This window comes from Canis lupus, chromosome 38 (genome assembly GCF_048164855.1).
Source record: "Canis lupus baileyi chromosome 38, mCanLup2.hap1, whole genome shotgun sequence".
Lineage (NCBI taxonomy): Eukaryota > Metazoa > Chordata > Mammalia > Carnivora > Canidae > Canis > Canis lupus.
In genome coordinates this window covers 13,089,701-13,233,879 of record NC_132875.1, presented here as the reverse complement: position 1 = coordinate 13,233,879, position 144,179 = coordinate 13,089,701, and the positions used below count along the sequence as shown (strand labels likewise).

The 144,179-nt window shown below is 35.9% G+C and overlaps 3 long non-coding RNA genes across 3 annotated transcripts; 1 reads left to right on the top strand and 2 right to left on the bottom strand.

Moving 5' to 3' along the window:
* Positions 1-26,949: 26,949 nt before the first annotated feature.
* Positions 26,950-28,371, bottom strand: LOC140626661 (uncharacterized). Its single transcript, XR_012025714.1, has 2 exons — positions 27,980-28,371; positions 26,950-27,114 (listed from the first exon to the last, which is right to left on the bottom strand). It is a non-coding gene; the product is annotated as an uncharacterized lncRNA (long non-coding RNA).
* Positions 28,372-31,486: 3,115 nt separating this feature from the next.
* On the bottom strand, positions 31,487-143,048 carry LOC140626662 (uncharacterized). Its single transcript, XR_012025715.1, has 7 exons — positions 142,897-143,048; positions 60,467-60,661; positions 53,232-53,452; positions 41,986-42,118; positions 41,522-41,675; positions 35,298-35,395; positions 31,487-31,555 (listed from the first exon to the last, which is right to left on the bottom strand). It is a non-coding gene; the product is annotated as an uncharacterized lncRNA (long non-coding RNA).
* Positions 45,650-50,179, top strand: LOC140626808 (uncharacterized). The gene is made up of 3 exons (XR_012025810.1): positions 45,650-45,731; positions 46,168-46,381; positions 50,038-50,179. It is a non-coding gene; the product is annotated as an uncharacterized lncRNA (long non-coding RNA).
* Positions 143,049-144,179: the final 1,131 nt, after the last annotated feature.

The following is a 144,179-nucleotide window of genomic DNA, read 5'->3' as shown; positions in this document are numbered from 1 at the left end:
AAAAAATACTAATCTGGACCAATAATAATAAAACATGAACAAGCAAAAATGCATAGGTATATCATATTCAAACTGGTGAAAACTAAAGAGAAAGAGAAAATCTTGAAGACAGCTAGAAAAAAAAAGATTTGTTACATAGAGATATCAATTAAAAGACAGATTGTCAGATTTAATTAAAAGCACACACACACCCTCACACACAAGAACTAATTATATGATATTGCTAAGAAATCCATTTAAATACAAATGCATAGTTAAAATAAAATGAGTAATAAAGCATACCATACAAGACTACTCAAAAGTAAGCTGTAGTAGTTGTTACTTCATTGAACAAAATAAACTTCAAAATGAGGTATATGACCAAAGACAAAGGGGAATTTAGATAATGACAAATGGGTCAATTAAAAAAATCATAACAATTCTAAATGTGTATTCACCGAACAACAGAGCTCAAAATATCGGAACCAAAAATTTAAGAGACTGAAGAGAAATAGACAAATTCATGTTCAAAGTTGGAGAGTTTCCCACTCCACTGTCAGTAATTGCTAGCACAAGTAGACAGATAATCAATAAGGACATATAAGACCTGAACAACACCATCAGACATTATGATCTAATTGACATTTAAAGAATCCTTCCCCCAACAATAACAGTCCATGTGGAACAATCAATAAGATGTACCATATTTTGTGCATTTCAAAAACATGTTTTGATCATAACATTATTTATGGCCATAAAATGTTATATTCATATATTTTATGTCCCATGTTATGGCTATAACAAAATTAAACCAGAAATCAGTAACAGAAAGATATGTGGAAAACGTTCAAATCAAAGTCAGTCAAAAAGAAACTCTCAATGGAAATTAAGAATACTCTGTGGTTAAGAGTCTGATGGTTTGCCTCTTTGAAGCGAAGGTATCATCATTGGAGGGATGGAGTTAAGGCAACACTGAAAGAAGATATTACATTAATAAATGTTCCTATTAAAAATAAAGATGTCAAATCAGAAGCCTAAGCTTTTCCTTTAGAAACCTAGGAAAATAAGCAGATTAGAAACCCAACGAGCAGAAAGAAAGAAATAATAAAAATAACAGCAGACGTTGATGAAATTCAAAACAGAAATCAATGAACTCTAAAGCTGGTCTTTGAAAAGAGCAATATAAATTAATATACCTCTCTCTAGACTGGTCAATGAAAGAGAAAGAAAAAGAGGGAGAATAACATGAATTACTTACACCATGAGTGGAGGAGACAATAACTAACAGACACATGGGCATTAGAAAATTAATAAAAGAACATTACATACAGTACTATGCCCATGATTTAAAAATTTAGAGGAAAGAGACAAATTTCCCCAAAATATGCAAACTACCCAGTTATACACAAGAAAATAACCTGAATAGTCCAACATATTTTAAAGAAATTGAATTTATAGCTAAATACCTTCCAACAAAGAAAACTCCAAGCCCAGACTATTTCTGGCACTCCTGGTCTAAGCTTTGAGAATGATCAGAATACCCTCTCCCTTTCAGTTAAAAGCTATGGAAATTGCCCTGTTATCTGAATCATACCATAGAGAGGTTAATTGTTGGAACTTGAAGGCTTCAGAGAAAACGTGTACGGGCTTAGGAAGCATCAGATAAATTCACTGGGTGTGACTATAGCTAAGAAATAGGAAAAATTTTCCTATTTTCCTTAGGATAGGAAAAATACAATTGTAGATATACCTGAACTTACTGAAGATCCTTAATTCACCTCACTTGTTGAAAAGAAAATTCTCCAAAACTGGAACGAATGCCATGAGGTAAAGCAATCAAGTAAAGAAAAATATTCCTTAGGAAGCACTGATGTTTTGTGTAGGGATATAACAGGACCAGGGGTGGGAGAAAGGAATTTTGATTATATGATCTTAACATGCTACTAACATCCTTCAGGGTTGCAGGGCTTGAAGAAGTGATAATTCATAGAAAAATCCACAAATTCCTTTCTGTTTGTGAACAATATTTGATAGAATTTGAATGGGAATTTTGCAATATGGATAAGTTTTCAGAAATGTGAATGTCAAATTTTTGACCACATGTAAGCAGGAAGGATGAGAGTGGTCTCTGCACGTAGCATAAAAATGGAAGGATGTGTGTGAGAATTTTTAAAACCCAGTTATCTGAAGAACATTTTGGAAAATTAGAGGTAGCTAGAGTAAATCACTATGGAAGCAAAATATCTATACCTAGAGAAAAGTAAACTTTCCCCAGGACTAGGGATTATATAAGAGGTTAGATCAATCGGAAATTTGGTGATAGGTGGACAATGATCTTTAGTTTCCAGTGGGATTTAGTCTTTTTTTTCATTCATTCAATCATAAATTGAAAAAAATCATAAGTCTTTGTGCATCTTTTCCCATATATATATGAAAAAGTCATAATAACAAATATTTTATTAAATATAATAGCCAAATTACTGAGAAACAAGAGAAATATGAGGAAGAGAGGAAAAGGATTTATAAAAATTCATATTATATTCCACCAAAGATACAAAAAAAACTTTATTTGCAGGCACAGTTTGCTGCTGCTTCCTCAGATAGCACTTCTTTCAGTTGTTTTCACTTTTAGCTAGGTGACATAAAAATCATTATCTCTAAAAAATATATGAAACATGTATATTCCAAAATATCTCCTCCCAAAAGTCTGTTTGGCCCCATGAAACATATGCTGTATTTTGCCTCATAATTTACCATTTTGTATAGCCTGGGATGACAAATAATATAATGCCCTATGTTTAAGTAAAAATCATCAATTGAACTTAGCTTATGATTAATATGTACTAATATCCTACATAATATCTCATATTGCAAGTGCCTAGGTGGCTGACGGTTAAGTGGCTGCCTTCCACTCAGATCATGATCCCGGAGTCCTGGGATCAAGCCCAGCGGTTGGCTCGCTGCTCTGCGGGGAGCAAACTTCTCCCTCTCCCTCTGCTGCTCCCCCTGTTTGTGTTCTCTCTCTCTCTCTCTCAAATAAATAAATAAAATATTTTTTTAAAAGATTTTATTTATTTATTCATGAGAGACACACACAGAGAGAGAGAGAGAGAGAGAGAGAGAGGCAGAGACACAGACAGAGGGAGAAGCAGGTTCCATGCAGGGAGCCCGATGTTGGACTCCATCCTGGGACTCCAGGATCATGACCTGAGCGGAAGGTAGACGCTTAACCGCTAAGCCACCTAGGCGACCCATTAATAAATGAAATCTTTTAAAAAATAATATTTTATATTGCTATCTTAGCTTAACATTCTGAATTAGTGCTTAATTTGATTGAAATTTCTTGCATTTTTAAATTTTATACACAATTGATTTTTAAAAAATTTTACTAATTATGCTTTATACGAAATGCAAGTAACATTCTTGGAGTTGGCACTGTATTTATAGAGCAATTTTGTGCAGTATTACAAATTTAAAATAAATTAAAAAGCTCTTCATTGATAAACACTGTATTGAAATTAAGCAGAAGTAAAACCAAACTAAAGCATCTGACAAAATTAGACTGCCTAATTTGAGGATCATCATCAAACCTCTGATAATAAGCAAATTGCCTATTAAGAGTGTAAACATATCTGCTGGTCATTCTGACATATAATGACTATGCTTCACCAGGCTCTTTAGACCTATTTCTACCAACCACTCTCTTCAGTTTATTGCTTGTTACTCTGAACAAATAGTCTGCATGGCACTTTCTAAGTGACTCAGCCCTTCCTCATTTGTCACTGCATTTCTCAATATATGACATTGCTTGACAATTCTGCTTGGGTCAAGTAATTTTTCTCTTAAAGGAAAAATATCACTATAGAATTGTATTAAACAGAAGAAAGAAAGGCAAGTTTAAAAGCCAAAAAATGAGAAATTTCAGGAGACTATCATTATCATACAGGTAGAGAATTGGTGTTTAAATTCTTTGATATTCCATCCACAGCTATATTTAAAGATTTGTCTGATAGGAGGCAATTTTTAAATTGTTTCTGAATGTTTTATTCGGTGCCATGTATGACACAATGAGTTTTTATATTCAGCATTCTACTACTCTACCATTAGTAAAATTTATTAATAGTCTTCAACATTTTAAGTTGTAATGAATTTGTTTTCTTAGCTCCTTTCATTTGTATCGAGATTTTTCCATTCTTAATCCGGTGTTGTGTTCTGAAACTAAGCTGCATTATTTTACTGATTTTGAGAGATGAGAAAAGAAGATTAAATGCGAGTGAGAAAGTTAATTGCTAATTATAGTTATCTGGAAGTTAGATCATATAGTGTTTTATTTTGCTGTGAAATAAGTGAATAAGGTATAGCTATAAAAGCTACATTTGTTATATCAAAATAATGTGTGTATACACAAAACACACATAGATAGCTTGTTGGGAAAGTCTTTTATTTATACTATATATGGATGTAGATTTTAATGTAGATAGGTTGATAAATAGCTAGCTACACAGATTTAGATGATACAGAGATGGAGAGATAGATGCAGTAGTGGGAATATCAAGGAGATGGCTATTTTGCCTTATCAATCATCTATTCTCTTTTATTTTAACAGAAGTTCATTCTAATTTAACAGAATATTAATTCACTTCTCCAGCTTTATGTTCTACCAAACACAGAGATAAAAATGCTCATCTATGGGTGAAAAAAAAGCTCTGATTTTAGTTTACAGTCATTGGTATTGAAACTTATATATTTTTTACCACCTTCAATCACATTAATGGATATCTCTGGATCAATATATCCTAAAATTTTTTGTGACACTGCTATTTCATTTATTGAAATTCAGAATGTTTAAGCATTTGTTTTTCTTATTCTTGTTTCTAAGGTGCTAAAAAACTAAAAGTGGAAAATGATGTTGGGAACACTGGACAGCCACCTGCAGAAGAATGAAACTGGTCCACTTTCTTACTCCACACTAAAATAAACTCAAAATGGATGAAAGACCTAAGTGTGAGAAGGAATCCATCAAAATCCTGGAGGAGAACACAGGCAGCAACTTCTTTGAACCTTGGCCACAGCAACTTCTCACGAAACATGTCTTCAAAGGCAAGGGAAACAAAAGCAAAAATGAACTATTGGGATTTCACCAAGATAAAATCTTTTTCACAGCAAAGGAAACAGTTAACAAAACTAAATGGCAGTCTATAGAATGGAAGAAGATATTTGCAAATGTCTTACCAGATAAAGGGCTAGTATCCAAAATCTAGAAAGCACTTATCAAACTCAACACCTAGAAAACAAAAAGTCTAGTCAAGAAATGGGTAGAAGATATGAACAGACATTTCTCCAGAGAAGACATACAAATGGCCAAAAGACACATGAAAAAATGCTCAATGTCACTCAGCATCAGAGAAATTCAAATCAAAGCCACCATGAGATACAACCTCACACCACTCAGAATGGCTAAAATTAACAAATCCAGAACAACAGATATTGGTGAGGATGTGGAGAAAGGGGAATCTTCTTGCACTGTTGGTGGAAATGCAAACAGTGTATTCTCTGCACTCTTCTGGAGTGTAGCCACTATGAAAGACAGTATGGAGGTTTCCCAGAAAGTTAAAAAATAGAGCTACCCTACAACTCAGCATAGCACTATTTAGTATTTATCCAAATGACAAAAACATAGTGATTTAAAGGGGCACATGGACTCCAATGTTTATAGCAGCAGTGTCCACAGTAGCCAAAATATGGAAAAAGCCCAGATGTTCATCAACAGATGAATGGATAAAGAAATATGTGAATATATATATATATATATATATATATATATATATATAATCATTTTGTGTTTCAGTCTTCCCTCTTTGTGTTACCTTCAGGTGAAAGAATGACTGGTTTTTGTCACATTGACACTGCTGTGGGTTTGGTAATTCAGTAGAGAAAAACCCACCAATCCCAGAAATAGGATACTATGAACTCATTAATATTTATAAAATGTTACTTATAATACTCTAAAATATGTAAATCACAATACCAAATACAGCAAAATATATTAATAGTCAAAAAATTATGAATTCAAATAATATGCTTTATCCTATGTTATCTCAATGGCAACAAAATTCTGTTCCTTTCCAATTATTTGGCTAAGTCTAGACATTATTATAGGTTATATCAACATTATTATAGGTTATATCAATGAGGGTGGCAGTTTTAAGTTTATTGTCAGTTGATAACTGATGAAAATACAACTCAACATTTTTTCTGGTTTATTATCCTTTATTTTATCTTCATACATTTTCTCATATTATTGCAATGGGATGATTTCTGAGATCAACCACTTGTACTAAGTCTTGGCAAATTATCTCTTTTAAAGTTCTCTTTATCTTTATCATGGAGCCATAAAATTTGCACTTTTTCTGTCTGCTTACCCAATAATTTTCCTTAATAGTTCTTGAGATTAATAATTCAATGCATTGAGAAGCTTCAATTTCTAAAAAGGTTAACAAATTTTGAAATAACTACTTTATTAACAAACAAAATAAAACTACATTCTCTATGTTCATTATAAGGTAGATGATAATAGGAATCCAGCTGTCTCTTTTTGACTGATTTATTTCACTTAGCATAGTATCTTCTAGGACTTTTCGTATTGTCACAAATGGCAAAATCTCATCCTCTTTTAGAGTGATGTAATGTCCATTAAAAAAAAAATATATATATATATATATATCACATCTTTATCAATTTTTGTATTGATGGATACTTGGGTTGCTCCCATGTCATGGCTATTATAAATAATACTGCAATAAACATAAGGATGTGTATATTGTTTCCAATTACTGTTTTCAAACCACTGTTGTACACCTGAAACTAAAGTAGCATTGTGTGTCAATTATACTCAAATTAAAAATAGTTACTCAACATTTCCATACAGTACCTAGTACTTATCACAAGTGTACTCATTAATCCCCATCATCTATTTTACCCATTCTCCCACCTACTCCCCCCGAGGTGTATGGAAGTGTTGAATCACAATATTATACACCTGAAACTAATATTACATTGTATGGAGTTGGAATTTAAATAAAAACTTAGTAAGAAAATAGAGCACTTAAAAAAAGAAATCCAGCTATAAATTTTAATATTACAGATTTTTTTAAATGTCTAAAGTACTATTGTTTATATAAGTTAAATCTATTTGAATCAAGAATAGCATTAAATATTATATTTGAATTAGTCCATGGAACATCCCAAATTAAACTTTAATGGAGATCTATTGCAACTTTAAGCTTATTCTGTGCCAAAATGGATCTAACATTATCAGTTTTTCCTTTTACTTCTATGTCTTCCTTCCTGAGAAACCCTTCCCAGAAATCTTGTATCTTTCTTTATAAAACTATAGATTCCAAAAGAATCTAACAATCATCATTTACAAACTATAGAAGAAGGTAGTGAGGAAAATGGATTATGGGATCTGAGAAATGCAAATAGAAAAATCGAGGAAGATATATATTTTGAAATTCAAGGAAATCTAAATATTAAGCTTTGACTCAACCTCAAAGTTTAAATTACATAAAATAGCTATTGGTCCTGACTTTGAGCAAAAACAACTAATCATTTTCAAAATAATTTTACCTAAGTATACAAATGAAGCACATATCACTCATAAGAACTTTTGTTATGATGCAAGGTAGCTAGAATTCATTGCCACCTACTAAAAAACAAATGTCCCTATAATTTCTGAGGAAAATACCCGACCTCAGCTGGCACTAAGAACAAATGACAGCATAGTTTGTCATCACAAGAAGTTGCTGTATTCTGTTTGTTATTCCTTACTCTCTATTATTGAATGGAACTGGATGATCTTTATTTCATTTACTTTAATCAGAAGGCTCTTCTAAAATGCTTCTGGTTAATATTTGGTTTGAATGAAGCACTTTATTAAAAATGCTAGATGTTTCCACTTAACATAGCCTGAATAGCTAAAAGGGAAATAATGACACAAGCATAAAATGGCATAATAAATCAAAGGACACCCTTTTCCTTCTAAACATTTCCAAGGTTAGTTTTCATCTTAATAGAACTGCTGATCTGTCAACTGATCAACTGTAGATACGCCTGTGACTTGTTTCAATAGAAAGAGAGATGCCAAAAATAATGAGAAATAACCCTTTGAATCTCATCTAAAAGCGATTTTGTTTTGCTGCACATGCTTTCTGTGCATGGAAAATTCTTTTCCCTTCTTCAAAGTAAAATTTCAGCTGATTCAAAATAGAAGGCCTAGGTGGTTCATATTTCTATAGGGCATGAGACAACAGATCATTGTAGTAGGTATCATTTTCAGGACTTACTTTAAATTGTAATGGCAGTAATAACACTTGATTAGAAGTATCCAGAGCTACCAGGGGCAATAAGGTGGTTACTACCATTGAAAAGGCTAGGAAACTATATAATCTGAAGCAAGAACAATCTTCATATTGCGTCAATGACAATTAGAGACCTCAAGATCATTTCTGCAAAATGAGAGAGAGACAGAGAGAGAGATCTTTTCTTCCACCTCCTATATATACTCCAGACTACAAGTTACATTTTCACAGATAACAAGAATTTTGAAAACCCTTCAGACACTTACAGTGACAGTTACATGACAGTTCTCACTTAATTCCAGGAAAAGATAAAGAGTCTCTAAGGAAGATAAGAAACCTGGGCTGTGCCATATCATAGTGTCCAGAATAAAGCCTTTAATCAAGAAGGTGGCACAACAGAAAAGTATTTCAATCAGTTTTGAAATTAGTCCATCACAAAGTAGGCAGAGAAAATATCTATCTTGCTCACCCTTTAGGTGAAGGTCCTTCCTTACTGACCTCAAGTAAAAGCGTCTGGTTAAGCTAAGTGGTTCCCTCCTGGCAGGTGGGGCTCTTTCTCCAGACTTGCTGAATATACTCCTCAATGAGAATAACTGCTGAAATGATACACGTCTCTAGGTGGAAACTAAGTTTTATTCATGATAGAACTGCAGTGTTTATCGCATTGTAAGCATTCAATAAATCCTTCTTGAACCCCTGTGGAGGTGTACATTTCACTTAATCAGCCATCAAATTTCAACTTCCTCTCAGGGAGAGTCTAAAGCCAAAGTTTTGCTCCCCCTCTAATCAAGGATTATACATAGAGAAGCTAAAAGCCCCAGTGTTACAAAGGGTAATTGGTATAGCTTTAACTCATCCACAAATCCTTAAGATTGGAGCACATACACTTGCATGGGATGAAAAGTGCTTTCAATAAAGACACATAATTTAGAAGTCTTATCCAGTATTTCATTTGGACATATATCCCAACACTGTTCTAGTGTGATAAGGAATATTTTGAGCTTTAACTTGGGTAGAACACAAGGATATCTTTTTAGTCATTAGTCTAATTGCTTTAATCTGAGCTTTAGAAAAATGTATTTTCTTAAGAGAAAATAATGCATTTAATAGACAAGTCAAGTATCAAGGGAACACATGCATAAATTTGTGAATGTGCACACACACACACACTGAAAAACCTTCAAAATACTTACTACAATATTCCCATTAATTTAAGAAAAATAGCTATAACATCCTTTTCTGTAACTCAAAGAGCACATACTAAAATGAATGAAATGGGACAGATCAAATAGGTCTTTACTTCACATTTACTTTTTTTTTTTCACTTTTCATTTACTTCTATTATCGATGTTACCCTTATTCTTTCAGGACATCTAGCTTTCATCCTAATCCTCAATGGCGTGGTTGTATCTGCATTGCTAGCATTCAGTTTCTCAGATTTCATCACTTCATTTTACAAAACACAAATACAAAAAGTTTTCCTTCCTTCATAAATAAGTATGAGAAACAGAAGTGAAATGCTAGAGAAATATTCACCTTCTACAAATAAAGAAGCACAGCCAATCCCTGTATTCTAGAAAATAAGTTCAAAGTTAAATGGTGTAATAGTAAAAAATGTGCTCAGAGACAGAAGAGCAAGAATAAAATCATCATACACAAGATTACATCATAGTTTTAAAATGATGCATTTGTACCTCATTATTTAAAACAGTAGCTCTGTGAAATACTATATTGATATAATTTTATTCTTTTTTTATGCTTACTTATTTTTCTCTTGTACTGAGACAAAATAACTTTTTTTTTCAAAACAACTTTTAATATTTCTTGAAGCCCAACTAATCATTTTTGGAACAAGTAGGTTCATAGTCATTAATAAATTAGTACACTTATTATAAAAATAAAATAAAATTCATGCAAAAAATTTTAAAATTTTAAGCTGAAAAAAATCATCCACAGTTCACTTACTTGAATGCAATGCTAAATTAAGATTTGTAAATTAGTTCTGTTTAATATAACCCTATCTGTGCTATAATACTAGTTGTATTTTTTTATCTTTACAATTTAGCCAGATAAAATAATAGAATTGTTACAAACTACATTATTGTTTTAAACTATATATTTAGTTCATTGTTTAAAACAGTACATATATAGATTTCTACATAGTTTGTAGTTTGAAACAATATTTTATTTATAATATATAATATATATTACATTACAAGTTATACTATATTGTTATATTTAAATGATATTAATTTAAGATCTTTTAAATATTTGTCATGGTTAATTTTATATATCAGCTTGACTGGGCTAAGGGATGCCAAGATAGCTGCTGAAACATTATTTCTGGGTGTGTCTGTGAGGGTGTTTCCAGAAGAACACCCTATGAGGGTGTTTCCATTTGAATTAATAGACTGACTAGGGATCCCTGGGTGGCGCAGCGGTTTGGCGCCTGCCTTTGGCCCAGGGCGCGATCCTGGAGACCCGGGATCGAATCCCACGTCGGGCTCCCGGTGCGTGGAGCCTGCTTCTCCCTCTGCCTGTGTCTCTGCCTCTCTCTCTCTCTCTCTGTGACTATCATGAATAAATAAAATCTTTAAAAAAAAAAAAAAAATAAAAATAAATAAAATAAAATAAAATTTAAAAAAAAAAAAAAAAAAAAATAGACTGACTAAAGAAGATTGCCCTCATCAATGCATGTAGACATCATCCAATCTGTTGAGGTTCTGAATAGAACAAAAAGGCAATGGGAGAGTGAATTTGGTCTTTGCTTGAATTGGGACATACATCTTCCTCTGTCTCAGAACTTGGCAGTCCTGGTTGTCAGGCCTTTGGATTTGGATTGAATTACACTACTGGTTTTCCTAGTTTTCCAGCTTGCAGACAGCACATGGAGGTCTTCTCAGCCTCCATAATTGCATGAACCTGTCCTCTAATAATCTCTCTTTTTTTTTAATTTTTTTTAAATTTTTATTTATTTATGATAGTCACAGAGAGAGAAAGAGAGAGAGGCAGAGACATAGGCAGAGGGAGAAGCAGGCTCCATGCACCGGAAGCCCGATGTGGGATTCGATCCCGGGTCTCCAGGATTGGGCCCTGGGCCAAAGGCAGGCGTTAAACCACTGCGCCACCCAGGGATCCCGAATAATCTCTCTTGATCAATCTCAGATAGGTAGAGAGATGATAGATAGATAGATAGATAGATAGATAGATAGATAGATAGATGATAGATAGATGATAGATAGATAGATAGATAGACAGATAGATATCCAGTTGGTTCTGTTCTGTGGAGAACCTGTTTGGTGATCAGCTATTAGAATTTTAGTATTTTTCTTATTGGCTTATGTGAGTTCATTAAATATTAAAGCTATGAAATCTTGCCAATATTTCCTGAATATATTTCCTTGCCCTTTACTTTTCACCCACAATATGCTTGAATTTTATTGCTGTGTGGTTCCTGTTTTGATATATAGAAATTCTTAAATTATATCTTCCATTTCAAAGAATAGACTGTATAATCTATGCAGCTGAGATTCTGAAGATGTTATCACTAAAGTATTTCTTCCAAATCATTCTGAAAGGTTACCATTCAGTGTCAAACAAGAAAAATGTACAATGTTTGAAAATTAATATTGCCAAAAAGGGATAGAAAATCTATGTTACTACATAACAAACAAAGTGGAGTTATCTTCATAACATAGCTTGGCCTGGAGTAATAGTTATCATTTTGAGTGTTTTGGTATGAAAATGACAGTTACGAGGGGGATGCCTCTTCCCCTCTGTCCTATCTCATTGAAGTTTGAGTTGATTTCATTTCATTCCATATTGATTTGGCACAGTCCCTTTCCCTTCGTTCTACAAGCACCTTACAATATCTAGGGCTTTTTGTCCCTGGAGAGTCAACAGTATATCCTGAATCACTCACAAAGGTATGTCAAGGGGTGAGTAAAATCTTGGGTAAATCAAGCATCACTTCTCCAGGAAATGTTTGGGCAGTTTGCCTAACCAGATGGCAGGAGGAGAACCTCTCAGCCCTGATGTATAGGTTGCTAGCTGTCACTGACAAAGGACCTCTGAGACTCCACTGTCTCTAACTTATTCTCCTGTCCCTGTGATGCTTCCCTTTTCTTTCCCTAACCCTAGCCATCTTCTATCCATTTTATAGAGTAAGCCTTAAATCTACACACCAATTGATACTTCAAAATATCCTGTCATAATGCAAATAAGAAATATCACCAAAACAAACAAACAAAACTGGAGACCTGAAACAATGCTTTGTAGGGCATGAAATTGAGACAATGGAATGTCTAACCAAAAATACTCTCTTCTAGTATGACTGCTGTGGTATGCATGAAGGCACTTAAAAAACTAGAATTTCTGCAGGGATTTTAACTCCTACCTGTCCTTTTTCTATTTGCTAGCTGCAGGTTATTTTCCTCTAAATAAATGTGTGTCTGACAATTTTTGAGGCATAGGCTTTAGTAAGAAGTATTGGGTAAGCTATGCCTATTATATCTTAAAAAATTATCTCCCTTTTTATAGATGGAGAAGCTTTTGCCCAGAAAAGCAATATTCCACAACATAAATCATCCAAAAGAAGGCTACTCTGACTTGGGTGTTTATAAATATTTCTTTCTATTAAATCTACATTCTTCTACTAACCTCAGATGTGTACTTTCCCTCAGACAAACACACAGACATCTGAATGTTATAAAATGCAATGGACTTCTCATGGAGGAGTGGAGAGGGGAAATAAGAATGTTTTTGAATTTCCAAATTGGATTATATACTTCTCCCTATAAAATATATAGATGATGAGAAGGGGAGAATTATAAAGCCACATTGGATTTGGTTATTGAGGAGCTGACTAGGCCCACTCATTAGCTTGCAGGCACCCTCATTTATACCTTCCCCATTATATTATAAAACATAGAGCTCAGCAACTTATATCAAAATACATATCTTGTGCATTTAAGAGATGCAAAACTCTTCATGTTACAAGTATATCACAGGCCTAGATGGTAACTGAGGAGACAAAGTAAGGAATGATGCAAAAGATAGATACAAATTATAAGTCATACTTCAAACATTTACTTTCAAAAAAAAAAAACATTTGCTTTCAATACACGTGACTTTGAGGTTTGAGGCAATTACATTAAAAGTTTGGGTGTAGTACTAGACATATCGATAGGTAAATACATCTGCTATCAATTACCATTGTACAGTTTGGTAGAAATCATAGCATAAACAACAAAAAAGGAATGAGACTACTGAAAAATCAAAATAACAAAAAATTATGTGAACTCTAATAAGACATTTCCCTGTGAAGAATCTTTCTTGAAATTAACATCTTTCAATATTGCAAGTATTTAAGGAATAAGGAAATTAAAATTCTACTTCTGAAAATGCAGCACAACTTGCTGAAAATAATTATTCAGTGACAGAAATAAATGCATCTAAGAGCATGTGAGTATAATTATGTACCACAGGTAGTAAATGTCATGTTATGTTTCAATGATTTTATGGATAACAAACTCATCTGTATGCTATTTCTAATAGCAATTTTATGACTAAAACTAATAAATATATGAAACTGTTCTGATTTTTAATAATACATGGTTTCTTATGGTGGTAGTTTATTTTAGCTGATGTAAAATGATAAATCTGAAGGCTAAGGTTAAAGCAGGCCTTGAAAAATAACTTAAAAAATATTAAATGCATTCCTTGTCCTAGATCTTCCTAAAGTCATTATAGCATTTTTTGAAAGTATACTGTCGGGGCTTCTTCTTTTCCACTTCAAAGTTAAAGCCATTAAACTTACTGTTCCATGTAATAAATTAATAAACAAGAATAGATTAACCAAATGATATGGAGCATTACCTTCTTCCACTTCCTCTCGTTCTCATCTAGTTCATCGTTGTTTCTCCCTTGGGAAGTGGTGAAAAGTTCTATTTAAATTCAGATTGAATAAAGTACTTGGTAAGATATTTCAGACTCTCAGAAGTGTGGTATGTGGTAGAGAGAGGGAAATGGACTTTTTTTTTTTTTTTTCCTGGAGGTTTTAAATACATTGCCCCATGCATGGCTCTGTTGAGTTAGCTGCTAAGAGAACACTGGCAGTGGGTAAGTTCCCACCAGAGCTGAGGAAGCAACCCAGAAGTGATCTCCCTAAACACCAACTATCGTATACAGCTTGGTGATCCCTAGTTTTGACCTTTTTTATGAGCCTTTGCCTTTATCTTGTAAAAATCCTTCAGACTTTGCTAGATGCGAAGGGGGAAAAAACCTATAGCAGCAACCACCAAGCAGTTTTTCTTTATGGCTGAAGCTCTTCCTGGGGCTTTGTTTTCATTTGTGGCTTTCACCAAAAAAGCCTTCACTATAGCTAGGAGAGCTCTCTATATTGTCTATGGCTGCAGTAAGATGTAACTAATTAAACTGGAGCATTTTTGAGAGTAAAAAGAAGATCTAATTAATTTTATCAGGACAGCTATACACAACAGCAACGAATGAATAACATAGACATAGTATTGAAAAGAAGGTGCCAGATATAGTAAAGAATATAAATTATGACTCAGGAAAAACTCATCTATGATGTCAGAAGTTAGGCTAGTATTTTCCTTGAAGAATGGACTCATTCCTCACTGGAATCACTACTGGACTCATTCGTCACTGGAAAAGGGTACAAGAGAGTTCCTGTAATTAGCTAGTGCCTTTTTTCTTTACTATACACTGGTTACACAGCCCGGTTGACTTGGTAAAAATTTCTTGAGCTGTACAATTATGATAATGCACAATTTTCAGTGTTTAAGTAAGATTTATATTTTAATAAAATCCAGGAAAAATAACAATAAATCACAATAATTAACACATATATGCATACATAAGCATGTGAAAATATTCACCATAGCATTATTTAAAACTGATAAAAATTAGAATAAATCTAACTGTCCAACCACAACTTGGTTAAGTCAATTATGATTTAACCGTACAGTAGACTTGTGAAACTAAAAAACAGTAAGCTTGTTAAAGAATATTTATTATGTGGAAAGATACAAATAATATAATCTTAACCAAAGGAGATTTAAAAGAGTATATGCCAAATGAGTATTTTGTAGAGACACAAACCCATACAAGGTCTCAGACTAATCTATACAACAGATAGTACTTTCTGCTGAGTGTGACTTCAGAAGTGCTTCCACTTTGCTATCGGATTTGTTTGCTTATGAGTATTTCCTGGTGATTTAAATGTATTTATTTATTTATTTATTCGCAGAAAAAATATATGTATTTGCAGAAATATTTAAAAAATAATTTTAAGATTTGTCCATTTAAGTACTTTTGGAAAAGTTTAAAATTGGCACCATGATTTGAAACCCAGAGGAGTTACCCTGGCCAATGTCAGTCTGGAAGATAGTTTGGAGAAGAGGCAGACAGCTGTATCAGTATCCACCGCTATCGAAGAGCTCTATGAATATGCTGCTTCTAGTCGGGTCTCTCAGTATAAGATCTCAACCTCAAAGAGATCTAAGGCTTCACAGTATCAAAAACGTCATGCTGACACTGTCACCACTGTTCATTTATAAGCATTATCAGCCCCTGGGGCTGATAGATGACTTCCCTCTCCTGCTGATAAAGAGAAGCTGACATTGCTTTATTATCTCCTCAAGGTTAAAAATCAATGGTTTACCTATGAAAACATCTGTTTGTAAGCTTGTCTTTGCTTCTCTCAGGGGCCGCATTTACATGCTGGGCTTCAAGCATGCCAGAAATGAGGAGCTTAAGTTTCATTTGGCACATTTTCTTTTTAAACATGCCAGAACGGCTCTCTATGAGAGAAAGGGAAAAAAAAATGAACAGCAATGTAAGCCTACACTCATCCATTTGTAATGAGAACAAGTTAGATTTCACCTGTTAAAAATTAATGAATAGCCTCTCTGAGCAGGTGACTAGAGACATGAGCATTGATTTTAGATCAAGTGATGGATGTAGAGTAAATACCAGCCAAGGGAATTCAAATAAGAATAACTTTGTTGTTGTTACTGGTGATGCTACAGAAGCCTAAGGAAAAAATGGATTAGATTATCTCATAGAGAGACTGGAGAGATTTTCATATTTAATTTGACTCGTCTTCACCAGAAACAAAACCCAGAAAAACTCAGAGAGCAGTCTATTGGACAGCTTAGGACTTTTTATTCAAAAATCTTTAACACAAGAGAATAAAAAAGGGGTTTAGCTTAAATAACAAGCAAAAACGACCCATTAAAACAAAACAAAACAAACAAACAAACAAAAAAACCATGCCACCAGGGTCATACAATCTGCAAGAACCGCTTCGTGGACGTATGTGAGAACAATTTTCTAGAATTTCTCAATATTCTATAGAAAGTATCTCAAATTCAACAGAGTCAAAAACTGAGCTCTTCTAATGGTGCCCCCAATTCCACTCCTTCCTGGAGCTTTGATCTCTGCTCAACACAACTCCACCTCCCACTGTGCTCAGGCCCCAAACCCTGTTATTATCCTTGACTTCTTCCTTCCACATCCTCCATCCACTTTATCAGAAAGTCCTGTTTGATATACCTACAAAATATGACCAGAAATGAACTTCTTCTCACCACCTCTCCTGCTACTACTCTGGTCCAAGCCATCTTGTCTCTCATATGGATTATTGTCCAGTCTTCCAAATGATCTTCTCTGTCATGCTCCCTATAATACAGTTTTAACCTAGCATCCAGAGCCATTCTGTTAAAAAGTAAGTGAAGTTATGTTAGACTCATATTTCTCCAGAAGCTCCCCATCTCACTCAGAAAAATTCTCATGATGACCTTCAAGACCATATCAAAATGTAACCTTTTATTCATTCCTTTGCAATATCTCTAAGCAAAAACTAGCTTCTATTAGCAGCTTTTGGAGGCTTTGGAGGTTTTGTTTGTTTGGTTTTGGTTTTGTTCTATATTTGAGGCAAAATCTCATGGATTCTAACTTTGATTTAAATGCTGTTCTGTTCTTTATGGCTTTATACATGATCTAAAGTGGTTTTACATATCATTTATGCATCTACATATAAAGTGGTAGCCTTGGGCATCCTGCTGGCTCAGTCAGCAGAGCATGAGACTCTTAAAGTGGTAACTTCAATTCTACTTTGTCAGGTCTTTTCTTTGTTTTAGAGTTTATATATGTAACAGCCAGTAGACTAAATCTAATGAATTAGCCATGTTTATAAAGATAATTTTCCCATAAATGATACTGTACCACATTGAATTGTATATCCATAAAGTGTTTAATAGATAAAGCTTAGAGGAATGGGCACACTTGCTTTAAAAATTGGTGATCTTGAAGTTAAAAATGTCATGACTAAATAAGAGAGCAATCTCCACGAGATGAATATACAAAGTTATATCACTGATGCTGTTGAAATGATGGCAATCCTGAATGTCTGAGGATTGTTTCCATTTGGGGAAAAGTTGTGTATACATTCTTTTAGATGATCAAATAACTTTGGATATACTGATTGATGAAATCAAATCAAAGGCTTGGAAGGAATATTTCCAAGCAAGATCTTGGTCTCAAGAAAGAGAGTAGTAGAGCCGGAGCCCAAAAATAGCAACTTAAGTTTCTCAGCACTTATATCTTTGTAAACAGACAACAAAAGGGTCTGATTTACAGTTAATATGATTTATTTCCCACCCAGCTTGTCTATGAAAACAATGGTGTGTTCTCAGATTCACTTGTATTTGATCAGAATTAAAGAATATTTATAGAAACTTCCAAAGCATGTATGGTTTACCTGCAGCCTCTGCCTGGAAATAAAATTCTACCTTAATAATCCAGATTATGATGTTTAGCACTTCAGCCTCTGTCGGGGGTCTGCTTGGTTATAAACCTTTCTCTAACACTTACAGACTCTAACCTCAAAAAATAACTTAGAAAAGTTATTTCTTCAATGAAAATGTGATAATAATAGTTTCAATCTAACAGGGATATTGTGAGGTCCTAGTATATATAAAATATATATGAGTCCCATAGCATTATCTATTATCTTTTTACTGATAGTTGCTTCTCCCACTCCATTCTACAAAATTAATAAATGAGACGAGCATTCGGAAAACTTATTTTCTGTTAGTTTTCCCTAAATGCAAGATATTTGGGTTTGAGTATCTGTGAACTTTGTAATGATTCAGGAAAGCTAAAGATAAGTTAATTCAGCATTAGATTGCTTTTGTTGTTGTTGTTGTTGTTAATCAGTGTCTTTTCCATACTAATCTGGTTTGAGAGCAGCATAAGGTATAGATCTTTATTTGGGTTTTCCCCCACACCTGACCCTATTTCAAGGACTTAGGTTCAGGTAGTTTATTTGGAGATGATCCCAGGGAACCTCAGGAGAGGAAGAGAAAAGTGAGAAAAGAAAGCTTAAAAAGCCAAAAATAGAGTCCATTATCAAGCATACTACCATGGACTAGTGCAGCTCAGTCCCCAGTGAATCTGAGAGTCAGTGTAGAACACAAACTTCAGTTACCCTATCTAAGGAGTAAGAGAGCAGGAGCATTTATCCACCAATATACAACAGTCACTGGTTAAGTGCTGATTCTGGGTGGTAGAAATTCCTTGGCACTCACAGCCTAGTTCAGGAAAGCTCAGACTCCCAGGGCCAGAGAGCATCTTCAGACAGAGTCACAGATTCTAGCAGTTGGAAAAGGCATCAGAGTGCATGGAAATGGGAATTGTCAAGGGACTGTGTGTGGACAGAGCACTGACAGCATCTGCCACAGAGTGTATAGAGAAAGAAGCAAGATCAGAACCAGAAGAGCACTTGTACATTTCTGTATAATATGAAATCTAGGTAGGGTGTGTAAGTGTCCTATTGTAAAAAAGGGAAATAATTTTAAAATTTAATCCTGGAATAGTTTTCAAGAAAAGGGGATTTGAGGGTAGTTTAGATTTTAAAATCCCCCTAAGAAATATCTAAAGAATTCATTACAATGGTGGACTAGAATGGAAACAAACAGGAAGAGCAAAAGAATAATATGAGTTACCAAAGACATTTAGTGCTATCCCAATTCCTCACATAATGATGAATTTTATTGCACCATAATTCTTATTTATTAAAATTTTTTGTGTTTCAACAGCTCCAATGAGATGCAACCCTTTGTTTTTATGTTGGTCCAGGGAGCATTAGAGGACACCATACTCATATAACATATTAAGCACGCCATCACTTGCACATCAAACTCTAATAAATTCCTGCATCTTGTGATTTAAAAGGAATGCAAGGTCCTGAAAGGTTAGAACACATTGCAGTCTTAAATTTTCAAGTGTGAAACCTTGTTTTCTGTACAAATTGTATAGAGTTTTAACTAGGTTTGCTTGAGAACACATTAGTCATACTAATTTCTTGTAGATTTTTGTTTTTAACTGACTCTGACAAGAAGAACATGTGGATTTATCAGTAAAAATATTCAACCATTATAGTGGGTGGCATGAAGTATTAAAGGAAAATAATAGGATATTCACAGTAACCTATAAGCAGATCAGTTATGAATCCCAGCCTTGGAAACTGGTAGGACAATTTCTTTTCTGGTACAAAGAGCTAAGTTATGTGAAAACAACTAATATACTACATAAGAACATATTTTTTTTTCATGAATATTAAAGCACAGAGGAGCTGAAAAGATATTGGAATACTATCCAGGCAAGTTCTGAGAAATAACACCTAAATCCAGAAGGGTAAGTGATATATCAGAGTGTTGACATTGCTTTTGTCCTTAGGGTGTCCATCTGTCAATCTGGTAGAGTGATCTGTGGCCTCATTGGGCCATTGTAGGTAAGAAGCCATACAGGTGATACTGTCTCACAGTAAATGGAAACTCCCCCAAATCTACACCATCTAAAGGAATGTTAACCAGAACTGGTATCCCCACACCTCCCACAATTCTGGTGCATGGCAGGGTAGAGACATCTGATGAGCTCTGAAAACAACATGAAGAACCAAAGGAAATGAAACAAACACAAAATTCCCTTGATAAACTGCCAAGCACAGTGCACTACAGAAGAACATGCAGCTGAGATATGCAAGGCTCAGTGAGCCAGGGAAGCACAAGCTCTGAACTTGGTTTAAAGGGTTTCTATCTTGTATTTGCTCCCAGATTTCTGGTAAGGGCACTTTCAGATCTTCCCTGAGATATACTTTCATCTTATGCTTTGAAGAATCCCCACAAACATTTTCCCCAAGGCAAATATTAGCACACTTAAAGACAGCCATGCACCCAAGGCACCATGAGCAAGAATGAATACAAAAATATGCATTAGACACAGACTCACACAAACGTTAGGTATTGGGATCATCAAATATTAGATAACAACCATCTTATTCTGTTTAAATAAATAAAAAGTTTGAAATTGTCTATAGATAACAGAAAATTCTAAATTAAATGACAGCTGATCTGAAAAAGAAACAGAAACAACTTCTATAGATAAACCAACCAATGTTTAAACAAAAAAACATATTGGACAGAGATGGCAACAAACAGAAAAAAAAAATTACAGAGAAGTAGTGAATTTAGCAACTAGCTTAGAAGAAATGAACCAAAATATATTTTAAGGGAAAAAAGAACTATATAAAACAGAGGGTAAGAAGCATTGACTGCATGATGAGAAGTGCCAGCATATGTTTAACTGAAGCTCAGAAAGAAAAAAGAAAAAGAAATGAGTCAGAAGCAATATTTCAAGAGATAATTGGTAAGAATTTTAGAATTTATGAAATATATCAACTTACAGATTCATAGAATCAGGCAGAAAAGTTACTGAGTAGCTTTATGATCTTATGCAAGTTACTTAAGCTCTTGGACTTTCAGTTTCCTCACTTATAGAAGGATAAATCCCTAACAGATTAGTTTTCTCATATAGATTGAGGGAAAAAATGTACAAAAACATCTTTTACACTGTCACATGGTGGGGACTCGAAAAATGGTAGATATAGGGCAGCCCAGATGGCTCAGCGGTTTAGTGCCGCCCTCAGACTTACTATGATCCTGGAGACCCAGGATCAAGTCTCCCGATGGGCTCCCTGCATGGAGCCTGCTTCTCCTTCTCCCTCTGCCTGTGTCTCTGCCTCTCTCTCTGTGTCTCATGAATAAATAAATAAAATCTTTAAAAAGAAAAGGTAGATATAACTGATATATTTACAAAATCATCCTATCTTAGGACAAAGAACCAAGGATAGGTTCTATAGGAATTTCATGTCCACAGGATATCAAATATCCTACACAGGAATAGTTATAAGATGTTCTTAAAAGAATATGCATTGCTTCTGCATTAAAAATATAAGAAATATGAAAAAAATAAGGCATAAAAAAATAAAATAAAAATAAGAAATATGTAAATATGGATATAATCTCATCAACACAATTTCTAATACATAATACAATTTCTAATACATCTCATCATAAAACTCAGCATTGTATCTGGCACTGATACATTATTATATCTCAATTTCATGTCAAGTCAAATCAATACATATTAGCTAAATACGAGTTCAGACAAGTGCAAGATGGGATTCCTCTTCTCACAGAACTCTTTCAGGGCAAAAACTGTCCTATAATTTTTGGGTCTTCTATGGTACCTAGTATCAGGCAATAAAATACTCAAGTAGTAAATATTGATGACTTTCTTGATCAGAGACTTAAAGGAAATTTAACATTTTAGTTTGGGGAGATGAAAAATAAGTCATTTCTCCAGAAAGAGGACCATATTTTCAGTAACATAGAAGTGAAGATAAGTACTGAACATGTGAGATCTGATAGGTGTGAAAGACATTATTTCTTTCTAAATATGCTTTGCAGACAGCACCCATTTATTTTATGACCCCAAGGGGAGAGAGGGGGAAACTTCAAAACTTGTTTGTCAAGACTCTTAAGTGTCACCTGAATTAGTTACCCAGTAAGAAGACAAAGAATAAGGAATATCTGTGCTCTTAATTACAAGCTTAATTTTTTACTTTATTAGATCCTATTTTTAGAAATAGAACATTATAGCCTATTTCTGACATTTAATACAAGTATATTCATCAGACTGACTGTAGATGACATCAAGTTTTGATTGTAACCTAACATTTATATAAAGATTTTTACTTGAAGTGTTCTGTGTAATTATGCCACCCACACAAGGATGAATAGAAATGCCCTTGGATACAAATGGCAGGTTATTTATAAAAAGAAGAAAACAAAGGAGTCCAAAAATACTCTCAGATTTAGGAAACATATCTGTTTTGCAATTTGATTTACATTCCCAAATTGCCACTGTTTGTGCCTTTCATACAAGTTATTTTTAAATTCCTCTGAGATCAACTAGGTATCTTAATATGTAGAGTTTACTTAGAAAAAGAATCCCATAATTAACTAGTTCAAACCCCCTAGTGAGGTAATTAAAGTTATCTTTATCAACTGTGTTTGATGTTTATCTAGTCACCTTCTTGTGTCATTGATAACTCTCAGAGACAAACTGTGCAATAAAAGTTAAGTCATCCCTTGGACAAAGGGGTGAGAGCCATAAAAGCTTATCATTTCCTGTGACAAAAACCAGAATAAGCATGCATTATACATAAATCTTGAGAAACTTGTTGCATAAATGTTATTAAATTCCTTTAGTCTATCTTATAAAGTTTCTTTTAACAAAATCAGAATTCTTACACTGGTTAATGATTTGAGCATTTCTGCTGACTTCGTCTCCATCGGTTGTGAATTCGTTCTTGGGGCTTAGTCCATTCAATCCTGGGAGCACATTCTTAATTAGTTTAAGATAGGAATATAATTTACATACAATAATTGTAAGAAATATTTTTATTTATTTTTAAGTCAGCACTACACCCAACATGGGGCTTGAACTCACAACCCTGAGATCAAATGTCACATGCTCTAACGACTAAGGTAGCCAAGGTTTCCCAATGGTAAGAAATATTTTTACTAGTGATATCCACCTGTATATTAGAAATAGGTAGGCAAAAGCAAGCGGGGTTCCTCATTACCTACCCTGTTTCAACATTAGGCTATCTTCAATTTTCTTTCTTGTTAAATTTCTTATTGTTTTCAGAAAAAGTGTTTTACTATAATTTTTTTTTTTTTTTTATGATAGTCACAGAGAGAGAGAGAGAGGCAGAGACACAGGCAGAGGGAGAAGCAGGCACCATGCACCGGGAGCCCAATGTGGGATTCGATCCCGGGTCTCCAGGATCGCGCCCTGGGCCAAAGGCAGGCGCCAAACCGCTGCGCCACCCAGGGATCCCTATAATTTTTTTTTTTAAAGATGAATACTGGCTGGCTCAGTCAGTGGAGCGTGTGACTCTTAACCTCAAGGTTGTGAGTTCGAGCCTCTCATTTGGTATAGAATTTACTTAAACAAAATCTTTTATATACACAGACATATATATATGTGAATACTTAGAGTTTGGCACATTATAGTTACAAAGTATTTTCAGACATGTTAGCAAACATGGTTCACAAAACAACCTATGAATTTGATAGAGTAGGTATTAGGATTACTCTTTTTTTCCTTTTTTAACAAGTGAGAAATCAAATAGGTTAAGTAATTTTCCCAGAGTCTCACAAGTGGTAGGTAGTAGAGTTAATCCAAACATAAGTATACTGAGTGGGAGAAGCATACCTACTCTGCTTACTTCTGCACTCTGGTGCCTCCCGAAGTGCTTTTCACATGGTAGGTGCTCAAAACCAGATCCAGAGGCATAACTTACATTTCCTGTAAGTTACATAATGTCTTTGTTCCACATCTTAGGAAATATCTAAGGTCTATGTGAACAAAACTGTCTCACAGGCCTATCACTCAGCCTTGAGAAACTGCTCTGGGAATATCTTTAAGGAACTAATCCCTCCTAAAATTGAAAGACTTTTTATTGGAGTGCTTTCTTTAACCAATGGCAACCTTATATAACTTCTTACAAATATAAGTTAGTATTGGTATATAAAAAGCCTATTTCTTCAAAGTTTATGCCTGATACAAAAACTTCACTGAAACACATATATTTGGCCAAGATAGAGTAATGGAAAGTGGATTTAGAGAAGAACTTGGAGGAGGGGGACTGGCACAGAAGCCTCTTATTCTTGTAAATTGGAAGCCCTATATCCCTTTATTTTTTTTTTTTTTTTTTTTTTTTTTAAAGATTTTATTTATTTATTCATGACAGTCACAGAGAGAGAGAGAGAGGCAGAGACACAGGCAGAGGGAGAAGCAGGCTCCATGCACCGGGAGCCCGATGTGGGATTCGATCCCGGGTCTCCAGGATCGAGCCCTGGGCCAAAGGCAGGCGCCAAACCGCTGCGCCACCCAGGGATCCCTATAATTTTTTTTTTTAAAGATGAATACTGGCTGGCTCAGTCAGTGGAGCGTGTGACTCTTAACCTCAAGGTTGTGAGTTCGAGCCTCTCATTTGGTATAGAATTTACTTAAACAAAATCTTTTATATACACAGACATATATATATGTGAATACTTAGAGTTTGGCACATTATAGTTACAAAGTATTTTCAGACATGTTAGCAAACATGGTTCACAAAACAACCTATGAATTTGATAGAGTAGGTATTAGGATTACTCTTTTTTTCCTTTTTTAACAAGTGAGAAATCAAATAGGTTAAGTAATTTTCCCAGAGTCTCACAAGTGGTAGGTAGTAGAGTTAATCCAAACATAAGTATACTGAGTGGGAGAAGCATACCTACTCTGCTTACTTCTGCACTCTGGTGCCTCCCGAAGTGCTTTTCACATGGTAGGTGCTCAAAACCAGATCCAGAGGCATAACTTACATTTCCTGTAAGTTACGTAATGTCTTTGTTCCACATCTTAGGAAATATCTAAGGTCTATGTGAACAAAACTGTCTCACAGGCCTATCACTCAGCCTTGAGAAACTGCTCTGGGAATATCTTTAAGGAACTAATCCCTCCTAAAATTGAAAGACTTTTTATTGGAGTGCTTTCTTTAACCAATGGCAACCTTATATAACTTCTTACAAATATAAGTTAGTATTGGTATATAAAAAGCCTATTTCTTCAAAGTTTATGCCTGATACAAAAACTTCACTGAAACACATATATTTGGCCAAGATAGAGTAATGGAAAGTGGATTTAGAGAAGAACTTGGAGGAGGGGGACTGGCACAGAAGCCTCTTATTCTTGTAAATTGGAAGCCCTATATCCCTTTAGATGCTAGTTGGAGAGTGGCTCTGAAGCCAAAGAAGCATCTGAGTCAGTGATCAAGAAACAGAATGTGGAAAAGGGCTTCCTTCAATGAATGAACACCAAGGATCAATGTCTGGACCAGAGAAACAATCTCACTGTAAGTACCCATGGATAGTTGTTAGGCTAGAAGTCCCCTGGCTTGTGTTCCGTACAACTGGCTGATCCTTTCAGATCTTAACCACTAAATTCCCTCCCGTGGTATGTAACTGGAATCATAAACATAACGGTGCAAAGACTGATCCTTTCCCAAGAATGAAAACACAGGAACCGATCCTTTCCCAAAGATGAAATCACCCATGACTCTCATAAGCTCTGGCTTTTTCAAGTCATGTAACTGGGTCAAGGCAAAAACTATGCTACCTATTGGGAAAATCTGGGGTGTGGACTTGGAGAGTTAAGAGCAGCAAGTACCCTTGTTGCAATTATAAGAGGGCCAAGGTTAAATCTTCAAGTCAGTTATAATCCCAGTACCAAATAATGCCAGGCACGTAGCCCATACTTAAACACATAATTTGTTGTTGATAGATATTTCACAAATTCCATGCAAAATCTCAGCAAATAAAAGCAGGTCAGGATTGTCAAAGAAAGGCAAACCAATGTCAATGAAAGGCGATGGGATGAGGCATTGAACAATTGCCATTAAGAGAAAATTCCCCAAAGATGAGGAAAGGACATGAAGGTAATTTTCCATACCAATGTCTACCTCACCAATAATCAGACCTGCTTATGTGTACATTTATGATCTACAATAACTTATAGGTGATGACAGGTATGAACAAGAAGAAATAGTAGCCTCCAGTATGATAGGTATTTTAACATATGATGAGATGGACAACATAAAAATTTGACTCCAGGTAAAATCTTAAGTGAAGAAATAAAATTTTCAACTATTATATTTGATATTTGGATTTGCTCTCAGCTACATTAAAATAAAATTTAAAAACCATCATGAGTTTGTCCCAAATTATAAGAATTATTATGAGACATATGAGAAGTATAAAGACACTGTTTTTTTTTTAGGAAGGTGAATCAAATGATCAACACTAAATAATTCGAAAAGAGTGATAAGATGTATGGTATATACAAATATTAAGGAAAACAGAGAAGATAAAGGTGAAGGAAGAAATTTAGGTCGAAATCTATATCTTCATTTAACTTTATCTCCATTTCCCCAATAAACAGAACACAATTTAACACCCTGTATCCATGGTTATATTTAATAGATGCTAATATTTTGCATATTTGCTGCAGAACATTTTTTAAATAAATAAAGCTGATGTATGTCATTCCCATGCAAGTTTTGTACTTCATCTACATGTTTATATAACGTCATGGATCTTGGGAAAAATATAACCCTTGTAGTTAAACATACGATAAACCAGTAACGTTTATTTAAAGTTTTGAAGTTATGAAGAACAAAGACACGCATATCATAAAATACTGCATACTGAGCAGGGATTTCCTCCTGGATGTTTGCAGCTCCAAGAACAAGGAGAATCTTTTCAAAATGTTGCCTGGAAGCCTGGAACATAACCTACAAATAAAGATGCTTCAATTATATAAATGATCATACTTTGAATACTACTGAAAGAAAAAACGAATTCTGATATTTTTTAGCAAAATGGCATGTGTTATTAAAATAATGCTTGAAGCCATTAAACTCAACAGAACAAACTGCACAGTTAATACCTACCTCGCCAGAAATCTTTAACAGGATTACAAAGAGTCCCTAATGTCTTTTGAAGATTCATTTATGACTGAGATAATAAGAAGTCATTAGTTTTGCATCAAGGTTGAAAGGTAGACACACAGAAGAGTGGACCCTGACTGAGAGCCAACTCCCAGGTGAAACATTAAATATGACAAGAATGTTAACAGCTGATAATAAAAAAAAAAAGATCTTGTCATGCCTCAGTTCAATAAAATGTTTATGGCACAGTTATTGGGTCTGCTCAAATATTGCAAGAAAAGAAATAGAGTTATGGTTTCAAGCAGATATTGACATTGAATCCTCCTTATCAAAAATTGAAAAGAAAATTTACAAAGAATGTCAAGCTGACAACCCAAACTATTTCACTAGATGAACATAATAATTAGTACTGTGCAGAAAATGTCCCGATTGTAGTTAGATAAAATTAAGAGCAATTTTATATCAAAGCAGAGGATTTACTAGGGTCCTTCCTCATGCAGATGAGCCTTTTAAAATTAATCATTGCATTCAAAACAAAGTACCTAACAAAAACTGGCTATCACAGAAGCTTGTGATCTTCTTGATGTTCCTTATGATAAAATGTGATTATTTCTAACATGACTTCTAACATATTTCACTTCATTTCTTTGGTTTAAACTTAATTTTTGATTGTTTGTTTGCTCTAATTGATGTAAAGGAGAAGACTTACATCGTAATTCAAGCAATTGAGACCTGAGGAGCATTCCCATCCCCATTATTAACTTCTTTCCTTGTCCATGCCACTGTTCACTCTGATGGACTTTAGTTTTCTGATATTTACGTATTTCAAGGTTACTTTATGACATAATAAGAACAGCGTCTAGAGCTCTCAGTTTATAATTCAGTGTTCTACACGGGCACTGTGAAATTTCCCTGTATGAGAGTCCAACTTCTGTATTTCCAAAGGTAATTTCTTTAGTCTGCCTCTTACCTAAACTGGAAAAGCATTTGTTGAGACTTTTCTAATGGAGTCGAAAAATAGAGAATTAACAGTTTCCTGGATATAAGTCAATGTACCCTAACCATAAACTCATTCATTTTTCTTGAATTCCTAAAGTAATTTACAGGCTCCCCTTACTTTACTGTGAATTCTATGCCTCATTAGCATACAAAATAATTCAAGTCTTTTTTTTTTTTTTTTTTTTTTTTTAATTCAAGTCTTGAATGTTCAAAAAGCAATGTCTTATATGCTTAATGCTGATTGGGTCTGTAGTAGCAAAGTGGGAATCTCAGCCCTGATCCTGAAATATAGATAATATGAATGAAAAAATGTTTAAATATCTTTTTCGTCTTAATTAAAGGATTTTTGCCTGTTTTATGAAATCAGATGTTGGGATTATAATCACTGTTAAATGACTTACACCAGAAGGTAGTACTTTGTCGTGCTTGAAAGTGTGGAGTCAAACTAAATGGCTTCAATTCCTGAAGTTCTAAGTAGTGGTTGATGTTGGGAAGTTATCTTAAACCCTTGGGTTTCTGTTTTATCCACTTTAAAATAATAACGTTTGGATTCAATTAATTAAACCATGTAAGGACCTTAAAATCACTCCAAGTAGATAACAAGTATTCAATAAATGTTAGCTATCATTATTATTGTGCCAACTTACCAAACACTTTCTTGTTTCTTAAGATTTCTTCATTTATCTTAGAGACAGAGTATGTTTGTGTGAGAGTGAGTAGGGGGAGGGGCAGAGGGAAGAATCTCAAGCAGACTCCCTGCTGAGTGTGAAGCCTGATGTCCATCCCACCACCCATGAGATCATGACCTGAGCAGAAACCGAGAGTCAGACACTTAACTGACTGAGTCACCCAGGCACCCCCCATACACTTTATTATAATAAAATCCCATAGTAGCCAAAAAGGTATGACTGTGGCAATGTATTGTCTTTTATAATATTGTAAAAAAAAAACTTCCTTCAAAAAATTGGAAGATATTTCACATTCAAATTCATCATCATTACAATTTGCTAGACTTTCTATATAAAATGCAGGTCCTCATGTGAGGTAAATGTTAAAAATTTGGGGCAACTGTTGTGTTTGTATAATCCATTTCTCAAAAACTGACAAGCTGATTACTCTTTGCCCTAATATATAACATCCAAACTACCAGGAGAAAAAAAATGGTCACAATACACTAGAAAGAAAAAAGTATTCAAAGTGTAACAACAAAAAAATAATAGCCTCTCAAGCATTTATCAAAGTAAAACAGCAATAAATTCTAATCAATGGTATGTCAGTTCCCATTAAGAAAAACTATACCTGTTACGCCTTCTCCATTCTAACATCAAGTTTTCACCTGTAAGAAGTGAAATGTAAAACCTTAAAATCCGAATTTAACAAGCAGATGGTAGCTGTCTGGAAATGCAATTTTTTTAAAAAAGTGAAACAAAATTGTAAATGGTTCTAAGAAGAACAAGCTTGTAGCATTAATACAAGGACACATGTATGCAGAAGCTGCACCCTTTGTGGAGTGAGACTTTCATGACTGGATGATTTTTTTGTAGTACAAGGATTTATTTCTGTTGGTACAATTTTCTCAAACACCACTAGTTCCCTGTTTTAACCTTCTTACCTTGACTTAGGTTTGGTGAGGCCAGAAGCAGATCAAGAGAAAAAGCAGAGTTTTACAGTTTTTCTATATCCACAGCTCCCTGGGGGAGAACACTGCAGCCGCACAGGGTCACTCAAGTAAAGCACTAAAATCTAAAATGAGTCAGAGGAAGAAAACCTATGTGGGTAAGCACCTTTATTGTTTTCAAGGGAAGCAATGAGCAAGGCAGACTAAACAGGTTTAGGATTGATTAGTTATGTTTGAAAATAGTGTGCCTGTGAAGTTCATGTCCACTGTGACTGTTAAAGCTATGGTTTTGAGCTATGGAAAGTCTCCAGGTGTTTTTGGGTGAGCCAGCATCTTCCTGGGAACAGCTAGTGACCATTCAGTAGATGTCAAAGCATCAATTTACAGAAATTACGAGTATGATTAATACAACACAAGAGGGCTTGTTCGGTTATATAAATGTTATTTGTTCTTGGTTTTCAGAGAAGTCTTGAATAACTAATACAGAAGAATATTTATAAGAGGCATATTCAACTTATCCATACTTCCCTCTCAGCCATTTTTCTATTTCATCCCTATTTTCCTGACCGCTACCTCAGAACATGTGATTTATTTTTTCATCCTCCCCCGCATGGATGCCAATGTGATTAATTCATTAGATCAAAATAAAAGTAGTTTCATTTGTTATCTTTCCTGCGTAAAGGAGTGCATTTTACAAGAGGATGCAGAGCAGGGGTTCTCCAACTTGGCTACATGGTAGCATCATCTGTAGAGAGTGGGAAAACTTACTTGGTAATAAGAGGGTGCCACTTCCAGAAAGTCTGGTTTAATTGCTCGCAAGGTAGCCTGAATGCCGGCTTGTGGGTTTTTTTAGCACTCCAGAACTGATTCAAATGTGCAATAAAAGTTGTGAACCACTAGTCTAGAGCAATGATTTCCATGTTTTTTCTTGTATTGTTATGATGTCCCATTTTGATCAATATATAAATATCACTCCCCCAGGTCTTTATGAAATATCTTTTTCGTGGATCAAAGCGCTAAGGAAAGGACAGTGTTTTTCAGAACCAGTACATTACCAGTGATAGAACTGCTGAAAGCCATTTTCTCTCCTAGTGTCCTTTGGATCAGGCCACAGAGGCCACCACTAAGGATGATTCCATTTATTTTTGTTTTGGTAAAAAGGTCAATGGTGCACTAGAGCTCCTAGAGAGGAGAGAGGTCTTCATGAAACACAGTCTTCACCCGAATCTCCTTCTGCTACCAGAACGGTCTGCCTCTGCAGTTTAGCCCAAGGGAGGAAGAAGTGCTGAAAATTGTTCCTCTCTCACTAACTAGCTTTTACACGTGGCCTCAGTGGCTTCTTTACCGAATACTGTTATGCATCCTAGAAGATTAAAATAAATATATAGATAGCTCCCTATCTTCAAAAGTTTATAATGGACTGAGTAAAAATGATACATACTAGTTAATAAAACTGTGAAGTAAGAACATTGGCTATTAAATGGGTTCTATGAGTAATTGAGAAAATAAGTGTCTTAAAACAGTATATTTAGATGTTGGTTGACAAAATGCAGAGATGTTCTATCAAGGCAGAGAGAAATAGACTAGATAAAAACTTGACTCTGTACCAGTCACAAGCCAACTCTGGGTAGTGGATCCCATTTGGAAGGTTGCCTGTTTTGGGATGACCTGCCAAAGAAAGATATCCACAAGTTAAGGTGACTGAAAAGAAAAAAAAAATGAAAAGAAGGCAATTTGTAGACACAAGAAATTTATCTAAAATTGTGTCCACAAATGGAATTTTATTGGAACACTGACAGGCTCATTTGGTTCTCACCAAGGCCACTTCCCCATTACAACAGGAGAGCTAAGTGGTGGTGATGAAGACCACGTGGCCTGGAAAGACTAAAAGACTCACTGTGCTTTCCAGAAAAAGTCTTCCCATTTTAATTTTACAAATTAAAAAGAGGGGGAGGAGGAAGGAAAAGGTTGGACAGAGTGGTAGGATGGGTTTGTGAAGTCGTGAGAACAAAGCACAGACATTGGGAAAGAGGGAACCAATGTGGGAAAGAAGCTGATCTGTTTTAAGGAGCACGGAAGCTAAAGTGAGATACATTTATTTAACAGGTCTTTGTCGGGGCACCTGGGTGGCTCAGTCAGTTAAGTGGCCAACTCTTGATTTTGACTCAGGTCATGATCTTAGGTTCTGGGATTGTGCCCACATCTAGCTCTGCATTTAGCAGGGAGTCTTGCTTGGGATTCTCTCTCTCCCTCACCCTCTGCCTCTGTCCCTGCCCCAACTTAGGCATGCAATCTCTTGCTCTAGGTCTCAAAAGTAAATAAATAAATCTTTAAAAAATTGTTTTTCAAATGTTTAAACCAATATGCTAAGTTCTGAAAGGATAGGAATTTTTAATTATGCCCTCCTAGAACTAATGTAATCTTGAAGGCAAGATATAATGCACACAACCAATTAAATAGTTATTAATTGTATTCACCTACACTGAATACCTGTTTATAAATTGGAGGCTAGCTATAAATCTGACACCTTCCTTGACATATGTTTTTCTTGACTTTACTTTTTATCTTAGGTACATTTACTGTGACATTGTTCATTTCCTTTACACTTTGACAAACTAACCTCGCCTCTCTGGTTTGGTTTGCATACCACTCCTTTTTAGATGTGTTAGAGCTATTCTCATGTCATGAGTAATGTCTATGAAAAGGATTACATGAAGGTATTCTGTAACCCTTTTAGTATTAAAATATTTTATGACTTTCATTCTTGATTAATGTAAAATACTAGAACTTGAATCCTTCATCATACCTCTGCTATGTGAGATTTATGTAAATGTTAGGCCCTTGTCATTCTGATGCATTCTGGAGAATAATTTAAGTGGTATCCTTGATGTTAAAGTATCAAAAGTATCCAGATAAATCTGGGAAGCTTTTATAAAAGCAAATTGATGGATAGTGAAAAAGTAGAAGAGCTCACAAGATGCAGATGAGAACATTGAAAGAGAGTGGAAGCTTTTTCATTCTGTCTTTCTTGATAAACGTCCCCTTTGCATATTTATGGAAGAGGGGGGCTGAACTAGGAGAAAACCAGAAACAATGTGGAAAAGGACCTAAGCCACATAGGCTTTTGGAAATCCTTCTATTGTTAAAGTGAGATGGAGGCATTTCACGTTTCCTTTCCTACAAGCAGTTGACATTTCATGAAAAAGGAAACCTCCCTAGCAATCTACAAGTTAAATTTGACTTTGTCTTCATCAAGTCAAACCCATAGGGTGGTCATCCCTCTGAGAACGTTGGAGAGGGAAGTGGTAATTGAAAATGATGAAATCATAGATTTGGTGCAAAATAGTAATCATCTTTATTTATGGGGCAGAACAGTTGAGAAATTTTTCACATGGGAATAGAAACCTGATCACCTCTGCTTATTACAGGTTCTCCTTGAGAAAGTTCCCTAATTTATCTAACACTCAGTTCCTTCACTATAAATCATAGTGATATGAATTCATAGATATGTTGTGAGAAAGATAGAATGACAGGTACATGGAGAGAATGATGGGTAGATACATAGTAACATATAAGGGGAAAAAAATCAATAAATATAGTACCAGGACCTACATTCTGCAAGAGTGCCAGTGATCAGAGATGATTGGACAGTTAAGCCTGGGATGAAAGGAGAATGGTGGCAAATTAACATGGTTTTTTGAGCCCTTCTAAAGAAATCAACTCTACCCACCGAGGCCGTGTATTGCACTGCTCTGCTGCTATGGTTTCACACCAGGCCTCATGATGTGAGGGTGTTCTCAGTAAATCAGAGTTTAAATCATTTTCTGCTCTTCCTGCATTTGATAACCTCATTTCCTCTAATATACAACAGCTGCTTCAAAACCTGCTGTTATTTTGTTCATGCTGAAATCACGACAGTCAACTTATGCTGCACATCTCTTTGGTGACAGTAAACTGGTTGCATTCTAGGACTTCGTTGATGTGCTTCTCATCTCTGATCTCTCAATTCTTAGGAAGAGCCCATAGGTGGCATTGATATCAGAACCCGAGACATGATCTCCATAGCAGGTCTACTACCACAGCAGAGGGAGCTTTAGGGCTTACAGGGCTTTTAATTTGGTTTAAAGCTGCATTTCAGAGTGACACAATACTCTCTTAGTCCACTAAAGGACATATCGGACACACTTTGATTTATTTCCTACTCCTTTTCTGACTATGGCTAATAAGGAACGACTCTAATTGAGCATAGCTCTTTGATCTCTTGTAGCATATTGCTTTGAAAGAGTTTATTACAGCTGTTAAAAGGGAGCTATAAAGATACAGATCCTAATAAAACATCTTATTTGGTTAAACATTAGGGCAGGAGTTTTTCAATAGCTGTTAATACTTGTTTTCCATATAAAGTTATTCTTGGATCTCAGATTTCATAGGACACAGCCAATTTACTAAAAGAGAAATTATGAGTAGAGAGGCTGTTTGACACCATCATTGTAATTGGGATAGGCAATGAATGAGATGCCCCAGCTGCAAATGTTGATAATGAATGTTTACACATAGCGCCCCAAAACATGGCCAATTTCAATTTTATTCAAACAAATAGTTGATAGAACTAGGTAAAATAGAAAATTGTTGCAACTGGTGAATAAAATACATATTCAAGATGTTCCAAATGAATACAAGCATGCAGTAAGTATGTGGCAGGTATATGTGCTGATAGCCAGGTATTGATTATTGAATTGGATTTTAAGGAAAAGGGTACAGCCCTCAGGAAAGGAATAGAAAAATTAATGTATGTAAGGAACTGTGGTACTAGATGGCTTGAATAGAAATCCAGGAAAAAAAATATATATTTATTTATATTTATATTTATATTTATATTTATATTTATATACATAAATATATTTATATTTATATACATAAATATATATTTATATAAGTATAAATATATATTTATATAAGTATAAATATATTTATTTATATTTATATACATAAATATATATATTTATATAAGTATAAATATATATATTTTTTAGTCTGAAGCATATGTGGTTGAGAAACATGTTAAGAAAATAATCCAATCAAAAACTTGGGGAAGGGACAAATGTGAAAGAAATAGGGCCCACAGAAACAGTTATACCACCTCCCTGGGAGATATCCTGTACTTTCATGAGGAGGACTTTCAAGTATGGAAAACAGAATGAGGGCAGCCCCTGTGGCACAGTGGTTTAGCGCCGCCTGCAGCCTGGGGTGTGATCCTGGAGACCCAGGATGGAGTCCCAAGTTGGACTCCCTGAATGGAGCCTGCTTCTCCCTCTGCCTATGTCTCTGCCTCTCTGTCTCTCTCTGTGTGTCTCTATGAATAAATTAATAAAATCTTATAAAAAAAAAAAAACAGAATGACACCTCTCACCTTCTCAACATGTTGAACGTTGCTAATAGGTCACGTGTTCCTGAAAAGCAGTAGTTGATGGTTGTTTGTAAATCAGATATAGGTAGATCAAGCCATTTCTGAAATGAAAATACACAACTAATAATCACAAGACACCTCATCAGTCCAGACTGTGAATGCCTTGGTCAGGTCTCACTATTTTTATAACTATCCCAGAAATGAGCATATTTCTTTCTGTCCTGTGATCCAAGATTTTCCTGCATTATTCAACCAAACTTCAAAACCTAGTCACTGCTAAATTTCTTTTTGGATACTTTGTCAATTTGTTCCAATGGGATTATTTAAACTAAAACAGTGTTTAGACTATTTCTTTAGTCATTCCTTATTTTCTGAGTCCTGACACTGTGATGGGTACTGGGGGAGGAATGCTGAACACAGCAGGCACTGCTCTTATATTTATGAATCTTCCATTTCAGTGGGTCTTAGAGCCAAAGTGACCTAGGAACAAATGCTTTATGTACTGTTTCCTAGTTCTGGGACACTGAAGAAGCCACTTAATCTCTACCAGCTGCTTTTCTTAAAGCCTAATATATCCTCTCTTTGGATTCCAATAACAATTTCATTACCTTGAAACCTATATCATTTTCAGTCAAATAAATATGAGATGTATTTCAACGAAGATACCCTTTTCCCTTAAATCATGAATAAATCTTCTACATAACAGAGTAGAGAGCATTCAGTTCTCTATGCAAGAAAACACAGATGTATCATCAAATTAAAATTAATATATATTTAATACATCAATACACATATGCTAGAGCTTGACAGATTTTTCAAGATTCGTATAATACCAACTACAGTCCTTTTATGTCAATCCAAGAACCACTTCATATTTGCACATCTCTATATATACTTTGAAAAAAATATATGAATGTAACACTCCTGCTTCTCATTTGCCTGGGTAACTACCATATTTGGAAGCATCCCCCAGGGAAATCCAAGGAAGAGGAAGGTTGTTATCTTTGAAAGTAAGATCTTAATTCTAGATCACAATTCTTCCCTTCAGGACCAAAGTGCAGACAAAGTACAAGTTACCTGCCACTTGATACAATGACATGGCTCGTAAGTTGGTTTTTCAGAACTTTGTATAACAATATACATTTACATATTACACAGAGAAACTAAAGACAGGACCTATTCTTCGGGGACCCACCTCACCATCCCTGCCTTCCTATTTAATTGTTGTACTACAGTTTCACTTCAGAGACAGGATATTATCTAATGACAGTTCCTTCTATATTTTTCCTTTCTTAGTATCTTCTGTTAACAATTCCTTTTGCAAATGTTATTGAGGTTACTATGTTTAATGCACCTGTTCTCCTGTGCCTGAAATATGTGGTAGAAGAAGGGAAAATTTATGAAAATGATGTTTGAACATCCTGCATCATCTGAATGTCTTTTTAAAAATATTGCTACTGGGAATGTAATTCCACTGACCCTTGGGTGAGTGTCAAGGGAATGTCATCTATCCAAGTGGACCTACAATCCAGTGACTGTATAGCCATATGCCTAAGCACCAATTGTCTTAATAGACAATGCATCTCTGCAAAGTTTTCGTTACTATTTACACAGATAAGTTATAATCGCTATGTGACAGTTAAGGTGTTATGCCCTAGACAGATTTTCCCCAGATGTACTGCATGAAATTGACATTTTCAAGTTTCTTCAGCAGGATATAAAGATTTTATATAAATGGAAATTTTCCATTTCCTAAGTGACATTCTAAATGCTATAACTGGCTTATACAGGTACCAGACAAGAATTTTATTCATTCTAACTCAAGAAATATGCAAGGAACTAATTGTCATAAAATCTCTATTTTTACTGATTGTGTCTATTCACTAAAATAATCTTCCCCTGACCAAATATGAAAATATCTGAATTTATAAATATTCTCCTACATCTTTCTTTATTAGCCACCATTCCTAACTATCAGAACAATACAACAAACAAATTAAATGAATCAGATGAGGCCCTCTCGCTTCTCTCTTATATTGTGCATAATTAAAGACACAGCAGACAAAAAGATTCTAGTAATGATTTGTAAGAAACTGATATGCTCCCATTTGTAGTATTTAGTAATCATTCCTAATTATCTCACAAATCTTACTGGAAGGAAATTTAACTCACAGAATTTATAATATTATATATTATCCTTTCCCTTTATATTATTATATATTATCCTTTCCATTTTATGGTATATTAACACACCATTGAGTGTTTCACTCTGAGTAGATTCCCCTTCTTGGGGAAGCACTCATACACAAGGCCTGCTGCTGCCAGTGTCCCTGCCCCTCCGGCCATAGCGATATAAGAACAGATGCCTGGCCCAATGTATGATAATTATGCTCTTTTTCTCGGATATTAGAATCTTGGAAAAAGAAAGAGAGAGAAAAAGACTGAGGGTAATAAGATCTCAGCTCATTAAAGTTAGCATAATAGAAGTTGTGTCTCCACATCTCTGTTTCTGATACGAACAGAATTACCTACCACCTGTACCACCTACAACTTGATCATTCAATTCTCCCCAACATTTTATGCCGTAACCCCCACCAGACAGTCAATATTTTTTTTTACTCTAGTTGTTTAAGATAGTAAGAATACATTCTCATCGCTAGTTACCAAAAAGGAAGTTTAGTCACATTTTTCAAGGATAAAAATATTCCTTTTTAAGCCACCACTTGGTTTTCTTTAGAGGAATAATATTGCTAAAATGTATCTATAAAAAGAGATAAACCTCTGAGAATGCCCAAGTACTATTTTGTAAGATCCTCTAGCATCATCTGAATGTTTGTTTTAATAATACCCTCATAGTATAAATAGAAGTGGAATTTTTCAAGTGTTTAAAATCAAAACATATTTTCCTGTGCACTCATTAAGCTCTTTTTGTCACTAATGTAACAACATGTTTTTTGACAATTTCAAATCAAGGACCTATGCCATTATTATTTTACACAATTTGCTGCTGTAATTATTTTCATGGAGCATGACTGAGCTAGAATTGTCCTCTTTTATCATGATTTCTGGAAATAATCAAAATATTTCTTACTATAATAGCAGCAATATATTTACTTAACATGTAATAATATTATTTAAATTATTGATATGCAAAGTAAGCAAAACCCCTTTCTCCAGATCACTGAGCTTAAACTTTTTATGTTGCTGACTCTTTCTCTTTCTCTTCCTCTCTTTCTCTCCCAGCTCTACTCTTTAAAATCGGCACTATTTCTCAAGAGGAAGAAAGCAGTTCATCATTGGCAAACAATCTCTCTCTCTCTCTCTCTCTCTCTCTCTCTCTCTCTCTCTCTCATTATCACACATCTCCAATTCTGCCTCTGACAGAGATTCTCTCTCAGAGGCCTTTGAAGGCTTATCTGATGCATCAAATCTACAAATGACTCTTATTATATCATCTCTTACAATGCCTGGTTGTGGGATTTTAGTTCATTGAATTTTTAAAATAATTTTGAATTATTTAAGTGCTAAACGATCCTTGTAAATCCCTAAAAAGTAGAGAGATAAAATAAATAAATGGATAAAGTCTAAATAAATCTTAGAGAATACAATGAACATCATACGTGCCTCCCCCACCAGAAATAAAAACTAGTAATATTTTGGCGTAATTTCTATTCATGGTAACTCAGGATTGTTCTTCATGAAGTCTGACTGTGGTCCAGATTTCCACCACATTTCACCTCCACTTTCTTCAGCAACAGACTTCCCATCCTTTAGCTAATAACCACATTACTGCCCACCTAAGGACTTCATTTTGCATGCTCCTTGTAGCTCCCTAGGGCCATGTAGGTCAATTATAGCCATGGAGATGGGAGCAGATGTGCTTCTTCTTGGTCACCGTCCTGAAAAGGAAAGAGTACATTCTCCCTTATCCTTTTCATCTTCCTTCTGTCTAGAAGTCAATGCAAACTGGTTCATTGATCCTCCAAATGGGAACTTCATGTAAAAGAAGGAAATGTTGCTCTAAGGGTTCTAAATTACCGTCTTCCACACTATCTATTTGAAAAAGGAAAAGTCTATCTTAAGTTGTTATATGTAAAGTCTTACATTGTGAAACTTTAGACTATATTCAATCCAAACCAGACATTTGTACTGGAAGTCGTCTGCTGCTCTCACACACCCTAGAATAGATGATACTGGCTTAACAGTGGGGTGAGGACACAGACTGTTGCGCATTAGGAGTTGGTTGTGTTAAGCTGGAAAGCAGACCGTATGCCAACAAAACAAATAATGACAGCCCAAGCCTAGCTCTTTATATGGATAAAAGGAAATTTTATTAAGCTGCTGGGAGATGGTAAACCCGGGCACAGGATCAATAAATGAGAGACTTTAGGTTTAAGAACTGTATCTAAGGAGAATTAGGGAAATATTGCCCAAAGGATATAGACTTCCAGTTATAAGATGAATAAGTTCTGGGGATCTAATGTGCAGTTTGCTGATGATAATTAGCAATATAGTATTGGATACTTGAAAGCTTCTAAGACAGTAGATTATAAATGGTCTCACCACAAGCAAGAAATGAGAATTATATGAAGTGAGGGAATGGTACATAACACTGTGGAATCATTTTACAACACATAAGGGTCAAATCAACACAAATATAGTTTACTCAGTGTTACATGTCAATTATATCGCAATAAAGCTGCAAGGTGCAAAAACGAAAAAAAGAAAAAGAAAAAGAAAAAGGACAGCCTGGAAAAGGATCCTGTTCTGCAAGTCTATTACTCAGAAAAACCTACTTTTATTTATTTTTATTTTTTAAATTATTTTTTTTGGGGGGGGGGGTTGGTAGGCAAAGGCAGAGGAAGAATCTCAGGCAAGCTCCATGCCTAGCATGGAGCCCAGTGGGGCTTGATCACATGACTGTGAGATCATGACCAGTGCTGAAATCAAGAGTCAGACATTTGGAGCACATGAGTGGCTCATTAGTTAAGTATCCAACTCTTAGTTTCAGGCTCAGGGCATGATCTCAGGGTCATGAAATCAAGCCTCGTATTGGACTCTGTGCCCAGTGTGGACTCTGCTTGAGATTCTCTCTCACTTGCTCCTTCTGCCCCTTCCCCTGCTCAGGCTCTCTCACTTTCTCTCTCTCAAATAAATAAATCTCTTTTAAAAAAAGATGTTTAGCTGATTAAGCCACCTAGGTGCCCCTCAAATAAGTACAATTTTAAAACAGAATAAAAATACAATTTAATAACATCACAAGTCTAACAACACTCAACTGTAAATTACCTAATGACAATTATAGCATTAACACTGTACTTAGTGTAATTAAAAATTGACACTAAAAAAAAAGAACCTATATCTAGACACAATTTGCATTGATGACTCCTTTCACATGGAACTGACTGGAAAGCAAATCAAATACACTTACTACATTATGAGGGCTTTTTATTGCCAGGGAAAGCACAACCTTATTTAAAATGCCTATAATTGTTTGATTCCTAAAGCAACTCCTGTGCCCCCAAATTGTACAAACTGTGTAGCCCTCAAGGAGAGCACATTTTCCAATGCACACTTCAAATGTATTCATAAAAGAAAATGGACAAAGGGTCCAGAGAAGCAAATGGACAATGGAGTTCCTCTGGAGACCAGAACAAGAAGCAACCAAGCACATTTTACATGCCAATACTTGCTCAGCAGGATTTGATTATTGCTATGGGCAAGTGACTGCTCTGTGTTCTCTTTATTCGCTTTTCTGAATGAGATTTTTAATTGAAGTTATCTTGGTCTTTCTCCATTATTGCTTAATGTGTATAGAGAAGGAGCAGCTAATTTATCTATTGGTTTATAGGTCACCAAAACACCAGGAACCACATACTGACTTATTGGAAAGAACCAACAGAGGAGGTTGACATTTTAAAAGTAGTGACTGGATATGGCTTTCCTTGTTATTCGTGGAGGTGATTGTGTGGGTTCTATGAGTGTGGTAAGAGGAATGCAGAATAATATTAGGGGAGTCACGGAGCTGGAATAAGGTATAGACTCCTGGCTGTTTGCTGATATGTATCCATTCTTTCTTCAATAATGGAACTTCCAGGTTTAGCTGGGTAAATAACCACACAGATGGTTCCCACTGCTAGACTCCCTTGCAGCTTTGTGTGGACATGTGACAACATTCTAACCAAGAAGGTATGAGCTGAAGTAATGATGCCACTTCCTGGTAGTACCTCTGAAAACAATTCTGTGCTTATCCATCTGTCCTCTTTTTCCATTGTGAACTGAGAGAGGGTGTGGAGAGTAGTGACTGCTTGAGAATCTGAGTTAGAAGTCACTCTGAGGATGGCAAGGCACCTGATCAGCTGCAGGGCAGTAGCCTCTGACCTGTGACATGAAAAAGAAATAGCATTTAAGCTACTTCTCTTGCTTGCAACATTTTAACTTATAATCAAATGCCCTGAGGAAAAAAATACCCTGGTCTTTTCTAGGTTTTTATCAGCATCCATTTCCCAAACCAACACACAGAAACAAAGTCTTGTACAGGGGGAAAAAGGGTTCTTCCTCATTAAAAGGGGGGGGGGGGAGGATTGGAATATTTAGAGATTTTTGGTTTTGTTCTTGTCACATATACAATGAAATTAGTTTTTTTTCTTACTTATAGGACCCCAAGTTTTTGAAAAAATACATTTAGTACCTTTATTCTGCATGAAACATTAGTACATAATAGTGGCAGTCACTGAATGGAAGTTGATTTTGTAGAAACATCACTGAGGTAATGAGAAGGTGTCTTGCACAGATCACTGGTTGTAGATCATGGGGTCTTTGGGCTAAGAGACAGAAGGCATGGGAGAGGCAGGAAATATCTTAACTGTCTTGATATAGGCAGTCAAGCTTGCTGTTTTTTGAGGTGAAGCATAGAAATGAATACTCTTTTTTTCTTTTTCTATCAACCTTAAAATTAATAAAATTTCTTCCAAAACTGGTTTCCCTGAAGTCATCGTGTTCTATGTTTCAAGTTTTCATTGCTCTTCTTCTCTGGTTTGTTCCATGATATTTTAATGAAAATTTGAGAATTATATACTAATTTGTTTACTGTCTATTTCTTCTACTACAGTATAAGATCCACTGAGGAGAAAATTTTTATCTATCTTGTTTTTAGCACCATCTCCAAATCATAGACCAAAACCTGGCCCAGAGTAAGTCTTCAATAAATATCTTCCTCCTGATTAAATGAATAAATGAGCCAGTCAATCACTCCAATAATTTATGGACCATCATTTAGCTAGATGCCATTTTAAATTCCGTGTTACTTTTTTCTCTTGAATTTTCATCCACATATACTGTCAGCATAGTTAGATAAGTAATATGAATTAGTTAGAAAATTGGGATGTGAAAAGAGAGTAATTTTAGAATCGCAAAAAAATAAAGGCAGAATATTATCTGAAACATTTAAAAAAACACACTGACCAAATTTAGTGTACTGTTATTCATCACCATGTTTTCCTTTATTGATTTCCTCCAAATATTTTTGAGAGAATATTAGATAAGAATATTCTCAACCTTGCAAAAGAGAAAAAACTCATAATTTTATAGATCTCATGTTTGGTACATTAGTTTTTTCTTCTCCTCTGCTATCATAAAAATTATTGAACATAAACTCAAAAACTGCCTTATATTGATCCACCGTGAATGCAGGCACAGTAGTCCAATGTTAAGCACTTTGAAACCAAACTTGGTTTCCATTTGTCCTGTAAGTCATTTCCATGGCCAAAAATATGAATGAACAAATAGCCCTTCCAGAGATGCTCTCTAGATTAACAGATGTTGGCTTTGTCATGTCAGATGGATAGGGAAAAGATCTAATGGATCTTCAAAGATATTTTTTTGCTTCCACTGTTTTTCAGAAACAATATTTAAAATGTTAGGGAGAATGACATCCGAAAGCTCAGATTGTAACCTCTGTAACCAGGGAAAGGGAGTAAGTGGAGATATTGTTCCTTAATGATGATCTCATTAATTTAAATCTTCATACTTTTCCATCTACGCATAAGGCATTGTGATAATGCACCCTTCTAATCCACACTAAGTTTGAAACAGGTCAATCTGTCTACGTTAATCATTACCTTTTGTTTTTAATTTCTCAAACTTTTTAGCATGTCTTCATCAATTCTCTCTATTCCAATATTAAGACACTTACTAAAATATGCAAGTTCAAATACAACTAATACATATTCATGACTTTTAAAGATGTAAAGTATTAGGCCTTGGATTGGACTGAAGAATTTAGAATTTGGGATTTATGATTGTCCAGAATTGGGGTCGAGACTGTCTCATTTAACTTAATGATAGCCAATACGTTCTAGTTTTATATTGACCAAAGTGACCTTTAAAGCATTACATTGATGTAAGTAGAAAAATACGCTCTTTGGCTACAGTATTGTCTGAATAACCTTTTGTTTATTTCTATGGAAAGCTCTCGGTGGTGTCTACAGGTTTTCACTCAGCACTGACCCCAGGACAAATCATTGTGTTAGACACAGTGTCTCAGACCCCTTGCAACCTCTCTCTTTGCCCTGTTCTTATTCTCCCTTTAGCCTTCAGCCCTCAGGATATGCAGTTTGTCTGTCAAAATCTGCTCACAAGAAAATAATCAGAAGCACATTCACACCAAAGAATATTTGATAAATAGTTCAAATGTGAGCTATTTTAAGTCACTCTGAATTTAAATGCACAAAAGCCAAAACCATCAAGTTCATACTGAAATCCCTAAATAGAATTTCAGTTTTCAGCAAATGTTATCCTTGCCCTTCCAGGCATCTCGCCCCTGCCTGCTCCTCCTCTCATTGGCAGGAGAGTCAAGTATTTGTGTTTGGAAAGTGTAAGGGTGTGGTTTGTCTATAAATGCATGTGTGTGTACCCGTGTGTGTGTGTGTGTGTGTGTGTGTCTGTGTGTTTAGAGGTATGACACGTGAGGGACTTGTGTGCGGTGTGTCTATGTGTGTCTGCTTTTGCAAGGTGTGGGGTATGAGGGGGTGTGTACGTGTTTGTGTGTAATGTTAATGTGAACACAAAGGGCTTCCTGAACATTTATAATCACACCATGTAGAACCACTACCTTTGTATTTTAAAGCACCTTTAGTTTTCATATACATTTGAAAAATTATAAAGAAAATATTTGAGTATTATTCTACATTAGAAAAGATATTGAAAGGTGATGATGAGTAAATGCTTGTAATTCTTAAGGGGTACAGTGTTTAAATCACCCTTCAGCTTCTTTTCTTATCTCTTATACTGCTGGTCCCGTCGTTCTATGTCATCAGGTCTCTATATCTTGTGTGTAACAGAACAAAAGCGAAAATAGCTTTATCACCTAATATTTTCATTGTAATTTAAATGTATTTCTTTCCATGACAAATTCTTGGAATTCATAGCTCGTTCCACACATTTCAAGAAAAAAAGAAATTTGCCCCTACGTCTCTACTGCCATGTTCAAATCATCCACTTGATGCGCTGGGCAGTGGAGCCATACTTGCATGGTCCACTTGACCTACTGGGTAGTGGAGCCATCTACAGGACACTGTCCTTTCAATCTAGGCCTCTTCACGAAGTGCCCTAGTGAACATGTCACCAAGTGATTTCTATTTGGTGTGTGTCTTCAGGAAGCTTTATCAGCACAAGCAGCCTTGGAAATGCTGATACACCTGTCAGAGTGGAGGGGAATGTCACAGAAAATGTAAGGAGTTAAGTGAGGGACTGGCAGCTCTGTTGGCTCAGCATTCACCTCAGAAAATAAGAGACTCAATCTGCAGACATGTTTATGATTTTCTTATTAGGTGTCACAGGCGACACAATCTCTTCCAGAATATAGGAACAATACAGAGAAGTGGGCATTAAAATTTTAACCAGAAACAGCTGAGATAGAAAATAAAGCGAGCTGGCAAAGCAGAAGCCACAGAGTAGAAGGAGTTTCAGATTAAAAGTAACCTGGATTTTAATCTGGGGTCTTCCATTTACAAGATGAATGACCTTAAGCAAACTAACTTCTGTTAGGCTCAGTTTCCTTATCTGGAAAATGGGCATAAATATCTATTTTACACAGCTGTTGTAAAGGACACATGAGGTAATATTGGTAAGAAACAAACCCAGATGCTTACACCTCCAGGCTTTTAATAAATAATTAAAAATTAGTTATCATTGGACCACAATCACAAGTCTGCTGCAAACACTCTGCTTATTTGTTTCCACAGTGCTGGTTCTCACCTCTTCTCTTGTCATTGTGGTCATTAGCCTTTTTTGTTTGTGTTATCAGGTTTTTGTCTGTTTCTTAAATTCTGTGATTTGTTCATGTTTGTATTTCCAGGTGTGACTGTATTCGTATCCTGAATATGATCAAAAAAATAACAGATAAACCTTACTGGATATTATTTGCCAGGCCCTCTTGTAAGTACTTGAACTTTCTAAATTCTTATGAGAATCCTATTAGGTAGTTCCTACTGTTATCCTCATTTTGATGATGAGACATTACCTAAGAGCCAAATAAATTTCAAAGGCTGGATTCCAAACATGGACATCTGGGTCCAGATCCTGCCTTTTGAACCAGCATGCAATTACACTGGAGATGCAAGGAAATCCAAGTATGAAACAAGGTGGAGGCTGCCACCCAGTGAGAAAGCTTTGAATTGCAGTGAATTAACCAGAAGTCAGGGGAGATGCAAGCAAATTACACTAAGAAGCTAGGAAAGAAGGCTCCAGAGAGCATAGCTCCCAGGGTTGAACAGCATCTGATGTCGCTAAGAGACTGAACTGTAGGTGGGAGTTGCAGATTTTCAAGGAATATTTGATTTATCTCATTTGTTTACTTGGAATTTATACCTAGGCCACTGATCAAAAATACTTCGAAAATAAAGACTTCCGCCATGAACAAAAATACATTTAAAAGAGCTGACATATCGATGATCCAGGTCTCCATGAACCGCCACACGGCAATGCCTCATTTATTTCTGTGGCTGCAGGAAGCACATTAAGTACCAGGAGATTTCGTTTTCTGATCGAAAGATTCATTAACGCTATTTGGCATTGAGCTCTGGAAGGTACTTAATATGTATCGATTAATAATTAATGAAGAGAAGTGTGAGTGGGTCAATGGGAATGAGGCTATAGGACAGTGGTGCAAAAGTGATTAGACACTAAAATCCGGAGCTCCTGCTGTGATCAGGGAAGTGTTTAACTGTTCTGTAGTGAGGGAGCTGTTTTCTGCTCAGGTATAATCGAGAAGCTATTCTTTCAGCCTCAAAGCCAGAGGCTCATAAAACTCTTCTCAGCACCATGGTCCTGCTGGAATATTTGTGAATGTGAGCAAGATAGAGAACCTGTAACATTGAAGAGCAAAGAAGCCCTTTCCAGGTAGTTTGTAACTCATGGCAGGCATTAAAGATAATGCATGCTCTGGAGACATACAAGGAAATGGAGAAAATAAGATTTAGCTGTTAATAGTAACATGGACCTCGTTACATGTTAACATCTGTGGCTTCTTTTTTTTTTTTGTTTTTTTTTGTTTTTTTTACATCTGTTGCTTCTTAGCGAGCTTTGCCCAGGTCAATTAGTCCTTACGTTTTCATTAGCATTCTCAGGAATATAGTGAGTGCTTTCTGTGTCTGATACATTAGGTGTTTCCCCCCAAAAGTTCTCATTTTATCATGACAAAAATCCTGCATACAATTATCCTAGATATAAGAACCAATGCTCAGAGAGTTTAAGTAGCTTGACTAAGTCACTCAGGCCAAAGTATGAACATTAGTGTTTGATAGTACCAAAGACACCGATTGAATAGGCATTTATTGTATAGGTGCTCTGTAAATGCAGAAGGTCAAATATAAGGGCAAAAGGTAAAGAGACGATAAAGGCAAAGAGAAAGAGGGAGAGGGAGGCTAAGTTAATAAATCACAGATTGTTTGCTGATCAGCTGAGCCCAGGAATAGAATACAGGGAGCCTAGAGAAATGTGTATCTAACCTGTCCAGAAATCTCCTTCACTGAAATATCTAAGACTTCCAGTAAGACTTTAGAAAAAACTAGACTGCCATCCAAAGATAAATTCCCCAAGGACAGACTGACCTACTAATATTTTGAAGAAAAAAAGATGGGGATCTAAGCAATGATGGTACAAACTCAACTTCTGAATTAACGAATCACCTAACTACAGTTAGGAAAAGAAACAACAGCCCATAATACTTCTATGAAATAAATTCAGGGATACACATATATTTAATCTAACCTGGGAAGTTTACTTCTGTGAATCTGTCCAAAGACATGCTCTTTAAAAATAAGACATTTTTCCTACATTAAAATGTTTAGCATAATTTATTTATAATAGTCCATGAAGATTACACTAAAAAAGGAAAGTGTTTATAATTAACATTGGCAGATAATATATGGAGCATCCGGTTAAATTTGAATTCCAGATAAGCAACAATTTTTTTAAGTAAAACTATTTCCCTTGCACTATTTTAAACATAGTTATGCAAAAAAAAAAATTACTGTTCATCTGAAATTCAAATTTAATAGAGCACCCTGTACTTTTATTTGCTAAACTGGGTAGCCTTAATTATGATATAATGTTGAGTTGAAAGAAAGCAGGATACAAAAATTTATATACAAATGGATTTGAGCTAGATTTAAAAAAAATTTCAGCATTTGGTGTTCTTATATCATTTGCCTTTTTAGAATACGTTTCTATACTTTCAGTTATTTCTTTGTTTTACTATTTAAACAATGAAAACTTAAAAAAAAATAGGCCCATCAGTATTTTTAAAGGTTAGGATATAGTTGCAGAGTAGCAGATAAGTCTCCATAGGATGATTAACTCATTGAATATGATCTTTAATAATTTTTAGTAGCGTGTTAAATATACAATGAGTGAATATATGTGTGTATGTAAGATATGTACATACATATATGCATGTGTGTATATATGTGTGTATATGTAGGCAGAGAGAGAAAAAAGAGATTATGCCATAATAATTCTAGCCATAATCATGTTTTGTCAGTCTTATCCCTAGATTCTTCAGTTAGAGTCATGCCAAGTGGCAAGCACTTCTTAACTCCAATCATTAAAAAAAAAAAAAAAAAGAAGGAAACTCCTAGTATGATTTTAGGCCATGTTCTCCACATGCAACAGGAGGGAATATAACAATCTAACAAACAAAAAATAACAGCAACAAAAACTGCCTTTCAGCTGATCTCTGGGAAACAAGCATGCTAATTTGTAGTCTCTCCACATGCACGCCCGCCTCATTATAATCCACTCTCCACACTGCAGTGGCCAAAATGTAAACCTCTGCTTAAAATCCTTCCAACAATTCCATCACTCTCTGCCTATAGACCTCTTCTTAACACAGCCTATAATTAGGGTGACTCAGAGTCCCAGTGGCCACCTGTTGTTCTGGTGTAATCATTGAGAGTACCTCCTTTTTAATCTCAAAAGCCATCCAGTGTGGACAATAAACTACACAGTTACCCCTCCCTGTTCTGGCTTTCCTCTTGCTCCACCCCCATTACTCTGCCCCCATCTGACACACTGGTGTCCCATTCTCCTTCCTAATTCAGAGCCTCTTCCAGGCTCTCCCTGCTGCTGTAAAACACTCTCCTTTCCCCGTCCCTCCTCCCCCAGACTAATGCCTCCGTAAAGCTATTCAGCACTCATATTGTAGTTCAAACATCACTTTCTTTCCATCATCTATTCTTTTACTCCTAGAGGAGGTGTAGTCCTCCTAGTATTTATTCCCATAGCACCATATGTCTCTGCATTCATTAACAGAGGTGCTATGACATTTATTTGCAAGATTATTTGATTAATGATCACATTTTCTATCTTACTGTACATTCCCTGTGTATGGGGACAGGTTGGTTTCTCATCATTTATTTATTTTGTTTTGTTGTGCAAGTCCCCATAATTGTGCCTATGTTATTGGGGCTTGATGATTATTTATTGAACTCATGATTGAAGGTGCTACACGACCCTTTTATGACACAGCACATACAATCTCACCTATTTCACTATGCCTACTTCAAAGTGAGGTTGTACTGTGTTCATCAAAAGGTTTGTCATGTTGGTTTGACTCTTTTTTGCGAGGTTATCAGCCAATGGTACTCATTTCCTACATCCGTTAATTCAAAACCATGTGTGAAAATAGATTAAAATCACCAGTTTTCTTTGTTTAGGACCTATAATACATTTACAAGGCAATTAGCAAACTTATTCTGCCTTTTATGAACACGTCTTATTTCCCCCAATTCATGTTGAATTGTTGTGAATATATCTCACACACCGTCTCTTCATTAAATCACCATTGTATCTTTGTTCTAGAGGTAAACGTTTATTTAATTTTTTAATAATCATCCCAATTATTATGTTTATATCTCTCCAGATGCTTTTTCAACTAGTTTTGTTTTAAATGGTGTCTGTTAGTCTTTGGTTTAGCTCTCTTTATACTCCATTTTTATGAAAGGATTCTGGAACATTTAAACTTTCCTGTACTCACGAACATCTTCTCAGATACCTTATATCTGCTTAAATTTGGGGGGGCACTTCCAGTGTCCAACTCCCCATATAGCCTGTTACATATCCCATCTTACATAGAGCATTACAAACTAACCAGTGAAAATCTTAAAAATGATGATAATAGTGTACATATATTAAGTACTTACCATATGATAGTCTTCTAAGTGCCTTTCATGTATTAACTCAGGTCTATATCAAGAGGACCATAAAAATGCAAAATGTAACAACATTCTAAAGCAATTAGGTTGGAACAATGAAAAGTCATTATGAAAACACAGATCCTGTGCTTTGGGGGAAGAATGCCAAGTCCTTGGTTCAGAGAGACAGAAGTAAGGCAAGTGAGTGATTTTAATATTTTGCACTTTGGTTTCATGTGAGGTTTCAGGATGGTTAATGTTTGGCCTCAAACATTTATATTCTTTAATAGACACTTGGGACACTTTCCTGATGCCACTGTCTTTGGAACAAAGCTCCTATAACTAAAATCTCTCCCAAGTAGATTAAAAAGTATTGTACAAAAGATATTCCCCCTCCATCTCATGTGGGTCTAAGATTGGATCAAAGTCTTTCTTCACTAGAAAGTAAGAATCTCCTCAATGACCTGAAAGTGCTCACTTTGTTTTTGTTTTTTGTTTTGTTTTGTTTTGTTTTTTAAGATTTGTTTATTTGTTTCAGAGGGAGAAAGAGACAGCTGGAGGTGAGGGGCAGAGGGCTGGGAGAGAAAGAATCCTCAAGCAGACTCCCGACGCTCTAAGCACAGAGCTCATAGCTCAATTCCATGACCCTGAGATTAGGACCTGAGCCAAAATCAAGAGTCAGATGCTTCACTGACTGAACCACCCAGGTGCCCCCAAAGTGCTCATTTTAAATGTGAGAATTCTTCACCTCAGTGAGAGGATGATAAAATTTATATATTCCTGAAAAGGAATCCTGACCATGATATAAACAGAATAAATTTGATTGAAAGTCTATCCATGTATAAACAGTATTATGAAATACTGAATAATCTTATTTGTGACAAATTTTTAAAAGCTATAATATTTATATACTCAAATACCTTGTCTTACTGTATAATCTTCTTAGCTTTGCTTAAACACCCAAATCTTACTAACTCAACCATTTTTCCCTTCTTGATGAAAGCCTCAGGAACTATTCACTTTGAGGTTTTGGTCAGATAAGTTTTACTCAAAAACATAACTGCTCTTTATTGGTTTGGTGCTGTTAGAGAGATGTAAAAAGTGAAATCACCATTACGTATTGATCTCACAGTTAATTAACTACTATCCTGAAGTTAGTATCTCCCTAATTAATGATGTGCGTGCTAATAAAGAAAGATGTTCTCTGTAACAGATGTGTATTTGATTCTTCTACATTTTTACTTACTCTCAGGGAAGAACCTGTTAAGTGTTAAATTCCTTTCTCTTGGTTTCAAAATCCCCCTAATTCCATTACTCATTTCACTGCTAAAAGTGAACAACTTTGTTCTTCACTTACATCTCTATAGATTTAGTTGGCTGTGTATCATAATATGTAGAGATTCACAGTTCTTTTGGTCTTTCTGTATGTAACACATCCTTCTAAGGGGACTCTGGGTTTTTTCCCCATTTTTCTGAAACTTAATGATAACTCATAAAAACATAATTTACTTTTCTCTATTATCTCAAGATCTTAAGTTATCAATGTTTCAAACATTTATCCATTTTACCCACTTTAATGAGAAAATAATCACTAATTTTTAATGCGTTATTTCTGAAAAAGCCCCAAACTATTTGTATTTGTGCGACTTACAAACTAAACATATAAGTTGAATAGCACACTAATTTTCAGTAGTGACTCAGGATGGACTGTGTTATTTATTGCCTTTGCAGCCAAAGAAAGAGGTCAAGGTTCTTTAAAGATACTTGTTCCTGTCTCGCTGTAGCCAAGTTTTTGAGTTTGGCAGGTTATGAAACACTTAATTCAATCTCAAGACATGAAATCTTGTTACACCTAGGTTTCTTTAATAATAAAGTTCATTGATTGTTGCGGATAAGAGGTATATTCACAGTTAGTGTTGATGGTCTTATAGCTACTTCATACCTATCTATCAAATTACAATAGTACCTGAATGGGTTCTGACCAGCACAACGAAAATTAAAGAGTATACCACCTGTTAGTTTTTACAGCATTATATTTCAGAACTACAGCCGCCGGAGGAGTTATGATCTAAATTTTTATTTGTCATTTGGTGGTTCGGTAAAAGCACTTGGCCAAATGTGGCTATGAAACTGCTTTTGTCTTAGCCCAGATCAACTCTCTCTTTCCCATTTTCCAGGTTTAACTACTTTCACTCTATGGGTCTCAAAATGTTTCATGATCTGGGTAGTTCAGAAATTCTCTTGTATCAAGTAATTTAATCATTGTTATGTAGTATCAGAATTCCCCTATTCTCAAACTTCAGCTTTTCTATTTTTTTAATATTTATTTATTTATTTGAGAGAGAGAGAGAGAGAGAAGCAGAGCAGAGGGAGAAAGAGAGAGAGAGAAAGGGAATCTCCAGCAGAAACCCCATGGAGCCCGACTCAGAGCTCAATCCCACCACCCTGAGATCATGACCTGAGTGTAAATCAAGATCACATGAGCCACCTAGGTGCCTCAAACTTCAGCTTTTAAAAGAGATTATATTTATATAGAGACATTGTATGATATTTTAAAGAGAATTATATTCAAATAGACATATTATGTCAATCAGTTGCATTGATAAGTACCTGTTTGCCCCATTGCTGTAGTAAATGCAGATGACAGCCACTTATGTTCTTACCTTTACTCTCCATTTGTATTTCCCTGTATCTATCCCTTTTAAAGGGCATATGTCACTGTCTAGGTTCTCAGATGATGGTCTCAGTTATCATATAGTCTATACACCTGATTTATTATTAGGCATTTTGTATTTATATATTTTTAATTATTATAAAACCCTAACAATGCAATTATTTGCTCTTTATAGATTAGGAAATTCAGGCTCTACGCATTTAACTTGTTCAAGTTTTGATAGATTAGAGACCCAGCAAAGGCAAAATAAAATTTGATATATCAGGGATGCCACGGGGCTAGTTTCTGGAGCACCGATATAGAAAAGTAGTAAGTACATAGAATCCAGTGTCAAATTGCCTGCATTCAAGTCCTGGCTCGCCTTCTTTTGCTAGATTTGTGAACTGTTGTAATTATTGAACTTCTCTGAACTTCAGTGCTTGCATCATTGTAAAAAGCAGAGTGCTCCTTCTTAACTCATAAGATTATTCTGAGGATTTGATGAGATAATGCATATAAAGACCATAGTATTTGACATGTGATAAATTCTCAAAACTTTTAGTTAGCTCTTAATATATCTTATTTTCTTACCAAATTGATGGAAAAGAGTTATTTTCCTCAGCAAGTTTTGACAGTCTAACTTCCAGACTGAAGCTGAGTTCGAAAGCTTCTTCCATTTCACAGAAACGTGAGCAGCATCACTGAAAATTCCTTCTTTCTATATTAGTGCAGTACTTTATCAAAAGACAGATGCCATCAATATACGGATGACATAAAAACAAGAAAAAGTAAACACAAAAATCCATTCATAGCTGAAATTAAGACAAAGTATTTAAATATTAGCTATATAAAAAACGTATTTTTTTTCCTAATTTGTTTTTAAACCACTAATTACTGTGTATTTGTCACACGATAAGCATTTGGTTAAGCTTTCTTTGACATAACATTGTCTTCTCAGGATAAAACTAGAAAATAGATATTTTTATCATCATGTAACACAAAAGGCTACTTTCTTTGCACTATACTATGTTTCTCATGTGATTCAGTCTGCATGACTCTGTAAATGTCACTTACACTTTGGCTTTCCATATTAGTTGTTATCTGTGAGTTTTGGAATGAAAAAAAAATTAGACTCCACAACCATCTACGTATTAAATTAACCGATTCATACATCATCAGTGTCTAATTAATTAATTAATTAATGCAGCTAAGGCCAATACCAAAATGATATCAAAAATTATAATTCCACCTTAATTTATCAATCTTGTGTGCCAGAAATTTTATATTCTTACTATTAAAGACTTAAAAATCCTGTCCTCCCAAAAGTTTTCCATTTCCCCTTTCTTAGCCAATAGTATGAGCATGAGAATCTTTTGAAGGTACATTGATTTTATGTTATGCAATAACACATTTTCATTCTCCATTAATCCACCTCCCTCTCTACCCACCAACTTCCCTTCTCCCAGAGTTATCCTTTCTGATCACAGTATAATATGTATATTTTGGAATTTCCTTAGAATAACAGAACCATAAAATTTTAGGGGAGAAAAGGACTTCGGAGATCTCATAATTTAAAATTGTAATTATAAAGATGTTAAAGCTCAAACACTGAACTCATGTATGGTCTGGTGAAAGTCACAGAAGTGAGACATAACAAAATCTATATTTCACTTTCTTAATGAATTCAATATCCCTTTAGGAACTATTCCTATAAGATAGTGCTAGACCTATAAGAAATTTTACTCCAGAGAGGAATTTGCAATATGGATGGGGGGAAGAAAAGATACACACAGATAAACACATTTAGTTAGTCAAGACAGGTTCTCCATTAAAGAATGTTACCATAGTGATACATTCATACATATATGCATATATAGAACATTATGACCAAGAGTAGAAATGATATACCAAAAAAAAAATGATGTGGCATAAAATATAAATCTTGTGTCTAGGAGCATCTTGCAATACAAAAGTCAAAGAGTTGGATAAACACTAAAATTGGAGAGAAAACAGAAAATTATTCTGAATAAGGAATAGATCAGTGTTCTTGGAGCATCTTCTGTGAAAAAATCTGCTCATGCTCTTTGGCAAAAGCAGAAGAGATTCAATTCCCCCCAAAAAGTTAAGGGCACAGAACAGTTACCCTCCCCCCCACACACACATTAATCCAAGAAAGAGGCCCTTGCAGCTGCATGATGCAGGGTCCTTGTTCTCCTTTAAGGACTGCCTTAGGATTTAGGAGTTAAAAACGAGGGTTATGACTTTCTGGCAATGTAACGAATAATTTGCAGCCACACAATTATTGGAACAAATTGACAAGAAACATTAAATGTCTCTATTACCAGTAAAAGTGTAAAAATATGAGAAAAATGTCATCCTGGAGCAGATCAATCATTTAAGCATTCCAGTAAGTGGTTTCTCAAAATGTTACACTGAAGATCTCTAACTTCCTTTGACAGCCTGACGTGCATCCACCATCAATTAATTTATCTCAACTGTTCTTGAATCTCTGTCTTTCAACAACACCACCTTTCTGGGAAAAGACTTTATATGTTTATAATCCCTTTCAAGTGTGAAAGGTGACCCTTACTCTGATAATTAGAGATCAAATAAAGAAATCTGAAGTTACGGTATACACATCCTTCAAAAATGTTTTAGACTTCAATTATCTCAACTCTCAGCTTTTATCTTTGGAGGTTAGAGTCCTCTTTTTTGTGTGTGCACATCATTATACAGAAAGTGGTCAATCCCATTTCATCTGCAACTCTATTGAAATGTCCAATATCTTTTAAAAATGTGATCATTTACTGGAAAACTACTAAAATCTATGAAAATTCCTTTTGAGACAAAAGCACTTTAAAAACCCCAGGTAATATCATGTCCAGAAAGACCCAGAATACTTACTTTTCATGTTTTCTGCTGTGCTCTGCTTTTTAAATACTGGATAGACAGCTAACAAAAAATTAGGGTAGAGTAAGTCATGTTAAAGTCGGGTCATTTGTTCCTGTGAATGGTCTCTTCCCAAAGAATCATGCTGTCTACACATGATGCTGACCTTTCTGCTGCTCCGATAGTGGTGACAATTTCTCCTAGTATTTTGTGAACACGTAAATGAAATTTTGTTTTTTAAAAAATAAGAGATGGGATGCCTGAGTGGCTCAGCGGTTAACCATCTGCCTTTGGATCCTGGAGTCCTGGGATCAAATCCCACATGAGATTCCCTGCCTGGAGCCTGCTTCTCCCTCTGCCTATGTCTCTGCCTCTCTTTCTCTGTGTCTCTCATGAATAAATAAATAAAATCTTAAAAAAATATGAGGCAACATTTATGGTGAATACGATTCTGAAAGGACTAATGTGTACTATAATATTAATTTCTGTTTAGTGTAAAATTACTGCCAACTATACTAATTTTATGTCTTTTTTCCCCAGTTAAAATGTAGCATGGACACCATCTAAATTTTTTCAGGAGATAGTTATGAAATCATCAGACAGATTTGAAGGCCCAACACACTGGAGATATTTCTTAAATTTATTCAAAAGAGTAAATCAACAGTTTTAGGCAGTCACAAAAGCTATTCATTTCATACATCATAAATAAAATTTTACTTAACAATTAAGTGCTTTAAACACTAACCCAAGACATTAAATTGATCTGGAAAGATCCCTATTCTCAAAGTAGAGGTCAATATTATGGATGTGGAGAAAATTTTGCCACTACCTACTAACTGACCCAGCAGAAAGAAAATAAAAAGTAAAAAAAAATCTTCATAGTTATACTTAGAAAAGTCACCATATATCCTTAACTCTTCATTTGCTATGGCATCACAATTAACCTAAAGACTACCTAGAAATCTATCTATAAAAAGATAGTTTTTTGCTTTTTAATAAAATATAAACATATGATCAAAGAAATTGTAATCAAATAATCTTTTTGTATTGTTTTTCTGATTCCCATGATATTTGACATATACCTTACCATAAAAATATAATTTAAAATGTCAAGAACTTTTCAAGCATGTTTATTAAGTAGTTTCAGCATGATTTTAGTTCATTGTTTTCCAAAAGAAAAAAGGTAAGAATTATCACTTTTTATCATTCATTAATGCATTCAACATACGTATTAGGTACCAATTCCATGCCAACAGTCCTGAAAAAGGCAGTTCATTCACAATCATGTTAGTTACAATTTTGTTTATAATATTAAATATTTAGAAAAACCTAATTTCAAACAATATTAAGTTGCTTTAAATAAACCCCATTCAATTAAATCTGGGCAACCATTACCATTTAAAATTTACACAGATAAATAATTGTTTAAAATAAATGGTTAATTTTTAATTGAGAGGGTTGAAACAGATTCGAGTTGGAATCTGGTTTTATTTTATTTTGTAGTTCCATAGCCATGTATATAAAGAAAGCAAAATGGGTACTATGGCTAGATAACAAACCAACATATTATCATGTATTAGAATAAAAAATCTTAAAAAAATGTTTAAACAAAATGTTCAATTTGGTTATCTCAATAATATACTTAGTGAAATGCTCTATTGTTTTCATTGGTTTTCTACATTTTCTGATTTTCAACATATTTTTATTTGATATTTAGGGTATGTCCAGCAGTAAGTAAGAGCTGATGATATGAGATACCTTTCAGAAGCTCCAAGGGCTAAAGTCTTGGGAATACTTAAATGTACTACAGGATGTTTTATCAGGATTTGATAAAGTGGGCAGAAGCAGAGGGTGCATGGAGGCAGAGCCTGAAACCATGTCTTTAGGGGAAAGGTTTTTCTTACTACATAGATAGCATTTATTTAGTCAGTGATGAATGTCTATCATGTATATATTCAGAAAACATTATAATGAAGACTAGTGTGTCTGGAATGACTCAAGATAGAGAATGAGTGTTTACATTCTATTGGAAAAGTCTAGGAGGTGGATCCAAGTATTAATATAGATTGAATATAATTGATTGAATATTATATCTATATATTAATATAGATTGAATAATAATCTATATTCAACAAATGGCTTATAACAAATGTTTAATTCAATAGGAAAACTAAATTCCATTTTGAAATAAAAGATAGAGATTTCTTAATGATTACCCCAGTGATTTGAATTCCATTCTCAGCTCTGCACCGGGACTTCATCGTGTCACGTTAGATGAATCACTTAATCTTTCCAAACTGTCATCTATCAAAATATCTTGACAGTGATTATATGTTAGGTCCCTGAGGAAATTTATGAGGATGAACTTAAATTCCATTCTCTGCCAAGATGAACAGGAAAGACCAGGAAAATGTCTACAATTATCATTTTATGTGAAAAGATAAACAAAGAATGGAAATTATTTTTTTTCCAGGAACATTTGTGTTCAAAAGTAAAATTCAATTTTTCAGCATTTTCCAAGTTCATATAAGATGTCATGTTTCTACATGAAAACTGTGAGATGTTTTTCAGGTATATGATAAGGCAAATCTTTGGGAGTCTTCTTAGGTCAAATCAAAGGAGGACTTAGATTTTTTTTTCCCTTTAATGCTAACTTAGCATCTTCAAAGGACTAAGACATTTTAAAAAATGGGGCAAAAATATTGTGAGTACATTTTCCTCCAAGTGCCACAACTAAATATTTTAAAATTCAATTAAACTAATATTGTAACAAGTTTTAAAGTACAGTTAATTAAAAAGAAAACAAAACATAATTTCAGTAGTGTAAGCGTATGCAGGTGAATTATAATTACAATATGAAATATGTTCAAAATATTAAATTGAAAATTTAAGAATATTAGTCTCACAAATAAATTTTCCATTTGGAAAAAAATCCCGTCACAGGTCTTTGAATAGACTCCTGGATTTTTTGGACACAGAAGTGTCCAAGTATACATGTGTATTTGTATTTGTCTTATTTATTTGTATTTATATTAAAATCCTGAGGTCTCTAGAGCTTAACTGTCTTGTTTAAGACCATAGTGCTGCTAGTTTCATGGTATATGCCTGTAAGAGATCCTTTAAAGACAGATGTCACATTCGACACCTGATTTAAATGAACGAAAGCTGGTGACTTGAGAAACCCATCTGAGAGTCTGATTCCTTTTACTTAAAAGTCTCTCTGGTGACCTATTCATTGTCATCTTTGGAAAAAAGGGAAATGGATTAAAGTAATATCTTTCACACTCTCTAAATATGGTATATGCAGATTCTTAAGCATGTGCAATTTTTAAAACAGGGTCTATAAATCTATATACTTAAATGTAGCCCTGATTCAGATGAGGGTGGGGGGAACCTTCACCACAATGTTTAAATTCTGAACTCCCAAGACAAGATTCATCCCCAAAGGTCAGTGTCCCTGAGAGTAAATACAGGGAGAAGATTAAAAATGGTAGAGAAATTCAAAGAGAGAGATAAGAAGGTAATTGATGTATGCCAACCATTACGCCATGGCCATCAATACAGGAAGTATTGCTTAACATTATACCTCGAAGATCCATTATTCTAGGTTAAAATATGTCTTTCAAATTTAAGAATATTTGGACATAGAAAAAAATAAAGGAAAACTTCCCATTGAGACGTTTGATCTGACTGGCCCATAATTACCTCTCCAGCTTTGTCTCTTATCCCTCTCATATTCACACTGGATGGTCTATATACATAGAACTACTACTGCTCTACACACACCTTGATTTTTCTTGTTAATGCCATTGCTTATCTCTAGGATTCCCTCCCTTTCCTGCCTCCTTCCTCTTTCTCTTACATATTTTTGTGTCAACTGGTACTTGAAAACATAAATACAAATTGATACTTGTACAACTGCAACATCAGGTCACCCAGAAGTTCCCTCTCATTTTTCTACTGCTCCCTATACTACTGTCACCTGTGTTGGATACCTTTTGTTTAAAAGCCCCTGAAGTCTATGCTTATTTTTGCCATTATATTGCAATATATAGCCTTTGTCATTATGTATTAGTCTCCTCTATTAGCCTTGACCTCCTTGAGTACAGGCAGTGCCTTTTTCATCTTCTCTACACTGGTGCCAAGCTTAGTACCTGATACATAGTAGGTAAGGAATACCTAGCTACTAAATGAACACCCAGAAGTGTCAATAAATTAGCCCCTAAAGTACTGGATTGAGTAATAGAGGCAGAGGCTGCTTTTGGGGAAAGGAATTAAACAAACCCCACCAGAATGACATGCTTTGAGGAGAACATGTTCCCTTAAAGGCTCTTTCCTTGTAATGTTAACATTACAATTTTATTCTATGGAGTCAGGCATTTAAAATGTGCCAGTTAAAATGCAGATGGGTTGCCCACGAGGCATAATAGATCAACTCATTAACATCCACTCTCAAATAACAAAGAACTTGAGTGTAAAGAAATGAAACTCAAAATAGCTAAGTTTAGATAATACAGTTTACCCAAGCATAAACTATTGCCCCAGGGGGTTGGGGGAAAGAGAGGAGGAGTGGTGGGCACCACAATGAAAGCTAAATATGAAAAAGTTGAACAAGGAAGCCATGACAATGTCATTTATTTTCAGATAGTATCTTATCATGGCTGTAGAGAAAGAAGTTTTGAAATCATGAACAGAGAGTGAGGAATACTATCCTAGAAAAGATGAAGAAAGTTTAGGGAGAAAAAAGATTTTAATAATAAAGTAAAAAAAAAGATAAAATCTTCATAACTCTAAAGCTCAGTGTAGCAAATAGAAGCTTTTGATTTTCCTTTTGTCCTTTCTTGTCACCCTTTCATATTTGTTACCCTGCTGCAGGATAAGTGCTCACGGACACACTATGGGCCACTGTCACCGAGCTGTCTGTGTCTTCTGCTTACCTGGTGGAGGCCTCTCATTCATGTCCTGATTTTAGGCTTGCTATGAAAGAATGTTCAAAGTGTCAGCCTTGGGTTTCTGGGCTTCCTGCCAGCTACTCGCTTGTCCTTTTGTCTCTACGACAGCCACGAAGATACATCTGCTACCCCGACCTTGTTATTCTATTTTCCTTCATTTTCTTCTATCTTGAGGCATGTCTTCAAATAAAAAAAAAAAAAAATGTTTCTAATCACTGGCTATACTGTTTCTTCTACAGCTACAAATTGCATTCTAACTTCTTTATAACTTCCTTTTACCCTAGTAACAATTTTCATAGTTGCTGTAGAGAAATAGCAAGACAGACAACCTACATTTCTATGGACAAATTTTACAAAATGTGGCCCTGCGAATATCAAAGCTCTTTCTTTTCCTGCTTTTCACATCCCCTTCCAACAGTCACTCCTTTGTGGATTCATTGCTTTCATTCTGGAGAGCCAACATAAAATTTTAATTCGAAAAGTAAAAATTGATTTTTGGCAACCTCTAAGGTGGCTCCAGAGACAAACCTAATGAATTAAAATCTGGGCTTCTCCACCTATCAGCTAGCAAAATTCATTAGCTTGGGAAACTAACATTGTTTAATTTCTCCAAGCCTTTGCTTCCTGGACCTATCAAATGGAAATTAAATGAGTGGCCATCCTACACTTGCTGGGATGATTCTTTGGCAAACATAAAGGAATTTGCACAGTGTATGCCGCAAGATAAACCCACAACATATGTAAACTGTGGCAACTGGATTAGCAATTCTATCAGCACCCCTATTCTAGTCTCAGCTCAGTGATGACTTAATAGTGTGAAATTTGGCAGGTCTTCTAAACTTCTACATTGGCATTGCCCCCAAAGAGCATTAGTAGTTATCCATTCCTTTACAAAGGGCTTCTAAAGGTTACCACATGGAATGCTGCAGGATGTCCTGATTTTTGAGAGGTTTACAACTGTTGAACTATCAATTCTAAGTCTCTGCTTCCTTTCTTTTGCGTGTCTCTTAATTTTCCACGTATAAAATGAGAATAATTTAATAATCCTGAAACTTTTTTATACACTTTTTGTGTGCTAATAGATCAAATATACAGACAAGAGATTTCATTCTGCTCGAAGAGATTGTGTTCAATGTAAACAACTGATTTTAAATACTGATAAGCATAGGCAGCATAACCTCATAAGGAACATAGGTTCCAATTGTATGTGAAATGCCTGAATTCAAATCCCAGCTTCAACATTTTCCAGCTGTATGACCTTAGAAATATTCCTTAACCTCTCTCTGCCTCTGTTTTGTCACCTGTCATTAAAAAAAAGTATCTATAGATGTATTATAAAGATTAAATAAGAGGATATTTTCAAAGATCTTAGAAGAATGGGTGCAGATAATAAATATTATAAAAGTAGTTGAATAAATGATAACATGACTTCAAGTCAGCATTTGAGAAATGTTATGGCAAAAATAATAGGGTGGGACACCCGGGTGGCTCAGCGGTTGAGCACCTGCCCCTGGCTCAGGGCGTGATCCACGATCTCAGAATTGAGTCCCACATCAGGCTCTTTGCATGGAGCCTGCTTCTCCCTCTGCCTAGTCTCTGCCTTTCTCTCTCTGTGTCTTTCATGAATAAATAAATTTAAAAAAATAGGGAACGATGATGAGAACAGATGTGAATATGCATTATCAAAGAAAACACATGATAGCCCCCAGAATTGAAAAGAAATTTTATATCAAGTATATTATTAATATTTGAATGATATAAAGAGAAGCATAATTAAAAAGTTATCAGAACATTATATTTTATTTAGTGAAAATTTTAAAACTCAGTGACATGAGTTTTGAGCCAAACCACTTGCCACTTTCTACTTGCCAGCTTCTACCTGTGTGACCTTGACCAAGTTACTAAAACTGTTCTTCTGTTTCCTTGGTTGCAAAAAAAAAAAAAAAAAAAAAAGAGTAACACCTGTCTCAAAGGAATGTTCAGAGGATTAGGTACATTAATTCATGCAAAGTACTTAGGAGAAGACCTGGTGCATGGTAAATATTTAGTAAATGTTATTAAAGGGTATATTTTCATGCTCCGTTACAAAATTGTATAAAAATCACTGTACCCACAGCTCTAAGTTCAGTTAATTAGCATCTGTCAACTCATAACGTGATGTAATTAGTATAAACTCACTATCTTGCCATTACCTTTTCTCTTGCCAGGGAAAACCTGACTGATCCCAAAATGTAAGCTAAAATGTACAAGTGAGGATAGTAAGCTGAAAAAGTTTTACTGTAAAAACTAAAATGTATGCCTTAAAAAAAAACATATTAGAACTTCCTTGATCTGCCCTTTAGCAAGAGAGAGAGAGAAAGCTTCTGTATTTTCTCATTAAATTAGCTCTAGTTGGAATTGAAGAAATTGTGTGATCATCTTGAAATATTGAGGAAATAACAAGATATAGTGTGCTTTCTGACAGAATTTTGATGTGTCCTTATTCCATAAATATTTTTCAGCATAGGAAGTGTTTCGAAAGGGTTCTTACTAAACAAACCCTGGTACATTTTATATCTTCTCAACTTACAAAGAAAAAGGAAAAAAGCACCTCTCTTTTAAACCACCTTTGAAAATTCACTCTCATTTTTTTCTTGCCATGCTTTTCCCAATTAATATTTCAGCACTTAAAAAAGCTATAAATATAGATTTTATATAATATTTTGTAATTTAATTATAATTGAACCTCAGTGATGCCCTATTTATGTCACATACTAAGTAAATGGTCATCAAGTAAGGGGGGTGTGTAGCTTGGCAAAAACCCTACCCAGTGAAGGTAAAATCTGAGCTGAGTCTTAACAAATAAAGGGGAAGAATTTTGAGACAATGTGTCAGGAAATAAAATGAGCTGTTAATAATAGCTTAAGGAGCAAAGACATCAATACTGCTGAATTGCAAGGAAAAGAACAGGGTTGATATAATGTAGGAAATAAACTGGATCCAGGTCACAGGTGCTCAATAGGTCTTCTTAAAAAACTTGCTCTTTTCCTCTGTAGGAGACAGGAAGCCATTGAGACAATTGAACCAAAGTAAGAGTGAAGGTCAGATACATATGTTAGAGAGATCACTTTTGTACAAGAATGGAGGATAGATAGGGGGTGGGGACAAAACCATATGAACAAATAACACTTGCTACTAGCAATGAATCATGCAAAATATGAGCATCTTCACTAAAGGACTGGAAAGAAAGGATTGATTTTTAAGAAGGTTTATAGAGGCAGGATTTGGTGATTATTTGGATGTGTAGGATAAAGAGAAGGGGGATGTGGAAAATAGTTGATAGAATTTGGACTTAGGAGACCATATGAATCTTTGTGCCAGGCTCAGAGATAGGAGACAAAGGGAGAAAAGGATCTTATGAAAGAAAGGTGAGTTCAGATGATGAGCATATTATGTCTGAGGAGCCTGTTTAAGAATCAAGTGGAAATATCTAAGAAGTGGTTGGGTATCTGAGTTTGGAAGTCAGGAGGGTTGCTTGTGCAGACAAGCATTATTGGATGTAGATGATATGCGAAGCAGGCAAGGATTAAGAATATTAATAGAAAATTAGAAATCCAGAAAACTAGAATCCAGAAAAATAGAATCCAACAAAGGGGGTTAGGAAACAGTGGGTAAGGAGGAAGGAAGAGAGCCAAAGGAAGTAAATGTGTTGTCACAGAAGCCAAGAAAAGAATTTCAAGAATGGAAATAGTCAATGACAATACGGCAAAGTGCTGACAAAGTGTTTATCAGATTTGAGTGTGTGATGTGTATGCGTACATGAGCTAGAAAAATTACCACGGAATGGTGGTAGCTCAGTAATTCAGTAATTTCAGGAATAAATTGTAGGTGAGAAAATTGATGGAATATGTGAGCGGGCACTAATAGTTGAAATTGGATAACAGAGGAAAAAATAGGTCAATAACTAGAGAACTAGAGGGATATTTGGGAAGCATGGGACCGCTAAGCATGTTATTAAGCTTAAGATAACCCAGCAAACAGGAAGAGTTTTTAAAAAGAGTTTTTTATCGGAAAAAGTTGAAATAATGTTGTCAAAGCAAAAAAAATCGCACCACGCAAAGTTAAACAGGCAAGGATAACTTTTTCTAAGGCTGCTGGGAAAGAGGAGAGAAAGCAGGATGGAGTCTGAGTTACACTCTGATTAAAAAAAAAAAAAAAAGGGACAGGAAACCTTTGAAGATCTGGGTTGGGGGCAACATAGGCCATTGATACCACATGCCTCACTCAAAGGGAAAGTAACCATTCTTTATGGCAGGAGACAGTTTTACAACTTGGGCAAATCTCTTTCAAAGAGATTTCAAAGAAGAAGACTTCTACTCTCCCACAGATACTGGAGATTAGGCCTGTCTTCCATGACAATTACATCCCAAAGGGATGGCTCTCAGGTTCTGGAGAAAGACATTCATGGTTGTAAACAGGCAAGAAGCTTTAAAAGGATTTGCATCTTTAAGGGACAGAGAAAGATTTACCATTTTAAGTTTTCTAAATGCTCTAAGAAAACAGGAGTCTAAAGCCAAGAAGGAGACTTTCTAAGGTTTAGTCAAGATGCAGGTAACAGTGAGGCCATGTTGGGCAATCATCAGACCAAGTCCTTGTTGAACATGAAAAAGAATGCGATCAAAATTAAGGATGGAGCTGTTGAAATTAAAAGCAGAAAGTGCACCTGTCAGCTGAACCTGGAGTGTGAAACAGGGTGGGGCTCATGATTGGGAAATTGGGGACACAAAGTTAGGAAGACTTACTGGGGTTATGGAGGAGGGACGTAACGGAACCATTGCCCCTCAAAATACAGAAAAACATTTCTAGAAAAAGAAACACGCTAGGTTTCAGAAGAAGGCATTACCCATGCCCCCAACATCTTTTATAAATGGTCCCACTGGGTTTCCGAGTTGTCATTTTTCTTTCTTCTTCTTTTTAAAAGATGACTCTGCTACATAATTATACTTTTTCTCTTTTTTAAACTAATGAGGTTTTCCAGTTCATCTGATTTTTAAAGTCTTCGGTGTCAAACCTACTATAAAAATTTCTTGGCAGATTGTTTCCTCTGTGTATAGAATATGAAAAAGAGGCATTGAATTTTCTTACCAACTTTTCTGAACTTTGGTTATTACAGCGATGCTGGGTCTGTTCATTTCTCTGCTCCTTTTCACAGTGCATTAACTTTAAAATAACATCTAAGTCCCTGTCTAGCTGTTTTCACATTTTATTTTCTTCTATTGCCAGCCAATGAATTGTTCAACTTTCCAGTCTCTCTTTTGGGATTCTACTTTCATTGACAATAAGAGTTATTAAGATCTGTGTAGTTGATTTTTATCTTCACTTAGATCTGTTTCTATCTCTTGGGTAACTTTTTCTGTGCACAACTCCAATTACTTTATTTCTGTTCTGTCCTTTCTTCGTACCAAAATTTGATTTTGTTCATTCGTATTCCCATAAAATGGATGTCTGGACCCCTTTTTATTTTCTTGTCATGGGTACTCACTGATGTTTTTTAAGGTTTTTATGACCTGAGATTAAAATCTATTTGCATCTTCCATTTCTGGAGAAATTTTTGTTTTCCTTTGTTTTTGCACCTTGGAAATGTTCCTAACAGCTATTCTTTGGGTAATGCTTTAATTCGCATATAAAACTGTGTTCCATAAAACTGTTTACAATTTCATAGTCTTATTTATATAAATATTACAATGAAATTTTTAAAACTTTCTTCTTTTAATTATAGGTTATTGTCATATGAAGAAGAGATTAGGTTAGATAATTCACAAAGTCTTCTACATCTTAAAAAATTCTGTATGCTATAAAAATGTTTCTAAACTTTATCCTGATATTTAGATTAAGTCTCTTTCTCTGAGTTTGGCCTATAAAGGAAAATAGGCAATTTCAAACCAGCTATGATTTGAAGGCTCCCCAAGATTCAAACGTGTCCCCCCACTGACCTACCTGATACTTTCTCTCCCCATAACTGGCATGAAATTCTAATTATAGCTGTGATTCTTTGGATAATAAAATGTAACTTTATCTCTCTGAGACTCTAGGGGCTACAAAAGTAAGGTTCTTAGGTCAGGAGTGAAAGGGCCCATGTAGTCAATGTCTTGGAAGTAGCCACCAGAATGTGTGGGAAGGGTAGGGAGAAGATACCACAGGGAAAAGCTACCAAAAAGGAACAACCTGGGCAACTTTTAAAGTAAGTCTGGAGTTAGCCCCACTCTTAAATTAAAGATGAGTATTTATTATAATGTTAAGTTTAATATTCTTTTGGTTGTTAATTTAGCAACCTAATACTATGAGGTTTGAGAACAGCTTGTCTCCTGGAGGTTAAATCGTTTCCCACTGAGAACAAAAGACGAGTATATTTAGCTCTTCTATTTAAATAACATGAACTAATTAGTGGAAGGTTCTTTTAAATCTGCTTTACTTTTTTTTTTTTTTTTTTAGAACCACTACTTTTGCTTTAATAACAGGGATACTACTTCAGTGTAAGAAGGAACAGAGCATTGCATTTCCCTTTGCAAATAAATGAGAGTACTAAGAAATAAACAAACAAACCCCACCAAAACCAATACCAAAAACCAAAATCCAAAAATAAATTTAAAAAACCTCAGCCTCTTTGGTGGCCAACAGCAGTGAAATTTGTACCCCTACCCCCTGCAAAAAGAAAGAAAAAAGAAAGAAAGAAAGAAAGAAAGAAAGAAAGAAAGAAAGAAAGAAAGAAAGAAAAAAGAATTTTTGCAAATTTAAAGCCACAAATAATTCTACTGTGAAGGTAAACATTTCTGCCTAAGACATGTGGATGATTCCACACAATAAGGCACGTTCTGGAAAGGCCAAAATAAACAGTCATTGAACTGTGTAAATGGCTATCTCTGAATGAAGCTTTTTTAAAAAATAATATACTTATTTTTAATATTTTGAGGAAGGTAGGTTATTGCAGTAGGTAAAGCAACCTTTTTGCTTTTTAAGATTTTATTCATTTATTCATGAGAGACACAGAGCGAGAGAGAGAGAGGCAGAGACACAGGCAGAGGGAAAAGCAAGCTCCATGCAGGGAGCCTGACGTGGGACTCGATCCCGGGTCTCCAGGATCACACCCCGGGGTGAAGGCAGCGCTAAACTGCTGAGCCACCCAGGCTGCCGGTATAACAACCTTTTTTTTTTTTTTTTTTTTTTTTTTATTTATTTATGATAGTCACAGAGAGAGAGAGAGAGAGAGAGAGAGAGGCAGAGACACAGGCAGAGGGAGAAGCAGGCTCCATGCACCGGGAGCCCGACGTGGGATTCGATCCCGCGTCTCCAGGATCGCGCCCTGGGCCAAAGGCAGGCGCCAAACCGCTGCGCCACCCAGGGATCCCTATAACAACCTTTTGAATTGACAATTGAGTTAGTCAAATAAGTAATCAAATATTCACATTATTAAAATCAATATGAAGCTATTAAGACACCAGCCATGAAATACTTGTTATCCAGATCTGAATTTTAACAATAAAAAATACTCATTGTGCCCCAACCTTAAGGTGTATAATTGAAAATAAATAATGATAATATCGCATACTTGTATATTTTGATTCCTAAGAAACTTACAATATTTCTCAGTGCATTCATGTGCTGTACACTATAAATTTTGTTTGACATAAAAACTGACTCAGGGTCGGGTGCCTGGGTGGCTTAGTTGGTTAAGTGACCAACTCTTGGCTTGGCTCAAGTTATGACCTCACCGGTCCTGGAATCCAGCCCCATGATGGGCTCTGAGCCCCGTGTGGAGTCTGCTTGATTCTCTCCTTCTGCCCCTCCCCACCATATGCACGCATGCAAACACACAAGCTCTCTCATTCTCTCTCAAATAAATAAAAATGTAAAAAAAAAAAAAACTTAGGGCAAAATTGTCCATTTATGATCAAAATTAATGAAATCAATTTTCCTTTTTATATTAAAAAATACATACATTCTAATATTTTCTTTCCCTACCCCAATGAGCCATCTTGCTCTCACCCATAGGTCTAGCTACTATTCTAAGTATGTGAGAAAATAAAAATCATTATTTTAAACGTATATTATTATGCGAAGTAATAACCTCTGGTGACAATTTGGGTACATATGCAGGAGTCACATAAGATTTGCAAGCATTTCACAGGACACCTGCTGTCAAAATGCAAATACTAACATACGCAATGCTCTTCTTAGGAAGGGTGGCGCTGTTGGCTTGAATGTTACCCACAAGTTGTGACATGCCTTTAGAGTCCTCTTGCCCTTTTCCAGGGAAATGCACAGGCTTACCATGGTGCTCACCTTACCTAGAGGTGACATTCTAAAGTCGGTGCGTAAGATGAAAATTATACCTGGATAAAATTCCCCTTGAAAAGAGTTTATAAAGTGGTTAAATTAGAGAACGGTACACCAAGTCGGTCACTTTATTCTCTCAGGTTTGGGTGAAATTATTTAAAGTAGTTTGCATGTTTTGGGGAGAGATGCTGTTAAAAAAAAAAAAGTGTACTTTGAGCTTCAGTAACACAGTAGGTGCAGGGGGATGGAAATGACCTCCCTGTGAACGACCTAGAGCAGCAGCATGACGACTCCCACATCACCTTTGCTCTGGGGTGGACACTGATCAAATAATCCATGCTTCTAAAAAGCATGTCCTCGTGCTCCCTCTCTTTCCTTCCCCTGACCTCCAGATACGAACCCTTGGGTTTTTGTAATTTAAATTTTTATGTGACATTCACTGTGCTGGACCTCAGTGTGCCCTTAGCAGCTATGAGTCCTAAGATAAGACATTTCAAAAATTAGCTTTAGCTGTGGAACCTCTTCCTCTCATGGATGACACTCTTGGCTCAGAAAAGTGTCGTTTGTCTCGTTGCCTGCTCAGCTGCCGTGGTGTGCTGCACCCCAGGACGATGCTGAACCCTTTGAGGCTGTGCAGCAGTGTGATTTCATTCTGTCTTCTTGCACCTCTTTCCCTTCCACCTGTCAAGCAGCAGCCACTGACAAATCCCGCTGTCATCCTGGAGAATTCATTGTTGGCAGGAACTAAATAGCTTGCCAGCAGTGGGCCAAACACACTCTTTAGACTGCATATCTAGGCATTCACAGGGAGAACTAATCTGCTTTGTCTCTTGGTTCCTTTTCAAAGGGGTCTATCTTAAGCCTTCAAGGGCCATGGAAATACATACTTAAAATAATGCATCCCCACTCATCATCCCGACCCTGAACACATAGAGGATGGATGAATTTAAGTGGTATCATGCCCAAACAGATCAAAATGTGAGGTTTTTAAATTGCCGGGGTGAATAAAGCGTAGAATGAAGACATAGTCATCTTATACTTCAATTTCACTTTTCTACTTTTCTAAATGGCACTATTCCTTAGACATCCCAGTATTAGGGCAGGTACTATTATAGTCAGCAGCAACTGGACTTGACCCATATAGATTGCCACTTGTAGACAAGTTAATATTATTCTTAACCTGGACCCCAAAAACAATTGGTAATTTCAGAAAATGAAATTTTCTATCGTATGTGGGCTGCTTGATATTGCTCTTTCTGGGACTCCAGGCTGGCATCTGTTCCCCTCATCATGAGATGTTCATGAACATTCTGTCTTCCTCAAGGTGGGAAAACATATCTCATAACTGAAGGGGCCAACATTTATGTTGGCTTAAAGAAAACGTATGATGATGGGGATTACAATCAAGATGCAATTTGAAATTGTGATAACGAAATGATCTCTAAATCATTCATCTATATCCCCGGTTACACTCTATCTCTAAAATAATGCCAATCTTACAAAGATAATATTCTGCATAGAATAACCTGACATATCACCATTTAAGAATTAAAAAATAAATCAAAAGTTTAGCGCTTTAAGGTTGGAAGAAGCGCACACACAGTAATGTCTTATTTTTATTTAATTATCTGTCATACACGTTAGTCTTCTCTACTCTGACAAAATAAGCTCTGTTTTTCTTTCATTTAATTAGGCTTTGGGTAAACTAAAACTTCATGTTGTGTTATTTATTAGGTGACGCCATACAATTCAGCATTTAGGTATAACATAGGGAAACATATATGGACAAAGGTAAAAAATAATGAGAGAATTTCACCTAGGTTTCTATGACAAAAACCCCAGAGGTTTTTACTCTTCAGAGGAGGCTATTAGAAAAGCAACTGATCTGATGAGCCTCCTTTAGTTTCAAAAGGAAAAAGAGAGAAAAGAGATATGATTAGTTCAGGCAATGGTGTTCATAGTAATCATAAACACAAGCCAATGAAGAGGCTGAGACTTCTTCAAAATTTCAAAGGCAGAGGTCCTGATGCAGCCAGTCTCAGGAAGACAGGACCTGGAGGGAGAGTATGGATTCCAGGTTGCTGCAATAATCTTAGCAAAGAGTAAAGTTACAGATTTTCATTCTGTGACAGATTTCACCCCATTAAATTAATAGTTTACAAAATACTGACATCAATATAGCTGGTGAATAAATTTCAGAAAATATGTAATGTAATTTCTTCACTATTTTTTTTCAATATAACCAAGAGGCAAAAATGGGAGAATAGTTGCCTGCAGAGACACCACATGCATCATTATCTGTTTCACCATTGATGTGTGTTATCTCATTTCCACATTTTCTTGCCCTCATCAACTAAGATTCTAAAAATGGTGGCTTGAATAAAAAAAGACTGATTTGAAATTTCACCTTTTTAGATAAATTTATAATAACTAGAAAACAGGGCAGCCCAGGTGGCTCAGCAGTTTAGCGCTGCCTTCAGCCCAGGGTGTGATCCTGGAGACCCGGAATTGAGTCCCATGTCGGGATCCTTGCATGGAGCCTGCTTCTCCCTCTGCCTGTGTCTCTGCCTTTCTCTCTCTCTCTCTCTTTCTCTCTCTCTGTGTCTCTCATGAATAAATAAATAAAATCTTAAAAAAAAAAAGAACCTAGAAAACAATTGTGGGATTTTGCTTCAATAAATGCTTTTTAGGAGGAATGCCCTGGTCAGCTTTTAAACACTAAGTTAATGTATTATTTTCTTCACATAGAAACAAAAGATTGCATGCTAAAGGATAAAATGAAATATGGAAAATCAAATACCTATAACATCTGAATAACAAATTGTCAGATATGAGTTTGGTGATAAAGGGTCAGATGTCAGTCTATTTAATAGATATTTTTTACAAACAGGAAACAGTCTCAACCAACAATGCAAAGGAAAGCTAAATATTTTTGCTTTATTACTTACCGTAAAAGCTTTTTCCCAAATAGTGGATCAGAGACCCTTGAGTCAGACAAGGGAATAAGATTGTTATAGTGAAAATTAAATTTGAGAAATGGAGACAACTTTGAGTTGCTTCAACTAGTAGTTCATTTTGCACGTGAACATAGTTTAAGTGGTAAAATAAATATTATCAGCCCTCTTTCTTCAGTGAAAAAGACTTTCATGAGCATTTCTCTGAGATTAATGATCAGAGACTACTAAGGTAGCCATGTAAAGACACAAACAACTTGCCCTTTACGAAATTGACCATACTTACCCTCCAGAACCTCCAAAGAACCTTGAAAATGCTATCAGTCCCATATGTGGCTCCAATTAGCACCTAAGGACTTGAATACATTCTCTACTACTGAGGGCACTTTAATTTGTGAAGCAAGATGCTGTACTATTTGCAACTTAGTGGTCTCTAGTGCTGAAACTTTGAAAGACTTGTCAGAGGAATTGAAGATATAAATGATCATCTTTAATTCAATGCAAGTATGAAAATGAAAGATAAAACAACATTTAAGTACTTTATTCATAACATACATATTCTGTATATAAATGTATTAGACAATGATTATGAAAAACTAAAGAATACAATACTTGTATTTTAGCAAAACAATCATATTGCTAAGGGAGCAAAATAATTTTTTCTCTTTACAATTTTTGAAAAAATAAATGCTCTACTTCACAATAGCATATACATCATTTTCTTAGAGTCGTGACACGCATACATTCTTCTTGGATAATATATGGGAGACATAGTTGAGTGGGAACAAAAAGAGTCCATTTATGTTTTGAAAATGATTGATGAAACTGATAATTCAAAGAAAAAAATGAGTAACCAATGTTTCTGCTTCTCACCTTTTCATATTCCTGAATTGAAGGATTTAGTTCGTGAACATTTATCATTTGAGCACATCACTCTTCTACTTAAGTGCAATTTTCTCTTCCACGGGGCTAATGTGAATTAGTAGACCAACTGCTGGGATAAACTGGCTAAAGTCAGCCAGCAAAATCTTCTAAATTGGAGAGGCAGTGTGGAATTTGCTGATGCTGCCATAATTAAAGTTAAATCAGAATAACGTATATTCTAACAATGTGCACTAGAAGAGATGATGCATCTTTTCATAGAATAGAGAAGCTGTGTGTGGCTTTAGTTTATTACTTAAATCCACAGTATGTATTTTCAGAAATTCCACCTCACTTTTCTACCACTGTCAACATATTTAACCTGTGCATTTATATTCTCAATCATTAACGGGGGACTTTTGACAAACAGCTAATCACCACTATGTATGTGCCACAGTATCTTCCCTCCTTGGTATAAATGATGTGAAATTTTATATTTTTATTTTATTTTCTAATTACTTCACTGTAATATTATAATAATTCACACCGAGAGACTGACTATACTAATGGACAGATAATATAGGGCAATAGAACCCTGATCCAAAAGCTCTACAGCAACCAGTCCAAAAAGCCAAACAACAATCTTGGCTGCAATCAGCCTAGAATGGTTGGGCCTTTGTCAAGGACTTCCAGCTTCCTTAATTTTTGACCTTGCTTCTGTCTTAGGACCAAAGACAGAATGCAAAATATGTTCCTCAAATCAATCACATTAGATACCCTACTTCTAGTTAACCCGCCCCCAGCTTTGCCATACCAACAGCCTCCAATCAGAGCACACTTCTGTACTATAAAGCTTTCCCACTCCACTGCTTGCCTTTGAATTCTTGCCAAATGCTAGTGATGGTGGCTGACTCTGAGTAAATAGCCTCTCTCTGTTCTCATTTTGGCAGTCTTCATTTCAACTGCACCATAAAATGTTGCTGGCCAGAAAACATTATTTATACTACAAAATATCTGACACACTAAGACATTTGCTTCCTTGGAAATATTATTTTAAAGGGGTAGAAAGGCAAGATTTTAAGGACTCAGATTTTAAGGATCTAATGAGATTTTTACTAAGCATTCCTCTTAATAATTCAACTGGTATTTACTACCAATTAATTGTCACGCATTGAGTTGTATGCTGGATATTCCAACAAAGATAAATAAATTGGTCCCTGTTCTAGAGATTAGTTGTGAGTCGTGGGAAAATAAAAGTAAGTGCACAAATAATCTAATATAGCCTTATATGTACATATATGCCATATGCAAGAAGAAAATGTGAGGAGAAAACCTAACTCTCTACTAGTAGGGAATGTAAGGGTTGAGAACAATGATTAAGCTATAGAATAATCTTCAGAAGTATGATCAGCATAGTTCAGAAATTGCCACAAAACATCAACTACAAAAGAATTTTTTGTAGAGATTCTACAAATTCTCTACAATTTAGAGATTAAATTATGGAATTAGAGATTCTCTTTATGGAATGAAGATGTTAATTTTTTAAGAGTCTGTATTAGTCAGGTTCTCCAGAGAAAGAAACAATAAAGTGTGCGTGTGTGTGTGTGTGTGTGCGCACGCGTGCGTGCACAGGGGGTGGAGGAGAGAAAGAAAGAGAGATGAGAGACGGAGATTTATTATAAGAAAGTGGTTCATGGAATTATGGAGGCTGCAAGTCCCAAGATCAGTGGTGGTTATCAAGGCTAAAGACCCATGAAAGCTGATGGTATAATTCCAGTGAGAATGTTGGTAAGATCAAGGCCCAGGAGGAGTCAATGTTTTAGTTCAAGTCTGAAAGCAGAAAAAAAATCAATATTGCAGATCAAAGGGAATCAGGCAAGAAGAATACCTTCTTATTGGAAAGGGTCAGCATTTCAGCAATCTCCTTCACCATTCTATTTAAATGTTAAGCTCATGCCAAAATCACCCTCCATCTAAAATAATGTTTGACCAAATATCTGAGCATCTAATGGCCCAGTCAAATTGACAAAAAATATTAACCATTAGCAGTCTATCTCTTGTCAACTTGGCATACATATGACCACTTTGTCCATAAGCCCATGGAAAGTTAACAGGGTGGCTGGGGAAGGAAGCAGACTGACATCCACAGAACAGGCCGTCCTATCTTCTTGCTTATTAAAGCCCTTCTCTGCTGAGATCAGCTTTGGATAAGCAATCACACTGGACACAAGTATTTTCATATTTTTTTGCACATTGAGAGAGGTCTATCCACATACTTCCTCTCCAAATTTCCTTATCACCAACTTTTCAATTATATTCCTACCAAATCCTTAACCATCAAGCCAGACCACTAGCCATTGCCATGAATGGGTATATAATTGTACATCTGGCCATTAATTCTTCCAAGAAAAGTGAACAACCAGATACAGTGTTCAAAGTTCTGCCCACCAGGATTATTTCCCTTTACCACTATCCTTCAGGGGAACTCCAGAAAGGGGATGGAGTTCTGTGGCTTTCTACTTTTATGTAGTCCTTACAAATCATGCAGAACACTCATAAATCAGGGCTCTAGTCTTCTCTGCCTCTGTCAGTTGGTCAGAAGGAGCTCCCCATGAAACCATAGGTGCAGGCTGGGGAAGAAAATACAGTGAAAAAGAGTGGAGATCATGGACATTTGTACCCATTTCATCTTGAGTAGCTGCTCAGGTCACACAGTAACTCCAGCATCTCCACTCAACTTACCTGTGTGGCCTGTGCAGAGGACAGATGGATCTTGGAGAATATGGACTATTGTAAGCTTAGTCATGGCCCAAGGAGTAGGTGTTGTCTCTACCAAGGCCCCATAGCAGGCCAAGAGCTGTTTCTCAAGAGGAGAGTAGTTTTCGGCAGAGGATAGTAGGTTTTTACTCTGAAATCATAAGGGTTTGCAATGTGATTCACCAATAGGATCTTGCCAAAGGCTCCAAAAATCATCCCTACCTGCCACTGACACTTCAAGCACCAATAAACCTTTTGGAACATATTGCAGAGAAGCTCCATTGCAACCTGGACCTGTTGCAGAGCCTTTTCTTGTGCTGAGCCTCCCTTAAAATTAACAACTTTTTGGGTTGCTCAGTAAATGGGCTAGAGTAACACACCCAAAGGAGGAATATGTTGCCTCCAGAATCCAAAAAGGCTCACTGAGCACTGTGCCTCTATTTTCTCATAAGAGGGGCCACAGGCCACAACTTATTCTTCACCTTTGAAGGGGAATCTGAATATGCCCCACATTGCTGAAACTCTAGCAAGGCGGAAGACCCCTGAACTTTAGTCATATTTATTTCACACCCTCTGACATGCAAATGCTTTATCAATAAGTTTAGAGTAGTTGCTACTTCTTATTTTCTAAGTCTAGTAAGCATAATGTCATCAGTGTAACGGACCAGTATAATACCCTGTGGAAGGAAGAGACTATCAAGACTTCTGTGACCTAGATGGCTCTGTGGTTGAGTATCTGCCTTCAGCTCAGGGCAAGATCCTTGGGTCCTGAGATCAAGTCCCACATCGGGCTCCCTGCATGGAGCCTGCTTATCCCTCTCCCTGTGTCTCTGCCTCTCTCTGTGTGTCTCTTATGAATAAATAAATAAAATCTTAAAAAAAAAAAAAAAGATCTCTGTGTCCCTAAACTATGACTTAGAGAGTTGATATACACCTAGCATGGGATAGTGAAGGTATCTTTCTGACCCAGTCAGCTGAAAACAACCTGTTTCTAGTGGCCTTTATTAACAGAGCTGAAGACAAAAAAAAAAAAAAACGGTGCCAGATCAATAGCTGCATACCGGTACCAGAGGATGTGTTACTTTGCTCCAACAATGAAGCCACATCTGGTGTAGCCTCTGCAATCAGATTCTCCACCTGACTAAGCTTACAATAATCCATACTCTCCAAGATCCATCTGTCCTCTGCACTGGCCAAACAGGTAAGTCGAGTGGAGATGCTGGAGTTGCCACGCCTGCATCTTCGAAATCCTTAATGGCAGCACTGATCTCTGCAGTCCCTCTGGGGATCCAGTATTTTGCTTACTCCTTTCCCAGATGGAGGCAGTTCTGGTGGTCTCCATTTGGCCTTTCCCACCATAATAGACCTCACTCCACTGGCTAGGGAACCAAGGTAGATGTTCTGCCAAATGCTGAGTTAGTGTATTCCAACCGCACATTCTAAAACAGAAAAATGTTTACCGAGTGGGTTGAGGGGCACCCTGGACCCACTGTGCAATGAGACTGATCTGAAACTGTTGAGCGGCACCCGGGTGGCTCAGTGGTTGAGCATCTGCCTTTGGCTCAGGTCATGATCCCAGAGTCCTGGGATCAGGTCCTGCATTGGGCTCCCCTCCTGCCTCCCTGCAGGGAGCCTGCTTCTCCCTCTGCCTGTGTCTCTGCCTCTCTCTCTCTCTCTCTCTCTGTCTCTCTCTCTCATGGATAAATAAAATCTTTTTTTTAAAACAGTAAAACTCTATCGATCGTTTGACCTCCATAAGCTCCTACTCTGACTGGAGGGCTTGGATCTCCTTGAATCAGTGTCCAGTTTGCCCTAAAGTTCTCATGATTTCCTTTTCCCCAATGCACCCTGGTAAGAGGCCAGAGGGGAAGACTGGGAGAAAGATTCACAGTATGCATTTTTGGCAGTGTGCCTCTTCAAGGGGACCCGACCTTCCCTTCATTCAAGGGATTTGGGGTTTGTAAACTAGCTCAAATTTGGAAATTAATTGAAGGACCATGACTCTCTTTTTTATGACTTATGTTGAACTTTTCCTCATTTGACCAGAATTGTTCTGCTTATACAGATTAAATAACAATTTGGTAGGCTTCCTATCTATTTCACTTCTAGGAACACCGTGATGAACTAGACAATGCCATAAGTCTGCACAAGTCAGACTATTCTGATCGCTGCTTTGACTCTGCTGAGGGTGACAGTATCCATGCTCACCTTGCCTTTGGTGGCTGAAGGCTGCTGCTTGGCCCCTCCTATCCAGGACCCAATTATTCTAGTGGCATGTAGGTTTCCCAATTCAGTGATCATAGTTCCCTCTGTGAGGTCTGTTACAGAGAAGAAAAACCACAAAACTCTTAAGGCTGTTGGGGCCCTCCTCACAAATTATTCCTCACAGTGGTGGTAGAAGCCATCCATGTCTTCTGGACCCTCCCAGTGTGCGTGAGTAGGTCTTATATGACAAATCCATTCTACCATTGCAGTCGCACTAAGCCTTTGAATTCCTTTCTCTCCATTAAACCAACACAGGTTGGGCATGTCTCACTCACTTACTGAGGACTTTATTTTGGTCTGTGTTTCAGTTAATCAACCAAAGAACTGCCATAGTCCTTTTTAACTCTCTGAGCTGCTCCATTAAACACAGAATCCTTACTTACTGAGCTCATATCAGTAGATTTGGCATGATCCAACTGTATGTTTCTTCCACCATTATCCTATACCTTTAATATTCATTCCCACACAGGTTTCCTGGATTTCTGTCTGTATAAATTAGAAAATTCAAGTAGTTCTTTTGGAGTGTGGCACACCTCCAATGGGTCACATTTTGTACCTCACTTTTAGGGCCTGTTGGGACTTGAATCTAGTTATAGGCATCAAAGCAAAGAGGGGTAATGGGATGGGTCCCAAGAAGAATCAATATTGTCTTTCATGGCAACTGCCTCGAGGAGGCCAATACAATTGGCTTTTTGCTTTTTGTTTTTGTTTTGTTTTGTTTTGTTTTTCAGACAATGTAGGACTTATTCTTTCAGATGGGAGTGGAGAGATTGCTTCCACTGGGAATGGAGAGGCCACTCCCATTGGCAAAGGAGACTTGTCAGAATTTAAGGGCTCAATATTCTCAGCTTCACCAGGATCTTCCCACATGTTTCCCTTCCAACACTCAGGACCCTATCCCATCACATTGAGTGCCCTTATTCAGCAACAGACACCCTACAAAGCTAGGTGTACAAATTGTGTTGTAATTTAGTCACTCATAGGATGGGATGTTTTCATTTGATTTTTAGCAATCTCAGCTTTAGGCTATAAGAAATAAGGGTCTCCTTTAAGGCATTCATAGAAGTTTTTAGGTCATTTATGCAGTGCTTGAGTTGGAAATTCAAATCCCTTAATTCACTTTTTCCCCAACTTTGTCCAGCAACAGAAGGAGGAACCAGACATTCTCATCATATTTGTTAGCTTGAGGAAAATGTTCATAAGTATCATATACAGAGGCATCCAGGTCCTTGCCTTTTTTTAAGATTTTATTTATTTATTCATGAGGGACACACAGAGAAAGAGAGAGAGAGAGAGAGAGAGAGGCAGAGACACAGGCAGAGGGAGAAGCAGGCTCCATGCAGGGAGCCCAACATGGGACTTGATCCTGGGTCTCCAGGATCACACCCTGGGCTGAGGGCAGAGCTAAACCACTGAGCCATCCGGGCTACCCAGATCCTTGCTTTTTATAAGTGGTTGATTAGGAGTATCCAGTGGAAATATTTTGTGTGTTCCTATGGCCAAATCACATCATGGAATATCAATGCTCTCTTTACTACTGGAAACTGAGTCATTAGCATCTTTAGATCTAATTATATTAGAAAGCCGGATCCAAAAACACCAGACCCATTCATAAACATTCACCTTAAAATTTTGTTCCTTTAAAATTGAAGCAGTCATCAAAAACCTCCCAAGACACAAGAGTCCAGGGCCAGATGGTTTCCCAGGGGAATTTTATCAAACGTTTAAAGAAGAAACCATACCTATTCTCCTAAAGCTGTTTGGAAAGATAGAAAGAGATGGAGTACTTCCAAATTCGTTCTATGAGGCCAGCATCACCTTAATTCCAAAACCAGACAAAGACCCCACCAAAAAGGAGAATTACAGGCCAATATCCCTGATGAACATGGATGCAAAAATTCTCAACAAGATACTGGCCAATAGAATCCAACAGTACATTAAGAAAATTATTCACCATGACCAAGTAGGATTTATCCCTGGGACACAAGGCTGGTTCAACACCCGTAAAACAATCAATGTGATTCATCATATCAGCAAGAGAAAAACCAAGAACCATATGATCCTCTCATTAGATGCAGAGAAAGCATTTGACAAAATACAGCATCCATTCCTGATCAAAACTCTTCAGAGTGTAGGGATAGAGGGAACATTCCTCGACATCTTAAAAGCCATCTATGAAAAGCCCACAGCAAATATCATTCTCAATGGGGAAGCACTGGGAGCCTTTCCCCTAAGATCAGGAACAAGACAGGGATGTCCACTCTTACCACTGCTGTTCAACATAGTACTGGAAGTCCTAGCCTCAGCAATCAGACAACAAAAAGACATTAAAGGCATTCAAATTGGCAAAGAAGAAGTCAAACTCTCCCTCTTCACCGATGACATGATACTCTACATAGAAAACCCAAAAGTCTCCACCCCAAGATTGCTAGAACTCATACAGCAATTCGGTAGCGTGGCAGGATACAAAATCAATGCCCAGAAGTCAGTGGCATTTCTATACACTAACAATGAGACTGAAGAAAGAGAAATTAAGGAGTCAATCCCATTTACAATTGCACCCAAAAGCATAAGATACCTAGGAATAAACCTAACCAAAGAGGTAAAGGATCTATACCCTCAAAACTATAGAACACTTCTGAAAGAAATTGAGGAAGACACAAAGAGATGGAAAAATATTCCATGCTCATGGATTGGCAGAATTAATATTGTGAAAATGTCAATGTTACCCAGGGCAATATACACGTTTAATGCAATCCCTATCAAAATACCATGGACTTTCTTCAGAGAGTTAGAACAAATTATTTTAAGATTTGTGTGGAATCAGCAAAGACCCCGAATAGCCAGGGGAATTTTAAAAAAGAAAACCATATCTGGGGGCATCACAATGCCAGATTTCAGGTTGTACTACAAAGCTGTGGTCATCAAGACAGTGTGGTACTGGCACAAAAACAGACATATAGATCAATGGAACAGAATAGAGAATCCAGAAGTGGACCCTGAACTTTATGGTCAACTAATATTCGATAAAGGAGGAAAGACTATCCATTGGAAGAAAGACAGTCTCTTCAATAAATGGTGCTGGGAAAATTGGACATCCACATGCAGAAGAATGAAACTAGACCACTCTCTTGCACCAGACACAAAGATAAACTCAAAATGGATGAAAGATCTAAATGTGAGACAAGATTCCATCAAAATCCTAGAGGAGAACACAGGCAACACCCTTTTTGAACTCGGCCATAGTAACTTCTTGCAAGATACATCCACGAAGGCAAAAGAAACAAAAGCAAAAATGAACTATTGGGACTTCATCAAGATAAGAAGCTTTTGCACAGCAAAGGATACAGTCAACAAAACTCAAAGACAACCTACAGAATGGGAGAAGATATTTGCAAATGACATATCAGATAAAGGGCTAGTTTCCAAGATCTATAAAGAACTTATTAAACTCAACAGCAAAGAAACAAACAATCCAATCATGAAATGGGCAAAAGACATGAACAGAAATCTCACAGAGGAAGACATAGACATGGCCAACACGCACATGAGAAAATGCTCTGCATCACTTGCCATCAGGGAAATACAAATCAAAACCACAATGAGATACCACCTCACACCAGTGAGAATGGGGCAAATTAACAAGGCAGGAAACAACAAATGTTGGAGAGGATGCGGAGAAAAGGGAACCCTCTTACACTGTTGGTGGAAATGTGAACTGGTGCAGCCACTCTGGAAAACTGTGTGGAGGTTCCTCAAAGAGTTAAAAATAGACCTGCCCTACGACCCAGCAATTGCACTGTTGGGGATTTACCCCAAAGATACAAATGCAATGAAACGCCGGGACACCTGCACCCCGATGTTTATAGCAGCAATGGCCACGATAGCCAAACTGTGGAAGGAGCCTCGGTGTCCATCGAAAGATGATGGATAAAGAAGATGTGGTTTATGTATACAATGGAATATTCCTCAGCCATTAGAAATGACAAATACCCACCATTTGCTTCCACGTGGATGGAACTGGAGGGTATTATGCTGAGTGAAGTAAGTCAGTCGGAGAAGGACAAACATTATATGTTCTCATTCATTTGGGGAATATAAATAATAGTGAAAGGGAATATAAGGGAAGGGAGAAGAAATGTGTGGGAAATATCAGAAAGGGAGACAGAACGTAAAGACTGCTAGCTCTGGGAAACGAACTAGGGGTGGTAGAAGGGGAGGAGGGCGGGGGGTGGGAGTGAATGGGTGACGGGCACCGGGGGTTATTCTGTATGTTAGTAAATTGTACACCAATAAAAAATAAATTAAAAAAAATTTGTTCCTTTAAAACCACTCTCAGTACCAAAATCTGTATTAGTCAGTGTTCTCAGACAAACAGTAGATACTTTCAGTCCAAGTCTGAAGGTCTGAAACCAAGAAAATTTATAGTGCAGTTCCATTCCAAAGGCTGGTAGGCTCAATACTCAGAGCTGAGTGTCAGAGCTCAACACTCAGTCAAAATTTCAGTTTGGCAATATATCTGAAGGTAGGATAAAAACCTATGTCACAGCTCGAAAGCAGTCAGGCCAGAAGACTCTTCTTAATCAGGTGAGAGTCATTTTTTATATCTATTCATGTCTTCAACTGATTGAATAAGTTTCACCCACATTAGGGAGGGCAATCTGCTTTAGTCTATTGATTTAACTGTTAAATCCAAAAACACTCTTGTAGAAACATCTAGAATAATAGTAATTAAAATAATAATCTAGACCAAAAATCTGCATAGTCTATTTCCTAGTCAAGTTGGCACAAAAAATTAATCCTCAGAGTTATTTCAAGAGGATTATTCCAAACAACTATGGATGCAGTATTTTTTTAACCATAAATGAAATAAGGAAAATGTGGAAAAATAAGAATTCTTTGAGTTGATTTCATTTGTTTGTGGTAAGCCTACAACACTGTTAATGAACTCTAATGAGTTACTACTATGCCACTAGGATATATTATTATTGGAGAAAACTTTCCAGAAAACCAAATAATATTTTTTTGAAAGTAGAACACATTTTTGGTGGGAGAAAAACCTGTATACTTTTCTAAATGTAAACAGAATTGGTAGTACTCATAAAATAGCTAAATAGTTTTCCATGTGGAGATAAAATACACATTAGCATTAATGAGAATCTTGGGCTTTTAAATACTAATTCTTTTGTGGAAATTTCTTAGAACGTATTTAACCAAATGGTTTTCAAGTTCTTCAAAGGTGTTTCTGGAAGGTGCCTTAATAAATTTTGAATGGCCTGGGTTAAATATAGCCAAAAAATAATTCTCTTTAAGCAAGTCTCTAAGAACCTTTAGTATTTACATTAGCCTTGTGAATATTTAAGAGGGACACATATCCCAACATATTGGACCACATTCTTTGTCTTGGAGCATTTCACAGATTAGTGTTCTGCAAAACCAAGCACTTGGGGAAATACTTCTCTTATTATAAGTTTGAAATGTTTCTAATGTTCTTTTCAATTTAAAAGAATAAAAATATCTCTTTATATTATGAAACTGTTACAATAATATCTTATATAAGCATAGCACTAATTGGTTTCCCAGTACTTTACCCACAATTATAGCATTTTAGCTTTACAAGATTTTTTGTAAGGCAGGTATAATGATCTTCATCACATGAACAAGAATTTAGGTCAGAGATAATTTAAGACACTTGCTCAAGGTCACATAGATAGCTAGTAATAGAACTTGGGTTAGAATTCCTCTTTTTAAGATACCCAAGCAAGAGCTTTTCCACCTTAATTATAATATTTCTATAGCATTTATTCATTAGTATCTATTCATACTTTACTTATATATGAATAGATTAGTCATTTCTGAAATCTAGTTATGAAAATTCCTTTTAGCCATCTAGGCTTTCAATCCTAGTTCTACAGGCTGTGTGATCCTGGTCAAGTTTCTTGAGCACTTTGGGCCTCAGTTTCCTTATTAGTAAATGGGGATTAGAAATAATTCCATAATACCTTTTCCCAAACCCTTGAGTCCACATGTACTTCTCAGTTTAAACTGTATGATAGTGAGGTAATTACTCATATTCCATAGATTATATAACAACCATAGCGGTATTCATAATAAATGACAATATTTTTTTAGCTAAACATATAAACATTCACACCGAATAGGTTTAGTTAAAGACTATTAACCACAAATCAATTCAGCTGAGAAGTATACCACCAAATACATTTTGTCATAAAGTAAATGAAAATAGCTTTCAGTTTTCAGAGGTTGTACAAATCAGTAGGGATTTCTATAACAAAGTACCATAGATTGTCTTATTTCTCACAGTTCTGATGGCTGGAAGTCCAAGATCAGGGTACCACCATGGTAGAGTTCTTGTGAGAGTACTCCACTGGGTTGCAGAGGGCTGACTTGTGTGCTCACTGATGGAGAACAGAGAAGAGAAGCAAACACTCTCTGATCCTTATAAGGTCACCAATTCTTATAATGGTCCCCATCCATGAGGACTCTACCATCATGACCTCATCTAATCCTAGTTACCTCCCAAAGCTCCCCCTTCCTAATATTATCATTTTGACCCTGGGGTGAAGGGTGGGGAGTGGGAGCATTTCAACATACAAATTTTGAGAGGACACCAACACTCAGTCCATAGCAAACGTTCTTGGATATACAGAACTGTGATAACAGATAAGATGATTTTTTTTTGTACCTCAATAGCTCAGGATTTTTGCAAAAATACAAAGAGATATACATGTTAGAATGCCTAGAACAGTATTAGGCACACAGTGAAAGCACAAATATTGAAATCACAGTGAATTGCCAGATACTGATATTATTACTATTAAAATTATATTCTTCATATTCTTCAGAATTATGTCCATTTAAAAAAAACACCCATATAACATCTATACATCAAGAAATTTAGGAAGAAGCAAAAATATAAGACATATGTTCTGAACTATCTGGGACTTCCAGAAATATCTGTGTATGTGTGTGTGTGTGTGTGTGCTAATGAAACTGGAATCAATGAAGAAGAAAAGGTAAATAGAAATCATAATAAATGAGAGTCTCAAGTGGATAATAATCTTTAAAATGATGACAAAATAATGACGACCTCAAAAGAAACTCAAATAATATCTTTGATCTTTCTCCATTGTACACAACTAGAGAACACAACACCCTTGCTCATTTGTGCATCCAAGAGCAGGTTCTGGAACTAAGAAAAGCCAGATACTTACTTATTGCATAAGCAGGCTGATGAGGAATGTATTCCCACTATCTGTACAAAGCTCATGGGTGCTCATATTTACAAATATTAGTCTTTGTTGCTCTTACAGAATTGAGTCCCAGGATTATGCACCCCTCTTAGGCAGCATAATGGAAATTTATTCCTGAAATAAGTGAGCTTTAAAAGCCTTTATTACTAAATTGTTCATTCCCAGATGATGTCCTGAAAATCTGAAATAGGAAGTGTAATTTACTGTCCCCACATGCGACCTAACCCAAGTGATAAGGATCTTCTTTTTCAACTAGGTATAAATATAAGTTGATCATGTGAATTAAGAAAAAGTAACAATTTGATAATATGTTTTAAAAGATATAATTTCAAAATGTTCATGAAAAGAAAACCATATTTATCTCTTAGGAATAAAAGTTTTTACTGCCAAAATCAGAGAGAACATCTAACAAATGATGATCACCCTATTAATTGAAAATACTTTGCTACATAGCAATAATACATACATGTGTGTGCATGTGTGTGTAGGTACAAAACAGTTTTTTCTCTAAAATTAGTAGGTATTCATCCTATCAACTACACTATTATTTTTTTCTAAGCAATATGAAATAGTTCTGAGAACATTAAAAGGAATAATTTTGTTATATTTATTTCAGTTTGTTTTCTGTTTGTTGATTATCTTTTCATTTGGGGTAGATTTGTATGATGCAAGAATGCTTTCTTCTTTGGTAGTCAAATGCATGTTTCATATGCTTTCATGCTTTCATGATATTTTACTGCTTTTATTTTTTTTTACTAATGATTTATTTATGAGACCCAGAGAGAAAGAGAGAGAGAGAAAGAGAAGCAGAGACAGAGGCAGAGGGAGAAGCAGGTCCACGCAGGGAACCTGATGTGGGACTCAATCCCGGGACTCCAGGATCACGCCCTAGGCTGAAGGCAGGCACTAAACCGCTGAGCCATCCAGGAGTCCCTATTCTACTGCTTTTAAATTCAAAAAATTCTTGTCAATTATGGATTTGATAAATATTTCATTTTTCTTAGAGTAGCTTATATCCCTTAAGTGTCATTAAGAGGTGTACAGTGTGTTGCCTTTACAATTATATCCTAAATCTTACTTCATCCAGACATTCTCCTTCCCCAGGCATTACCAAGAATTCCAGGACCTACACAGTGCTGTGCTGTGGGTCCTTAGGCTCACATTCCTGCTTTATCTGATGGAGCAACAGTGGAACTCAGACCTAATAAGACCCCAAGCATCTAAATTCTCTTTCAGTGGTATCTGCTTTCTATCTTCCCACATGAGTCACTGTCTATACCAAAAATATTTGATATTTTATCCAGAGTTTCAGAGGGCTTTCTTCTATCACCACACAGCACTTAAGAGTCTCTACTAATCAAGTGTTAGGTCAGTAGAAGGCACTAAATTCCCAGAGCCCTGGTGATTATGAATGAGGTAGAGGTTAATGGAGAGCCTTAAGCCTCCATGATCTGACACTTATTCCACTTTACCTTGGCAGTCTCTTCCTTTACTCTGGCTGTGTTCTCTTTAGGAGTCTTTCACTTCTCCCACATTCTGTCTTTTCCTTTGCTCCCTAAAGTTGGTAAGACATGTCTCAGCATATTTAGTGTAAATGTGAACATAGAATTCAAATTCTTTCGTTGATGTCTTGGGGCTCCTGCAAAATGACAAATGTGGCCACCTATACTATTATATAAAGTTTGTTCTTAAAAGGTGGATATTTATTAAGATGTATCTCTGTTCAGAGTACATAGAGTACATCTAATGATGGTGGGGCAGGGGGAGGGATGCTAGGAGTGAGGGTATTATGCTGAGTGAAGTCAGTCAGTCGGAGAAGGACAAACATTATATGTTCTCATTCATTTGGGGAATATAAATAATAGCGAAAGGGAATATAAGGGAAGGGAGAAGAAATGTGTGGGAAATATCAGAAAGGGAGACAGAACGTCAAGACTGCTAACTCTGGGAAACGAACTAGGGGTGGTAGAAGGGGAGGAGGGCGGGGGGTGGGAGTGAATCGGTGACGGGCACTGGGGGTTATTCTGTATGTTAGTAAATTGAACACCAATAAAAAATAAATTAAAAAAAAAAGAATGTATTCTTAACTTTATAAACAGGATGGTCATATCCGCTTATCCCAGACATGCTGCTAACATACAGATTTTAGTTGAGTGGGCGGGTACAAAAAGGAAAATTTGTTGCATGGTTCTATGTTATTTAAACATAGCAATCAGGGAGAAGAAGTCCCTGGTTTAGACTCCTCATTTAGACTCCTTTGGTTTCACAAAAACCACATCCCAGGAAATGTGAAGGAATGATGTGTGAAGCTCGAGAGCTCTAGAAATCATTCTTGATGTTGCATTTTCCAGGACTAGGTCAGGCACTTACACTGCCATTCATTTTAACAGAGTTTTATTATAGCTGCATTTTCAGTTGTACTCAAGACACTGTTTTCTACTTCACTGGAAATATATGAAGTCTTAGATTTCAGATTTAGGCTCATCAGAGAGGCTAACTTTGTTTACTAATGATTTATTTTAATAGTAGAAAGATCTCACCTGCATTCCTCTTTCCTCAAGCTATCAATTTACACCAACCAACTTTACTTATCACAATGTCCAAGTTTTTACAGCAATGTCCTGCCATAGGAAAGATCTGGTTTCCAATCAACAGAATGGTAGATTGTTCTCATGGTGTCACAGGGTCCTCCAAAATTGTCTACACTTCCTTTGTACACTTAGCTCAAGCAAAAGCGAAGATGCTATATTGTGGCATCTATCCAAGGGAGGACACCTGACTCAAGCTGGGTTATTCATAGCACCCTGCTGCCCTCCTGGCAAGTCTGAAGGGTTCAGCAATGAGTCTTAGACCCAAGTAGAGCTAGAGAAAACCTTCCCTGGATTTTTGTGTCTGGAGCAAGACAGAGAGAGTTATGTGAGCTTATGACCAGTGATTAAGGATATTAAGAGGAAGAGCAGCTACAACATCTATATTCCACATACCTAAAAGAAGCAGAGGAAGGAGAGAAGAGGAAAGTCAATTTACAACTTGATGCAGAACAAAAAAAAAAAACCCTGAGAGGACTAACATTGTTTCTTTGAGTCATGAGCTCCAAGTGTTTTAGAATCTCATCTATTCTGAAAAACTTTTTACATTCTGTTACTCATCAAATTGTCAAGTTGTCCTTCCAACACATTATTTCTGGTTTTTGTTTTAATTTAAAGTACTTTCAGTTTGTTTATGGCATTTGCAAATAAATATTTTTGGTTTTTGTTTCAATTTAAAGTACTTTGAGTTTGTTTATGGCATTTGCAAATGAAAGAGTGAGTTTTGTCTAATATAGAAGGTCAAGGGCTTTGAAGGTAAAGCTACTATATTAGGACTATTCATAAAATTAAAAAATAGAAATGAAATGTTCGGCAATAGAAGCATAGTTAGGGAGGTCATTACAAAACTATAAAACTGAAATATGTTGCAGGCATTAAAACTGTGTTTGCAAAGATTGTGAAATAACTATTATTTACATGAGAAACCGTTAAGTGAAAAAGCAGATATGTGATTGTTTAATAAATATTAATCAGATTTATTTGTAAATACGTAGATGGATGTTTAGAAGGAAAACTATGCAAATGTCAAGAGCGGTTGTTTGTGAGTGATGTGGGCTCATACTCTTCTTACTAAATAAGTGTATACTTCTATATTTAGAAAAATTTGAAAATAATAGCATTGAAATTACAGTAATTCATATGCAATATAAGGTAATCTTCACTTCAATCCCTAAGGATATTATTAGAAATTTTAAGTTAACAGAGTCAAATTATTGAAGTATTTATTTTAGAGAGAAAAAGCCAGAGAATGAATGTAAGAGAATGTTATTATTCTAAGTAGTGTTTATTCTCTGTGTACATCTACATAAACATACCATAGTGATGTCTCTCCCAATAAATTATATTCTTAAGTGACTTGTCCTTTAAACGAATATTAAGAAACTATGATCATTACTTGAATTGTGTTGTTTTCCATTAATTAAGAAATAAAGCCCACAATGGATAAGATAATTCTTATGCTGAAAAGGTATGTGATTCCAATTATATGCACAAGCATTGTGTAATGAATTGGACCCTTTATCTTTCAATTGCTTTCTGAAAAAAAAAAAAGAGAGAAAGAGAGAGAGAGAGAGAGAGAAAGAAAATTATCTTGATTGTTAAATGCTTAGTTCATATATTTTTGCTGATTTTTCCAATAAAGACCTGCTCCCTAGAAAACCAATAGCAAAAGCTAATAGTCAATTTCTGAAAGTAGAAAGATTAAAAAATAAATTGAATAAGCAAAAGATTAAAAAATCAGCATCATGACTGCTAAAATGAGGACAATTTTACTAGTTAAAAACCTTCATTTTTGGTACGGGCTAATGTTGCCATGCAGATCAAAAATTCATGTACCTTCCTTTTTCCTAACAATGCAGAATATTTAAGTAATAATGTTAATCAGATTGAAAGGGAAATTAACACTTTAAAAATAATTTTAAACTTTTCAATAATAGACTATTTTCCGTCTTCACATCCTTATGATCACCTTTGATTGTTCATGATCTATGCTCATCAACTTGAAGATCCTTTTACCACTTTTTATTTCTTTTACCATCTATTTCACTTCATTTAATCTTTTATCTTATCCTCAGCAAACTGTTTTCTAATTCCCTTTTCTAATTTTTAACAGCAGTACAAAAATTCTTTAAGTTGTTTTGCGCTGATTGCTTTATTCTTTGCATGACTTTTCCTCCCTAACATCAGACTATCAAACTATAGCCTCTTTTCACTTGTCAAGTTATTTCCATTTTCTTTAAAATTAAGATCAAATGAAGCCAAGCATCCTTATTCACCTTTATGATCTCCCAATTTAATTCAACTGCTTTTTTTTGTTTGCTTGGGTTTAAATCAGAAACTTTAAAAGATGCAATAATCCATAGATACAATCTACTCCTTCAGGGAGCATATACAATCAAATTTCTTGTATGTAAGTGGAGATTTTTCTGCATTCAATGCATCCACATCACTAAACATTCCATTATTCACTCCTTGTTAATTGATTTATTCTGCTGAATTCCTTCATTTTTAAGTTCACACTTACACTTGAAGGATAAATTTCCTTTACTTCTGATCTTATGATTTTTTTTTTTCTGAACTTATGATCTTACCTCAAATTCACAAGCCATTCAGTTCAAAGCTCATGTAAATGACCAACTGGAGAAATACCTCATAGTAAATCTACTTTTTGAAAAACATTAAAAAGAAAAAGAAAAAGGAGAAGAGGGAAAAAAAAGAGATGAAGAAGGAGAAGAAAAGAAAAAAGACAGGAAAATAAGCTTGCTACAAATCCAGAAGTTTTTCTTTTCTTGCTTGTCTTCTCTCTTTTTTTTTTTTTTTTTTTTTTTTTTTTTTTTTTTTTTTTTTTTTTTTTTAGAGAGAGCTTATGCATTGTACAGGGAGAGGCAGCAGAGACAGAGGGAGAGAGAAAATCTTAAGCAGACTCCAAGCCCAGCAGGGAGCCTGACATAAGGCTTGATCTCTCAATTCAGATCATGACCTGAGCTGAGATCAAGAGTCATATGTGTAACAGACTGAGCCACCCAAGCACCCCTATAATCTTCTTTATGTACAAAAATAAACTATTCATTTGGGGCATAGGAGTCTGTTGCAAGCTTTTTGTACACTCAAGCTTTACACTTGCCCTTCTGCTCTTATTTGCAATTCCTCCCAGAACAAAAAGACAAACTTTTTACAGATATCCAGTAACCACTTCATAGGAAATTTTAAGGCTTTCTCTAATTTATCTATCTATGAACAGTAAACCAACAGCTCTTCAAAATTATTTTTAATGGATAATTGTATATTGAAAAGCGTCATTCTATAAAAATACTTTTATGGTGCACCAACAAATTCTTCACTCCTTTTGGCCTTTTTTTTCACTTGAATGTACAAACCCATTTAGCAAATATTATTAAGAGATTTTTATCCATGGATCACTATGCTATGCCTTTGGGATGCCATCAAACTGCCCACATGAAGTTCCACACATAAATACAACAGAAAATTTTGGAGCACTATGATGCACTATAGCACAATGATAGCGCCTATGATGATAGATGCTAAAACATGACATATTTTCACAGGAATATCACCGTCAAATACCCTTTACATTCTATGATTCAATGACTATAAAATAGAGTACATTTTTTGAAATTATAAATCAGATCATTTCAGTCTCTGTCCACACCCTTCATTCACCAACCTTTCTTCCTATTTCATGCCCTCCAGGGGCCTTCCATTAACTCTTAAGATAAAGCTCTTTATAATCTACAAGGTCCTACATAATATTGCTCAGTTTATAACTTTAGAAGTATTCAAACCTCTCTCTTTCTTGCTTACTAACACATAAGTCTCCATTTTGTTCCTTAAACAAGGCCATTCCTGCCTCATAACCTTTAGATTTGTTTTGTTGTTGTTGCTGTTCTTTTTTTTAATATAAAGTTGGCTCTTCCTGATATTTTAGGTTTAACTATTGTATCTTCAGAGAAGCTGATTCTTGATCACTAAGTAGTCCCCCATACACACAATACCAGATACTATCACATAACCTTTTATTTCCTTAAAACTGGTACTATGGCACATAATTATTTAAGGGTTTATTGTGTGTTCCCCACTCACTCCTAAGGAAATCTGCCTATTTTTCTTTTTTTTTTCCTGCCTATTTTTCTATGAGGATAAGGGTCATTTCTATAGCAGGTACTCAAACAATATTTATGATTAACAAATGACTACGTAAATGAACAAAATTTGAAAGAGGAGGTGAATTGAGTGTGTTGTGTGTGTTCCAGATTGGATGAGAAATCTAAAGTCATAGAAGGTTAATCACAGAAGGTAGTATGTGTTGAGTCTAGAAAGGCCAACAGGAATTAGTTCAAGACAGTACTGAGAAAGATCTTCTAGAGTTTTATGTTAAAAGCAAAGAATTCACATGAGAAATTTTCAGCAACTAGAGAGAATCCATAGTTCAATTTGTCAAGAGTGTAAGCTTCAGATTGTATAGTGGTGAGTCTTTAGTTTTCTAAGGTAACTTAAGCAAGATAATGAAAGCCCTTGTTTGCTAGAGTAATTACTTTTAAATTGTATTTTATTTACAAGGTATGTCAAAGTAAAGGACTTTGGCTTTGAATGAGAAAGTTAATTTTATATAGATCACTCTGATGGCAGATCAACGATGGTTTCCTAGGTTTCTAGCTTAAGCAATCAGATAGGCAATAAACACCGTTCATTGAGACAGGAAATAAAAAGAGGATGTTCTAATGTGAGTGAAAAGATAAGAGTTCCATTTCAGATACATGTTTCAAATTCATCTAGGAGTGTAAGGATAAGTTTCCAAAAGACAAGGTCTTAAGGTCTAAGTGGAAAAAATAGAAGTCAGATGATATGGCAGTGTTAGAGCTATTCACAAATATTCCAGCTCTTTTCCCGTTGTAAGGCAAGGCCGTGACAATAAAATATGATAAGCATTGATATATGCTACATCTGCAAAGAAGTTTTAAGAGACAATATGTAACTCACCACTTCCTTCCATGACTATATGGAGTACTGCCCCCAGCTCCTCTGTTTAGCTAAACTTTATTGGGATAAGACGTAGGGAAATGGGGAGCTAGCTTATTACTACAAAAGCCTAGTCTCTCCTTATTACTAAAGAAATGATAAGTTATCCACTTAAGGTTCGTTATTAAAGCCATGAGAGCAGATACAATTTCTAAAGAGTATATAATAAGAGAAGTATTTTAAGAACTTGACTTTATGCAACAGCATCACTTGAAGAACAGATCAATCAATAAATGTCTTCAAATGTCACTAAATAGGAGCACTGTCTCTTTTCAGTAAAAGAGAGCAGTGGCATATAAAAGCAAAAGGAGAAGGGACTTCCAAGGGAGAAATAGAAAATGGAGCTAAACATGAACTATTCAAACAAATTAAGAACTGAAAAGTGACGCTTGAGTTAGGAGCTAGAATCAATGATAACCTTAATGAGAGACATTTTATTGGGATTGCCCAAAGGTACAGTTCAGTCAGTTTAGGACTAACCAGGAGGCCACAACTACCTTTAAGAAGCTTTGCTGTAAAGGGTAAGATGTTGTATTTTCCATAAAATGAACAATAATTAAAGTAATAAAAAATAGTTTGAATTGACCATAAGAATTTCTTTTAATTTCACCCTGTAAGTACAGCAATAGATAGAAATGTTGTATGTAAAGTGATCATATATTCAGGGCATTAAACAAATTGGGAGAAAAACATATATAATTAAAATGAGGACCAGGATAAGAGACTTTAGGACAAAGAAAAATTTTACATAAATGATTCTGCTATAATTTTATATAATTCCATCACAAGTACAGCAAATATATTAGGAAAAAAAGACTTGCTGATTGAGTGGGACTAAATTACCTATATATAACATGTATGCGCATGCATCTACATACATATTATAACTATTTTGATATTGAGAAGAATAACAATGATTTGCTGAAATATATTTCATTCCATGAATCAAATTTCTCTACATTTTTAGAATGCATTAGTATCTTAATTTATGATGAAGAAAATGTGTGCTCAAAGTTATTCAGTATTTCTTTTAAATCTAGCTTTGTCCTACAACTTGAATTTGTCCAAAGGTAGGTCCATGTGCATATTTTTCATAAATAAAGTGAATTATTATCCAATTAAATAGAGTAGTACAGTTTCCCCTAGACAACTAAATTTTAAAGTATTGAATATCTTGAATGAATATACAAATATAGGATTTGTTATCCCAAATCTACTATTTTTTTAGAGTAGAATTCCTAATAACATCTATCTATTGTAGGAATGAATATGTTCAAGAAAAAAAAAAGCAAAGATTAAATAGCTCTGCCTCAATAATTGTTTGAGATGATAAATTTATAGATATAATTGGATGGATAATTTTCTGAGCCTCAAGAATTATTTTGTTGTCTTGATGTGCATTAGATACCATCCTGAATATCAATGGTGTTTAGAAGCTGTTTAAGTTGCTGTTAAGCTTAAAATGTAAATTTATGCAGCAATTAGAGAATTATTTGTGTAGAAATGCAGCAAATTTGAGATAATATAAAACTGCTACAAGCTTTTAGACAGGGTGAGAACCTTACAGACTCATTATAAGCTGTCAGATGAAGTGTTGTGTTGTTATGGACACTCTCTATTAATGCTGATGGGATGAGAAGCTATTTATTATCCTTGCTGAGTATATCAAGATCATCCTTTCTTAATCAGATTCCCTTCTGGTTATAATTAAAATTTGGTCTCTCTAAACTGTAAGCCACAATGTACTATCATATAAATTAGTTCATAAATTTAAGCTATAAAAGAAGGTATTTAATTGTTTTTTGTCATATAACACCGTTGCCTAAATAACATTACATGCCCCAAAATATCAGCTCTGTACTATTTGGATATGCCAACAAAGTGATCGGGAACGCACACATTAATATAAAATCTGAATAATTATGTGCTATAAGATGTTAGAAATTTTTCTCTAGCATTAACTCTGTAATTATACAAGTAAATCTCCAACACAGGAAAAACCTTACTCCCAAAAATATATTCTTTAAAGCAATGCTTCTTAAAGTCTGGTCTGCAGGTCAGTGGAAGACTGCAAACTAACACAGTCTATGACAAGATCAATACATTATTTGTGAGTACGTGTTTAGGAACTTTAATTGAAATATGGCATTGCCACGCATCCAAGAATGTCGTTTCTTTCCTGTGCATTCATTTTTTTTTTAAGTGTTGGTCCCTTGGTGGGGTTGAGGCAGGGACAGATAATTTGAGAACTGCAAGGATGCTGCTTACCTTTGTATATTTAGGCAAATGTTAGACAAATGGTCTAATGGCAAATATAATATATATATGTATATATATATACATATATATATATACACACACACACTTAAGATATTCAGGGCATTATGTGTAATAAATACCAGGTAATTTTTAAGCAGTGGAAAATCCTAGGTGTATATACACTAATTTTTCTTTAAAGATTTTATTTATTTATTCATGAAAGACACAGAGAGAGAGAGAGGCAGAGACACAGGCAGAGGGAGGAGCAGGCTCCATGCAGGGAGCCCGATGTGGGACTCGATCTGGGTCCCCAGGATCACACCCTGGGCTGAAGGCAGACGCTCAACCATTGAGCCATCCGGGCTGCCCCTATACACTAATTTTTTAATGACTTTGAAGACTTTAATCACATAATTTCATTAATGAAATTCTAAGTTAGTGGAGCTATATAATCTCTTTTTTTCTTCTGTCTCTATTCTTTTTTTTCTTTTTCTATGTTTTCTCTTTGCTTTTTTCTTTTCTTTTCGTTTTTCTGAGCAATCTAAAAGTAACTATCGAGTGGGCTCTGGCCATTTGGCTTCTGATGAATGTCTATAGCTCACATTTATTAGTAAATTATTTAACATTGAAATAAGCTCATTTTATGTAATGAGCCTAATAACATACTTATCATTTCAGCTTTGATTCGACACTGGCTGCAATTTGTTCATAGTTCTAAACTCATCTCTTTAAGCAGTTGGTAGAGCCTGGGATTGCTTCACATAAAACAGCTTCACTGACATTTATAGATGAACTGGCCAAGGCTTAACTAGGGAGAAACATTCCTTGTATATGAGATTCTTCTCAAACATCCTCTATAGCACAGAAGGTGATAAGGTTGTTGCTTTGCTCAGAAAATGTCCATATTAGAGCAAAACAAATCTAACACACTCACATGTGGCCACTGGTCCCCTTACCATCATTCAGAAATCTGGCCTCTTACCAAAGCTTTGGTGCTATTGTTGAATGGTCCTATTAATTTTAACTTTAGGCAGATTTACATCATCAGTAATCAGTTTTTCCTTTCTTCAGAAAAATTGATCACTGATTGTCATGGAAAATATATCTCGAAGAGTTTGGTAATCCCAAAATTTTTGAGAACCACTGAAACATACGTCTTTCTCACCACAGATGTGGAAAAAATCTGTCACGTGCATAATCTTAACTTGAAGATTCGTGAAGCAAGATGCTTTTTCCCATTCCACCATGAAAATATTATGAAATAAAGAAAAAAGAGTTGTACCACAATAAAATTTATTTCCATCAAGCTGTATATACATGCGGAAGAGATTTTTCTCCTTAATTTTTAATATAATGGGATTGGAAGAGCCAAAAGTAATCAAAATGCCTGCTACATTTCCACAAAGACAAATCTTGGTTGTTTTCAACCCTGCCTTCTGCTTCTCCTTAAATATATATCACTTCCAAGGTGCTTTCTTCCAGTATAGACCTGATTCCTCTGGGTTGAACACTGGCCCTGACCTATAATATTTCACCTCTATAGTTTTTGTACTAAATTCTCAAAAGAAATTGCTCCTGCAATAGCAAGGCTATCAGATGCAGACTCTTCTGTTAAGTTCATATTATATAAAAAAAAAAGAAGAAAAAAAGGACTATTTCAAATTCTTGGGCTTAGCATTGTAATGGTAAAGGTCAGTTCTGTTGGCATAATGGTGTCTTCACTGCTTCTTACTTCATGGAAATATTTTTTTTTAATTTATTTTTTATTGGTGTTCAATTTACTAACATACAGAATAACACCCAGTGCCCGTCACCCATTCACTCCCACCCCCCGCCCTCCTCCCCTTCTACCACCCCTAGTTACTTCATGGAAATATTTATGCAGGTATCTTGCCCTCAAAATCACACTTCCTTGCAGTGACATATGTCTTGGACATACCTTCACACCAGGGAAGCCACCATTCAGTTGTATCTCTTGCTTGGTAAGCTATTTCTTTCATCAGCTGAAGGAGCTATTGAAATGGCTTTGTTCATTGCTTTTTCTTTGTGCTTCAAATGGAAGATGAAATTGTTCTTATAATATATTTTGGCCACAGGTAGTTTTGACATTCTCCTACTTAATTTTTGCACTAGGGATCCCTGGGTGGCACAGCAGTTTAGCACCTGCCTTTGGCCCAGGGCGCGATCCTGGAGACCCGGGATCGAATCCCACGTGGGGCTCCCGGTGCATGGAGCCTGCTTCTCCCTCTGCCTGTGTCTCTGCCTCTCTCTCTCTCTCTCTCTCTGTGACTATCATAAATAAATAAAAATTTTAAAAAAAAAAAGATTAAAAAAATATTTAAAAAAAAATTTTTTTTGCACCACTACTGGGTTATACTAGCTTAATTTTGGTTTAGTTTTTAGATGTTATCATCCAAACACCCACGTTCCATGACTGGAAAGCTTGAGTCTACCTTAAATTACCCCTAGATTCTTGTCAGACACAAATGAAATATGTTCTTTTCTACATGCCAGTTTGACATAAAATTAAAGTTTGAAAAGTCCTCTACTTCCATTGTTTCGTGTCATTCCTGAGGTTTTAAGAATGTAGCTTGACCTTCATAGTCTTGTTTCTCAGAGTGAATGCTCCTGCTGGTTCAAGTATCTGCACAGGCTACAGAGAAACACAAAAATTGGCTTTCAAAGTCACAACACCAGTGCTCAGACATTGTTTCCCAAAGCACAGCATTAACACAAGTTCCCTCCTCCTTAAAGGTGGATTTCTCTTGGTAGATAGATGATGGATAGATCAGAAATAGATACATAGATAGAACATATATGTATAATATATATTATTGCTTTTATATTATATATGCTACATATTATAAAATATATATGATATGACATGTGTGATTTTTTCTTATATACTATATATAATATTTCATTTATATAATATGTATATTTCTCTCTCTCTCGTCTCCCTTTTTCTCTTCAGACTTAACTGTTTTCTCTTCCAGAAAAGGCCCTACCGCTGTGAACTCTGATGCTCATGTTCTGAGCTCTGATTTTAGCCAACACAATCCTTCTCCTAGGTAAAAGATAATTTTCTATTTCAGTAAATTCCTTACTTGACTCTGCCAGCCAACCTCAGTGGGCTCATCCCGGTCCACTCTGACAGCTCTATATAACTTTAGATCTCAGGAAGCAGGACTTAAGGAAAGATTTTTACCTCTAAGATTTTGCTGGTATCCCTTCTGTGACCAGCTCTGCAAAGAAGAGCACTCAGAAATGTGGGGCAAAGGAAAAGGATAGTAAGAGGTGGTCTGGGGAGTGGGGACCAGGGGACCAGATTAAGAAAGGTTAAATAATATATTTGGAAGATAATGATAATATATGCTTGCCTGGAACATTTGTGTAGGGATATATGTAGAGAGAATTTCAAAGGATAATATAGATACCAGAGTGCGATGATTCTGAAACATCATAGAATAAACTGAACCTACTATTACCATAGCGTTTGGTCAGAGGAGAGACCTCCAGGTTAGAGAGCTGATCTGTCCATTGCTTCAATCATTGTATGTCCACATGAAGGAGTATCTCTAATGAGGATACTGTGGAGATGGCTGTGCCCTTATGAAAAATGTTTGGCTATTATTTTACAGGATATAGGGTGAAAGCAATGTGTGTGTGTTTATGTGTTTGTGTGTGCACATACATAATTTGATGTAGTTACCAGAAAAAAAATATTCTTGTGGGGTTGTTTTTAAATTTTTAATCAAATTTATAAAAATAGAAAACCACCTATATAGTCCCTGGTCATGCCTTCCTTTCTAATCAATACCCATTCCACTCATAGCCTCCCTGATCAACTCCATGTAGGCAGAGACAAGAGACACTGAGATCAGATATGCCTCCCCCAATATATGACATCGCTCTAAACTAATCAGTTGAGAAAAACATTGAGATCAAAAGATCCTTAGGGTTTAACATTTGTAAGATCTCAGAATAAATTGGGAGAAGGAAGAATGAGTCTGGGTGGTGGTAATTGTTAAGCAAATGATTTGCACTCACCTACCTGCCCAAAGGATTTACAGCTTTGGGACAATTATAACTTTTCAACAAAGCATTGAGTAAAATTTTATCAGGGTCCAGAGAGTGTTAGGAATTAAGACATACCTATATAGATCTATTCCAAAAACAATCATTGGTAGAGGGAATGTGATTACAAATATATGTATCTCTGAGGTCAGGTCAGCTTTATTTAGATACATGACTATGTGGATGAGGGATAGATATCTGAATGTCAGAATTTTAGAAAAAGATATTAGTAATAAAACATCGGGGCATGCTCCTGAGCCAATATGTTTATTCCTATTTTATAAATAAGAAAGCCAGGGTTGGGTGGGTGGATTAAATTGGCAAAAGTTTCACAGGGTCCTTTATGAAGAGTCAGAATTCAAAATAGTTTTGTCAGACTGAAAAATCTCAAATAGTTTCATTGCCACTGAAAAATATGCTTTTATTTATTTATTTTTAAATATTTTATTTATTTATTTATTCATGAGAGACACAGACTGAGGCAGAAATATAGGCAGAGGGAGAAGCAGGTCCTCCAGGGAGCCTGATGCAGGACTCAATCCCAGGACCCCAGGATCACAACCTGAGCCAAAGACAGACGCTCAACCACTGAGCCACCAGAGTGTCCCTATCTCTTTTAAGATTTTATTTATTTATTTTAGAGAGAGAGAGAAAGAGCATGAGTGGGGGGAGGAGCAGAAGGAGAAGGACAAGCCAACTGCACACTCTGAACACAGAGCTCAATGCAGGGCTTAATCCCGTGAAACTGAAATCATGACCTGAGCCAAAACCAAGATGTGGACACGTAACTTACTGAGCCACCAGGCCGCCCCAGGATAATTTTAAAGATAACAACAGGGTATCTGACTAAAAAAGATTATATCCTAATCCTGCATGTTACCTTATGAAGAATGGAACTTTGAACCTGAAATTTGGAGGAAAATAAGAAGACCTGACATTTGTTATTTTTTTCCCACTGGAGAGACAGAGTAATAAAACTGATGGAATTAGAGTCTCAGAAACTACAGGTGATTTTAAAACAACTAGAGATGAATACACTAAAAATCTAGTATCCAGATTCCAGGCAATAAGAGAAAATCTCTGGAAAATGGTTTGAAATTATTTCAATACTTATCCAGTAGAGACTATCCCTCCTGATCTTTCCTAGGAACACATTTTATATAGAGCTTTTTAAATAGTCATGGTTCTTGGCCTAGAGAAACACATGGCAATGTATAGCAGAGGGCAATGTTTCTATAAAACTGCTCATTGGATGATAATTTATTCTCAGAACTTGTGTTGTGTAGCTCTTCTCAGAGTACACAACCTGAAAGCATCTCTTCATTCACACGTAGGGTCTTAATCTTAACATAACTTGTTTTGTTAGAAGGAATACTGTCTTAGGACATTTGGGCTGCTATAGCAAAATCTTATAGATTGGATAGCTTATAAGCAACAAAAGTTTATTTCTCACAGTTCTGGAGGCTGCAAAGCTCAAGAGCAAAGCACTGGTGACTTGGTGCCTGGTGACAGCCCGCTTCCTCATACACTTATTTTTCCACTGAAACTTCACATGGTTGAAGAGACAGGGGAGCATTCTTCGGGCCCCCTTTTTAACAGCACTAATCCCATTCATGAGAACTTGGCTTTCATGACCTAATTACCTGCCAAAGGGCCCACTTTCTACCACCACCACTATGAGGGTTAGGATTTCGACATATGAATTGGGGTGGATATAAATACACAAGCATTCAGATCATAGCTGATGTTTTCTCTCATTAAGGTAAGAAATGATTAGGATGCAGTTCTGTTTCCAGCATCCTCATGAAGACAATCATGAGCCAACAGGGCCTGGGGAGGAGATAAATTAAGTCCAGCAATGAAGTTCTTGCAGGGTTCCAAGTGGTGGAGAAGAGGTCTGAACACAATTTCCTCCAGGAGCCATCAATGGAAATTGCAAGGCACTGTATCGGTTTATAGGAATAGAGACATAATTAGAGTGGACCTATTCATTTCTGTAGTTGTATAGAGAGCTCACATGGGTGAAACAATTGAATGATTATAATCTGGTCTGATATGAATGGCATAAGAGAGTATAGGAGGAATACATAACACGATTTAAAAGGAAATATCTATGTGAAGTCTTTCTGGGAAGAAATGTTTGGATGGAGTTTTAAAGAAATCGGGATGATGAAAAGGGAATGAGTATTCCAGGCAGTGTTAGAACACGAGCATGAATATAGGGAGTATCTGGGAGACATGGCAGGTAGCTTGGCATTTTGACATTTATTTTTTGGAACACAGATTAAATTTGGAGGATTGGAGTTGGGAGATATTGGCTGGGTCCAAATTCCAAAGAATCCTCAGCGCCAAGTTAAGGAATTTGAAATCATCTTTTTATAACTGGAGAACATGATCAAATTTGCATTCTTGAAGACAATTTTAGTAACACTGCTGAGAATGATTTGTAGCGAGATTATGATCTAAGGCAGAGGAAGCAAGTATGAATTTATGCAGCTTTTTAAGTGAGAGATGATGAAGATCTGAATGAAATCAGCAAAGAGAGGAAATAAAGAGGAGGGAGTGATTAATTGCATATTGGATGTAAGGGAGGAGTCAAAGATATATTCTGTTTCCTGCCCTGGGACCTTGAATAGATAGTAATGCCAGTTACCAATAATTAAAATACAGGAGGAAGACTGAGATAAAGTGGGGAGAGGAGAAATGATGAGTCTGGTTTGGTATATGCTGAATTTGAAGAATAATCTCATGTTTACCTGGGAAGACTCAGTAAGCAGTTCAAAGTATATAGCTGGAGTTTCAAAGAGAGGTACCATTTGGTGGAAGTTGAGAATTTTCAAAGGGTTTGGTTAGTCAGGTAACATTGTGATTTAAAAAGGAATACAGTTTCAGCCAAACCATACAGAATAACCTTAAGAGTCAGGTAGATGAAGGGTCTGGAGAGTGTAAGATCACACAAAATCCGCACAAAGTGGAAGGAAACAAATTGAGGGAGATTATTCTAAGACACTGTCAAAGACAGAAGACACACAAGTAAGGAAACTGGTTTCATCCAGGCTATTCCAATAGGAAGAGTACTCCAGATCTGAAGGGCAGGACAGTTTTGCACTGATGTTTATGTTTAAGGTTATGCATAATTTTAAAGGAGATTAGGAAGTGGTAGATTTATAATTAAAAAGTGCAATACCTACAATATCAAGGTAAAAAGAAATTTTAAGAAAAAGCAGGTATTTATTAGTTAGATCAATTTAATGAAGACTGAGAAAAATCTTTTCTCCAGTTAGAGAATCAGTAGTGAGGCTGGAATGAGCAATTTGAGAAGAGTGAGTACACAAATTAGATTGCATATGATGTGTAATACTAGTGATATGTCAAAAGTCAGCCTCTTGTTTTCTTATAAATGTATGCAATAAATTGTTGGTAGGGAATACAGTAATCAAAAATGTACCAGAACCAAGAGAAGATGTTGCGGTGTTTTGTAGACAGAAGGGAAATAGTAGGCGGAAAATAATAGATTCAAAAATACTACCATTACAAAACTTGAATTTTGCAATTATGCAACCAAAATTTTAATATGGATTAGATAAAGATATAGATATGTATATACATATACACACAGACATATATATCTATATGAAATTATCTACAGACATGTTAGGATGTCAAAGGTATTGAGACAATGGAAAGACTTAGGGAAACAATCAGATTTGCAGGCTACATACCTAAAACAATAATAACCTCTTTTAAAGAGATTAATTGATGAATTTTCCTTATGAATCACAAGCTAGGTCAGGATTTTAGTAAATGGAACCAACGTGGGAGGGTCATCTAAGTGATGAAACTGTGAAAGTAGCCACGGTATTTAACAGCTTAGGCAAAATGGTACAATGTCCACGTGATGCCTCAATCACACAGATCTTGCTCCAATCCAAAGTAATAACATTTGACTCTCCCTTCTTTGCTGCTTGTGGGAAACAAAGTGCTCAGAAAAGAAGTAGCAGCCATGTAAACAGACAGCAAAAGATTCCCTGGGGTTATAGCTGATTAGTGGGGAAACTTCTGGCAAACACATTGAAATTGTGAATGTCCCCAAAAGACTCAGTTTTCAGAGTGAAGTTGGAGATATTGCACACCTGTGGACAGATTCTTCTATGAGTAGCCATGATAGAAAAGAGTGAGATCTCAGCCCAGACAGGGATATTTACATTAGCACCATATCATACAATTTAGACAGAAATACACACACCACAGAGCTCTTAATTTTCAATTCCCTTCTCACTTAATGATCCTGGAATTCTTAGCCAAAAATGGTTATTATAATCCCCACCTGATTTCCTCTGGATTCTTTTAATCTTACATTGTCCAAATTCTATTATCCATCATGTTCTGTGAGTCTTACTTCGCTTTGTTTGCTTATTTGCTTTGCTTTGTTTTGCCACAGGCGTGTCTGGGCCAGGCTATCCCCTGATTGCATCAGGGTCTTATTAATATTGATAGAAAAGCTACGAATCTTGAAGAAAATATGTTAAGCAAATTATTTTTTTTCATCTTTGATGGAAAATATGCTTATGTCCACTTATTCATTGCTCTTAGGAATACAAATGGATCTTAAGGCTCTCAGAAAGGAATTTGGTGATAAAAGCATAAAACCTTTAAGAAAGTCATCCTTTTTAACAATGGACCCTGAATCCTTCAAATTATGCAAGGAAAAAAAGATATGTGTTTAAAGATATTTACTAAGGAGGCACAAATTTAAAAGCAAGCCTAATTAGTCACCAGAGGGAAAGGAAGTCCAGGTACTTGACTGAATGTAAAGACATTCAAATAATGTGTACTGTGAATTGAGTAGCACAATAAACTGTTAGTGTTTGGTGGAAAAAGGAGGAAACACTATTATACACACACATGACCTCAAATATATTAAAAACAATAAGGTGACAAAAAAGAAATACAAGCAGATGTAAACTATAAATGTCTTCTTTGTAAGATTATGACTATTCTGCTATTTCTCCTACATTTATGATTTTACCACACTTTCCACAATATACATGTGTTATTACATAGAGTATTAAAAACAATGGTAATAAAAAGAGCCTCCTTCATTGAGCCCAGATGAGAGCACATGGAAAAAATTGAGAATTGCTGTTATTGACAAGCCATTGCTGGTGTCCCATAATTAGAATCACACTCTTGAGCTTCCGGGCTTCCAAAAATTATTGATAAAATGCAAACATATTATGTTTTGTCCATTATTACATGAAGCCATTACTTCCTATGAAGCTATCAAAGCTGCTATTAATGCCTAATTTGACTAATCTACATACAGGAAAGCCCAGGAGAAGTAGAGTCTAAAAAAAAAAGTTCTATAATGGATACGGGAAGAAAGAAATTTCTGAGGCATGGGACTTGATTTAGGAAATCGACTTAGGAAATAACATGTATCACATAAAGTCTTAGAACTATGGGTTGTTTGATGCACTATTACTTTGTACCACCACAGATTTTAAAATGCTGCCAATTAAACACAATATTTCTTGTAACTTGAAATTTGTAATTTTTACTCATTTAAAACTATAGTAGCCCTTTTTAGACATCAACTTTATTACACATCACTCTTGTGCACGTATAAAAAGGAAAATGGAAAGCAAAACGAACTGGTTAAAATGTCTCTAACCTGACTTTCTGAGTTCAACTCTTTTGAATAACTTTGCAACTCAGAGCCATTTATGTCTGTGTTTTTCACACAGTATCATTAAATGAATTGGCAATGGAATTTTCTTCCAAAGCTTTCCAAGTTTTGATGCTGTCACTTTTTTAACCAGACCAGAAGGCATCAATGTGAAACATAATTCTTCTTGAAGTGTGGTTCTAAAAAGGGTTGTGGACTGAAAATTCAGAGATTCGTCATCTAATCAGAAACCAAGTTCACGCATATGATAACCACTAAACCATGGCTGTTGACTAGCTAGCAATGATTAGAAGCCCCTACACGTAATAACATACATCCTAATTTCACAGAACTTAAAGTTGGAATCTATGAATAACGTAACAAGGAATATTGCCATAGGCTACTAAAGAATATATGGACACTGACAGGCAGGAATATCGGCAGGGGCCAGTTTTGTGGGGGAGGCAGGTTTGTAAAGGAAGACTGAGATGTCCACTAATGGTTATAAATACTTAACGTTCTCCAGTAGGCATGGCTGGTATTACTATTTCCATTTGACAGTAGAGTTTGGTGTTTCAAATATAGTAATAATGGGCAGAACTGGAATCTAAGTCTCCTGACTTCTGGCATAATCTATGTTACTCTGTCATCATATACATAATCACTAAAAGGAACACGAAACTAATTCACATATACATGTATGTTAATTAGATATACACACCCAATAAAAGGGGTAGCTTATTGGATATACATACACAATAACAATTAAAAGGATAATACAGAACAACCATATCTAACACAACGGGTATACAATTAATTACACTTGATATTACAGTTTAAGTACTTTATAAAAATATGTAAACCAGATGCTAACCATATCTCTTTTGGTTATCCTAAAGACACAGGTGCTCAAAATGCAAATCCAATGCACATATTTTACACACCTGAAAGATGCATGTATTTATCAGGTGTAACTTTTCTTCCTTCTCTCATTATTTCTCTTTTTAATTTGATTCTTCTAAGTTTATTTCTTTCCTAATATTTTTATTTCTTGCTCTCCTCTGTTACTGGGTTTGTGGAGGGCTCTTTCTGCAGTCATTATGGCATTCTAGTAATTAAGCTCAAGGCTGAAAACTTTGCTGATTCTTAAATTAGATGCTAAATTTGCTTTTGAGTTTTCTCTAGATATTGTGTCTTCCATGATCTTGATATAATGATTTCCTGTTTGCATTTTAAGCATTTGCCTGAATTTGGATTTTAACACATAAACATTTATCTCTATCTATACAATCATTACTTTGTTATCATTATCACTTATTAGCCTTTGAAATTTCTCTTAAATATCATAAAATTAATGAAAACACCTTACAAATATATTTCAACAACCATTCATCCTGCAGGTGTAAGTCTCTTAGCATTCACCTTTTAATTTCAAGAAGTACAATATTATAAGGAAGCAGAAAGAGTATTAAACTGCTTTGTCACCAACAAGATTAACATAATAAGAATGGACTAAAACTTTAAAAATCGAATGGTGATGTTCTTTTCTTTGTTAGCTCCATTGATCTACCCATTATGCTGCTCTTCTTCCAAGAAGTTGGGAGAAAAAGAACGTTTGTGTAGCTGTTGGGAAGATTAATAAAGCATAACTTGTTATTCGTAATCAGGGCCCTTGTTGGCTTCCAGATCTGTTTCAATAGCTTGTACAATTCAGCAACCATGAGTGATGCTAGCAGAATATTTAATAAAGAAGGTCATATTCAGAATGCGCTATATTTTCCTTCTTCCTGACAACATAAATCGGATTATCCTGAGCAATTAAATATTTGCACAAAAGGAAGACAAGAATTCCTTTGACAGGAAAGTTAGAGATTATGATAGTTTAAGCCTGCAATGGTGACATGTGTTATTTTTCTCTTGGCTGTAATTTGCTCAGGTGCTTTTATCAGGCAAGGGCATCTAAAACACATTGTAAATTGAAGGATTAGCAAAATGTGCAAACAATAAGATTGTGAACCTCCATGAAGATGGGAAATAAAAAAATGCATACCCCTAGCATATAGAAAAAAATAAATGCAATAAGAAGACACAAATGATATATATTTTTATTTCTTGATATTTCAGACTGTATCATTTCAACATTTTGTCTAATAAGACTTGAAACATGCAACTACTGAATAAAAGATGAGTGAAGAATCTGGTTTTAGAGACAGAAATACTTATTAAAAATAACCAACCTGATTCAATCTTTCTGAAAATTTTATCATTTTTATCCTCAAGAATATGCAAAATCTGTAGATTTTAATGAAAAAAGAACTCTGTAAACCCCTACTAGAACACTGCCTTCATAGCTCAGATACAAAAGTAAAATGTGGTTTGCTAAGAAATGCAGTAGTCAGGGTAATTAGATTTTTTTTAACTCCAGGATACATTTCATCTTGAAATCTTCTCTCTGAATTAGTATTTGAGCTTCTGCTGAATATAAATTATCCTGCTAGTCCTTTTTACAGTATATCAATTTATTTTCATCACAGCCGACTCTATCTGAACCCAGACCTGGTGATGATTTCAAAGATGTTTTCCAGAACGGCTTTGTTAAAAACTGGCATCTCTTCTTTAGAATGCTTCGACTTCCTTAGTGATGAAAATTAACAATACAAAAAACAAACTGGGTGTTTCCTGGGTTTACTTATCTAATCAGTCAATAATATAAATATGATTTATGAACACAGGCTGTACATTCTCTTTTTTGTACACATCTTAATTTCATTATCTAATCAATTTTGCCTAGCTCTCTTACCCTTCTTAGAATAACTTGTTAAGACATCAAAAGAGGCAAGCATAAAGAATTTAACATTAAATACTAATTAAAGATGGGGGCCTGGCTGAGTCAGTTGGTATGGCATGCAACTCTTGACCTCAGGGTGTAGAGTTCAAGCCCTATGTTAGGTATAGGACTTACTTAATAGTAATAATAAACTAATTAAAGAAGCACAGCTCAGTGTAAGCTCCCATTATTAACCTATATTTTGTATTTGGTACACCTATTTGCCCTGTGGTAATTATTGTTTGATATAATTTTTAAATCTGTTTTAAAGAATGTAGGTTATGTTACTACAAGATTTAAAAATTAATCATTCAGAATGATGCACTAATTTACTACAAGACATTGCTAAACAATTCGTTTTGTGTCCCCTCACTTCTGAAGACCATCCTAACTCTTTACAAGGTTCCACACCAGTAAAACGTCTGGGGACATTTGCCTACTAAGCTAAGCACTAAATTATCTAGAGTCTCCCACATGATGCAGTTGCTCATGGATAGGGACTATTTTCCTGGTGATCCATGATACTGCTTTATTTCTGCTCATCCATGTTCTGCCCAAGTTCCAGCAGAAACGCTGAAGAAAATATAGAAAGTTAGAGACCTACCCAGCCCTAAGGGGGCATTTGGGGATGGGCTTCAAGAATTTGGATAGCTTAATCCAACAAACTGACTGGTACAATTTTGACTCCACCATTAACAAGCTGTGTGACCTTAGGCAAGCTATATATCCTCTTTAAGCTTTAGTTTCCTTGCCTGCCAGATAGAGGAAATAGTAATAGCCACCTCATATGTCATTGTTCTGAGGACCAAATGAGATAATGCATCTTATACAGAGGAAGCACTCAATAAATGTCAGGGTTTGATGTTAATGTTATTTTCCCCCAACGAGTCTTAGAATGTTGAAATAATATTGTCTTTTACTTTATTACATATCCTTTATACACATGTTGCATTTATTGCAATATACTCTGATATAGTCAACTTTTTGAGTCAATAGGCTAGGTAATGTTCCTTTGTTGCTCATAAAGGAGGTACATCCTTGCATCAATAATAAGAAAAAAAATAAGGGAGTTTAGAGAGGAATACAGAACAATGTGGTTCTTCATTGTGTTGGAGAAGAAATCTCTACCTGCTTCTGGATCTCTCCACTTTGGATCTGGTCTTTGAAGACTCCTTAGTCTGCTTCTAAGGAACAGTGGCTTAACAAATCCTCTGCCATATGGAGGAAGTAAGGGAACCAGGAAGAAGACTGGAAATGAATACATTAATTTTAAACCACATTATTTACCTTCCTATTGCTCTCTGTGCTATTTTTTCCATTATTACCTAGCCTTAGTTAAAACAACATAAAACAACATATAAGTATTCTAAAACAGAGCTAGACCATACTATGAATAACCAAGTAAACAGTGAGAGATCTCAAAAATGGAGAAGAAACGTAGAAGTTATGAGTGAAGCAAAATCCAGCCACACCTCCTAAATGAAGTCATTTTGTCCATTGCCAAACTTAAAGAGTTTGGGATTTGATTTTATAGAAGTTTCCAATACATTTGGGGTAAACTATGTAAAACCTAAGTGAAGCCCGCAGGCTCCACTCTGATCAAACTGGTGGTCAGAAGGAAACCTAGAGCTTTAGGTTCTAAGGAACCCCTGCTATGTGGACAGATTCTAGTTCATCAGTCCTATCAAGGCTCTGAGGAGTGTCTTTTAACTTCCTGATGAGGGAAGTTTCTTATCAGAGGCCCTAGAGACACAAGTAATACCTGACAAGCAAAAGGAGACTCCAACTGCAGTAGAAATATCCTAACACATTTTCGAACATTTTATTATATCTAATTCACATATTAAAGGATTTTTACCAACATGTTGAAAGAAAATTTGTATAAAGCATGGAAAACACAAAAATATAGAATCTAAGATTTTAACTCCATGTTATATTTTAATGGAGTCAGCTTTAACAATTGAACTTTGGCTCTCCTAATTTGTAAACAATGCATCTCTTACTTTATTTACCAGAAAAGGTGTTATATGAGAACTGAGGTGAACATTTTTTAGACACTTTCAGTTAAAGATGCCATCTATTTTAATTTTGCCTTCATTTCTTAAAACACTTTTAAATGAACACAAAAATTAAAAACATAAAACAGAACAAAACTGCATCTTCAGTGAAGCAGAAAAAGCAGAACCTCAGACAAGAACTTCAATACATATATCTTGGAAACTTGTATTCTAAGAGATGATTACACACGTTAAGTGCCAAAACATGATAAAAATGTATGTAAACTTATTATAGTCTTAAAAGTCCTAACCACTAATCCTTGACTAGGGAGGGAAAAAAAAAATGGGAAGAGGAGGATGATCAGTGGGAGAAAGAAAATGTTCTTGAAAAAAAAATTAAATTCAATACAACAGAAAGAGAAAGAAAAGCTGAAAGAAAAAAATCATGCTGACATGAAACTTCTGGGTAAAGCAGACCAGCAGGCTGAAGGTCAAAGAATGGAGGGCAATTGTGAGTTTACAAAACACAATTTTCAGACCCTGTTATTAGCCATGGAGACCTCATGAACATCCAAACAAAGGTAAGGCCTACCCCAGGGGGAAAAAATGTGTATAAAAGATCTTCTGGCCCCACTCAGATTTGTTGCCAAATATAACCTTTGAAATGAACTGCTGGCCTGTGCTCTGTACCCCTGTCATACACACACACAGACATACAACAGACACACAAACACACACACACATACTTCTTGAGCAAATAGCCAATCCCATTCAAATATAAGAAATAATCTGAAAGGAAAAAGCATAAGAAATGCTTTAAGTGAAAGAAATAAACCTCAGCAAAATAAATTTAACAATGAATATCATGAGAGAAATTCCTCAAGGACCCTATAAAAATGATCAAGTATAGTCACAAAAAATAAAGACTACATTTGTATGAAGAGAGAGCTCAAAATAGAGGTACAATGGCTGTAAAGCGAAAGGAGGGAATTAAAAATGGGCAGGAATAGCTCAGTATGAAGTTGGGGAAAATAGTAAAAAAAATATTAGAGAGATGAAAGTCATTAGAGTATTATGTATAAAATAAATATTACAAAAATACAGGAAGTGATAGCTAGACTTGAGAAATCACACAAAAATGAGATGCAAAAGGGCAAAGATATAAAAATGATTATAGAGAAGATCTTAGTAAGTTAGAAAAATGAAGAGCAAACATCAGTAAAATCCAGGATCCTGAGAAGAAAAACAGAACACAAAATGAAATTTAAAGAGAAATGTTCAAAGACATACTAAACTCGGGATCTTGCTGCTGTTAATTCTCCATGGAAATGTGCAACCCAAAGGTTTTTTAACTAAAGACATATTTTTTAATGATCAAGTAATAAAAAAGTACAAGACACTTAGGAGATCAAGATAAGACATGGCAAACATTCAAATCTCCTGCACTAAACTATAACCTTTATAGAAATATATTTAAAAATTGCCACAAAGACATACCCTGATAACTCACAATAATTAAATAAATATCTTAGCTCCAAGCATGGTCCATGTATGAGCAAAAACTGCTAGGCAGGCTAACAGGTGTTTGCATGCTCATATTCTTAGCTGTGTTATTCTCAACCGCCAAAAGTTAGAAGCAATCAAAGTATCCACTGGCAAATTAATAGATTTTAAAAAATACATAAATGCAATGGATTGTTATTCAGACTCAAAAAAGAAAATTTTGACACATGCCACGACACAGATGAACCTTGAAAACGTTATGCTAAGTCAACCAGTCATAAAAGGGCAAATATATTATTCTACTTAGGTGAGATACCTAAAATGGCCAAATTCATAGAGACAGAAAATAGAATGGGAGTTGCCAGCAGCTGGGGCAAGGGAAAGTGGGAAGTTATTGTTTAATGGATAATGTTTCACTTTTGCGAGATAAAAAGAGTTCTGGTCATGGTTGCACAATATGAGAGCATTTGATGTCACTGAACTGTACAATTAAAAGTGGTCAAGCTGGTAAATTTTGTGTTATGTGCATTTTACTACAATTTAAAAAAATAAAATGAGTTATTAAGCCATGGGAAAACATAGGTGAATCTTTTATTAAGATTTTATTCATTTATTCATGAGAGACAGAGAGAGGCAGAGACACAGGCAGAGGGAGAAGCAAGCTCCATGCAGGGAGCCCGACATGAGACTCGATCCTAAGACTCCAGGATCACACCCTGGGCCGAAGGTGGCGCTAAACTGCTGAGCCACCCAAGCTGCCCAACATAGGTGAATCTTAAATGCATTATCACTAAGCGAAAGAAACCAGCCACCTACCCTATTATTTTAATTATATGAATTCTAGGAAAAGAAAAATCTGTGATGATTAAAAAAAAAAAAAAAGATCCATGGTTGCCAGGAGATTCAGTGGAGGGGAGGGAGGAGTTGAATAGGTGAAGTACAGCAGATATTTTAGGACAATGAAACTATTGTGTGGCGGGAAGTTCTTCCCATTGGGAGGTTTTCCCTTCACCCCTGCTCTTCAGAACTTCTCAGTGGAGCTCTAACGGAGGAGCTTCACCTTCAGCTCAAGCCAGCGTATCCTGCAGATGCATCCACAAATCAAGCCTGAGTTTTTCCTTCTTCTGTTAATTAGTCATAGGTAACTCCCCATCTGATCAAAACCATGAGTTAAGGAAGAATTCACAACTCCAGGGAGCAGCTAGGATGGAAGCCTAAGCTGCCTATCAGTGCTATTTACTCATTCCTTCTGAGCCTGCTCAGTCCCAGTCTTTTAGGTACCATTTCCATTTTACAGGAGAATGCTGCTGCGCACATCTAATTTTATGGTTGACTAGACTAGATAGTGCTCAGTTTATAGTGGGCAATTGGGGGTGCATAGTCACTTTGTGTACAAGTAGCAAAGGAAGAGCTGATTTTCCATGGATAAAATGTGTTGTTAGAAGAGGATACAGCCTTCCTAAAAACCCCTAAGAGTCTGATTCTTCAGCCAATGTGGAAGCTTGCTGCACAGCATCTACCATAGACATTTGGGACTTCTGACTCATGATGCCCAAGTGTAAGAGTAGCTTATATTGTGCCGTATGTCTCACGTGGACCCATTTCTTGCTCTGAGACAAGTAAAAACTAAAAGCCTTTTGGAATGCCCAGATAATAGGGTAGAGCCATACAACAAATGATATATATATTGCGTCTAACATTCAGAGATGCCCATTTCTATCGTATCTCTTTCTTTGTGGTAGGTGATTCAAAAACATCGAAGTATCTTTCATTTTGGAAGGGCATCTCAACATGCCACAGACCCCTGGGACCTTGAGAAACTTCACGATTGTGGCATGGCCCGGGATTTTCACTGAGATTATATCTTCAGTCTTTTGCAACACAGGTCGTACTGAAGTATTTAGGATGTCTGTGCTCTCCAGCTCATCAGTTCCAGTTGGCATAATACCATAAATGCAATGAATCAGTGTGACATCCCACTGAATTTCAAGATGATCAAGATAGCACTTAACCATATTAAGAAAAAAGCCAGAGAACTGACATAGCCTTGAGGCAAGTCAACAAAAGAAGACATGTCTCTGCCATATGAAGACAAAATGCGTCTGCTTTCCTTTTATGAGAGATGTGAGGGAAAGACAAAGCATTCAAGGGATTAATACATCAGATGTCAGGACTGATGCTGATTGGCTCCAGCAGACATATCACATCTGTAACCACAAACACTGGCATTACCACCTGATTAAGTCATTTTAAGATACAGTCATTCTCCATGACTCATGGTTTATGCACAGGCCAAAATGGTGAGATAAATGGATATGAGATTAGAAACACCAGTCCCGAACAATCTCATCAATCCCTCCCGGGATGTAGTATTTATTGTGTCAGGAGCAGAGACAGTTCTGGGAGCATCCGCTTAACAATTCATATTATAATACTTGCTCATTCTATGCATAAGGGAAATGATATGAATATTTTGCTAGAAAGTCAGTCCATCTCTTCCCACAAAACAAACTCTGGACCTGGAAAACAATCAGAGACTGAGAAAACAGTCCTAGTGGAAGCACAGTAATGATAAGCCAGAAATTGGGAACAAAGATGGGAATGAAGACAAATACAATAGGGAAACTTCTCTGAGCATCTTTTTTATACCCTTCAAAAATGTTAAACCATGTAGATGTTTTATGTTTTAAAAAATAAATGGAGGGATCCCTGAGTGGCTCAGTGGTTTAGCACCTGCCTTCGGCCCAGGGCGTGATCCTGGAGTCCCAGGATCGAGTCCCACATTGGGCTTCCCGCGTGGAACCTGCTTCTCCCTCTGCCTGTGTCTCTGCCTCTCTCTCTCTGTGTGTCTCTCATGAATAAATAAATAAAATCTTTAAAAAATAAAGAATAAATAATAAAAAAATAAAAAATAAATGGGGAAAGAAAAATATATAAAATTGAATGCGGAGAGAAAGAAATGAAATTAATTGTATGCCACAATAAGACTATAAGAACAACATCAACAACAACAACAAAAAACCTTTAAATCAAGTGACTCACGAACAAATACTCTGAAGCATTCTAAGGATAAACAGAACTGCCAAAAACCATCTTGGACTTAGTAGTTTTGTGGTGAGGTGGTATTTGTGTAACAATTCTAAAATTACTGCACAGGTATAGTAGGAGAAAAAAAAATATATATATATATTTCAAAAGCAACTTTCTCCTTATGAAAGAAAAGAGACACAAATGTGGAATGGGTTAGATGTGAAAGAAACCTATATTGTCAAATTTGAATTGGAGATACCAGTATGAGATCATGATAAATAACAATAATGATAAAAGTAACCATGACTTTTCCAGCTCTGTTTGCAATGTTCCCTAAGCACCAATGATCATACATAGGATTCAGAACCAGGTTTCTGAGTGCCATTCTACTCTAAAAGGAACAAAAAGTTTTCATTGGAAAACTGGTTGGCGTCTCAAATTATACTAAGGATCCTCCAATAGACCTGACAGTACCGCACATTTTGGCACTAATATTGGATAATAACATCCAAATTGATGGGGATCATTTAATTTGCTAATTTGTTTTTTTTTTTAATTAATTTGCTAATTTTGAATAGCATGTTGGATATCGTCTACTGGTGATCCGAATTCATTTCTATTTGCCTCTATTCTTTGTGTAGTGAGGACTGGAACTTGGAAAATATGTTTCCAAAGGATCTTGGTACAAGAATTCAGAAGATAATTGAGTTTTGTCCAGGGAGATCGACTGGAATTAGTTTCAAATAGAGGAAAGGCTCTTCCTCCTCTTGTAACAGTTAAAACATAGGCTCCAGTGGAGGGAAGATTTCAGTAGACACCTTAGCTCTGCATTCTGTGACCCCAATGGATTTGGGATTATGGGGTAGCTGCGATATTGGATGCCACTAACAAAGTCCCGAGCTTCAGACTGCAGTTACAATATGACACAAAAACCTACTTGTGCCCACCCCCCTTCCTGCCAACTTCTTTATGTCAAACCTTCCAATATATTTAGTTAAGTACCACTTCCATTTATTAAATCCCTTTCCGCTTGAAAAATCTAGAGGGCTTTATGCTTTCTTACCCTGAACTCTAACAATATGAAGAATTTACAATTATTTTTATTATTCTTTGGAGAATACTTTAAAACATCCAGAAGCTATTAACTTAATTGGGACATCTGAAAACCTTTTCTGACCCAGGCTTGCAAGTTCATGATAATGAATGTATTTCCTCTAAGGGAAGAATCATTGTTTATATTCATATAAACATTAGTTATCATAGTAAAAAGTACCCACTCTGATGTTTCAAAGGTCACGCTCATATTAGAAGGTAGTTTTAAAAATATTTCATGGTCAGAGAACATGAAATTCTAGATACCTCCTTTTGTAACATCACACAGCACTGTCATCACGTGTGTCTCCATTCGCCTCCAGCTCCTGCTCCTTATAGAACCCTGTCTACGATGCTATTACTACTTCTTCTTCCACTGCCAGAACCATCACATAAAAACCTTCTCTCTAATATTTCTGACGCTGGCAGCATCTTGAATGTACCATCTTCTTTTAAACCCATCCTCCCATTCACTCTACTGATCCTTGAGGAATGAGGGCTTCCCCACTTTGGCAATCCTTGTATATAAGACAGTGTACAAAATAAGACTTCTAAAAATGTGCTTGCCTCATTGATTCATTATTTAGTGTTTCCTCTCTCTGGAAATCTATCCTTCCCTTCTTCCATTGACTGACTTTTATTTGTCTTCTCCAATTCAGCTGAGGTAGCATGCCCTTAGGGTTTTTCCTCAGCCTCCGGCCAGCCATGGCATTGCCTGTCTCCATCGTTCCTGTCCTTACTTCTATGAAACCACTTCATATACTTCTCTATTTTCCTGCATAATTCCCTAAAGTATAAATATGGTCATGAGAGTAGTCAAAGAACATTATTTATGTCCCAATTCATGGTAGAGAAAAGCCTGTTTCCTTGAAATGCCCTAAAATTTACTTAAAAACAATCCAGCAGGTGGAGGAGAATGGATGAAGGAAGAAGTGAAACATGTCTGGCCATGACATAATAATTGTTGAAGGGGGAGATGGGGCTATAGGGGTTCATTATACTTTACTCTTTTTTCCATGTTTGCATTTGTTGTTGGGAATTTTCCATGGCAAAAACTTCAGAGTTGACCACAGACAATTCAAGGAGTTCTTAAAGACTCTACTGCAACCCAGCTACTGTATCTGCTGATTCACCATGGGGCTGCCTCCTATTCCAGCTCATGCTCTTAAGCGGCAGTTGGGCCGCTGACACATGCCTTAGATATGGACATTGATGACACAGTGAGACACGCGTGCTAAGGCTGTTGATTCCTGGTGTCCTGGCATCCTGGTGTTGGAGATGATAATGACTGGTTCAAGGTACCACCTCCATAGATCCTTGTACAATCCGTTGCTTTAATACCACTGGTACTACAGATATCCAAAGGACATTTTGGCCAAATGGCTTTCTTTGAGTTTCACTTATTCTTTTATGATAACTACCACACACACATACACACACACACCCTGTCAAGTCATCCAAGTCTCTCGTAGGACACATAAAATGACAGTGACTGGATTATGGGATTATCTGTTATAGAGGTGCCTGACCATATTCAGAATAATACTGCCATTTCCTCTCTGAAACATTCACTTTGCTCTGCACCCAACTTGTGCTCATCTGATTTGCACTCCTCCCATAAGTCAACCCTGTTATTGGAAAACACACTTCTTAAAATTTCCATTTCTTCATTGACTAAAAATTATGCATAACACTGTTCCAGACACTATATGTGTTATTTAAAAACTCTACTATGTAATATTTAAAGGGAAGTAACTTGTTTATTTTAGTGCATTATAATGTAAAATACTGTTATTCCAGACAGCATGTGTTTAAACAGTATTTAGTCGGACTTTATCACAAATCATCTGGAAAAGCCTAGAGGGAAGGACAGGGATAATTACTATAAATCACATTTGGTGAGCTAGGTTTTGCTAGGGCTTAAACTAATCACTCATTGGGAGTTTGTACCTCTGGAAGGATCACTAACTTATTCAGGCCACCTAGGTACTATTTGCTGTTTTTATTACTCCCTAGTCCCTAAAGCTAAACAGGTAATAAAAAATCAACAAAGGTTTTCTTTCCTACTCATCTGTTATAAATGGTTTTACCTTTGATTCTTTGCCATTACCTCAGGCAAATACAGAATCTAAATGTGATAATGCTTAGATTTGTTTTTTGGATTTTTGAAATTTTAATTTTGATTTGTTCAAAACTGTCTAATATAATTCATCGTTTGTACTCAAGCTTAGAGAACTTTGGAAGGGATTTTTCTTTTTTAATGAATGAAAATTACACAGAGGTAGTAAAACTAGATTTGCTTTCTCCTTTGTGGTTTCAAACATCTGAAAGTTCAATTCCCCAAAGAGTCGCTTCCGTATAACTCCAATTTTTATTCAAGTAATGTTATTTCATCTACTTTTCCTAATTATCTTTCTTAGTGTTTTTATTTTTTTACCATATTCATATGGATCCTTGGTAGAAAGGCTTCATGAAATACTAAAATTTCATTTTTAAAGAATTCTGTAAGTGAGGATACTGCATTAATCAGAAATGTGTATATTATTTTAGTGTTTGGAGCAGCACCACCCAACAGAAGTTTCTGAGATGTTGAAAATGGTCTGTATCTGTGCTGTGCAATGTAGTAACCACCAATTATATGTGGCCATTGAGTTCTTGAAATATAACTAGTGCGACTGAGGAACTACACTTCTTATTTTATGTCATCTTAATTGAAATAACCATGTGGCTAGTGGCTACCATATTGGACAGAACAAGTATAGAACATAAAAGAGCAAGACTTCAAATAGCAATAAAAACAGTTCTAAAAGTCCAGCTCTGCTGCCAACTTGCTGTGTGGCCTTAGAATGAGGATTTCATGACGCAAAGAACACGGTTGGGCCACAGTGGGGCTTCATAAACGTTTTATTCTCAGTATCTTGGTAACAGTGGCAGCCTAAACCTTTCACCAGGTTTCTTTATTGATCTTGGGATCTCCACCAGAAAATGTACATGGTTTATGAGGATATAGCATACATCAAATGACATATAGTCCACAGTTGTTTCCACACCTACTTGTATTCCAGTGGGCAGGACAACTATTCAGTACTTGGTATTATTGCCTTTCCACGAGCAAATAGTGGAAGCTGATACACAATACTCAGACCTTTCAAAGAAAGTCTGCTCTTTTCTGCTTTTTTATCAAGAGAAAAACATCAGCTTCGTCATTGTCTTGACACAATTATATGGATATGTCCACTGAATATTCAGCAAAGTAGATTTTTGTTTTGGTATCTTTTTTGGTTTTTTTTGTGAGTCTTAATTTGTTTGTTTAATAATAACAGGGTAAATTCTGACTGTTAACAAGACTTCGGGGGATTACTAACTTCAGGCAACAACCTTATATTAAAGCTGTCCTCACTATAATTGTCATGAAATGCTACTATTATCACCTCATGGCTGGGCCAGCTGTTGTTGAGACAATACTGATTTTTCAAGTACATCAAACATGTGAAGCACAACTGAGATCCAAGGGCAAATGATATCAGAAAAGCAATTGTGCTGTACGAATTGTAGTGCTGTATCAAGGGTATATATTTATTTTATAGCTGTTCGCATGTTTCTTAGACCTTTTAAATTTGATAGCTACTTACGCACTGGGACAGTTTAGAGATATTAAGGATTTTTATATTTAAAAGTCCCCAAATGTTTACATCATAAACATTGTGCAATTCTATGGTTATAACCATAAAATTAATTTGGTAATTAAATAGTCAAGTTGAACATAGTAATGTCAAGCCAAAATTATAAATGTTCTCGTTAGCCTTCTAAATTGGTACTTCATTAAGCAGCAAGGAAAATCTGGGCAAACTAGCACTGCATTGTAAATCCAATAGAAATTTCTGACCTTTCCCTCCTTCCATCCTCAACATGGCCAGTTAAGTCAACATGCCCCTTTTAAACACTCCAGTGTCTAACGAGAAAAGAATGTAGAGAAAACTTGAGATAAATAATTACAGAACCATGGAAGTGGAACCAGTGGGTTTGCAGCTGCAGAGCATTTGCAAGCAGATTTTATTTTTTTTTTCTCAGCAATTGTGTTTCTCAGATTAAAAAAAAAAAATTTTCCTTGTCAGAAATATACATTGAATTTATAGAGCCAGTGTTGAGCACCTGATTTTCTAAGTGTGAGTTTATCTTCCCTTTCATTGTTAAACATCTTAAATGCACCAGGCATGCCTGCCTTCTCCCTCCCTTACTCACTCATGTGCACTGGAGCCAGTGTTCTCACTCCTTGGCCATGTGCTTCTTCTCAGAGGTCACCTCTTACCCAACATAGGGGATCAATCATATCAATCTGCTTTTCCCCTAACCTCTGTTTAAAACTTAATCACTCTCTTCATCACAGACACTATGGTGTTTGTGATGCTACACCATCCCGGGTCATTTTGCAATCTCTCTGACATAACAAAAACAATGACTTGCACATATGTAACTGATGTGCTTTTATTTTTTTTTTTAAAGCCCTCCCTTCCTAAGGCTTTCTCTAAGGGAAGATGAGGGCAAGTCTTACTAAAAAACAAGCCTTTTCTCAGCTTTGGGGGAGCTTTAGGGTAGCAAGAAGGCTGTTATCTCTGGACTTGTTGAACAAGGGGAGTCATAAGACTCCGGCTTTTGTAAGAGAAAGGATTTCTTAGTGCATTAGCTCTTGTTTCATATAATAAATAGGTGGCCTGGATGATGAGATCACATATGGATGGCAGGTTGGTGGGGCTCTCGGCAGAAAGAGGAGGGAGGGATTGTGAGAGAGATGGAAACAAAGAGGAGTATTCCTGGAGGCGGTGTCACCTAGTACTGAAATGAGCATCAAATCCAAGCCCCAATATTTAGGCCCATGACCTTTGGCAAATTATTCTGATGCTTGTTTTCCTCATAATCAGCCTTATTATTACCTGATGATGGTGATGATGAAGACTGATGATGATTGATGATAATAACTACCTTTAAAAGTCATTTTCTTATAAACTAGTTGTCAAGATTAAATGCTAAGGCAATCTAAAACAAAGCATTTAAAGCCATGCTTGGTTCACAGTAAATGCCTTGTTAGTGTTTGTCAAATGCGTTTGTGTCTCTTTGTCTCCATTGTCTCTGCCTGGCTTCCTTTCTGGAGAAGGAAGGTGTGTTAAATAAGTGGCTTTCCACTTAAGACTCTGGGGAATTGCTTCAGAAGGCTGCACCCACACCAACGTGAATCTGCAGGCTGCCACTCGAGAGTAATCTTGACAATACAGTATGGTGGCCTCAGGGAGGACTGAGTTTAGTTTATTTTCTTGAGGTGATTTTAGTCCCAGGTATGGATGGCACCTGATTGTGGCGGAGGTCACATATGCTGAAAGGATGAACATGGAATGAGCTGAAGTTCTGGCTGGGCAGCTGACTCCAGTGGGATCACTATCATAAGGTAAAGTATTTCCCATCCAAGATCACCACTCAACTTCAGAGGGTCCACAGAATAAGCAAGAGCCAAGGAGGGTAGCAAGAAAGATGACTAGCTGGGTCTTGACCCTACCAAGAAAGAGAATAGGCCACAAATTACATTAGCCCGAGGCTACTATAGAGGGTAAAGAAGAGTGCCCTGAACGAAAGACTCTTATGCCCACACAGGGCATCAGTACTGGAGGAACAACAAGGGGAATTAGCGATCCTGTTGAATACTGAATGCCAAGAGCTCCAGACTTTACTCTCCTACTAGGGTGTCAGAATCTTGTCTGCAGAATCATCAGACATTGATAAACTGACAAATATTTTCTTGGGAAATATAACCAGACCAAGATTAAATTGAATGTTTTGACATTGATTATTACCTCAAAAGAAAAAAAAAAACTATCCAGAATACTCTATAAGATCAAGTTGCAAACAGCCCCCACCACCCATAAGCATGCATATTTACGCCACATATCCAGCCAGCTTCTTGCACACTCTCAAACATGAAAAGAAACAAAGTGTGATCAAATACCTTAAGAAAACCTGTGACATGTAAATTATCCCAAACAAGTAAACAAAATCATAAGGCATCTTTGAGAGAAAAAGCATTCTCTTCAGAGGAAAGAACATTATTACTAGCACACTATCAGTGAGATAAGAAATGATACTTTATGCATGGTACAGGACTGGGTGGTATAAAGAAAGAAACATTAAGAGAATAAGAAAAGGCTTTTCATTTAAAAATTTCAGAGTAGGGATGCCTGAGTGGCTCAGCTGTTGAGTGTCTGCCTTGGGCTCAGGGCCTGATCCTGGAGTCCCAGGATCAAGTCTCACATCTGGCTCCCCGTGGGGAGTCTGTTTCTCCCTCTGCCTATGTCTCTGCCTCTGTGTGTGTGTGTGTGTGTGTGTGTGTGTGTGTGTGTGTCTCATGAATAAGTAAATAAAATCTTTTTTAAAAATCAGAATAGAATTTAAAACTCTACCAGAAGATTAGGAAGTTACAATGAGGAAAACTCCCAGAAAGAAAAGCAAAAAATCAAAGAAGTAGAAGAAAAAGAAAGAACAAGTGGAACACTGCAAAAAAAGTCCAGAAAGACAGGAAGAGAAAACCAAGGAGATGACTTTGTCAGAGAAACTTGTACAGAACTGAAGGAACGTCAGTTGCCAGATAGAACCCCTAGCACAATGGATAGAAACAGACTTATATATTGTGAGTTTTCTAAACAATGGGAGTAAAAAGAGAGTCTATAAGTTGTAGAGAGAAACCACACAGATTATATATGCAGTATCAACAATCAGAATGACTGTAATGCTTTATCAGAATCAAGAAGACAATGGAACTTTAAATTAGGAAGAAAATTCTATACCCAAAAGGCAATACCCAGATAATATTTTGTGGTTTTTTTTAAGATTTTATTTATTTATTCATGAGAGACACAGAGAGAGAGAGAGAGGTGGAGACACAGGCAGAGGGAGTAGTAGGCTCCATGCAGGGAGCCCGATGTGAGACTCGATCCTGGGACTCCAGGATCACGCCCTGGGCCGAAGGCAGGCACTAAACCACTGAGTCCAGGGATCCCACCCAGATAATATTTTGAAACATGCATCGTCTGAAAACTTTATCTCCCATGTACCTTTTCTTAAAAAGCCACTGAGGATGTATCGCGTCAAAACTAGAACACAAACCAAGACAGAGGAAGATGTGAGCTACAGAAAAAAAGTCAACAAAAAGGATGTGGCAGGGACACCCGGGTGGCTCGGTGGTTGAGCATCAGCCTTCAGCTCAGGGTGTGATCCTGGAGTCCTGGGATCGAGTCCCACATCGGGCTCCCTGCATGGAGCCTGCTTCTCCCTCTGCCTGTGTCTCTGCCTCTCTCTCTCTCTGTGTCTCTCATGAATAAATAAATAAAATATTTTTTAAAAAAGGATGTGGCAATGGATTTCTCAAGAGCATGGAGACGGGAGAGCCTCAAACTGGCAGATGCACATCCATGATACATAGGATAATGGGTCCAGATCAGAACTCTGTGCCCCAAGAAACAGATCTGAGGAGGGTTCTTATCACCAAGATCCCCACTGGCCACTGTATGTACCATCTCTTTAACCTCAGAACAGAATGCCTCAGAGAACTTCACTCAGATTCATATCTATATCTGCATTAATTTGACCTTGTGTTGATGTCCTTCTTTTTTTTAATGTTCTAATTCCTGGATCAGCTAATGACTCTCATTTCTCCCTTAAAGCAAGTAGCCTTTTTGATCTGAATATAAGAGTAGGAGGTACACCATGGAGCTTAGAAACAGGAGACTCCATACTTCTTCTGGACTTCCAGCCATAGTCTCAGGCTGTTAGATGACCTAATTTCGTCAAGTCTTGTTTCTTAGGACCATTTCATGTCCTTACCCACTGACTGTAGCACTGACCAAGAGTTAAGAGTTTCCTTAAACTCTCAAGGAAGCTAAAGTCAAACTAGGATCTAGAGGCTATGCCCAGTTTATCTTCTCTTAGATCCTTCTTCTAACAGTGGTGATAGTATTATTCCATTTCACCAGCAGATTTGTCTTTGCTACAGATTTTTCAAACTTAAACACTGTATTAGTTAATGATATATAATTCATAAGTAGAAGCACTACCAAGGAAAGAAAGAGAAAGCTGGGAATATTTTGGACAAGGGCACATGAGTGTTCCTGAGATATTGCAATGCTCCATGTCTTAACCCAGGTAGGGAAGATGTTGAGATTATCACTGCTTTTCTGCTACAATTAATCTGTAAAATCAGGTAGACAGTGTAATACATATCAAAAAATAAACAACAACAATAATGAAACAAGGTGGGAAAAGGAAAAAAGGAAGAAAAGAAGGGAGGGACAGAGAAGAAAGAGAGGGAGAGAGGGGAGGAAGGAAGGAAAGAAGAAGAAAATGATGGCAGTGTGAACATGATCATCTTTTCCATTTTAGTAATATATTCATTCACTATGGATTATTAACAAATAGATTTTTGATCAACCTCTGTAGTTTTTTTTTATATATAAATCCCAATTTTCCACTGATTTGACATCGTTCCAGCCTCTTGGAAATTTTACCCTGCTATATTTTAGTTCTGTTATTGAAATTTATATCAAGCTGACTGAATGCAGAATAAAGGCATCTTTTAAGATTTTGGTGAAGAACATACTACACAATTTTGCTTTACAGTTTTATGTTTTTGAGGATATGGATATATGGAGAGGGTTTATTAACTCGGGTTTCCATATATATGAATTTAACGTATCTATACATTTAATTTTAAAATACTCTCCAACAGAGTATTTTATACTTGTTTCTGAGAGAGAGAAAGAGAGAACTCTAGCCCGAGCCAGATTTACCACTATATGTATGTATACTGGATGCTTATAATTTATCTATATTAGAAGAAGTTGGAACTACATAATGTTATTTAAGTGTTGTCCAGAACATTAAAACATTCCTTCTAAATGTCCTTGAAAATACTTAATACATCAGTTGCATCATTGGATGAAACATTTCATTTTTTAAGTGCAAATGTCCATGAAAATGAATCATTAACAGTTCAATATAAATTTTTACAGTTTATGTTCCTTCTAACATAAAGGCAGACCATTATTATTTAATATTAACTGACACCCTAATATGTTCCATAGATTGCGCTAAGCTTTTGATCTATATTCTGATTAATTCTCAAAATAAACTTCAAAGACAGGAATTTTTTTTTAATCTCTGAGATAAAATGAAGCCCAGAGACATTGTTACCTGCTCAAATCATAAGAATAAGTTAATAGCATAACATGGGTGTCTAAGCAGATCTGGTTGGGTTTGAAGCATTAAGTCTTTTCCAGGAGAAACAGAGGAAGCTGAAGGAGTCCCCAACATGATAGGGCCCAGGATAGGGAGCCATAATGAGAGGTCAGGTAGCATTAGAGTCCTGCTCCAGGAAAAATTGAGGGGGGGCAAGTAGCATTGAGAAATAGGGAGAGTAGGCTTAAAAATCATGTTTTTATTTATAATCATCCCTAGCTATGAAAATTGCTGAGTGCTTTAATATATTTCTAAATACTAATCAATTCTGAGCTATTATGCTTTTTAACCCAGAGTCTTCCAATTTCTAGCCCAACTTTGATGACATAGATACACAAACTTGACTCATTGTATAGGCCACAGATAGGCCCTCAACTCTTCTGCTGATCCATCCTCATGAAATTCCAATAAAATGACTTAATTTAAATAAGGTAAAGTACTATGAAGAAAACTACAATCTCACCTGGTTGCCCCATACTGTTTCTACTTAGGGATATGCATCTTCTTAAAAGCCCCCAGTTTGATCAAGCTTGAGAAACTCTTTTTACCTTCACTGCCAGTTGAATGATACAGTTTTGATTTCAAATTTGACTCTGTTTGCTTTATGCTACCACTGGACTTTCATCTGTGCTGTTCTCCACTGACTCTGCTCTGTATTGGTAACTGCAGTCGGTTCAAATCTCTACAGGGATTTCAACTGAGTCCTTTGGGGCTTATACTTTTACACCTTCCTCGGTGAGTTCAGTGCTGCTAGATCTCTTGAAAGCCTTTCTAAGCCTTGTTTTTAGTTCACTAACATTTCTGTCAATTGATCAGTTCCTATGTCAATGACAGATGTGTGGAGCACATTAGCTCTAGGCCCATCTCTACATGAGAAAATACCTCTTTTTTTTTTTTGAACTGTGCAACACAATGTCTAAAAAATAAGTCTGATAACAAAAGTTGATATGTGCTTTCATGTTGAACTATCCTTAAGTTCCTTAAAACAGTTTTCTAAAATATCACAAAATTCCCTCTATCCAGGGTGAAGTAGACTACAGAGATGGGGTCATGCAGTCACTTTCCACAAAAGGCTTTGTTTTTGAGAAACAGTGATATCTTTCAGCTTACTCTCTTCTTCATAGATATCCAGGACTTTTGAGTCCTAGTTCCACACATCCGTGATCCTTCAATGAATGCATTATGAGCCTACAATAATCGGTTGCGGAGTATAAAGCTCCCTAACACAAATTTTTGGAGAAAACTTATTTAACCACTAGGTCTGAGATTCATTATCAATAAAATGTTGAATTTTAGCAACAGACCTGACTTCAGACAGTTGTTGTACCATTTATTGAGAAAATTTATGTAAAGCAGTTATCAGACTGTATTTTTTTAAGTTTTCTATAAATTCAGCAATTATTTAATTTTTGCCATTAGATTCACGTATGCAAATACTGAATCTGAATTAGTTCCAATTACAAAAATTATGCATTTTTATGTTTTCAAAGAGTAATGACACTAGAGACTAACCTAGGAAAATATGTGTGATAGGTCTGAGATAAAACTGCGAAGAATCCAAAGATTTAATATTATAATGGAGGAATGTTATTATTGACATGACTATTGACAATTTCAGAAAAAAAAATTTTCTGGACACAAATGATTTCTCTCATTCTGCTCACCTACTATAATTCTCGTAACCTCTATAGCATTGTGGTAGGAGTGCAATACATGTAATCCAACTGCCTGAGTTAAAATCCTGACTTTGCCCTACACTGACTGGGACTTTAGACAAGTTTGTTAGTTTTCCTGAGGAAGACTCATAATTATATGAGTGGCCAGAGCTAAAAATATATATGTGTTTATACACATCTATATCTATCTCTACATCTTCACAGTCGTGAGTTTACACCAATACCATGACTTCCACTCCAAAACATAGGGTTCATTCAAGCTTTCATCATTTCATATTTGTACTTCCCTTCTGCAGTGGTGAGAAGGCTCCCTCCCATTGCCTTTAATAATTTATGTATTTATTCAGTGCTCTGCATAGACAATTTCCAAACTCTAGCAGATGGCCATATCACACTGAAGCTTTCCTCTTGTGGACTACACACCTGCCAGCCTATCATGCCTTTGCCTTGAACCAACACAGTGGTTCTTAACTTATTTTTATATCATGAACTCCTTTGAGAAATTGATGCAAACTACCTTTCCTTTCCTCCAGAAAATGCATATAAGCTGTGCACCTGGGTGACTCAATTGGTTGAGTGTCTGCCTTTTGCTTGGGTCATGATCCCAGCGTCCTGGGATCCAGCCCCACATTGGGCTTCCTGCTCAACAGGAAGTCTGCTTCTCCCTCTGCCCCTCCTCTCCTGCTCATGCTCTTTCTCTCTCAAATCAATAAATAAAAATATTTTAAAAATAAAGTGCATATAAGCAAATCTGCACAAAAATATATACATCAAGAGGTTCATACCAATTGCTTTATGATATTAAAAAAAACTTATTTAATTTCTCTGATAATGATGTGTTCATCATTGGTGATAATAATAGTCCCCTCAAAGGAAATGGCTTAAACAAGAAATTGTTAGCATAGGGTGAGCAAAGTATAAATGGTGGTTATTAGAACTATCCCCCACAGTCAGTTCTTGATCCACATTATGATTGCCAATCAGCTCTACTTTCATGTTCTAATAGTTCATTGTTTCCCGAATTTATTTACTAATATTTCGGAGTCTCATTTTCCTCTTCTCTAGAATGGTGATAATGATACTTATCATTCAGAGAACTTGTAAAAATTAAAGACCATATTAAAGAAGGCATTGACTAAGTAGGGGCATCTGGGTGGTGTAGTGGGTTGAGTGTCCCACTCTTGGTTTCAGCTCAGGTCCTGGTCTTGGTGTCGTGAGATCGAGTCCCACGTGAGGCTCCACACTCAGCACTCAGCACAGAGTCTGCTTGGGATTCTTTCTTCCTCTCCATCTGCCCCTCTCACTCATGATCTCTTTCTCTCTCTCTCTCAAATAAATAGAACTTTAAAAAAATAAGTAATAGATATATAAAATTTGTTCAAATATGGTAACTTTACATTGACATTTCTATATTGTCTTATCCTTTCAGCTTTGTGTATTCCTTTTCTTATGCTTTGAGTGCTTTTCTGGTAATTGATACTTCACCCATCTTTCAACAGCCAGATCAATCATACCTTATCCTCAATGTTCCTCTGATCATTTCGTATGAATTTTACTCTTTATGGTTCCCCTACATTCCTTTCTCCTACACTCCCCCTCTGGCAGATGTATCTGGATTCAATAATTCAATAGAACTACATTTATAGGAGTTAGACGCAAGAATAATCTATTTCAATTGCCATATAATAGGTTTTACAAAAGATTAAGGCACTGTTCACTTTATAATCATCATGGCCTACACAAAGATTCATGAGATAAACTCTACGGTAAATCTAATTCCTGAAAAGAGTTTATCTCTAGTAATGAAGTTACATATATGTTGCCTTTACATCGGAGGTGATGTGGGCTGGAACAACTGTGGGCATTGTCAAGTAGATTCAAATTCTGGCTTTCTCACTTCCTAACCCTGTGAATTTGGATGATACACTTAATTTCCTTGAGGCTCATGCCACTGTTTTGTAAACCTGGGATGTTATAATTTTCTGAAAGGATTTTTATTAAAGATTAAATCAAAATGTATATACAAAGAACTTGGCGAATACAAGATAACAAAATATTCTAGTCCTCTGGTTTTGCACTTAATCTTTTCTTCTAATCCATTTATTCTTTTTTCTTAATTATTTTAAAATTTAGGGCTAACATCTAATCTACATGGTTTTATAAATATATATAAAATAATATATATAATATTATATATTATAATATATATTTTTAAGGTAACATAATACATAATTTACATAGTTTTATACATTTTTTAATCCAAAATGAACTTTTGGGGTCTAACTTCTAGAGGTAGAAATAGAATAATTTCTAAATAAATGAAATTAAAATATGCACATTTGTTCAAATGGATTGCTTTTAATTTTTTTAGAAAGTTAATAGCCAAATAACACATTTAACGTAACTTTTCTACACATATAAGAATTTAAAAATAAATTGAGAGTGTTTTGCTTTCAGGATAATAATGGGCTTTCTTTGACTTTTTTCCCCCTGTGGTAAGACCACTTAGCATGAGATCTACCTTCTTAAAAATGAAGTGCAAAATACAGCACTGTAAAGAATAGGCACAGCATTGCACAGCAGATCTTGAGAACTTATTTATCTTGTGCCTTAGAAACTTTATATCCTTTGACCAGCAGCTCCATCTCCTCCTCCTTCTGACTGTGGTAACTATCATTCTACTATTTCTATGAGTTGCCATATAAATGCAATCATGTAGTATCTGCTCTGAATTAGCCATGACTGGCTAATTTCACATAAGATGTTTTTGTTTATTGATGCTTCATGATCAAAATCATCCTTAGTAAACATGGTGTCCAGTTGCCTAGGTTAGAATTGTGATTTCAGCAGTTAGAGGCATAATGCTGTGCAAACTCCTTGGACACTCTGTGCTCAGTTTCCTTAACCTTAAAATGGAGAAAATCATAGCATCTACTTAATCTGTTGTTTGTGAGAATTAAGGTAATTTTTGCAAAGTGTCTCAAATTGTGCATGGCGCAGATTTAAATAAACACTGTATCCGGCATAATTTCAACATCCGGCAAAATTTCAAAAGAGAAAATGAAAGACTATACTCCCTCACTATTAACATATTAAAATGATACACTGTAATATTCTATAACCCTTTAAATAGCAAAGCTGTATCTATACAAACAATAGTAGAAACATTCTAAGGATCTTCTAATCACATATTGGGCCAAATTACCAAATTTCTACTGATATGGGGCAGGGTGTCCAAAATGGCCAGTTGCTCCATCTCTACATAGGCTTTTGTTACATGGCTGTAGGCATTAAAAAAGGTTAGCACAGTTCTCAGAATCCATTTGTCATGGGTATGTGGTCACAGATTAAAATCTAAACCTCAGATCTAAAGTCAGTTCAGTCAAATCTATGAAACTAGAACAGGGAAGTAAAATTGTCTAAATTTGCTGTGTGGCGAACATTTTAACTGAATCCCCTTATCTTTTCAATTGGTTGTCTTGGCATTTGTAGTGGCTTTAGTATAAACACTTAAGAAGTGAACACAATACTTATCTCCCTCAGCATTCAGACTGATGACTATAGTTTGACAACCTAGGATGAAAGATCTATTCTGAGTGCAAATAGTTATTACTACGGGATGTGAGCATCTTCAAAGATGAGCACAATGTACAATTTTAGGGCTATAAACTAGTTTCAATTATTACGATCCTCATGTGAGTGTTTATATTTCAGAAGTATTTGGATCAAAAAATATAATCTTTTTTTAAAATATCAAGGCCATTTGTGTTCCTTTGGATTACTTCTGAAGTTTAGATGCAGTGTTTATCAAAATTGTTTGTCTCGTGGAGGTAAGAATGACATTTCTAGACTACTAGCTACATATTTAGGAATGGTCTGTCAGATAATCAGGCCTATAAATAAGAACTGGAAACAGCTGGAACGGAATTGGATTCCTCTGGATAATTGGCATATATGTCACACGGGGAGAAGCAAGTACTCTGTCTAAAATAATGTTGACTGATGGGACAGGACATGTCTTCCCACATATCCCACACATTTTCAGGGGAAAGAAAAGCCCAAAGTCCAAAGACATTTTAAATTTCATGACATGTAAAGTACATGACTATGTACTTTAAAATCAAACGGACCAGTTTCTTGAAACCTCAGGAAAAGGAGGCGAAATGTCAAACATTCTTGCAATCAATCCCAGATTCGTGTTTTGAAAACTACACTTTCCAGTAAGTACAACAGATTATAAAATAAACAGTTCAAGTAGAAAAAGCTCAGTTGAACATATTTATAAAATGTCTGCCTTTGAGCTAATTATAGAGCGCTATTTATGGTTAGCAGTGGGAAAACATACCACTAGTTTCTATAAGCTGTCTCTTCACATAAAGGAAAATAATGAGTACATTAAGAAAGCACTTTGGAAAGTGGTAATGAATGTGTCAGTTAATCAGAATTATCCATAAAATGGCCTCGACATTCACCTTTATAAAACCAACCATAAAGTTAAATACCATCATGAAATCAATTTCTGGTGCTGGTATATTGGTGAAAAGACACAGTCACTCATACATACAGAAAAAAGGCAAAATGTTGCATCAGGAAACAATACCTAGTTGAGGGAACTTATCCCATTTGAGAAAATTTGTTGCTGTATTTAAAAACTATTTATTTCTCTTGTCCTTAGAAATACAAATAATCATAACTAAATTTAGTGTTAATTTCTAGGAGTCTGAGATGCTAATTTATGAGCCACATTGATCATGGAATTTAAAGGAGAAAGCAGAATAAGTAGAGCTACAACATGATACTAAAAGAAAACTACTAAGAAAGTAAATTTTGGACATACATCTAAAATGATTTATGACAGAGAAATGCTGCTTTTAGCAAATTTGTTTTCAGTTCTGACAACATGGGATATGGAGCATAAAATACAATCTGAATTCCTTTTATTCATTTATTCAGTAAATAATTATTGAGTACCTAAATTATTCATTATAATTAATCCCTATCCACAGGAAGCAGTGAGATACGTATACAAATAAGGCAATAGAGCTGCTAATGTGTGCCAAATATTACAATAGTCACTGTATGCTATCTCCAATCATTTAAAAATGCTGCCTTGTAAGTGTTAGGATTCCACTTTGCCTGTGAAAGGACTGACAGGTCAGAGAGGCTCCCTTACTTGCTCAACACCTAGGATTCAAACCAAGATCAGTGTTGTTGCTAAGCTTTTCCAAGTACCATGATGGCATACAGCAATACTTCAAGGAGAAATATCATATTTAAATTCGGTTTAACAAACCTACTTTCAGAACTGAGAGAAGAAATATCTAGGAATATATAGGATGTTTCTCTATCCTGGTCTTCTTCGACCTTAATCATCTTTTGAAAATACAGCTGCTCAGGATAGATCACTGGCACGGATTTCACTCTTAACAACTGGTTCCATGGGCTACTCCCTATAAATTCACTGTATACCTCAAACCAACTTTTTAAAGGATTTTTATGAGTTTAGAGAACTAACTACAAGAGTTGTGGTTGCATTTTTATATAAACTACTGTCATTCTAAAAATAACACGTTTCCTACAAATTCAATATTTCAAGCTAACTCATGAGTTTTGGTTGACAGACTCTATGTAAACTTGTCAATGAAGATTTTCGTGTTTTTGAAAATTAGAATTTTGATCTGAGGCAGGGTTTCAGGTGGTACCATGCAGGGCATCTAAAACTTTGATAGTAAATCCCCAGTCTTTCTGCCCTTAAGAAACAGAGGATGAAATTCATGCCAACCAATCACTGAAGAGTGGTGGGGGAGATCCCAGAAAACGGAAGGTAAGATGGGAAACTCCAACATTCTGTATATTCAATTTGTCAAAATATTTGGCTATGAGATTATGCATGATCTAAAATTAAAGTATCCAGTTAAGGGTAAAAGACCTGAATTTTGATATGACCTGCCCTCCAAAAGGCAATGTTTGCAGTTTAAAGCCAACTACATTAATTGCTCAATAAAACTAAAATCAAGACTCTTCAAAGGAGGCTGCCTGGATAGTTAGGTCAGTTAAGCATCTGCCTTCAGCTCAGGTCATGATCTCAAGGTCCTGAGATCAAGACCCACATTGGGCTCTCTGCTCAGCGGAGAGTCTACTTCTCCCTCTCCTTCTGTCTCTCTCCCCACTCATTCATGTTCCCTTTCTCTTGCTCTCTCTCTCTCAAATAAATAAATAAAATCTTAAAAACAACAACAACAAAAGACCTTTCAGAGAACTACAACAACATTCTGGGCCTCTACGACATCAGAGTAATCCTGTTGTTATACAATCCAGGGAAACGTTACTCATTCTCATAGGAAAACACAATAAATAAATGGAAACCAATTCAAAAATGATCCAGATGAAGGAATTAGCAGACAAGAATCTATTACACTTGCAGCCCATGTGACTCAGGCTATGTTTCTCATCAAATCCCATAACAACTTATTTATATATCAAAAATGACAACTTTTTAAATTTATAAAGAAAGATATACTAGACACAGGGAAATGGTCATTTTTCCTACGCTGTTTTATTTTTAGTGTGAAGCTACCTGAAGAAAATAAGTGAAAATCAGAAGTTTTATGAGTATTAGAATCAGAGCAAAAATACGGCCTTAAGGAAGATTTTCATGAAGGAAGAAACCTAATCATGTTCCTTTCTTAAAAAAACAAACAAAAACTGTAACTTCTTGGGATAAAATGGTCACTTACAAGCCTTAGCTTCTTTATCATGATCATCTTTCCAATTTGTTTCATGTTTACATTAGAGTATTGATCTAAAAATTATCTAAAATCTTCCATATTTCTTTGTACTCTCAAGAAATTTGCACATGGGAATTCAAAAGAATATAAAATTCAATGCAAAAGAACTAGGATCAATAATCTGGTACCAGCACATTTTTCCTCATAAAGTTGGGAGTGTTAATGGGAAAGTTCCTTTTTTCCAATTCCTACTCTTCTGGATTCAGCATTGATCAGTGATTTCTGATTTTCAAACTGTGTTTGACTTCTGAAAAACTTACTTTTTCAATCCTTCTTCAATGTCAAAGACAGGTCAATTTGTGGCAGTGTAGCCCCTTGACGCATGTATGTACATTCCATCTGAAGTGTTTTTCCCTTATTTCATCTTTTTTTGAATCACTTCTAATAATAATAATAAGAAGAAGAAGAACACTGGATCCTGTTATCCTTCTATGTTCAACCTGATGTTCACCTTAGAGATTCAGGCTTATAATGACCACTCTTCAAGTCCTTTAGATTTAAAAATACTTTCATTTCTAAAGCTTTAACAGAACATTTTCTTGTGATTAGAACCAAGAAACCAGCAAAATCTAAAAGCACTTTTATCTTGTTTAATTTTGCTAGAGCTTTATTCTACATGACAGGCAAATTATCTACTTCCCTTTATTTTTGAACAAATGAAAACAAAGAACAGACATTACCCATTTGAGCAATAGTTTTAGATCACATTTTAACTCACAGTAACCCTAATGAATTCTTGTTATTGAAGTGATAGATGATCAATTTTTGAGTGAGAGAAGCAGTTCAAAACTAGTTCTTCTACTTTCAATTGCTTTCCTAAATCTCCATTAGGATCACTTAGATTTCTCCTCCCACCCCCTTCTCCTAGGAAGAAATGAGGGTTTTCTGCACAAAATAATGCTTTATTCTAATAAGAGAAGTTTGCATTTTAGAAGCATTGGTATGGTAATGATGAAGACTAAATTAAATATACGCTACTCATGTAAATAGCTAGCATTTCCACTCTAGTCTCCTAACGCCATAAGCTGAGCATTCACAAAGACTAGATTTCTCATGGTGCTGACAAAGTGAGGCTGAGCAATAGAAACTAGAAAAGCTCAAACAGCAGTGGTGCTTTTTACACCATGAGTACTTTAAGATTAAAAATGTAGTTTTATCTCAGTGTGAGGCCGATGTTAATAACTAGTCCTATTCAAGGGAAGCTTCAAGAATTCTATAATTGAAAGTTGCCCAATTGTGCATGGACTAACCTAACTTTTGAGGAGCACAATTCATCTTAGTCAGTATTTCACTTAAATAACAAAGTTTCCGGAAAGCAGCAAGTGCCTTTACTTTATGTATTATCAACTTTGATGCCCTGAATGCATTTCTGCTTTTGCAAATGATGGTACATGTAAATAGCACTCTGGCAGATTCTGATTACAAAATCAGGCAGGCAGAAAAATTCATTTATGGTTAAAAGAACAGCAAATGTTATAATACTCGATCTTCAGCAAAACAATGATCATTTTACCTATAGCTAACTTATCCATTGTCATGGCATACATTTTTACAAGTTAATTTTTTATGCTTCTTTTGATTGATTTTTTTTACTAGAGCAATGTTTTCTCAGCTACCTTCACTTATGTTCTATTTTTTTAATTATTGAGATTTTGTCTGTTAAACTAATTATATCAGAACACCAAGTTCACTTAAAATATGAGAAATTACAGCTTCCATAATTGCATATTTATATGAATGATATGAAAACCCCCAGCCATGATCCATGGGGATGTGTATTACAACAAATTCTTTTGACTTTTGACAGATATCCCAGGGGAAAAAAATAATAAAATAGGGTCTCCTTCATTGTTTTTCACAGTGGGATTCAGCTTTATGTCTGCTTCTTTTCAATCTACTTGACAAAACAAATCTGGACTCTAGACTCATTTAGGTGTAACTTGCAAATCTCCAACAAGGGGAAGTTAATAAATGTCTGCATTCATGTCATCATTTAATGTCTCCCCTTCAGTTATTTGAGATTCTCCTGAGGCTAGAATTTGTCTGACAAACTTAGATTTATCAGATATGCACATCCAGATTTTACAATTTAATATCTTTTTTAAGTTCACGGAGATAGGTCAACTTAAACATACAGGCTATTGTCTAACATTGTCACATTCATGTTCTTAAGCAAAAAATTTCTTATGAGCTATTGAAATGTAATGGGCAGGTTGGAATCTTGGCGCGATTGTTCGCCGGCCCATCTGTCATCATTACTTTGCCTGCTCACATTGCGATGTGCCAAGATGAACTGGGAACAGAAGCCAACAAAGGTCTGAATGAGGGATCTAGCCTTCGGGACACAAAAGCAAACTTATTTTCCCCCTGTTAAATGTTTCTAACAAAAAGTAAATCGGTGAGATCTTTTTAAAGGATTTTCCCAATGATTGTCTTCCAAAAGTAAAAATTGTAAGCAATAAAAATTTGACTGGATTTGCACTTTGGTGAGATTCATATACCATAACCAGATTTACAACTTCTATTTTCTAGTCTTAGATTGTGGTATGCAGTAAATTTTACAACTTGTTATTTATTAGAAATTGCGACCAGGGACAGCTTAGGTCAGTATTTAGGAATATCCAGCTTAATGAGAGCATGAGTAGATCCTGAAATAGATCTCTTAGCACAAGGAGTTCATAGAAAGATGATGAAAGAAAGATCCATATAAAAATGAGAAGGTCGTGGAGAGAGTACTAAACCTAAGGTCCAGAGATGGAACCAAATTAGGGACCGAAAGGTAAATGTGGGTGCCTCATTTCAGAACAGGATAGCAAGCTTGGAGTAACCTAGATGAATTGTTCCAAAATATATTTCCATTTTGGTGCTTTAAAGACACAATGTTAAATAATCTGCCATTAGCACTCCCTGGAAGTAGGTAGGTATCAATCAAATCTCTTCAGACCTTATACAATTCTGGAAACATTGCTGCTTCAGAAACTGATAATGACACTGAATAAGTAACTGGATAATCTAGAATAAATTCTTCTCCTTTTAGCATTCATCCTAGCAGCTTGATACAATCTATATGATAAACTAATTTCTGAGCATATATACAGTAGAAAGATGAAACATCCACAACTTCTTCCCAATTTTAGTACTTTTAAGGCCAATTCATATAGCATTAAGCTGTGAGAAAAATTTTCCAGGAGGTGGGTACAAATTAACAAGGACTCAGAATTTTTCTGGAAGGTCACCGGAAACACTATATATATATATATATATATATATGATAAAATGTATAAGACTACAACAGAAACAAAGCATATTGATAAATAATTTTATTTACAGACACTTTGGGACTCCACATTGTAACTGACTACTGTCTTAGTCAATTTGGGCTGCTATAACATAATGCCAGAGACTGAGTGGCTTACACACAACAGAAATTTATTTCTCACAGTTTAGAGACTTGGACATCCGAGATAAAGGCACTGACATATTAGGGGTTAGGATTTCAACATATGAATTTTTGGAGGACACAGTTATTCAGCCCATAACATCTACTTTAGTGCAATATGCAGAAGAAATTAGAGCCTGTCATTAAATTTTTTTCACTGAGAAAAAAAAAATATATATATGTATATATAAAAGTATTTAGAGTATTACAGAATTTGGAGAAGGAACCCATAGCCCTTATGGGATTGCCAAAGGGATCTAAGATGTGTAAAATGTTAAGACAAGTTCTAAAGGCTAGACACTAAACAAGCTCTATGGGTGAATGCCAGAAACTTGGCATTGAAGATATCAAGTAAAACAAGCAGTGAGATGGCAATTGATTATATTTTTCAGTCTGTTGTGCTTGCATCAACAGACACACATCGTTAATAACCAGCACAGACTGAGTACTTTCTTTTTAGATCTGGGACCTGTTACTAAATTCAGTCTGCAACACACCAAAGACAAAGTAAACAAGCAAACAAGCAATCAAATAAAATGCCATCTAGGTCCAGGGTCACAATAAGATTATGCCATAGATAATCCCACTGAGTATCCAAACTGTCTGCTGACAATACCCTAAAATAGATTAATTGACAATTTTCAGATACTTGTAGCAAACATTAAGTAGGGGAAATTAAGTATGTATATTTACCCAACAAATGAATTTATGTGTGAGAGATGAATTTCAAGTTTCCTTCCATAAGTTATGTGAATGGGGTTCACAATTCTGTGTTCTGTGTTTCATAGTTTATAGGTCTTTCGTGTTTTATTTTATTGCTACTTTAAATTCCATCCTAAGAAATATTAGGCCACTATTTTAAGAAAGATAGAATCTGTTTATGGTTTGATTTCTCTCAGGCTGCAATACATGCTTTCACACCTTTAAAAATACATCATTCTACTTCATTTTCTGAAGAGTTGGAATTTATGATTATCTTCCATCGCAGGCAATGACTTCAATTTACAAGAAGTGTAATGGAGATTCTTTTTTCATTTTTTCAGAACAGGAAAGATTCAGCCTTATTGTGTAAGTTTTGACTCCCTAGAAAGCTTCGCCAAGGTCAACAATCCTACATAAAAGTGCGAGGTGGAGTCTTTTAAGGTTTAAAACAAATCTAAATGGGTTGCATGATCATCATCAGAAGTAAACTATTTCATTACAAAAAGCTCTATAGTGCATTAGTCAATTAATTATCTTTCTAATGGTTAGTATCTCTTCAGTGTACCATTTGTCGTGACATTTATCCAACGTGATAATTTATGTGGATGATAATGAGGAGGAAATAAAAATACACATCTAAACTCTCCTTAGAGGTAATTATTTTGTCAAATTTGCAGGTAATGAGAAAGTTTTCTAAGCTTTGAATACATTCTAACATGGACTGTCGAAGCATTTTTGTTTTTGTTTTTGTTTGCCAATTTTCTCAACAAACACTATTTTTTACAAGTGAAGTTCCACACAAAAACAACAAATCACAAAGACAATTCTGAGGATGTGTTTGGAAACATAAAATAAAAATGCCAGTGTGAAATGATTAATTGCTGAATTTGGTAGAATGTTTTATTCTGTCTTAAGAGAAATATATGTCTAATATTACAGGGGACCTGTAACTAAAGTCAGTAGTCAGCAAAGTGTCTTATTATGTGAAGTGATAACCCTGTGACTTTGTGGATTTTTTATCTCCAGAAACTAACCTTAACATATATGGCCACTTCTCTAAGTTCTTAGAGTCTATCCTGATATGAACCCTCCACTCCAAGAATTTGATAATAAGAAAAAATATGTCACCACCGAATATTACAATATGGAAATAAAAGGTAATGCCTCAGACTATAGAAATTGCATGGCTGTACTTAGGGTTCAAATGACTAGCACGTTGTTTTTCTTTTTATTTTTTTTTTCAGGTGTGCAGGCTGAAGACCTTGCAGTCATCACTTCCTCTTCCTATTATTTATATTTTACTTCCAATCCTTCAACAAACTCTGACAGCCCCACCATTGAAATCCATCATCACCTTTGTGGTCTTCATTCCTTTCCAAGGAGTGAATTTATTTTGGTGGGACTGTTGCAACCTTGACTGGTCTTCCTGACTCTGCCTAGTGTCTCTTCAGCCTTTTGTCAACACAGCAACCAGAGCAATACTGTTAAAATGTTCATTAGATCAAGTGTTCTTCATCTTGAACTCCCCCAAAGGCTCTTGAGGTATTCAGAGAAGTCAACATCTTTAGAATGACTTGAATGGCTCAATAGAATCTCACACTCTCCACTTCCTATTTATGCCCCCATCACCAATTCCCATCTCATTTTCTGTTACTCATCTCTTTGCTCACTCTATTCTGGCCAAACTATTATTCATGAGTATTCACACACATGTTCATGAAACTCAAAAGGCCAGGTCCTGTTTCGGGAATACCACACTTGCTGTTCACTTTGCCTGGAGCACTTGACGCCATTGAGATTCTTGCCAGCCTTCCTCACTTTCTTTAGATCTTGATTCCATGCCCTCTTCTCAGCATAGGCACCCCTAATGAGCCTATATAAAATGACATCACCAGGGCACCTGAGTGTCTCAATCAGTTAAGCAGCTGTCTTCTGCTCAGGTCATGGTCCCAGGGTCCTGGGGAATCTGTTTCTCCCTCCTCTCTACCCCTACCCCCACCCAACTCACAGGCACATGTTCTCTCTCTCTCTCTACGCCCCCCCTTGCTCTCAAATAAATAAATAAATAAAATATTTTAAGACATAAATGAATAAATAAATAAAATAAAATGACATCACTGATTACTCTTGATCTCTTCTCCCCAACATCCCGCTCATCTTCTTGATTTATTTGCACTTGCCATCTACCCTACTATATATTTTATTTATTTTGTTTATTATCTGTTTCTCCACATTAGAAAGATCCATCAGAATAGATAACAGTTGTCTATTTTATTCACTACAGTATCCCAGCACCGAGATAGCACTTTGCACAAGGTAGAAACTCTAGAATTATTTGCTGAATTAATAAATAAAGGAATGAGTGAATCATAGAAAGAAGATTTATAAAGCAACAGATATGCAAATTCTCTCAAGATACAATATAGCTTCATATCAAGACAAGCCCAAATTTAATAAACTCACATATGTGAAGAGAGAATATATCAGAGAGAAGAGGAATAGGGAGCAGCAACATGCAGGCATAAAGCATCATGGACACAAAATTTATCAGTGTTCTCTGCCTTATGAAAGCCTTTGCAAAGGATTTCCAGTCTCACTGGTGATTTGTTGAGCTCAATGTGTCAGGTTATCTTAGCTTAATGCTATTAACACTAAATTCTCCTAATGAACTTCTTTGGCTCTCACTTTCACCAACCAACCTCTGTCTCCCCCTTAGGTCCACTCATAGATTCAAAATGATCACATGGAGTTGACTACCTATGGAATAAGTACAGAGAGAGAATGCACTTAGGTGGAATCTGATGAAAAGGTTTAGAGATTAATAAATCTGATTCTTCTTTTATTTATTCCTCCATTCAGTAAATATCCTAATGTAGGATGACCAGCCACCCCAGTTTGTCCAGGACTAAGGAGCTTCTTGAGTTGGGGACTTTCTCTGTTAAACTTAAGAAAGTCCTGGACAGACTAAAACAAGCTGGTCACGCGAGGTACTACATGTCAGACACTATAATAATGCTAGAAATATATAAAGTTGTTATTACATAGTTCCTTCTTTGGATATCTGAGAAATCTCTTTATCTCTTCCATTTACCAATAAGGAGTTGATTTTCATTGTCTCAAGCATATCAGTTAAATCCAACAAGTATTTATATACAATATCTATTCTCTCTAAGAACTTTAGAACTAATAATCTATTTCCAAATGAAAAAAAAAATTAGACTTAATAGGGAAACAGCACAATAAAAGATATGGTAAATCTAATTTGATATAGTGAGGATTTATTGAGCATATATTATTTGTCAGACATGATTTGGGTGCTGGGAACATATATGATAAATTTTTGAGGAGGGTTTAGCAATCTCTAAATGGCTTCTTAGCTCCAGTTTAAATGGGAGCTAGGAGAATCAGCCATTATCTATTTTTTCTAGTGTCCAACCAAAGGGTCTAATCGCTCTAATTCTGGATGCAATCACAGAACTCTGATTGACTGCAACCATTTGTTTCAGAAAGCAAGAGTTACTTTTATTATAAGCATTAAAGAGTTAAAGCCCCTACAGAGACAATCTTACACAGTGGAAACTAATCACACGCTGCAGTTCCGGCCAAACATCAGAAACTCTGGTTCTTTGCCTGCGTGTAGGTTTCTTTAGTCTCTGCTGCAGGTGATTTAAGAAGTTCTATCACTACCATGGGTCCTGTCTGGCCTTTGATGAAAATCATCTTTGTTCAGCAGCATTAGTCCCCCATTATCTTTTAGAGAGGCATGAGAGCCAAGGTCTAAATAAAAAAGAAAGACCGTCACATATCTTTATTTATCCCAGCACTTAAAGACTTGAAAATATCTTCCTCAGCAGCAAATCTACAGCAGCAGTTTTCGAGTAGGAACTGTAGCTTTTCTTTAGATCTAGAGAGAATCATGCTTATGCAGTCTTCTGTTAGAAATTCTCCATCCCACGCATTATTAGAGACAACCCGATGATAAGTCTTCAAAGCTAATGCACTAGTAGCTATATCTCAAGTTTTCCCTCAGTCCTTTCTTCAAATACTGCTTCCAGTTGTGACCATCACTGTTCTCATACCTCCCTGGAGAATACTTCAGTCAGCAAATTTAAGGGCTAATCACCATGGGGATGCCAGTATGTTACACAGCCTAATTTGAATCTCCAGTCAAAAATGGGCCAGAGAGATAGCAAGATCGAAAGCATTTTGAAAATTAAGGAATTTAAGTAACACTTAGGCTCCATCAAACTGTCTCCAACAAACAAAACTGTCCAGAGTGAAACTTTCATCATCACTCCACTGATCAGAGCTTTAAACTGGATATCTCAAAGTTCTTAAAGCTCTATGTGTCAAAAACAAATCTCACCATTACCAATCCCTCAGTAAGCTCTTCCTTTTTCTACATCCCCACTTTGTTTCAATGGAGCTACAAACCATTTGTACCACGGGCCTAGGAGTTATTACTGAGTCCTCCAATCTCACCAGTTCCACGCAAGTACTTACCAGTGAGCTCCATCAGTCAATCCACAAAGACTAGTTAGACTGTCCACTGAGACTGAGTTTAAATTTACTGTCATTTCACTTTATCTACTAAACAAGCAGCAAACAGTGCACTATAGAGCAAAGATTATACACAAGTAAACCCAAGTAAGTGGACTCAACTGCCCAATAGCCTCCTTAATTTCTCCCAGAGTTGTGCCAGGAGAGTGACAGTCAGCACAGGCCTCATGGAATTTAAAAAAAAAAGAAAAAATTCACCAATAAAAAATTCACCAATTCACCAGATTTGAGGGTTGTATATATCTTGTAGCATTTGGCTAGAGTAGGGGCCGTGACAATATTGAGGGTTCACCATACTACAGTATAAGTAAGTGGCTGCTGTGTCCCAGTCACATAATCCCGTGGTATTTTTCCTAATGCACCGTCAGGTCTATTGAGCTGTCATCTCTGCAGATGGGTCCATGAGCCACCATCACACCAAGGCTGTCAACTATACTTCAAAGAGCTCTGGCATTATTGTCTCCCATCCCTCTCTACCACCACTGCTTTGGTTCAGGCTCTAACCCACTCTTAAGCATCAGCCTACCCTCACTATAACCCATCATCTGCAGTTCAGGGTCAAACACTTTATGGTTCCTGGCCAAAAAAAGTCCAAACTTCTCACAGTGGTACAAAAGGTCTTTTGTGCCCTAGCCCCTGATTTTTTCCTCTGATTAATTCCCTGATTATTTAACACTACTGTCCCGCTCAACATCCCCTTTTCAGCAAAAGCCCATATTACGGTTCTGTGGCTAGGTCATGCTACATCACTCTGTGCCTGCCTTTGCACATGGTGCCCTTGCTCCATGCCTTTGTTATTCAATGATCATGCATTTAAAGCTGACTTTATGCCTAGTGGCTAGGTTTTGAGGATACAGTCAGCTAAGACATGCTTTTCTGCAAAGAATTTGGTATTTGTGAGAAATTCAAACAAATAAATCAACAGGTATGATAGAAAGTGATACATTTTTAGTAAGGTCATATAAAAATTATTATGGGAGCCCAGAGGAACATCTACTAAAGGGATGATGGGAGGAAGGCGGGCACTGAAGACTTCTTGATATTTTTGTTACATTTTCCCAGAATTTTTACATCATAAGATTGCTGGGAGCTCTCCTATTTAGACTGCCACCCTCACTTCTAGGTTGATAGAAGCTTCATTTTCTAGTCTAGGGGGATCAGTGAATGGTTTGGATCTCTCGAAAGAAGTTTTTGTTTTTGTTTTTGTTTTTCTCAGTTGGGATTTGGCAAAGCCTCAGAATACAATGGAAAAAAAAATATCTTGCAAGAAATGACCAATGGGTATCACAGGAAAACCTTTCATGATGGCAAAATAGAGTCATCACAGATTCTCAGCTCTCATTACTGGTAAGCTACCGGTACTGATTGAGCCATCATGTGAAGGGCACTGGTGTGGTGTCGTTGTCTGTCCAGGCTTCCATAACAGTATACTACAGACTTGGTGGCTTAAACAACAGAAATGTATGTCTCACAGTTTTGGAGGCTGAAAATCTGAAGTCAAGGTGACAGCATGGTCAGGTTCCAGTGAAGGCCCTCTTTGGGATCTCAGACTACTGACTTCTTGCCATGTCCTCTCATTATGGAAAGGGGAAGGGATCTCTGCAGGGTCTCTTTTATAAGAGCACTAACCTCATTCATTGGGCTCCACTCCCATGACCTCAGCTCTTCCCAAAACCCCAACTCCTAGGACCATCACAATGGGCATTAGGTTACAACATAAAAGTTTGCGGGGGATACAAACATGCAGACCATAGCACGTGGGGTGGAATCAAAGTATCTTTGTATGAAGTACCTGATCCTTTACCTATTACCTTCAGATCTTGACTCATCTTGGTTGTATTCTAGCCTTCTCCAGCAATGGTGCCTTATCAACTTTTACTCCTAACTACCCACCTGAACAACTCCAACAAAATCAACCTGGGAGTGGTAAATATTCTTTCAAAGTGGGCACCCAGGGACACCTGGGTGGCTCAGAGGTTGAGCACCTGCCTTTGGCTCAGGGTGTCATCTCGGGGTCCCGGAATAGAGTCCTACATCGGGCTTCCTGCATGGAGCCCGCTTCTCCCTCTGCCTATGTCTCTGTCTCTCCCTGTGCCTCTCATGAATAAATAAATACAATCCTAAAAAAAAAAAAGAAAAAAGCGGGCACGCAGTGACAAGTGAATGGATGGATGGATGGATGTTTGGAGAGGTAATATGCATACTTGAACTACCATTTATGGGATAATCTCTGTTCAACTTCCTTCTGCTTTACTAGTCCTTATTATTCCTGGGGTAATGGATAATCGACTAAATGCAGAAAGGAAATCAATAGGGGAAATGTATATAAACCATTATTAAAACCTCCATGTTTTATATTCCTTTCTTCCCTGATGAGTGTCCAAGACTCCTTTAGGACCCAGTTTAATAATCTCTCTTCTATGAAGTCCTCCTGAGTCCCCGCTGATTTGATTATTCCCTCCTCTATGAAAAACTATATTTGGTATGCACTTATAGTTGTAGTTGCCACACTATTATTTTTCTCAAGTCCCCCTAGACTCAGGGCAACTAAGGACTGCAGCTTATGTAACTACAGGTTTTCTCATCCTATAGTCATAATAGCATAGGGTCATTTTGTTAGTCTGATTTGCTGGGGGAGACTTTGTTCCAGATAATAATCTTTGATATCTGCAATAATTAGGGTCATGTTTTTATTTTCAAAATATTTCAACTCTATCCTTTTTTTACCACTCTATCTTCTTAATCAAAATATATT